This window comes from Carcharhinus amblyrhynchos, unplaced genomic scaffold, assembly GCF_965287045.1.
Source record: "Carcharhinus amblyrhynchos unplaced genomic scaffold, sCarAmb.v2.hapA scaffold_39, whole genome shotgun sequence".
Lineage (NCBI taxonomy): Eukaryota > Metazoa > Chordata > Chondrichthyes > Carcharhiniformes > Carcharhinidae > Carcharhinus > Carcharhinus amblyrhynchos.
In genome coordinates this window covers 2956954-3101132 of record NW_027649780.1, presented here as the reverse complement: position 1 = coordinate 3101132, position 144179 = coordinate 2956954, and the positions used below count along the sequence as shown (strand labels likewise).

Sequence of the window (144179 nt, the reverse complement as noted above, 5' to 3'; positions counted from 1 at the left end):
ACTACTGAGTCCTTCCATTAGCCCTATATTCTGTACTCCTGTTACTCTTACCAAAGTGAATCACCTCACACTTTTCCATATTAAACTCCATCTGCCACCTCTCGGCCCAGCTCTGCAGCTTATCTATGTCCCTCTGCAAACTGTAACATCCATCCTCACTGTCTACAACTCCTCCAACTTTGGTGTCGTCAGCAAATTTACTAATTCATCCTTCTACATCCTCATCCAGGTCATTTATAAAAATGACAAACAGCAGTGGCCCCAAAACAGATCCTTGAGGTACACCACTTGTAACTGAACTCCAGGTTGAATATTTCCCATCAACCACTACCCTCTGTCTTCTATCAGCTAGCCAATTCCTGATCCAAACTGCTAAATCACCCTCAATCCCATGCATCTGCATTTTAAAGGTAGACAAGTCTCCTGACCCTGATGGAATGCATTTCAGGGTTGACAAAGAGATGACGGGGGAAATAGTAAATGCACTACTGGTAATTTACCAAAATTTGTTGGACTCTGCGGTGGTTCCTGCAGATCGGAAGACAGCAAATGTGATGCCACTGTTTAAAAAAGGAGGTAGACAAAAGGCTAGTAATTATAGGCCGGTTATCTTAACTTCTATCATCAAGGAAGAAATAGCGAGACACCTGGATATAAATTGTCCCATTGCTAAGACACAGCATGGTTCATGAAGGGAAGGCCTAATTTAACTAATTTGGTGGAATTCTTTGAGATCATTACATATGCAGTGGACAATGAAGAACCCGTGGATGCAGTGTATCTGGATTTCCAGAAGGGATTTGACAAAATGCCACACCAAAGGCTGCTGCATAAGATAAAGGTGCATGGTGTTATGGGTACTGTATTAGCATGGATTGAGGATTGGTTAAATAGCAGAAGGCAGGGAGTGGGGGTAGATGGCTTTTTTCTGGTTGGCGAATAGTGACTAGTGGTGTGCCTCAGGGATCAGTGTTGAGACCGCATTTGTTTAGAATTTATATAGATGATTTGGAATTGGGGACCAAGTGTAGTGTGTCAAAATTTGCAGATGACACTAAGATGAGCGGCAGAACAAAGTGTGCAGAGGACGCTGAAAGTCTGCAGAGAGATATATATAGTCGAAGTGAGTGGGCAAGGGTCTGGCAGATGGGAGCACAATATTGGCAAATGTGAGGTCATCCATTTTGGTAGGAATAATACCATTTATTATTTAAATGTAAAAAAAATTGCAGCATGCTGCTGTGCAGAGGGATCTGGGTGTCCTTGTGCAGGAATCACAAAAAGCTGGTTTGCAGGTACAGCAGGTAATTAAGAAGGCAAATGGAATTTTGTCCTTCATTGCGAGAGGGATAGAGTTTAAAAACAGCAAAGTTATGTTGCAGCTGTATAAAGTCCTGCTGAAGCCACACCTGGAGTACTGTGTACAGTTTTGGTCTCCTTACTTGAGAAAGGATGTACTGGCACAGGAGGGAGTGCAGAGGAGATTCACTAGGTTGATTCCAGAGTTGAGAAGGTTGTATTATGAGAACAGACTGAGTAGAATGGGACTATACTGATTGAAATTCAGAAGAATGAGGGGAGATCTTATGGAAAGGCATAAGATTACGAAGGGAATAGATAAGATACAAGTTTTCCACTGGCAGGTGAAACTAGAACTAAGGGGCATGGCCAAATATCGCACTGAGTTGAGGAGGAACTTCTTCATCCGAAGGGTTGTGAATCTGTGGAATTCCCTGCCCAGTGAAGCATTTGAGACTACCTCATTGAATGTTTTTAAGGCAAGGATAGATTAATTTTTGAACAATAAAGGAATTAAGATTCATGGTAAGTGGAGCTGAGTCCATTGAAAAGATCAGCCATAATCTTATTGAATGGTGGAACCGGCTGGAAGGGCCAGACGGCCTACTACTGCTCCTGGTTCTCACGTGACAATAATAAATCAAATCAAAAACAATTATCATTTTACCTCGCGAGGGTCAGGACAGGAAATCGCATCGGGAGTCGGAGCCAGTATCGCTGCAACATCTCCTTCGTATTTACAGGTTTCTGGGAACCTGGGTTCGAATCCTGCCACAGCAGCTGGTAGAATTTGAATTCAATAAAAATAATCTAGAATTAAGAATCTACTGATGATCATGAAACCATTGCTGATTGTTGGAGAAACCTTTCTGGCTCACTAATGTCCTTTTGTGAAAGAAATCCGCTGTCCTTACCTGGTCTGGCCTACGTGTGACTCCAGAGCCACAGCAATGAGGTTGGCTCTCAACTGCCCTCCAAGGGCAACTACGGATGGGCAAGAAATGCTGTGTCAGTCAACAACGCCCATTTACCATCAATGAAGAAAAGGAAAGCTAGCGTGGCACAGTGACACTGGTTAGTGCTGCTGTGTCACGATGCCAGGGACCTGGGTTCAGTTCTTGGCATAGGTCGCTGCCTTGTGTGGAGTTTGCACGTTCTCTCTGTGTCTGCGTCGGTTTCCTGCCACCTTCCAAAGATGTGCGGGTTAGGTGGAGTGGCCATGCTAAACTGACCCGACTGTCAGGGGGATTAGCAGGGTAAATATGTGGGGTTACGGGAATAGGGCCTGGGTGGGGTTGTGATTGGTGCAGACTTGATGAGCCAATACACTGTAGGGATTCTATGATTTGAGGTTCCATGATCCATTTCCACAGATGAATAAAACAGAAGCTTATTACATAAATGATGACCGTAAGACATAGGAGCAGAATTAGGCCACTCGGCCCATCGAGTCTGCTCCGCCATTCGATCATGGCAGATATTTTTCTCGTCCCCGTTCCCCCGCCTTTTCCCCATAACCCCGATACCCTTATTAATCAAGAACCTATTGATCTCTGTCTTAAAGGCACTCAATGACCCAGCCTCCACACCCTTCTGCAGCAAAGAGCTCCACAGATTCACCACTCTCTGGCTGGGTGGTTAGCACTGCTGTCTCACAGAGCCAGGGACCTGGCTTCAATTCCCAACTCAGTCACTGTCTGTGTGGAGTTTGCACGTCCTCCCCATGTCCGCATGGGTTTCCTCCGGGTGCTCCGATTTCTTCCCAGAGTCTGAAAGACGTGCTGGTGAGGTGCGTTGACCCAACTAGGCGTTGAAATGTGGTGACAAGGGGATTTTCACAGTAACTTTATTGCAGTGTTGATATAAGCCTGCTTGTGACTAATAACTAAACTTTAACTTTAAAGGATTGTCCCTTCAGTCTGAAGTTTTGCCCTCTTGATCTAGTTTTTGCTACTAGTAGAAATGTGCTCTCCATGTCCACTCTATCCAGACCTAGCAGTATCCTGCAAGTTTCAATAAGAACCCCTCTCATTCTTCTAAACTTCGAGTACGAATCCAGAATCCTCAATCGTTCCTCATACGACAAGCTCTTCATTCCAGGGATCATTCTTGTGAATCTCTTCTGGACCCTTTCCAACACCAGCACATCCTTCCTCAGATACGGGACCCAAAACTGCTCATAATACTCCAAATGGGGTCTGACCAGAGTCTTATCCAGCCTCAGAATTACATCCCTGCTAATAGAACATTACAGTACAGGCCCTTCGGCCCTCGATGTTGTGCCAAGCTATGCCCAAACCCAAGATCAAGCTATCCCACTCCCTATCATTCTGGTGTGCTCCATGTGCTTATCAAATAACCGCTTGAAAGTTCCTAAAGTGTCCGACTCCACTATCACAGCAGGCGGTCCATTCCACACCCCAACCGCTCTCTGAGTAAAGAATCTACAGTAAAAAGTCTGACAACACCAGGTTTTAGTCCAACAAATTTATTTGATAATAGACTCGCAAGCTTTCGGGGTTAGCCCCTTCGTCAGGTGAATGGAGAGTTCTGGCCTCAGACAGAGCATATAAAGCACAGACAGTTTAGAGATTACTGATTAGAATGCAAAACCTTACACCTAACCTGCTGTTCAAGACCTGAAGTGGCTGACAATGTGAGTGGAAGGAGCACTGATCACAGGTTAAAGAGATGTGTATTGCCTCCAGACAGTACAGTAAGTGAGGTTTTGCAAACCCAGGCAAGTCACGGGGGTTACAGATAGTGCGACATGAACCCAAGATCCCTGTTGAGACCGTCCTCATGTGTGCGGAACTTGGCTATCAGTCTCTGTTCAGCGACTCTGCGCTGTCGTGTGTCGTGAAGTTCCGATGCGCCACAGCGAAAAACTGCACCGATCTCCTCAGAAGGCAAACACAGGACACAGTGGACAGAGTACCCTTCGTTGTCCAGTACTTCCCCGGAGCAGAGAAGCTACGACATCTTCTCCGGAGTCTTCAACATATCATTGATGAAGACGAACATCTCGCCAGGGCTATCCCCACACCCCCACTTCTTGCTTTCAGACAACCACACAACCTCAAACAGACCATTGTTCGCAGCAAACTACCCAGCCTTCAGGAGAACAGTGACCACAATACCACACAACCCTGCCACAGCAACCTCTGCAAGACATGCCGGATCATTGACATGGATACCATCATCACACGTGAGAATACCATCCACCAGGTACATGGTAAATACTTTTGCAACTCGGCCAACATTGTCTACCTGATACGTTGCAAGAAAGGATGTCCCGAAGCATGGTACATTGGGGAGACCATGCAGACGCTACGACAACGGATGAATGAACATCGCTCGACAGTCACCAGGCAAGACTGTTCCCTTCCTGTTGGCGAACACTTCAGTGGTCACGGGCATTCAGCCTCTGACCTTCGGGTAAGCATTCTCCAAGGCGGCCTTCACGACACACGACAGCGCAGAGTCGCTGAACAGAGACTGATAGCCAAGTTCCGCACACATGAGGACGGTCTCAACAGGGATCTTGGGTTCATGTCGCACTATCTGTAACCCCCGTGACTTGCCTGGGTTTGCAAAACCTCACTTACTGTACTGTCTGGAGACAATACACATCTCTTTAAACTGTGATCAGTGCTCCTTCCACTCACATTATCAGCCACTTCAGGTCTTGAACAGCAGGTTAGGTGTAAGGATTCGCATTCTAATCAGTAATCTCTAAACTGTCTGTGCTTTATATGCTCTGTCTGAGGCCAGAACTCTCCATTTACCTGACGAAGGGGCTAACCCCGAAAGCTCGCGAGTCTATTATCAAATAAATAGGTTGGACTAAAACCTGGTGTTGTCAGACTTTTTACTGTGTTTACGCCAGTCCAACGCCGGCATACCCGCATCATAAAGAATCTACTTCAGACATCCCTTCTATATCTCCCACCATGAATCTTAAAGTTATGCCCCCTAGTAATAGCTACATCCACCAGAGGAAATAGTCTCTGAACGTCCACTCTATCTCACCCTCTCATCAGTTTATAAACTTTGTCTTTCATCCTCCTCTGCTCTAAAGAGAAAAGCCCCAGCTCCCTCAACCTTTCCTCATAAGACCTACCCTCCAAACCAGGCAGCATCCTGGTAAATCTCCTCTGCACTCTCTCCAATGCTTCCACATCCTTCTTATAGTGAGGTGACCAGAACTGCACACAATATTCCAAATGTGGTCTCACCAAGGTCCTGTATAGTTGCAGCATAACCCCACAACTCTTAAACTCAAACCGCCTGTTAATAAACGCTAACACGCTATAAGCCCTCTTCACGGCTTTGTCCACTTGAGTGGCAACTTCAGAGATCTATGGATATGAACCCCAAGATCTCTCTGTTCCTTCACATTCCTCAGAACCTTGCTGTTGACCCTGTAATCCACATTCAAGTTTGTCCTACCAAAATGAATCACCTCACACTTATATTGCACCCTGCTCTTGTATTCTAGCCCTCTCGGCATGAATGCTAACATTGCGTTTGCCTTCCTAATTGCCACCTGAACCTGCACTTAACCTTAAGAGAATCTTGAACAATGACCCCCAAGTCCCTTTGTGTTTCTGATTTCCTCAGCATTTCCCCATTTAGAAAATAGTCTATGCCTCCATTCCTCCTTCCAAACTGTATAACCTCACACTTTTCCATATTGTATTCCATCTGCCACTTCTTTGCCCACTCTCCTCGTCTGTCCAAGTCGTTCTGCAGCCTCCCCTGCTTCCTCAATACTACCTGTCCCTCTACATGTTTTTGTATCATCTGCAAACTTAGCAACAGTGCCTTCAGTTCCTTGTTCCAAATCATTAATGTATATTGTGAAAAGTTGTGGTCTCAGCACTGACCCCTGAGGCACACCACCAGTCACTAGCTGCCATCCTGAAAAAGACCTCTTTATCCCCACTCTCTGTCTTCTGCCAGTCAGCCAAACCTCCATTCTTGCCAGGATCTTACCGTTAACACCATGGGCTCTTCACTTATTTAACAGTCTCCTATGCGGCACCTTGTCAAAGACATTCTGGAAATCTAAATAAATCACATCCACTGGTTCTGCTTTATCTAACTTCCTTGTTACCTCCTCAAAGAGCTCCGAACAGATTTGTCAGACATGACCTCCCCTTGACAAAGCCGTGCTGACTCAGTCCTACTTTATCATGCACTTTCAAGTACTCTGCGATCTCATCTTTAATAATGGACTCTAAAATCTTGCCGATGACAGAAGTCAGGCCTATAATTTCCCGTCTGCTGCCTCCCTCCCTTCTCAAACAGCTTTGTTACATTAGCTACTTTCCAATCATCTGGGAGCCTCCCTGCCTCCAGTGATTCCCAAAAGATCACCAACAATGCCTGCATAATTGCTTCAGTTTTCCCAGAACCTTCTCCTTAGTGATGGCCACTACACTCACCTGTGCCCCCTGACTTTCCTGGAGCTCTGGCATCCCACTGGTATCTTCCACCGTGAAGACTGATGCAATGAAGATCATTGCTTCTCCAGTCTCATTTTCCAGTGGTCCAATGGCTATTTTTGCCTCTCTATTACCTTTTATATATTGAAAAAAACTCTTTTGATCTTCTTTTATATTACTAGCTAGCTTACACTCATATTTCAACTTCTCCCCCTTATTGCTTTTTTAGTTGTCCTCTGCTTGCTTTTAAAGGTTTCCCAATCCTCTGGCTTCCTGCTAATCCTCGCCACTTTGTATGCTTTTTCTTTTGCTTTTATGCTGTCCTTGACTTCCCGCATCAGCCATGGATGCCTCGTCCTCCCCTTAGCATGTTTCCTCCTCCTTGGGATGAATTTCTGTTGGTGCCTCCCGAATAACCCCCAAAAACTCCTGCCTTTGCTGTTCCACTGTCTTCCCTGCTAGGTTCCCTTTCTAATCAACTCTGGCCAGCTCCTCCCTCATATCTTTGTAGTTACCTTTATTTAATTCTAATACCGTTACATCTGATTCCAGCTTCTCCCTCTCAAACTGCAAGGTAAATTCTATCATATTGTGGTCACTGCTCCCTAAGGATTCCTTCACTTTAAGTTCCCTAATCAGTCTGCCTCATTACACATCACCAAATCCAGAATTGCCTGTTCCCTATTAGCCTCTGTCACAAGCTGTTCCAAAAAAAATCTCTTAGACATTCCACAAATTCCTTTTCCTGAGATCCACTAACTACCTGACTTTCCCAGTCCACCTGCATATTGGAGTCCCCCATGATTATTGTAACATTGCCTTTTTTATACACCTCTTCTATCTCCTGATATATTTGCTGCCCCACTACCTGACTACTGCTGGGGGACCTGTTCATAACTCCCATCTTTTCACCTTTGCGATTCCTCAACTCTCCCCACAGAGATTCTATGCCTTCTGATCCTATATCACTTCTTGCTATCGATTTAACTTCATGCCTTACTAACAATGCAACCCCTGCCCCTTCGCCCATCTGCCTGTCCGTCCTTGGATATTTAGATCCCAGCCCTGTTCCCCTTGCAGCCACGGCTCTGTGATGCGCACAACATTGTACCGGCCAATTTCAATTTGCGCAACAAGCTCATTTACTGTACATTGGTGAGGCCACACTTGGAATACTGTGTACAGTTCGGGTCAGCCTATTATAGAAAGGATATTATTAAACTCGGAAGGGTGCAGAAAAAATTTACTAAGATGCTACCGGGACTTGATGGATTGAATTATAAGGGAAGGCTGGATAGACTGGGACTTTTTCCTCTGGAGCATAGGAAGCTGAGGGGTGATGTTATCGAGGTCTATAAAATAATGAGGGGCATCAGCTAGTCAGTCAATATCTTTTCCCAGAGGTAGGGGGAGATTAAAACTAGAGGGTATAGGTTTAAGGTGAGAGGGGAGAGATACAAAAGGGTCTTGATCAGAGATTGAGGAGAGTCAGAGAATCCCTACAGTACAGGAGGAGGCCATTCGGTCCGACAGTGCAGAAGGAGGCAATTTGAGACTGCACTGACAACAATCCCATCCAGGCTCTATCCCTGTAACCCCACATATTCACCATAGCTAATTATCCTGATACTAAGAGGCAATTTAGTGTGACCAATTCACCTAACCTGCACATCTTTGGATAGAGTCATAGAGGTTTACAGAATGGAAACAGGCCCTTCAGCCCAACTTGTCCATGCTGTCCCTTTTACTTAACCCTGAGCTGGTTTCAGTTTCCCATGTTTGGCTCATATCCCTCTATAGCCGTCTTACCCAATCAACTGTCTAAATGCATTTTAAAAGACAAAATCATACCCGCCTCTACTACTACCTCTGGCAGCTTGTTCCAGACACCCACCACCTTTTGTGTGAAAGAAATCACCCCTCTGTATCTCTCCCCTCTCACCTTAAACCTATGCCCTCTAGTTTTAGTCTCCCCTACCTCTGGGAAAAGATATTGATTATCTAGCCGATCTTTGCCTCTCATTATTTTACAGACCTCGATAAGATCACCCCTCAGCTTCCTACGCTCCAAACAAAAAAGTCCCAATCTATCCAGCCTTTCCTTATAACTCAGTCCATCAAGTCCTGGTAGCATCCTAGTAAATCTTTTCTGCACTCTTTCTAGTGTAATAATATCCATTCTATAATAGGGTGAACAGAACTGTACACAGTATTCCAAGTGTGGCCTTACGAATGTCTTGTACAACTTCAACAAGACATCCCAACTCCTGTATTCAATGTTCTGATCAATGAAACCAAGCATACCAAATGCGTTCTTCACCACTCTGTCCACCTGTGACTCCACTTTCAAGGAGCTATGAACCTGTACCCCTGGATCTCTTTGAATCATAGAACCCTACAGTGCAAAAGAGGCTCTTCGGCCCATCGAGTCTGCATTGACCACAATCCCATCCAGGCCCTACCCCCATATCCCTACACATTTACCTACTAATCCCTCTAACCTATGCATCTCAGGACACTAAGAGGCAATTTTTTAGCATAGCCAATCAACCTAACCTGCACATCTTTGGTCCTGTGGGAAGAAACCAGAGGAAACCCACACAGACATGAGGAGAATGTGCAAACTCCACACAGACAGTGACCCGAGCCGGGAATTGAACACAGGACCCTGGAGTTGCGAAGCGGCAGTGCTAACCACTGTGCTACCGTGCAGCTTTGTCTGTAACTTTCCCAAACTCCCTACCATTAACTGAGTAAATCAAAAGAGAAGACACTGGAAAATCTCAGCAGGTCTGCAGCATCTGCAAGGAGAGAAAAGAGCTGACGTTTCGAGTCCAGATGACACTTTGTCATTCATCAGCCCACTGGCCCAATTGATGAAGATCCCGTTGCAATCTGAGATATCTTCTTCACTGTCCAGCACCAGTCTTGGTGTCATCTACAAATTTATTAACCATGCCTATTAAATTCTCATCCAAATCATTAATATAAACTACAAATAACAGTGGACCCAGCACTGATCCCTGATGCACACTGCTGGTCAGGCCTCCAGTTTGAAAAACAACCTTCTACAACCATCCTCCGTCTTCCGTCATCAAGTCAATTTTGTGTCCACTTGGTTACCTTACCCTGGATCCCACGAGATTTAACTCATGCAACAGCCTACCATGGCGGTATCTTGTCAAAGGCCTCGCTAAAATGCATGTAGACAACATCAACTGCACTGCCCTCATCTACCTTCTTGGTTACCATGTGGGAGGAAACCCACGCAGACACAGGGAGAATGTGCGAACTCTACACAGACAGTGACCTAAGCCAGGAACCGAACCTGGGTCTCTGGTGCTATGAGGCAACATTGTATCAGAACAGAGGTGCAGAGGGATCTGAGTGTCCAAGAGCATGAATCACAAAAGGTACAGAGCTGATAAAGGCAAGTCTCCCTTAAGGAGAAGGAGGCCTTTTGGTCCTTCGAGTCTGCACTGATTCTCCGAAAGAGCATCGTATCCAATCCCCCGCCCTATCTCCATAACCCTACCTATTTATTGCACTAATCCCCCTAGCCTGCACATCTTTGGACACTAAGGGACAATTTAGCATGGCCAATCCACCTTACCCATACATCTTTGGACTGCGGGAGGAAACTGGAGCACGCGGACAAAACCTACACAGCCACGGGGAGAGTGTGCAAACTCCACACAGACAGTCACCCAAGGCCAGAATTGAACCCCAGCCCCTGGCATTATGAGGCAGCAATGCTAACCACTGTGCCGCTATGTTGCCCTTTGTATGTAGGGAGCACGTGACAGAGAATAGTGTAGCTGCTGGGTGAGGTTACAGAGATACAGAGGAGTGTAGGGGTCTGGAGGAGGTTACTGAGATAGGGAGAGGTGTAGGGGCTGGAGATGGTTACTGAGATAGGGAGGGATGTAGGGGCAGAAGGAATTTATTGAAATAGGGAGGGTTGTAGGGCCTGAGGGAGGTCACTGAGATTGGGAGGGTTGTAGGTGTTGGGGAGATTAATGTGATAGGGAGGGAGTAGGGGCTGGAGGAGGTCACAGGTAAGAACAGTTGTGGGGCTGGAGGAGTTTACAGAGGTAGGGAGGAGTGTACGGGTTGGAGAAAGTTACAGAGATAGGGAGGAGTGTAGGGGTTGGAGAAAGTTACACAGGAAGGGAGGGGTGTAGGGGTTGGAGAAAGTTACAGAGGTAGGGAGGGGTGTAGGGATTGGAGAAAGTTACAGAGGTAGTGAGGGGTGTAGGGGTTGGAGAAAGTTACAGAGGTAGGGAGGGGTGTAGGGATTGGAGAAAGTTACAGAGGTAGTGAGGGGTGTAGGGGTTGGAGAAAGTTACAGAGGTAGGGAGGGGTGTAGGGGTTGGAGAAAGTTACAGAGGTAGGGAGCGTTGTGGAGGCTGGGGGAGATTAGTGTGATAGGGAGGGATCTAGGGGCTGGAGGAGGTTACAGAGGTAGGGAAGGTTGTTGGGGCTGGAGGGGCTAACCAAAATAGGAGGGTTGTCGGAGCTGGAGAACATTACAGAGATAGGGAGGGTTGTAGGGGCTGGGGGGATATTAGTGTGATAGGGAGGGCTGTAGGTGTTGGAGGTTAGAGAGATAGGGTGGGTTGTAGGGGCTGAAGGAGGTCACACAGGTAGAGAGGAGTGTTACAACGGGGGGAGGTTACAGAGAAGGGGAGAATTCGTAGGATCTCTATAGTGCAGAAGTAGGCCGTTTGAACATAAGAACAGGCCTCACTTGGCCCATCAAGTTTGCACTGACACTCCGACAGAGCATCTTTCTCAGACCCTTATCCTACATATTTACGCTGCTAATCCCCTCTAATCTTGGAACAATGAGATACAATTCGGCATGGCCAATCCCTCTAACCTACACATCTTGGGATTCTAAGGGGCAATTTAGCATGGCCAATCCGCCTAACCTGTAAACCTGCACGTCTTTGGACTGTGGGAGGAAACCGGAGCGCCCGGAGGAACCCCATGCAGACATGAGGAGAATGTGCCAACTCCACACAGACAGTGACCCAAGGCTGGAATCGAACCCAGGTCCCTGGAACGGAGACCTGAAAAAGTTTACGACTTTGGTTTACCATTTCAATATTTCTGAATAAAGAGGCATGTCAAAGTTTTTCAAGTGGTACATATCAGGACACAGCACAAGGAGACCAATATCAGGGAAAGAACAACAATTCATAATGCATGAGAAGAGAGAGCTGATTTATTGGCAGTTGGATATTAATTTGATCTGGGGCGGCATGGTAGCATGGTTAGCACCGCTGCCTCACAGCGACAGGGACCCTGGTTCAATGCCTGACCTCTGGTGACTGTTTGTGCAGAGGTTGCACATTCTCTCCATGTCTGCGTGGGTTTCCTCCGGGTGTTCCAGTTTCTTTCCACTGTCCAAAGATGTGCGGGTTAGGTGGACTGGCCATGCTAAACTGCCCCTTAGTGTCCCCAGGTTTGTAGGTTAGGAGGTTTGGCCATGGAAAATGTGTGGGGTTACGGGGATAGGTTGGGAGGGCTGGGTAAGATACTCTGTCAGAAGGTTGGTGCAGACCTCTTCTTCACTGTCGGGATTCTACAATTTCGAGCCAGTGAAGGAATGGCAAGTCAGGATGGTGAGAGACTTGGAGGGAAGACTTCAGGTGGTGGTGTTCCCATGTACCTGCTGCCCTTGTCCTGCTAGATGGAAATGGTTGTGGGTTTGGAAGGTGCTGTCTAAAGAACTTTGGTGAATTCCTGAAGCGTGTCTTAGAGTCATAGAGGTTTCCAGCATGGAAACAGGCCCTTCGGCCCACCTTTTTTTTATTGACTAAGCTAGTCTCACGTTTGAACATAAGAACATAAGAAATAGGAGCAGGAGTAGGCCATCTAGCCCTTCGAGCCTGCCCCGCTATTCAATAAGATCATGGCTGATCTGTCGTGGCTCAGTTCCACGTTCTCGCCCTCTCCCCATAACCCTTAATCCCCTCGCTTATCAAAAACCTATCAACCCGCGTCTTAAATATATTTAGCGAGGCAGCCTCCACCACTTCAACAGGCAGAGAATTCCAGAGATTCACCACCCTTTGAGTGAAGAAGTTCCTCCTCAACTCCGTTCTAAACCGCCCCCCCTTTATCTTGAGGCTGTGCCCCCTAGTCCTACTGTCCTTTCTGAGTGGGAAGAGTCTCTCCACCTCTATCCTATCCATCCCATTCATCATCTTATACGTCTCAATGAGATCTCCCCTCATTCTTCTAAACTCTAACGAGTACAAGTTTGGCCTATATCCCTGGACAGCCATCTTGCTCATACTACCTACTATCTTGTAGGTAGTACACACAGCTGCCACTGAGCGTCAGTGGTGGACGGAGTGGATGTTTGTGGATGTGGTACTAATCAAGTGGGGGCTGCTTTGTCCTGGATGGCGTCAAGCTTCTTGAGTGTTGTTGGATGTTGCACCCTCCCAGGCAAGCGGGGAGTATTCCATCACACTCCTGACTTGTGCCTCGTAGACGATCGATAGGCTTTGTGGAGTCAGGAGGTGAGTTACTCGCTGCAGCATTCCCAGTCTCTGACCTGCTCTGTGTTGATATGGCTGGTCCAGTTCCATTTCTGGTCAATGGTAACCCCCAGGATGTTGATGGTTGGCTTTCAGTCAAGGTAATGCCGTTGAATGTCAAGGGGCGATAGTTAGATTTTCTCTTCTTGGTGATGGTTATTGCCTGGGAATTGTGTGGTGCGAATGTTACTTGCCACGTGTCAGCCACCCCCCTCCCACCAGTGGGGCGGCACGGTAGCGCAGTGGTTAGCACCGCTGCTTCACAGCTCCAGGGACCTGGGTTCGATTCCCAGCTCGGATCACTATCTGTGTGGAGTTTGCACATTCTCCTCGTATCTGCGTGGGTTTCCTCTGCGTGCTCCAGTTTTCTCCCACAGTCCAAAGATGTGCGGGTTAGGTTGATTGGCCGTGCTAAAATTGCCCCTTAGTGTCCTGAGATGTGTAGGTTAGAGGGATTAGCGGGTAAATATGTCGGGATACGGGGGTAGGGCCTGGTTGGGATTGTGGTCGGTGCAGACTCGATGGGCCGAATGGCCTCTTTCTGCAATGTAGAGTTTCTATGATTTCAGTCCAAGCCTGGATAATGTCCAGGCTTTCCTGCATTCAGGCATGAACTGCTTCAGTATCCTTTTCTTCCATTCATTTGTGGGACATGGCATTCTTGGCTGGCCAGCATTTATTGCCCACCCCTAGTTGAGAGTCAGCCACATGGCTGTGGCTCTGGAGTCATGTTTAAGCCAGACCAGGTAAGGATGGTAGATTTCTATCCCTGATGTGAACCAAGGGACGGTGTAAGAGTGATTTAATAGATTTAGTAAAGAGGGGGAACAGAATCAATAGAACACCCGCATTACAGCAAAATCACACACATATAAGAAATAGGAGCAGGAGTAGGCCATCTAGCCCCTCGAGCCTGCCCCGCCATTCAATAAGATCATGGCTGATCTGAAGTGGATCAGTTCCACATTCCCGCCCTCTCCCCATAACCCTTAATTCCCCTGTCTGTCAAAAACCTATCCACCTGTGACTTAAAAATATTTAGCGAGGCAGCCTCCACCACTTCAACGGGCAGAGAATTCCAGAGATTCACCACCCTTTGAGTGAAGAAGTTCCTCCTCAACTCCGTTCTAAACTGCACCCCCCGCTTATCTTGAGGCTGTGTCCTCTAGTCCTGCTGTCCTTTCTAAGCAGGAAGAATCTCTCTACCTCTACTCTATCCATCCCCTTCATTATCTTATACGTCTCTATAAGTTCCCCCCTCATCCTTCTAAACTCCAGCGAGTACAGACCCAGTCTATTTCTCTCTTCATAGTCCAACTTCCCCCCCCATCTCCGGTATCAGTCTAGTGAACCTCCTCTGCACTCCCTCCAAGGCCAAAATATCCTTGCACAAGTGCGGTGACCAAAACTGTACACAAATACTCCAGCTGTCAGCCAGACACTAGTCAAATGTTTAAACCTCAAGGTTCTCACATCAGCAGAACTTGCCAGCAAGGATGCTTCTTGTTTTGATTTTGAATTTATTATTGTCACATGATTATTGGGGCAGTGAAAAGGGGAGTGGGGAGCGAATAGTGAGCAGATGGGGGAAGGGGGGAGGAGGATGAGAGGATGGGAGATGGGGGAGGAGGGACGGGGGGAGGGAGGACGGGGAGAGGGAGGAGAAGGGGAGAGAGTGGGGAGAGGGAAGGGGAGGGAGGGGAGAGGAGGAAGGGGAAGGGGAAGAGGATGGGGGAAGGGGGTAGGGGGCAAGCAGAGGGGAGGGGGGTAGATGGACGGGAGGGGGGCAGGCGGGGGGGCAGGTGGAGGGGAGGCTGGGGCAGGTGGAGGGGAGAGTGGGACAGGCGGAGGGGAGGGTGGTGCAGGCAGAAGGGAGAGTGGGGCAGACAGAGGAGAGGAGGGCAGGCAGAGGGGAGGGGGACAGGCGGAGGGGAGAGTGGGCAAAGGGAGGGGAGGGGCGCAGGTGGAGGGGAGGGAGCAGGCAGAGGGGGGCAGGTGGAGGGGAGGAGGCGGGCAGAGGGGAGGGGGACAGGAGGAGGGGAGGGGGAGGTGGAGGGGAGGGGGACAGGCGGAAGGGAGGGGGGCAGGCAGAGGGGAGGAGGGCAGGTGGAGGGGAAGGGGACAGGCAGAGGGGAAGGTGGCGGGTGGAGGGTGGGGGGGCGGGTGGAGGGGAGGGGGGTAGACGAAGGGGAGGAGGGTGGGCGGAGGGAAGGGGGGACAGGCAGAGGGGAGGGGGGTGGGCGAATGGGAGATGGCAGGCGGATGGGAGGAGGGCGGGTGGAGGGAAGGGGGGGCGGGCTGAGGGGTGGGGGGGCAGGCGGATGGGAAGAGGGCGGGCAGAGGGAGACAGGCAAAAGGAGGTCAGGCAGCTGGAGCGGAGGGGAGGGGAGGAGGGCGGGCAGAGGGAGGGGGCAGGCTGGGGTGGGGGAGGGGGAGGATGGCAGGCGGAGGGGACGGGCGGGTAGAGTGGAGGGTGGCCGGTGAGGGGAGGGGAGGCAGGTGGAGGGAAGGAGAGGGGAAGGGGGCTAGGCGGAGGGGAGGACAGCGGGCGGAGGGGAGGGGGCAGGCGGAGGGGAGGACAGCGGGCGGAGGGGAGGGGGCAGGCGGAGGGGAGGACAGCGGGCGGAGGGGAGGGGGCAGGCGGAGGGGAGGACAGCGGGCGGAGGGGAGGGGGCAGGCGGAGGGGAGGACAGCGGGCGGAGGGGAGGGGGCAGGCGGAGGGGAGGACAGCGGGCGGAGGGGAGGGGGCAGGCGGAGGGGAGGACAGCGGGCGGAGGGGAGGGGGCAGGCGGAGGGGAGGAGGGCGGGCGGATGGGAAGGGCAGGCAGGTGGAGCGGAGAGGAGGGTGAGTGGAGAGCGGGGGGGTGGAGAGAGCAGGGGGGAGGGGAGAGTAAGGGTGAGTGGGGAGGGGTTGCAGGTCTACCAGACACGGTGCTCCGTGGGTCTTTCCTGAATCACAGAATATTCCGAACCAGGCTGAAGGGAGCGGAGTTGGCTTTTTTTTTTAAAAAAGGCGTCTTAGCCTCTTTGTGCCTGGAAGCCGGAATCTTAACTGGGCTTCCCATGACTTACTGCTGCTTAAGGAATATTGGGAGGGGGAGGGAGAGAGGGGAGGGGGGAGAGAAGGGGGAGGGAGGGGGAGGGGAGGGACTGCCGGAGGGGAGGAGAAGGGGTTGGATGAGGGTGAGGGACTGGGTGAGGGTGAGGGTGAGGGTGAGGGTCTGGGGGAGGGGAATAGCTCGTTCTTTGCCTGTTCTGCAGATACAGGAAATCTGAGCCCCAGCTTGAGCAGTCTGATCTGTTACTTTCTCTCTCTGTAAAGGAAGCTGAAGTTTGACCTGTTTTTGTCTATCTGAATGTGCGAGACTGTGTGTTAAAGAGACTCTGTGTGTGTGTGTGTGTGTGTGTGTGTGTGTGTGAGAGAGAGAGAAAGAGAGAAAGTGTGTCTGTGTGTGTGTGTTTGTGTGAGAGAGTGTGTGAGAGTGTGAGAAAGTGTCTGTGTGTGTGTGTGTGAGAGACAGTGTGTGAGAAAGTGTGTCTGTGTGTGTGTGTGTTTGTGTGAGAGAGTGTGTGAGAGTGAGAAAGTGTCTGTGTGTGTGTGTGTGAGAGAGAGTGTGTGAGAAAGTGTGTCTGTGTGTGAGAGTGTGTGAGAAAGTGTGTCTGTGTGTGTGAGAAAGAGTGTGTGAGGAAGTGTGTCTGTGTGTGTGAGAGAGAGTGTGAGAAAGTGTGTCTGTGTGTGTGAGAAAGAGTGTGTGAGGAAGTGTGTCTGTGTGTGTGAGAGAGAGTGTGAGAAAGTGTGTCTGTGTGTGAGAGTGTGTGAGGAAGTGTGTCTGTGTGTGTGAGAGAGAGTGTGTGAGAAAGTGTGTCTGTGTGTGAGAGAGTGTGCGAGAAAGTGTGTCTGTGTGTGAGAGAGAGTGTGTGAGAAAGTGTGTCTGTGTGTGTGAGAGAGAGTGTGTGAGAAAGTGTGTCTGTGTGTGTGAGAGAGAGTGTGTGAGAAAGTGTGTCTGTGTGTGTGAGAGAGAGTGTGTGAGAAAGAACAAAGAACAATACAGCACAGGAAACAGGCCCTTCGGCCCTCCAAGCCTGTGCCGCTCATTGGTCCAATTAGACCATTCTTCTGTATCCCTCCATTCCCAGTCTGCTCATGTGACTATCCAGATAAGTTTTAAACGATCTCAGCATGTCCTGCCTCCACCACCCTGCTTGGCAGTGCATTCCAGGCCCCCACCACCCTCTGTGTAAAATACGTCCCTCTGATATCTGAGTTAAACCTCGTCCCCCCTCACCTTGAACCTGTGACCCCTCATGTTTCCGACCTGGGAAAAAGCTTCCCGCTGTTCACCCTATCTATCCCCTTCACAATTTTATACACCTCTATTAGGTCTCCCCTCATTCTCCATCTTTCCAGGGAGAACAACCCCAGTTTAACCAATCTCTCCTCATAGTTAAGACCCTCCATACTGGGCAACATCCTGGTAAACCTTCTCTGTACTCTCTCCAAAGCCTCCACGTCCTCCTGGTAGTGTGGCGACCAGAACTGGATGCAGTATTCCAAATGTGGCCTAACCAACATTCTATACAGCTATATCATCAGATGCCAATTTTTATACTCTATACCCTGTCCTATAAAGGCAAGCATGCCATATACCTTCTTCACCACCTTCTCCACCTGTGCTGCCACCTTCAAGGATCTGTGGACTTGCACACCCAGGTCCCTCTGTGCGTCTATACTTCTGATGGTTCTGCCATTTACTGTGTAGCTCCCCCCTACATTAGTCCAACCAAAATGCATCACTTCGCATTTATCTGGATTAAATTCCATCTGCCATTTTCCCACTCAATTTTCCAGCCTATCTATATCCTGCTGTATTCTCCGACAATGTTCATCGCTATCCGCAAGTCCAGCCATCTTCGTGTCTGTGTGTGTGAGAACATGTGAGAAAAAGTGTGTCTGTGTGTGAGAACATGCATGAGAGCATGAGAAAGAGGGAGAGCGTGTGTGTGAGAGTGTATTTTCTGATTTGATTTGATTTATTATTGTCACATGTACACAGTAATATTGTTTCTTCTGTGCTATGCAAAGCATACTGTTCACAGAGAAGGAAAGGAGAGGGTGCAGAATGTAGTGTTACAGTCATAGCTAGGGTGTAGAGAAAGATCAACTTAATGTGAGGTAGGTCCATTCAAAAGTCTGATAGCAACAGGGAAGAAGCTGCTCTTGAGTTGGTTGGTACGTGACCTCAGACTTTTGTATCTTTTCCCTGACGGAAGAAAGTGGAAGAGATAATGTCCGGGGTGTGTGGGGTCCCTGATTGTGCTGGTGACTTTTCCAAGGCAGCGGGAAGTGTAGACAGAGTCAGTGGATGGGAGGCTGGTTTACATGATGGACTGGGCTACATTCACAACCTTTTGTAGTTTCTTGTGGTCTTGGGCAGTGCAGGAGCCCATACCAAGCTGTGATACAGCCAGAAAGAATGCTTTCTACAGTGCACCTGTGAAAGCTGATGAGAGTTCTGGTGAACATGGCAAATTTCCTTAGTCTTCTGAGAAAGTAGAGGTGTTGGTGGGCTTTCTTAATATATTGTGTGTGTGTGTGTGTGTGTGTGTGTGTGTGTGTGTGTGTGTGTGTGTGTGTGTGTGTGTGTGTGTGTGTGTGTGTGTGTGTGTGTGTGTGTGTGTGTGTGTGTGTCAAACTTTCTCCAAACTTCTTACTATTTTAAGCCTCTCAGAGAATCATGCATGAAATCACAGAATTCCTACAGTGCTGAAGGAGGCCATTCAGCCCATCAAGTCTGCATCAACCACAATCCCCGTAACTCCTTTGTTTACCCTGCTAATCCCCTGACACTAAGGGACATTTTACTGTCTTCAATGCACCTCACCTGCACATCTTTGGACTGGGGGGGGCGGAAACTGGAGCACCCGGGGGTAACCCGCACAGACGTGGGGAGAACATGCAGATTCCACACAGACAGTGACCCGAGGCTGGGAATCGAACCCGGGTCCCTGGCTGTGAGGCAGCAGTGCTAACCACTCTCCCTCTCTCTCTTTCTCTTTCGCTGCTTTTCCACACCATCCCGATCAAGGATATTGTCTGTGTGTGTAAGTCCCTTCCACATCCACATCCACCTCTCCCTAATTCCATTCAAAACAATTAGCCCCAGGGGTCACAACACGGGACTGTCCTGATCTCTCAGAATGAGAGGGAGCTGAATTCGCTCCCTTCCTGTCCATTGTGTCTAATTCTTCCAGAAAACAATTCTTTCATGGGGATATAGAACATTACAGCGCAGAACAGGCCCTTTGGCCCACGATGTTGCGCCGGCCAATTAAGGAAAAAGCAATGACCCCCTAACCTAAACCATTCCCTTTCCATCCATAAACCTGTCCACGGATCTCTTAAACGCCCCCAAACTAGGCGCATCTACAACTGCAGCAGGCAGGGCATTCCAATCCCTCACCACCCTCTGGGTAAAGAACCTACCCCTGACATCCGTCCTATAACTACCACCCCTTAATTTAAAGCAATGCCCCCTCGTGCTAGCTTTCTCCATCCGAGGAAAATGGCTATCACTGTCCACCCTATCTAAACCTCTAATCATCTTGTATGTTTCAATAAGGTCTCCTCTGAGCCGCCTTCTTTCCAACGAAAACAACCCCAAATTCCTCAGTCTCTCCTCATAGGACCTTCCCTCCATACCAGGCAACATCCTGGTAAACCTCCTCTGCACCCTCTCCAATGCCTCCACATCCTTCCTATAATGTGGGGACCAGAACTGTACACAATACTCCAAGTGCGGCCGCACCAGAGTTTTGTACAGTTGCAACATGACGTTGCGGCTCCTAAATTCAATCCCCCTACCAATAAACGCCAAGACACCGTATGCCTTCCTAACAACCTTATCGACTTGATTTCCAACTTTCAGGGATCTATGCACACATACACCTAGATCCCTCTGTTCGTCAACACTATTCAGAGTCCTCCCGTTAGCCCTATACTCTACACATCTGTTATTCCTGCCAAAGTGAATTACCTCACACTTTTCCGCATTAAACTCCATCCGCCACCTCTCGGCCCAGCTCTGCAACTTGTCCAAGTCTCTCTGTAAACTATGATACCCCTCTTCACTATCTACCACTCCTCCGACTGAGCTTAGCATTTGTTGCCCCCCACTCGTTGCCCATTGAGCAAGCTGGTGGTGGGCCACCTTTCTGAACATCCTAAGATCCCATTAGAAGTCTCACAACACCCAGGTTAAAGTCCAAAGGGGTTATTTGGAATTACGATCTTTCCGAGTGCTGCTTCAGTTGAGTGGAAAGGTCGGTTTCTCAAGCGCAGCATACGTAGACAAAGACTCAATTACAAGATAATGGTTGGAATGCGAGTCTTGACAGGTAATCAAGTCTTTACAGATACAGACAATACGAGTGGAGAGAGGGATAATCAGAGGTTAAAGAGATGTGAATTGTCGGTGAAAGGAAACTGGAGCAGCCGGAGGAAACCCGCACAGACATGGGGAGAACGTGCAGATTTCACACAGGCAGTGACCCGAGGCTGGGAATCGAACCCGGGTCAAGTCTTTACAGATACAGACGATGCGAGTGGAGAGAGGGATAATCAGAGGTTAAAGAGATGTGAATTGTCTGAAGCCAGGACAGTTAGTAGGATTTTGCAAGCCCAGGCCAGGTGGTGGGGGGGGTGACATGAACCCAATATCCCAGCTGAAGCATGTCCTCATGCATGTGCAACTTGGCTTTGGACTTGCAAAGTCCAACTAACTGTCCTGGCTTGAGGCAATTCACACCTCTTCAATCTGTGATTATCCCACTCTCCACTCACACTGTTTGTACCTGTAAAGAGTTGCATTCCAACCATCGTTATCTAGCAATTGAATCTTTGTCTATATATGCAGAGTTGTGATCTGATGAAGGGGCAGTGCTCCGGAAGCTCGTGCTACCAAATAAATCTGCTGGACTTTAACCTGGTGTTGTGAGACTTCTCACTGTGTCATAGCGAGGGGGATTGAATATAAAAGTAGGGAGGTCTTGCTGCAACTGTACAGGGCACTGGTGAGGCCGCAGCTGGAGTACTGTGTGCAGTTTTGGTCGCCGCACTTATGCAAGGATATTTTGGCCTTGGAGGGAGTGCAGAGGAGGTTTACTCGGCTGATACCGGAGTTGAGGGGGTTGAGCTATGAGGAGAGGCTGAATAAACTAGGCTTGAACTCGTTAGAGTTTAGAAGAATGAGGGGAGATCTCATTGAGACATATAAGATGATGAATGGGATGGATAGGATAGAGGTGGAGAGACTCTTCCCGCTCAGAAAGGACAGTAGGACTAGGGGGCACAGCCTCAAGATAAAGGGGTGGCGGTTTAGAACAGAGTTGAGGAGGAACTTCTTCACTCAAAGGGTGGTGAATCTCTGGAATTCTCTGCCCGTTGAAGTGGTGGAGGCTGCCTCGCTAAATATTTTTAAGACACGGGGAGATAGGTTTTTGATAAGCGAGGGGATTAAGGGTTATGGAGAGAGGGCGGGAATGTGGAACTGAGCCACGACAGGTCAGCCATGATCTTATTGAATGGCGGGGCAGGCTCGAAGGGCTAGATGGCCTACTCCTGCTCCTATTTCTTATGTTCTTATGTTCACCCCAGTCCAATGCCGGCATCTCCAGATCTAAGATCCTGAGGGTGGTCTTGACAGGGTGGTTGTGGAGAGGATGTTTCCTCTTGTGGGAGAATCGAGAACTGGGGGGGGGGGGCAGTTTAAAAATGAAGGGCGGCTCATTTAAGATGTAAATGAGGAGAAGGTGCCTGAAGATTGGAGGCTTGCAAATGTTGTGCCTTTGTTTAAGAAGGGCTGCAGGGAAAAGCCTGGGAACTACAGGCCGATGAGTGGCATGGTAGCACAGTGGTTAGCACTGCTGCTTCACAGCTCCTGGGTTCAATCCCTGGCTTGGGTCACTGTTGATCTGGAAACCATAGAAAATTACAACTCAGAAACAGGCCTTTTGGCCCTTCTTGTCTGTGCCAAACTATTTTTTGCCTAGTCCCACTGACCTGCACTTGAACCATATCCCTCCAAATCCCTCTCATCCATGAACCCGTCCAAGTTTTTCTTAAGTGTTAAGAGTGAGCCCGCATTTACCACTTTATCCGGCAGCTCATTCCACACTCCCACCACTCTCTGCGTGAAGAAGCCTCCACCTAATATTCCCTTTAAACTTTTCCCCCTTCACCCTTAACCCATGCCCTCTGGTTTTTTTCTCCCCTAGCCTCAGTGGAAAAAGCCTGCTTGCATTCACTCTATCTATACCCATCAAAATCTTATACCCATCAAAATTTTATAAGATCCTTGTCAGACCCCACTTGGAGTACTGTGCGCAGTTCTGGTCGCCTCACTACAGGAAGGATGTGGAAGCTATTGAAAGGGTGCAGAGGAGATTTACAAGGATGTTGCCTGGATTGGGTGACATGCCTTCTGAGGATAAATTGAGGGAGCTAGGTCTTTTCTCCCTGAAGAGACGAAGGATGAGAGGCGACCTGATAGAGTTGTATAAAATGTTGAGAGGTATAGATCGGATGGATTCTCAGAGGCTATTTCCCAGGGCTGAAATGGTCGCTACGAGAGGACACAGATTTAAGGTGCTGGGGAGTAGATACAGAGATGTCAGGGGTAAGTTTTTCACTCAGAGGGTGGTGGGACAATGGAATCGGCTGCCATCGGTGGAGGTGGAGGCGAACTCGTTGGGGTCTTTTAAGAGACTTCTGGATGATTACATGGGATTTAATGGGATTGAGGGTTATAGATAGGCCTGGTAGGTAGGGATATGATCGGCACAACTTGTGGTCCAAAGGGCCTGATTGTGCTGTAGTTTTCTATGTTCTATATTATACACCTCTATCAAATCTCCCCTCATTCTTCTACGTTCCAGGGAACAAAATACTGGAGTTCTATGAGGATGTGTCTAGGGCGGTGGATAGAGGAGAGCCGGTGGATGTGGTCTTTCTTGATTTTCAGAAGGCATTTGACATGGTACCTCACAAGAGGTTATTGTAGAAGGTCAGGGGGCATGGAGTTGGGGGTAGGGTGTTAGCGTGGATAGAGGATTGGTTGTCAAATAGGAGGCAGAGAGTGGGGGTCAATGGGTGCTATTCAGATTGGCGGATGGTGACTAGTGGAGTGCCCCAGGGGTCAGGGCTGGGGTCTCAGCTATTTACCATTTATATAGATGATCTGGAGGAGGGAACTGAGTATAGGGTGTTGAAATTTGCTGATGACACCAAGATTGGTGGAACGGCAAATTGTGCGGAGGGTGTGGAGAGTCTGCAGAAGGATCTAGGTAGGCTGGGCGAATGGGCCAGGAACTGGCAAATGGAATTTAATGTTGGCAAGTGCGAGGTGGTACACTTTGGTAGGAGTAATGGTAGGAAGGATTATTACTTACGTGGCGAAAAACTGCAGCAGGCGACGGTGCAGAGGGACCTGGGGGTCCTTGTGCATGAGTCGCAAAAACCCAGCTTGCAGGTGCAGCAGGTGGTCAGGAAGGCTAATGGGATGCTGGCATTCATAGCGAGAGGGATTGAATATAAAAGTAGGGAGGTCTTGCTGCAGCTGTATAGGGCATTGGTGAGGCCGCAGCTGGAGTACTGTGTGCAGTTTTGGGTGCCGTACTTATGCAAGGATATTTTGGCCTTGGAGGGAGTGCAGAGGAGGTTTACTAGGCTGATGCCGGAGTTGAGGGGGTTGAGCTATGAGGAGAGGCTGAATAAACTAGGCTTGTACTCGTTAGAGTTTAGAAGAATGAGGGGAGATCTCATTGAGACGTATAAGATGATGAATGGGATGGATAGGATGGAGGTGGAGAGACTCTTCCCGCTCAGAAAGGATAGTAGGACTAGGGGGCACAGCCTCAAGATAAAGGGGGGGCGGTTTAGAATGGAGTTGAGGAGGAACTTCTTCACTCAAAGAGTGGTGAATGTCTGGAATTCTCTGCCCGTTGAAGTGGTGGAGGCTACCTCGCTAAATATTTTTAAGACGTGGGTTGATGGGTTTGTGATAAGAGAGGGGATTAAGGGTTATGGGGAGAGAGCGGGAATGTGGAACTGAGCCACGACAGATCAGCCATGATCTTATTGAATGGCGGGGCAGGCTCGAAGGGCTAGTTGGCCTACTCCTGCTCCTATTTCTTATGTTCTTATGTTCTTAAGTCCTAACCTATTCAATCTGTCTCTGTAACTCAGCTTCTCAAGTCCTGGCAACATCCTTGTGAAACTTCTCTGCACTCTTTCAACCTTATTTACATCCTTCCTGTAACTAGGTGACCAAAACTGTACACAATGCTGTAAATTCAGCTGCACCAATGCCTTATATAACCTTACCATAACACTCCAACTTTTAGACTTGATACTCCAATTTATAAAGGCCAATGTACCAAAAGCACTCTTTACGACCCTATCCACCTGTGACATCACTTTTAGGGAGTTCCCACAACCCTCTGTTCAACTGCACTCTTCAGAGTCCTACCATTTACCTTGTAAGTTCTACTTTGGTTTGTCTTTCCAAAGTGTAATACCTCACACTTGTAGTTTGTACATTCTCCTCGTGCCTGCATGGGTTTCCTCCGGTTTCCTCCTACAGTCCAAAGATGTGTGGGTTAGGTTGATTGGTCATGCTAAAATTGCCCCTTAGTGTCCTGCGATGCATAGGTTAGAGGGATTAGCAGGTAAATATGTAGGGATATGGGGGTAGGGCCTGGTTGGGATTGTGGTTGGTGCAGACTCGATGGGCCAAATGGCCTCTTTCTGCACTGTAGGGTTTCTATGATTCTTCTATTTCTATGAGCCTAACATCTGTAGTGGTTAAGTTGTTAGAAGGTATTCTAAGAGACAGGATTTACAGGCATTTAGAGAGGCAAGGACTGATTTGAGACAGTCAGCGTGGCTTTGTGATGGAAAACCATGTCTCAAAAATTTGACTGAGTTTTTTGAAGGGGTAACCAAGAAGATAGATGAGGGCACTGTGAGGCAGCGTGGGAGGCTTAGGAACGATCTTATTGAGGTGTATAAAATAATAAGGGACATAGATAAATTAGAAAGTCAACATATTTTCCCAAAGGTAGGGGAGTCTAAAGCTAGAGGGTGTAGGTTTAAGGTGAGAGGGGAGAGATACAAAAGGGTCCAGAGGGGCAATTTTTTCACACAGAAAAAAAGGGGATCAACCTTGGCACTGTAGCACTATAGTGTGGTGACCAGGACTGCACACAGTAATCCAGCTGTGTCCTAACCAGCCTTTTATACAGCTCCATCATGACCTCCCTGCTCATTATACTCCATCTCTTGGTTAATACAGACAAGAATCCCATATCCCTTCTCAACCACATTACTTACCTGTCTCGCTGCCTTCAGGGAGAAATGAACCTGCATGTCAAGGCCCCTCTGGTCATCTGTACTTCCTACAATCCGACCATTCTTTGCATATTCCCCCAACTTGTTAGTCCTCCCAAAATCATAGAATCCCTACAGTGCAGAAGGAGGCCATCAGCCCATCAAAACTGTGCCCACCACAATCCCATCCCAGCCCATTCCCTGTAACCCCACGTATTTACCCTGCTAATCCCCCTGACACTATGGTCAATTTAACATGGCCAGTCGACCCAACCCGCACATCTTTGGACTGTGGGAGGAAACCGGCGCACCTGGGTGAAACCCGCTCAGACACGGGGAGAACGTGCAAACTCCGCACAGACAGTGACCCGAGGCTAGAATTGAATCTGGGTCCCTGGTGCTGTGAGGCAGCAGTGCTAAGCACGACGCCGCCGTGCCACCCAACGACTATGCCACCATGCCGCCCTGACCTCACACTTTTATGTATCACCTCACACTTTTCAGGGTTCAATTCCATGTGCCACTGTGCTGTCCACCTAATCAGCCCGTCTATATCAACCTTCAAGCTAAGGTTTTTCTCCTCGCTGTATACAACAGCACAATCTTTTTTTAATCATCTAACATGACTATACAGGGTTGATTCAGAATGTTCCCGATGATGGGGGTGTCCAAAACTAGGGGTCATAGTTTGAGGGTAAGTGGTAAACCTTTAAGAGGAGAAACTTCTTCACCCAGAGGCTGGTGAATGTGTGGAATTCACGACAAGAGATAATAGTTGAGGCCAAAATGTTGCCTGATTTCAAGAAAAAAATAGATATTGATTATGATTTGAGTCATTATTGTCACAAGTATCAGTATACACTGAAAGGTATTGTTTCTTGTGCCGTATATAGGCAAAGCATACCGTTCATAGAGAAAGGAAGGAGAGGGTGCAGAATGTTACAGTTATAGCTAGGCTGTAGAGAAAGGCCAACTTAATGTGAGATAGGTCCATTTAAAAGTCTGAAGGCAGCAGGGAGGAAGCTGCTCTGGAGTCAGTTGTTCCTCAGACTTTTGTATATATCTCTTTGTATATAACACTTGGGGCTAAAGGGATCAAAGGATATTGGGGGGGGGGAAGTTGGGATCAGGATATTGAATTTGATGACCAGCCACGATCAAAATGAATGAGGGAGCACGCTCGTGGCCTGCTCCTGATTCTAGTTTCTATGTTTGTGTGTATGGGGGGTGGAGGGGGGTGGGTGGGGGGGGGGGGGGGGGGGGGGGGCGGGGGCGGGGGGTGGTTGTTGGCTGGGGGGGTGGGTGTTGGTGACAGGATCCCACGATTCAGGGGGGTCTTTGTGTTCGGGTACGTGAATCACAGAAAGTTAGAGCGCAGGTGAAGCAAGCAATGAGGAAGGCGAATGGGTGATCTTTGCATGGGGATTCTAGGATTAAAGTAGGGAAGTCGGCTGTACATCGGCTGGACTGCAACAACGGTGCAGATTTAGTCTCCTTACTTAAAAAGCAAAATCATTGCTTTCATAGAGTCATAGATTCCCTACAGTGCAGAAGGAGGCCATTCGGCACATCAAGTCTGTACTGACCACAATTCCACGCAGGCCCTGTCCCCAAAGTCCCACACATTTACCCTAACCCCAAAGTCCCACACATTTACCCTAACCCAAAGCCCCATGCATTTACCTTAATCCCAAAGTCCCACACATTTACCCTAACCCCAAAGTCCCACACATTTACCCTAGCCCCAAAGTCCCACACATTTACCCTAACCCCAAAGCCCCACACATTTACCCTAACCCCAAAGCCCCACACATTTACCCTAACCCCAAAGCCCCACACATTTACCCTAACCCCAAAGCCCCACACATTTACCCTAACCCCAAAGCCCCACACATTTACCTTAACCCCAAAGTCCCACACATTTACCCTAACCCCAAAGTCCCACACATTTACCCTAACCCCAAAGCCCCACACATTTACCCTAGTCCCAAAGTCCCACACATTTACCCTAACCCCAAGGCCCCACGTATTTACCCTAGCTATTCCCGCTGACACTAAGGGCAATTTTTAGCATGGCCAATCCACCTAAGTGCCCATCTTTGGACTGTGGGAGGAAATCGATTCAGACATGGGGGGAACGTGCAAACTCCGCACAGACAGTGACCCGAGGCTAGAATTGAACCTGCGTCTCTGGCGCTGTGAGGCAGCAGTGCTAACTGCTGTGCTGATGTGCCAAGAGAGAATCACAGAACCATGGGAACCCTACAGTACAGAAAGAGGCATTCAGCCCATCGAGTCTGCTCCGATCACAATCCCACCCAGACTCTAACCAGGTAACCCCATGTATTTACCCTGCTAATCCCCCTGACACTAAGGGGCAATTTAGCATGGGCAATCCACCTAACCGCACATTTTTGGACAGTGGGAGGAAATTGGAGCGCCCGGAGGAAACCCACGCAGACATGGAGAGAATGTGCAAACTCTCCACCTGAGGTCGGAGTTGAACCTGGGTCCCTGGTGCCGTGGGGCAGCAGTGCTAACCACTGTGCAGCTGGTATGCCTTCTTACCCACCTTATCTACACTGTCCTGTTGTCTTCAGGGACCACCACCTACGCTGTACTAGACCAGTGAATGAATCCCACCCTGCCCACCCCCATTGCCTGCATTCCCCTGCAAAGCAAAATCTATATTTCAGAAAAAGGAGGAAGCAGAGGAGAGTTTTTAGAAGGGAAATTTACTGAAATATTGGGAATTGAACCTGGGTCACTGGTGCTGTGAGGCAGCAGTGCCAAACAGTGTGCCACCATGCAGCCCTTATCTGTGACTGTAACACTACATTCTGTACCCTCTCCTTTCCTTTTCCCCATGTACTCTTTGAACAGTATGTTTTTTCTGCGTAGTGTGCAAGAAACAATAGTCACAGAACAAGGCAGCATGGAAATAGGCCCTTTGGCCCAGCCAGTCCATGCTGACCATGGTGCGCTCCCAGCTAGTCCCAATCTGGCCCATATCCCTCTAATCATTTCCCATCCATGTACTCATCCAATGCTTTTTAAATGTTGCTACTGAGGTATATAAAATCACCAGGGGCATGAGATAGAATGAATGCACACGGTCTTTTTCCCAGGGAAAGGGAATTGAAAAGTAGAGGGCATAGGTTTCAGGTGAGAGGGGAAAGATTTAAAAGGAGCTTGGGTGACAACTTTTTCACGCAGAGCATGGTACATACATGGAATGAGCTGCCAGAGAAAGTGGTTGAGGCAGGCACAATAGCAACTTTAAAAGCAGTTTGGAGAAGGTTGATTTCATGGGATGAAGGGGCTATGAAATGAGAAAAGACCTTGAAGGGGTCCAGTCTCATTCCTTCAGGGGATGTGGGCATCGCTGGCAAGGCCAGTCCTTATTGCCCAGGAACAGAACGGCTTGCCAGGCGTAGGCCCTGATGGGGATTTGAGCCCATGGCATTAGCCCCCAAGACCTCCGAGTGGTCACTCCTGTGAGGTTTGATTTGAATTGATTTTTTATTTATTCATTCATTCATGGGACGTGGGCTTTGCTGGCTGGGCCAGCATTTATTGCCCATCTTAGTTGCCCTTGAACTGAGAACATTACCCAGCCATTTCAGAGGGCAGTTGAGAGTCAACCACATTGCTGTGGCTCTGCAGGCCAGACCAGGTAAGGACGGCAGATTTCCTTCCCTAAAGGGACCAGATGGGTTTTTCTGACAATAGACAATGGTCATCAGTAGATTCTTGCTTCCAGAGAGTTTTAACTGAATTCAAATTTCACCATCTGCCTTGGCGGGATTTGAATCCGGGTCCCCAGGACATTAGCTGAGTTTCTAGATGAATGGTCCAGTACCATGAGGCCATTGTCTGCCCCCATGTCACATGTATTGGGATACAGTGAAAAGTATTGTTTCTCACACAGGCAAAAGCTTACCATTCATAGCGTACATAGAGGAGAAGGAAAGGAGAGGGTGCAGTATATAGTGCTGCAGTCATAGCTAGACTGTAGAGAAAGATCAGCTTAATATAAGGTAGATCCATTCTAAAGTCTGATGGCAGCAGGGAAGAAGCTGTTCTTGAGTCAGTTGGTATGTGACCTTAGACCTTTGTATCTTTTTCCGGACGGAAGAAGGTTGAAGAAAGTTTGTCTTTGTTTAGTTTGCTTTGTTAGTGCCACAAGTAGGCTGACAATAACGCTGCAATGAAGTTACTGTTAAAATCCCCTTGTTGCCACACTCTGGCACCTGTTCGGGTACACCCAGGGAAAATTTGGCATGGCAAATGCACCTAACCAGCACGTCTTTCGGACTGAGAGAGGAAACCGGAGCACCGAGAGGAAACCCACGCAGACATGAGGAGAACATGCAGACTTCGCATGGGCAGTGATCCATGCTGGCTACTTTTCTGAGGAAGTGTGAAGTGGTAACCGTCACGCCACTACTCCCCCAACCATCGTTATCCCCCCTTCAAAGCAGACTGACGTGTGTTAGCCATGACCCAAAAGGAAGGCCAGAGACAGGGGGAGGGGGCTGAATGATCTTGTGCTGTCAAAAATGGTAAAATCTCAGCAGGTCTTACAGCGTCTGTGGACAGATTAGAGCCAACTTTTCATGTCTGACCCTTCGTCAGAGCTTTGAGTAAGGAAAATCAAACAAGATTTATACAATGAGGGTGGAGGGGCGGTAGTAATTGGACAAAGGAAATGTGAATGATGATAAAGAAGGCTGGAAAAGGTGCTAAACACATTCATTAAGTGATCAGAATGAGGGAATGGAAGAACAGGGCTACAGAGTGTTAAGGGACTGCAGGGGGAACGTGGCAGCGCTCTGAAAGGGGAGAGGGGGAAGGTTTGGAGACGAGATGGAGAGAGTGAGAGCGGAGAAGTGGAAAAATGGAAATGAGAATGACGGTGGTAAAAATGGATGAATGAAATGAAAAGAAGAAATAAAATATAAGGACATGGGATGAAGGTGGGAAGACCATGCAGACGCTATGACAACGGATGAATAAATGAACACCGCTCGACAATCACCAGGCAAGATTGTTCTCTTCCTGTTGGGGGACACTTCAGCGGCTAAGGACATTCGGCCTCTGATCTTCGGGTAAGCGTTCTCCAAGGCGGCCTTCACGACACACGACTTCATGCTCTGAAGTTGCTAAACTCAATGTTCAGTCCGGAAGTACCCCATCAGAAGATGAGGTGCTGTTCCTCCAGTTTGCATTGGGGTTTGTTAAAACATTGCAAAAGGCCAAGAATGGACATGTGGACAGAGAGCAGGGTGATGTGTTGAAGTGGCAAGCGACAGGAAAGTCTGGGCCCTGATGGCAGACAGACGAAAGATGTTCTGCAAAGCGATTGCCCAGTCTGTGTTTGGCATTGCTATTTTTTTTCTGTAGGCCAGGTAGCCTCGGTGAAGAGAGACAAGAATTTCATCAGAAAACTGCCCTACATAGGGAATGAGTGAGGGGGGGGTGGTAAATGTTGAGAAAAGTGAGCGTGTTTTATGCAGAGTCAGAATGGACTCAGTTGGAGGCAAAGATGGTCTCTCCTGGGCACTGGGACCAAAATTGGCCATGATGTGGAGATGCTGACATTGGACTGGGGTGAACACAGTAAGAAGTCTCACAACACCAGGTCAAATATCTTGATCCCCCCTTCCTTCCATTTCCTTTGATCACTTTATCTTCAAGAGCCATATCTAATTTTGTCTTGAAATCAGACAACGCTTTGGTCTCAACTATATTCTGTGGTAGCAAATTTCACACATTCACCACCCTCTGGGTGAAGAAATTTCTCCTCACTTCAGTTCTAAAAGGTTTACCCCTTATCCTCAAACTATGACCCCTAGTTCTGGACACCCCGTCATCGGCAACATTCTTTCTGAATCTACCCTATCTAACCCTATTAGAATTTTAGAGGAATTTTATATTGCATTAACACTGCAATCAAATTACTGTGAAAATCCCCTCGCCGCCACACCTCAGTGCCTATTCGGGTACACTGATGGAGAATTTAGCATGGCAAATGCACCTAATTCAGGTTTATTTGTAGCAAACACCACTAGCTTTCAGAACTGGCTGTTCCTTCATCAGGTGGATGGAAGTTCTGAACATGCATCTTGATCTGCCTGCCTCTCATCCCCAAGGTGGCAGCCAGTTTCCATGGTAACCTTTGCCGGCAGCCCTGATGCCGCTTGTCCGTGGGCCACAGCTGTGGGAGGGGTTTAATAAAGAGTGTTTAATCAGTCATTTTAAATCAAAAGATCCCTTTATCTCTTGTCGTCCACCCCAAAAAGACCACAACACCACACAACCCTGCCACAGCAACCTCTGCAAGATGTGCCGGATCATCGACATGGATGCCATCATCTCACGTGAGAACACCATTCACCAGGTACACGGTACATGTTCTTACAACTCGGCCAATGTTGTCTACCTGATACGCTGCAGGAAAGGATGTCCCGAGGCATGGTACACTGGGGAGACCATGCAGAGATACGACAACGGATGAATGAACACCGCTCGACAATCATCAGGCAAGACTGTTCCCTTCATGTTGGCGAACACTTCAGTGATCACGGGCATTCGGCCTCTGATCTTCGGGTAAGCGTTCTCCAAGGCGGCCTTCACGACACACGACGGCGCAGAGTCGGTGAGCAGAGACTAATAGCCAAGTTCTGCACACATGAGGACGGCCTCAACCGGGATCTTAGGTTCATGTCACAGTATCTGTAACCCCCACGACTTGCCTGGACTTGCAAAATCTCACTAACTGTCCTGTCTGGAGACAATACACATCTCTTTAACTTGTGCTTAATGCTCTCTCCACTCACATTGTCTGCACCTTGATTAGCTGTAAAGACTCACATTCCAATCATTATTCATGTAAATTGGGTTTGTGTCTTTATACGCCCTGTTTGTGATCAGAACTCCCACTCACCTGACGAAGGAGCAGTGCTCCAAAGCTAGTGGCTTGTGCTACCAAATAAACCTGTTGGACTTTAACCTGGTGTTGTGAGACTTCTTACTGTCTTCACCCCAGTCCAACGCCAGCATCTCCACATCATAAGAGCCAATTGCATCATAGAGGGTGCGCGGTTGACTGACGGGCCTCTGGACCAATGACCATCCGACTTATTCCTGGAGGACCGCATGGTCCTCCTGCCAATCAGAGATGGCGAAGACTGGATGTTTCCCCTCCGCCCACCAGATGGGTGCAATGCCAAGGTGTCTGCTTTGCCTAGAAGATCCCAGGCACTGAGGTGGTGCAACTGGGGAAGAGTGGGAGTGACTGACTTATGTCTAATTGTTTTACATGATTAACAGTGCTGAATTATTTTAAACAGAGTGCAATTGTGCTTTAGCATTTGTGGAGGAAGTTAATTGTGATTTGGACCAGGAATTCTGACCTTTTCGCTTTGCAAGTGCAATTGGTTATTATTTCTGGACGTTTCAGCAAAGTTGGTTGTGGTGGATGAGAGGGACTCCGAAAGATTCTGGGATGGTGCAAAAGGCAGGATTATTCTTTTTTTAAATTCACTTACAGGATGTGGGCATCGCTGGCTGGGGCGGCACAGTTAGCAGAGCGGCTAGTACTGCTGCCTCATAGCACCAGGGACCCGGCTTCGATTCCTGGCTTGGGTCTTCACGTCCTCTCCTAACCCGTGTGGGTTTCTTCCGGGTGCTCTGGTTTCCTCCCAAAGTCCAAAAACGTGCTGATGAGGTGCATTCGCCATGCTAAATTCTCCATCAGTTGTACCCGAATAGGCGCTGAGGTGTGGCGGCGAGGGGATTTTCACAGTAACTTGATTGCAGTGTTAATGTAATATAAAATTCTAATAGAGTTAGTTAGGGCAGATTCAGAAAGAATGTTGCCGATAACAGGGAGTCCAGAACTATGGGTCATAGTTTAAGGATAAGGGGTAAACCTTTTAGAACTGAGGTGAGAAATTTCTTCACCCAGAGGGTGGTGAATGTGTGGAATTTGCTACCGCAGAAAGTAATCAAGAGCAAAGCGTCTGACTTTAGGACGAAATTGGATATAGCTCTTGAGGATAAAGGGATCAAGGGAAATGGAAGGAAGGGGGGATCAAGATATTGAATTCAATGATCAGCCGTGATCAAAATGAATGGTCGAGCAGGCTAGAAGGGCAGAATGGCCAGCTCCTGCTTCCGGTTTCCACATTTCTATGTATGCCTGCTGGTGACAATAATAAATAAACTTAAAAAAAACTTAAACTTAAAACTATTAGATTACAGGGCTCGCCCATTGAAGACTGAAATGAGGAGGGTAGTGAACATGTGCAATTCTTTACCACAGGGGCGTTGGGTTAGAGGAGGGACGTCAAGCGTCACAGAGTGGGTTGTGGGGCGGGGGGATGGCTTGCTGGTTTCCGAAGGCCGAGGGAACGTCGTGTAGAAACTAGAACGGTCTGATGTGAATTCTCTCGACTCTCCTTCGCAGGGAGGGGAAGGCTTGCAGCCGGGACAAGCTCAAAGCAAACGTCAGGCCAAGGTCTGGGAGGGTCACTCGATTCGCCAGGGCCTCAAAACTGGCAGCCTTTTTGCGTGGAAGGAGAAACGTTCGTGTGTGGGAAAAGATTCCGAGCATCGGCGTGACCAGAAAAGCACCGAGGGACATACACACTCTGTCTCTCTCACACACACACACACACACACACACACACCAGGGAGAGTCCGTTCACCTGCGGTGTGTGCGGCAAAGAGTCCACCTGCTTGTCCAACCTGTTGGCACACCACACACACACACACACACACACACACACACACAGTTCAAGGGCACTGTGCGGGGAGAACTTTAACCAGTTACACAGCCTGAAAGTACATCGCAGCGCTCACAGCGGGGTAAGACTGCATCCATGTTCTGTGTCCAGATGATCAACTGATCATCGAACCTAGAGGGTCACGAGGACGCTCTGGAGAAACTGTGGGAAGGGATTCAATTGCCCGTCCGAGCTGGAGATTCACCGCCATGCTTACACTGGGGAGCGGCCGTTCACCTGCGCCAAGTGTGGGAAGGGGTTCAGAGGGGCGTCCACCCTGCAGAGACACCGGCGGGTCCGGACCAGGGAGCGTCCGTTCGCCTGCGGTGTGTGCGGCAAAGAGTTCACCTGCTTGTCCAACCTGTTGGCGCACCAGCAGGTCCGCACGGGGGAAGAGGCCATTCTCCTGCCCCAAGTGTGGCAAGGGCTTCACCCAGTTCTCCAATCTGCTGAGGCACAGGCGGGGAGGGGGGGGTGGGGGGGGGGGGAGTGGGTGGTCACGTGGCAGCGGGGGGCCTCCAAGCCGCCGGCGCGCTGGGGGAACCCTCCAGCCGACAGGAGGCCTTTCCAGTGCCCTGACTGCGGGGGGGGGGGGGGGGGGGGGGGGGGCAGCTTCAAGGGCGCAAAACACCTTGGGGGTCCATTGGCAGGCGGATCCACAGAGCAGAGAGGCCCTTTGGCTGCTCCCGCTGCGCCAAGCAGTTCCGCGCCTCATCCGCCTTGCAGACCCACCAGCCGGTTTACACCAGGGGTGGGGGACAGGTCTTTACCTGCCCCGTGTGCGGGAAGGGATTCAGCCAGTCCTCCAATCTGGTTTTAAGTCGGTCCACCTCGTGTCCAACGAGGGGCATACATGCGATGGGTCGTACTGGGGCTGCTCTTGGTTGTTCGAGATTGGCCTAGTGCTTCATGTCGTTAGTGTGTGCCTAAACTGGACAAGATACTGGGCAAGATGACAGCTCAGTGACTATCGCTGATTGCTGTGCAGGCACATGGATTTGGGCCGGTGTCTGTGGAAGTTTGCGCATTCTCCCCGTGCTTGCGTGGGTTTCCTCCGGGTGCTCTGGTTTCCTCCCACACCCCAAAGATGTGCTGTTAGGCTGATTGGCAGGAATAAATTGTCCCTAAATCAGTTTCCCTCAATCTGGATGGCCATAAAACATTAGACAGGGGTCGTGGGTAGAGAGGTGGACTGGTGGTGTTGAGATGGCGGCGCGGGCTCGTTGGGCTGAAGGGCCTGTTTCCTGGGCTGATTTTGTGTTTTGTTCAGTGAGCCCACAGGTGACTCCCGGCATAGGGGAGCCGGCCGCTATTTGCAGGGCTTGTTGGAGCCTCTCAGTTGCAGTTCAGTGAAGGAGACACGAATTCTGCTTCTTCATAAACTACCTTTATTTCTTTGATCCAACTCCACATACAATTATCCATTAACGTCGTGTCACCTGTAACCCTTTTATAAATCAGTGACTTCTATTGGATAACTGACATCATGTTAGGACTTAATTAGAAGGTCTGTTTCATAGATTCCTACCAAGTAGAAGGAGGCCATTCTTCCCATCGAGTCTGCATTGACAACAGTCGCGCCCAGGCCATATCCCCGCAACCCCACGTTTTTACCCTGCTAATCCCCCTAACCCATTTTTAACACGGCTGAGGTGTTTTTAATGACTTATGTTCTGATTTTTATTTTTCCACTTCTTAAAATCTCGCTTGATAATCCCGCTTGACAGGGGTCGACAGTGAGAGGTTGTTTCCCCTCGTGGGAGAGTCCAGGATCGCAGGGTGTAATCCCCAGGGATTTATCCTGTTAATTCCCCTGACGCTAAAGGGCAATTTATCATGGACAATCCATCTAACATGCACATCTTTGGACTGTGGAAAGAAGCCGGAGCACCCAGAGGATACCCACGCAGATGGGGGGGGGGAGGGGTAGAATGTGCAAACTCTACACCTGAAGAGAATCCTGAACCAGGACTCCCAAGTCCCTTTTGTCCTTTTCATCCTGTCAAGTTGAAATGTTGGAACAGGAGGAGGCCCCAACAAACGGAGTTCCACCATTCAGCGGGATGAGGGCAGGATCTTGAGGACAGAGGTGAGGAGGAATTTTTCTGGGGGAGAGTGTATCTGTGAAGTCCTTTACCGCAGCAGGCGATAGAGACATCAGGTGAGAGGAGGGGCGTAAAGCGTCACAGATTGGGTTGTGGGATCGGGTGGCTTGCTAGTTTCTGAAGGGTTGGCGGAGGAGGGGACATTGTGTAGAAACTGGAAAAGTCTAATGTGAATTCTCTGACTGTTCTTCAGAGGAAGGGGAAGACTTGCAGCCGGGAGAAGCTCAAGGCAAACGTCAGGCAGAGATCAGGGAGGGTCACTCGATTCACCAGGACCTTGATAAATCAACTCAATTTGATTCAGACACCGGGGTTCCACAGTGGGGGTCTATATCACCAAGGCAGATGGTGAAATAGAACTCCTTAACAGAATTTGGTTCATCATTGTGACATGCATTGGGATACAGCAGAAAGCATTGTTTCTTGCATGCTGTACAGACAAACCATACCGTTCATAGAGTACATAGAGAAGAAGGAAAGGAGAGGGTGCAGAATGTAGTGTTACAGTTACAGATAGTGTGTATGGCCGACAGCTGTGGCCATACACACCCCTTTTGTAACTGGGAGTGCATTTCCGTAAGACCATAAGATATAGGAGCAGACTAATGGGGAAGCAATGAACTAATAGAACATAGAACATTACAGCGCAGAACAGGCCCTTCGGCCCACGATGTTGCGCCGACCAGTTAAAAAACAATGACCCACTAACCTAAACCAATCCCTTTTCGTCCATAAACCTATCCACGGAGGATAGTATTAGTATTATTACTAATAAGGATACTAATAAGGATAGTATTATTACTAACGGAGGATAGTAATAGTATTATTGCTAGATTATTAATCCAGAAACACTACTAATGTACTGGGGACCCAGGTTTGAATCCCGCCAGGGCAGATGGTAGAATTTGAACTCAATAAAAAAAATTTGGAATGAAATGTTTAATGACGACCATGAAAACGATTGTCGGAAAAACCCATCTGGTTCACTAACATCCTTTAGAGAAGGAAATCTGCCATCCTTACCTGGTCTGGCCTACATGTAACTCCAGAGCTATAGAAATGTGGTTGACTCTCATCTGCCTTCCAGGGGCAAGTAGGGATGGGCAATAAATGCTGGCAAACCATCGACACCCATGTCCCACGAAGGAATAATAGAGACCATTTGGTCTATCGCGTCTGCTCCACCATTTGATCATGGCTGATAAGTTTCTCAACACCTTTCTCCTGCTTTTTCCCCATAACCTTAGGTTCTGGTGAGAGAATCAATCTATCTCTGTCTTAAATACACTCAATGACCTGGCCTCCGCAGCCTTCTATTGCACCCCCTGGCTGAAGAAATTGCTCCTCATCTCAGTTCATAGAGTCCCCACAAGTGCAGGGGGAGGCCATTCGGTCCATCAAGTCTGCACCGACCACAGCCCCACGCAGGCCCTATCCCCGCAAACCATGTATTTACCCTGTTAATTCCCCTGACACTAAAGGGCAATTTATCATGGACAATGCATCTAACATGCACATCTTTGGACTGTGGAAAGAAGCCGGAGCACCCAGAGGATACCCACGCAGACATGGGGGGCGGGGGGGGGAGCGGGGGTGGCGCAGAATGTGCAAACTCGACACCTGAAGAAAATCCTGAACCAGGACTCCCAAGTCCCTTTTGTCCTTTTCATCCTGTCAAGTTGAAATGTTGGAACAGGAGGAGGCCCCATCAAACGGAGTTCCACCATTCAGCTGGATGAGGGCAGGATCTGCACCCTTCTCTCGTTTACCTGCCTGGGCTCTGCGAGCTGTTTATAACCTATCCGATCAATAATAAATTGCTTCAAACATGTTGCTGTGGACTTTTGACCTTCACAGCCATAATGAAAAGACAAGAACAAAGAAACAGGCCCTCGGTCCTCCGAGCCTGTGCTGATCATGATGCCCTAACTAAACTCCGAAAAAAAACTTTCTGTCCTTACTCGGTCCCTACCCCTCTATTCCCTCTCTATTCACGTACCCATCCAGATGCCTCTTAAATGTTGCTGTCTGCTTCCACCACCTCCGGCAGCACATTCCAGGCACCCTCTGTGTGAAAACCTTTCCCCGCACAGCTCCCTTAAACCTTCCCCCGCCTTTCTCAGCTTGAACCTGTGCCCCCTTGTAATTGACACTTCCATTCTGGGAAAAAGCCTCTGACTATCCAACCTATCTATGCCTCTCATAATTTTGTAGACCTCTATCAAGTCACCGTCGCAGATGTCAAAGCAGCTTTCTCGAAGGTCAACCCATGGAAAGCAACTGGCCCGGATGGGATACCCGGCCGAGCACTCAGATCCTTTGCAGATCAGCTGGCGGAGGGATTCACAGACACCTTCAACCTCTCTTTACAACAATCTGAGGTCCCTATTTGCTTCAAGAAGACGACTATTATCCTGATAACTAAGAAAAACCAAGCAGCGTGCTTTAATGACTATTGACTGGATGCTCTGACGTCCATCATTATGAAGTGCTTCGAAAGGCTTGTCATGGCATGAATCAATTCCAGCCTCCCAGACTACCTGGATCCACCACAGTTTGCCTATCACTGCAACTGGTCGACAGCAGACACCGTCTCCCTGGCCCTGCACTCAACACTGGAACACCTAGAAAACAAGGACACCTATGTCATACTCCTACTTGTTGACTATAGCCCAATCTCCAACACCATTATTCCCAGGAAACTCATCTCCAAACTCTGTGGCCTGGGCCTCAGCACCTCTCTCTCTGCAACTGGATCCTGAATTTCCGAACCCACAGGCCACAATCAGGCAAGGATAGGCAACAACACCTCCTCCACAATCATCTTCGTGGTGCCCCACAAGGCTGTGTTCTCAACCCCCTACTGTACTCCTTATACAGCTATGACTGTGCAGCTAAATTCCCCTCTAATTCGATTTTCAAGTTTGCTGATGACACCGCTGTAGCGAATCAGATCTCAAACAATGACGAGACAGAATACAAGAATGAGATAGAGAATCTGGTGAACTGGTGCGGCAACAATAATCTCTCCCTTAATGTCAACGAAACAAAGGAGATGGTCATCGACTCGAAGAAGGTGTATGGTGTGCTAGCCTTCATTAATCGAGGGATTGAGTTTAGGAGTCGGGAGGTAATGCTGCAACTTTATAAGACCCTTGTCAGGCCCCACTTGGAGTACTGTGCTCAGTTCTGGTCGCCTCACTACAAGAAGGATGTGGAAGCTATTGAGAGAGTGCAGAGGAGATTTACAAGGATGTTGCCTGGATTGGGAGGCATGCCTTATGAAGATAGGTTGAGGGAGGTAGGTCTCCTCTCCCTGGAGAGACGAAGGCTGAGAGGTGACCTGATAGAGGTTTATAAGATGTTGAGAGTTATAGATAGGGTGGATTCTCGGAGGCTATTTCCCAGAGCTGAAATGGTCGCTACGAGAGGACACAGGTTTAAGGTGCTGGGGAGCAGGTACAGAGGAGACGTCAGGAGTGTGCCATAATGCCATCTAATGGCATTGGAAGTTACAGATAGTTCTATGGCTTGGTAGGTATAGATGTGATCGGCGCAACTTGTGGGCTGAAGGGCCTGTTTGTGCTGTAGTGTTCTATGTTCGATGTAATGCCTCTACTTTCTCAGAAGACCAAGGGAATTTGACTTGTCAGCTACGACTCTCACCAACCTTTACAGATGCACCATAGAAAGCATTCTTTCTGGTTGTATCACAGCTTGGTATGGGCTCCTGCTTTGCCCAAGAATGCAAGAAATTACAAAGGGTCATGAACGAAGCCCAGTCAATCACTCAAACCAGCCTCCCACCCATTGACTCTGTCTACACTTCCCACTGCCTTGGAAATGCAGCCAGCATAATTCAGGACCCCACGCACCCCGGAAATACTCTCTTCCACCAAAGATACAAAAGTCTGAGGTCACACATCAGCCACCTCAAGAACAGTTTCCTCCTGCTGCCGTCAGACTCTTGAATGGACCTACCACATGTTAAGCTGATCTTTCTCTTTACTCCAGCTATGACTGTAACACTACATTCTGCACGCTTTCCTTTCCTTATGTACTCTATGAGTGGTATGTTTTGGCTGTATAGTGCGCAAGAAACAATACTTTTCACTGTAAACTAACACGTGATAATATATGAAAACTGACCATCCTCATTGCATTCATGTGTATATTTTTGTGTCCCAAGCCTCCGTTAATAAAGCCAAGGATTCCACATTATTTTGTTATAGCCTCATAGCGGTAGTGGCAATGAGTTATATGTAAGTTCTTGTCTTTGAGACGACGACGAATTGGCACATTGATTGTTGAAACACTACTGATTTATTTGGCATTTATCAGAATGTTAACCTCCAGCCCAGTTACAGGGATTATTAACAGCAGAAACCGGCTCCAACTGTCAGAATGAACATGGTTCAGTCCTGGGAGTGATTAACAGCAGCAATAACTGCAGAATCGTTACGCAGGTACAGGATGTGAAAAGGTTAAGTTTATTTATTGGTCACAAATAGGCTTACATTAACACTGCAATGAAGTTACTTTGAAAATCCCCTAGTCGCCACACTCGGGTGCGCCTGTTCGGATACACCGCGGGGGCATTTAGCACAGCACCTAACCGATACATCTTTCGGACTATGGGAGCAAACCGGAGGAAACCCACGCAGACACACAGGGAGAATGTGCAAACCACACACAGACAGTGACTCAAGCCGGAAATCAAACCTGGGTCCCTGGCGCTGTGAGGCAGCAGTGCTAACTGCTTGCCGCCTTCTGATAAAAAAAAGGCAAATGTAATGTTGGCATTTATTGCAAAGTGACTGGAGTATAAAAGTAGAGAAGTGTTGTTGCAATTGTACAGGTTGTTGGTGAGGCCACATCTGGAATAGTTTGTCCAGTTTTGGTCTCCTCATTTGAGGAAGAACGCGGTAGCATTGGAACAGTTCATAGATTCACAGAATTCCTACGCTGCAGAAGGAGGCCATTTGGCCCATTGAGTATGCACTGCCCACAATCCCACCCAGGCCCTATCCTCATAACCGCATGCATTTACTCTTGCTAGCACCCTGACACTAAGGGGCAATTTGGCATGGCCAATCCACCTAACCCGCATGTTTTAGACTGTGGGAGGAAACCGGAGCGCCTGGAGGAAACCCGCACAGGTACGGGTAGAATGTGCAGACCCCACACAGACAGTGACCCAAGCCGGGAATCGAATTCGGGTCTCTGGCGCTCTGAGGCAGCAGTGCTAACCACTATGGCACCCCAATGAAAGTGGAAATTGTGGGCATCGATCCCACTACCTCTCGCATGCTAAGCGAGCACCCTGCCATTGGAGCTGATTCAGAGGAGGTTCACTAGATTGATTCCAGGGATAAAGGGGTTGACATTTGAGGAGAGAAACAGTTTGGACTTGTACTCACTGGAGCTTAGCAGGATGAGAGGGGATCTGATCGAGGTATATAAAATTTTAAACATTCGACAGAGTAAATGTAGACCAAATGTTTCCTCTTATGGGGCAATCTAGAACAAGAGGTCAGGTAGAGGTTGAGAAGCAGTAGATTTAAAATTGAGATGAAGAGAAACACAGAGGGTGGTGAATTGGTGGATCTCGCTGCTCCATAGCGCAGTAGAATCTGAATTGTTGAATGGTTTTAAGAGGGAGATAAACATATTTCTAATTTAAAAAAGGGAAAGAGGGATTATGGGGAACAGGCATTATGATGAGGAGATTGGCCCCCTTTAAGATGTAATGTTGAATTCCCCAAAGAGGAATATCTCACCTCTTAATTTGCTAAAAGTGATTGGGAAGGTGTGAACTGTCCTTCAGTGACGTTTAGCAGTTAACTAACAGAAATACCCGACACTCACTTTAAAATGAACACATTTATTTAACTAACCGGGAATTTTAACTAAACAAGGAACATAAGTTCATAAGATACAGTATCAGAATTAGGCCATTCAGCCCATCGAGTCTACTCTGCCATTTGATCAAGGCTGATATGGTCCTCATCCCTATTTTTCTGCCTCCTCCCCTATCAACCCATTACCAATTAAAAGTCTGTCTAACTCCTCCTTAAATCCCAGCATCCACCACACTTTGGGTTAGCAAATTCCACAGATTACAATGCTTTGAGTGAAGTAATTTCCCCTCAACTCTGTTTTAAATTTGCTACCCTTTATCCTAAGACTATGACCTCTCATCCTAGAATGCCCCACCAGTGGAAGCATCTGCTCCACGTCTACTTTATCCATACCTTTTATCATCTTGAATACCTCAATTTGATCTCCCTTCATTCTTCTAAATTCCAGACAGTATCGGCCTAAACTGTTCGCTTTATATGACAAACCCCTCATCTCTGGAATCAATCTAGCGAACCTTCTCTGAACTGCCTTCAATGCCATCTTTCCTCAAATAAGGAGACTAAAAGTGTGCACAATACTCCAGGTGCGGTCTCACCAATGCCTTGTATAGTTGCAGCAATACTTCCTTACCTTTATATTCTATTCCTTTAGCTATAAATGCCAACATTCACTTTGTTCATTATCTGCTGTACCTGCATGCTGGTTTTCTGAATATACTGAATAATGTATTAAATAAAATAAGATTCCAATGGAATGCTGTTCGAATAATTACAATACTCATTCATTAACCAAAAAATATATAATCATATCAAGTCAATCTCAGAAATACAACCAGGTTTTGTGGCTTTTGGAATCTTTTGGAGTTCCTCTGTGGATTCCTCTAAGTTTTTTCTGATTTGGTACCTTTCGCAAGTTAGACGGAGCGTGCTCCAAGAGATATCTGAAGCTGGCAGAGTTGAGAGCCACTGTCTCACTCTCGAGGTGGTGGTTCTTCAGATCCTCTCCTGTTTTTTTCCCCCCTTCACTCTCTTTTACACCTGTGATGACCTATCAATTTTCCTACAATAGGATTGGTCTGATGTCGTCAACCCCATTTAAATTCAAATTTAAACTGATTGGGGCTCAATTAAAAAAAAAACAGGTTGTATTGTCAAGGCTATTGCTTGACTTTTTCAGACAAATGTTTCAGCTTGGACTCTGTATGTACTTTGCATTTTAAACTTCCAAGTCCTGAAACAAAACTTTTAAAGGGGTTTTTTTTCTCCCCTCTAACATTTTTACAATTTTTTACATCTTTATCAACATCAAATTCCAACTTCACAAACTCAACTTTGCAACAAAGGTAGGGAAGTGAATTTGAGACCAGGGAGAGATCAGCCATGATCTGATTGAATGGCGGAACAGGCTCAAAAGGGCTGAATTTGCCTATTTCTCCTAATTCCTATGTACAGTCCAACTGATAAGGTCAATTGTGGACTCGCTGGTGTGTCTGCAGGCTGGATGACTGAGTGAATCCCTTGTCGCACACGGGGCAGGTGAACGGTTTCTCTCCTGTGTGAACCCGCTGGTGTCTCCGAACGTGTTGCGACTGAGTGAATCTCTTCCCACACACCGAGCAGGTGAACGGTCTCTCCCCGGTGTGAACTCGCTGGTGCGTCAGCAGGTTGAACGACGTTCTGAATCGCTTTGAGCAGTGAGAGCAGCTGAACGGCCTCTCGTCGGTGTGGACTCGCTGGTGGGACATCAGGACCCGGAAGCTTTGAAAGCTGCCGCCACAGTCGGCGCATTTAAAGGATCTCTCACTGGCGTGACTGGCATGGTGCTTCAGCAGGCTGGACAGCTGAGTGAAGCCCTTCCCGCACCCGGAGCAGACGAAGGGCCTCTCCCCGGTGTGGAGTCGCTGGTGCGTCCGCAGGTTGGAGGACTGAGTGAATCGCTTCCCGCAGGCGGAGCAGGCGAACGGCTGCTCCCCGGTGTGGACGCGACGGTGCTTCCGGAGGGTGGCTGACTCGGTGAAGCCCTTCCCGCACTCGGAGCAGGTGAACGGCCTCTGCCCCGAGTGGATTCGCCGGTGGGTCTGCAGGGTGGACGAGTCGCGGAACCTCTTGCCGCACACAGGGCAGGAGAAGGGTCTCTCCCCGGTGTGGCTGCGTCGATGGATTTCCAGCTGGGAGGGGAACCGGAATCCCTTCCCACAGTCCCCACATGTCCACGGTTTCTCCATGGTGCGGGTGCCCCTGTAGCAGTTAAATCTCACACTGAACACGGATACAGTCTCTCTCCTCTGTGAATGCTGCGATGTATTTTCAGGCTGTGTAACTGGTGAAAGCTCTTTCCACACTCAGCGCACTGAAATACTCTCACTCAGGTGTGTGTTTCTGTACAAAGCCTGATTGGCTGGAGGACCAGAGTCCTTCTGGTCCTTCAACTCTTCCCATTGGTCAATACCTCAGCACACAGATCAGGGGGGTGGGCTCTCTGCCGCACATGCGCAGAAAGCCCTCTGCCTTGGACACGCACAGTCTCGGGTCAGGAAAGGAGGGATCTTTTCTCACAGACAAGGATTTTTCCTTCACACTCAAAAGGCCAATGATATTCAAGTCCTGATGAACCAAGTGGCTCTTGGTGTGGTCTTTGCTTTGAGTTTCCAGCCACAATTCCTCCTCTTCTGATGCCCTGCAACAAGAGTCCACAAAAATCACCACTGCAAAGTACAGGATGGAAACTCAGAGCAGGCAATTATTGTGTCTTTCTCCACCCGTCCCCCCTCCGCCTCCCCAACAAACCCGACTGTCCTGCAGGAACCTACTCCTTCCTTCCCCACTTCCAGTTTAGAACACATCCTTCACTATTCTGCCCCTTTTCCTCAGCCCAGAATCTTCAGCAGCACAGCGGCACTGCTGCCTCACAGCGCCAGGGTTCGATTCCCTGCTTTAATCACAGTCTGTGTGGAGTTTGCATGTTCTCCCCATGTCTGCGTGGGTTTCCTCCAGGTACTCTGGTTTCCTCTCATTATCACAAAATGTGTGGGTTAGGTTGATTGGCCATGCTAAATTGCTCCTTAGCATTAGGGGGATGTCGGGATGGGCTTAGTAGGGAAACTATGGGGTTGGGGCGGGTGGGGCCAGAATGTGATTTTTCACAAACTGAGACTGAAAGTGAAAATATGTCACCCGACCTGCCCACTGGTTTTTTTTTTCTCCACCCAACAATGACAGCGTCTAAGCTTTTGCTACAGAGAGCATGTTTTTTTTAAAAAAGACTTCTTAAAGGCACTCTAATATCACGGATGCACCATAGAAAGCATTTTTCTGGTCGTACCACAGCTTGGTATGGTTCCTGCTGTGTCCAAGACCGCAAGAAACTACAAAGGGTCGTGAACGTAGCCCAATCCATCACGCAAACCAGTCTCCCATCCCTTGACTCTGTCTACACTTCCCACTGCCGCAGCTAAGCAGCCAGCATAATCAAGGGCCCCACGCACCCCGGACATTCTCTCTTCCACGTTCCTCCATCGGGAAACAGATACAAAAGTTTGAGGTCACGTACCAACCGACTCAAGAACAGCTTCTTGCCTGCTGCTGTCAGACTTTTGAATGGACTTACCTTGCATTAAGTTGACCTTTCTCTACACCCTAGCTATGACTGTAACACTACATTCTGCATTCCCTCCTTTCCTTCTCTACGAACTGTATGCCTTGTCTGTATAGTGTACAAGAAACAATACTTTTCACTGTATAGTACGTGACAATAATAAATCAAATCAATTTCCAAATCGCAATTAATTTTCTCCACAAATCCTATACATAATTTATCTTCTAAAAAAAAAATTGTAAGTAAAGCTGCAATTTGATAATTTGCAAATATATATCACATATGATGCAGAGATGCTGGCACTGGACTGAGGTGGGTACAGTACGAAGTCTCACAACACCAAGATAAAGTCCAACAGGTTTATTTGGAATCATGAACTTTCAGAACAATGTTCCTTTATCAGGTGAGTCAATATTATATAGACCCATATATATTAATTATGCCTATATATTATATATATTTCAATTGCACCTCCTGAGTAACTGGGATCTTCAGCACAAAGAAGACACACAGGAGGGGGAAGAGTTCAGACTGTGCTCTCCGTGATTGTCGGAGGACCGGCCAGTCCTCCAGGCCAATCCTGATGACCAATGGTCCAGACCCACGTCAGTCATCAGCACCTGTTGTTGTGACCACTGCACTTCTGCCGCCCACAGAATGAAGTGGAAATGTTCTGCCTGCATAAACTGACCCCCCCACCCCATCCCACCTTTCACCCCCATTGGTTGTAAAGCCCGCTTTGTCCTCAGGGCTCAAAAGCCACTGGTCCAGATCCACACCAATCGTGTCACGTGTGGGCGCCCGGCTCCCCTCGCCACCCGTACAGTGAGTGGAGCCTACTCCTCCCCTTCAGTGATTGGCTAGAGGAAACCTTATGTCATCATGAGACAAGCACCGATTGGTCCAAATCTCCATCAATCATCCACACCCCCACTCCACGTCCACAAATCCTGTCCCAGGCGCCCCTCCCACAGCTTCAACCCAGGTTACCATAGAAACTAGAAGCCAGAGTTGGTCAACACGGTTTCATTAAAGGGAAGTCGTGTCTGACAAATTTACTGGAGTTCTATGAGGATGTGTCTAGGGCGGTGGATAGAGGAGAGCTGGTGGATGTGGTCTTTCTGGATTTTCAGAAGGCGTTTGACAAGGTACCTCACAAGAGGTTATTGCAGAAGGTCAGGGGGCATGGAGTTGGGGGTAGGGTGTTAGCGTGGATAGAGGATTGGTTGTCAAATAGGAGGCAGAGAGTGGGGGTCAATGGGTGCTATTCGGATTGGCGGTTGGTGACTAGTGGGGTGCCCCAGGGGTCGGTGCTGGGGCCTCAGCTATTTACCATTTATATAGATGATCTAGAGGAGGGAACCGAGTGTAGGGTGTCGAAATTTGCTGATGACACCAAGATTGGGGGAAAGGCAAATTGTGCGGAGGGTGTGGAGAGTCTGCAGAAGGATCTAGATAGGCTGGGCGAATGGGCCAGGAAATGGCAAATGGAATTTAATGTTGGCAAGTGTGAGGTGGTCCACTTTGGTAGGAATAATGGTAGGAAGGACTATTACTTACGTGGCGAAAAACTGCAGCAGGCGACGGTGCAGAGGGACCTCGGGGTCCTTGTGCATGAGTCGCAAAAACCCAGCTTGCAGGTGCAGCAGGTGGTCAGGAAGGCGAATGGGATGCTGGCCTTCATAGCGAGGGGGATTGAATATAAAAGTAGGGAGGTCTTGCTGCAGCTGTATAGGGCATTGGTGAGGCCGCAGCTGGAGTACTGTGTGCAGTCTTGGGCGCCGCACCTGCGCAAGGATATTTTGGCCTTGGAGGGAGTGCAGAGGAGGTTTACTAGGCTGATACCAGAGTTGAGGGGGTTGAGCTATGAGGAGAGGCTGAATAAACTAGGCTTGTACTCGTTAGAGTTTAGAAGAATGAGGGGAGATCTCATTGAGACGTATATGATGATGAATGGGATGGATAGGATAGAGGTGGAGAGACTCTTCCTGCTCAAAAAAGACAGTAGGACTAGGGGGCACAGCCTCAAGATAAAGGGGAGGCGGTTTAGAACGGAGTTGAGGAGGAACTTCTTCACTCAAAGGGTGGTGAATCTCTGGAATTCTCTGCCCGTTGAAGTGGTGGAGGCTGCCTCGCTAAATATTTTTAAGAAGCGGGTTGATGGGTTCTTGATAAGAGAGGGGATTAAGGGTTATGGGGAGAGGGCGGGAAAGTGGAACTGAGCCACGACAGATCAGCCATGATCTTATTGAATGGCGGGGCAGGCTCGAAGGGCTAGATGGCCTACTGCTGCTCCTATTTCTTATGTTCTTATGTCATTCGGCCCTTCGAGCCTGCTCCACAAGTCATGATGATCATGGCTGATCACCAAATTCAATATTCTGATTCACCCACCCCCCCTTCCTCGCCTATATTTCCTGATCCCTTTCGCTCCAAGAACTATATCTAATTTATTCTTGAAATCAGTCAACATTTTGGTCTCAATTACATTCTGTGGTAGTGAATTCCACACATTCACCATCCTCTGTGTGAAGAAATTGCTCCTCATCTCAGTTCTAAAAGATTTATCCCTGATCCTCAAATTATGACCCTTGGTTCTGGACTCCCCCACCATCAGGAATATTTTTTCTGAAGCTACCCTGTCTAACCATGTTAGAATTTTATAAGTTTCTATGAGAACCCCTCTCGCGATTCTAAACTTCAGTGAATCTAATCCTAACCGACTTAGTCTCTCTTCATATAACAGACCTGCCATCCCAGGAATCAGCCTGGTAAACCTTCACTGTAGTCCCTCTGTAGCAAGGACATTCGTCCTCAGATAAGGACACCAAAACTGCACACAATATTCCAGATGTGGCCTCATCAACACCCTCTACAATTGCAGTAAAACATCCAAATTCCTATACTCTCACTATGAAGGCCAACATACCATTTAACTTCTTTATTGCCTGTTGTACCTGCATGTTTCAGCGACTGATGCATGAGGACACCACTGAGTATCTACCTCGTTCAATTTACACCCATTCAAGTAATAATCTGTCTTCCTATTATTGCTACCAAAGTGGATAACCTTACCTTTGTCCATATTATACTGCATCTCCCATGCAGATGCCTACACACTCAGCCTGCCCGAAACACGGTGAAGCATCTCTGCATCCTCCCCACAGCTCATTCTCCCACCCAACATTGTGTCATTTACAAATCTGGAGATAATACATTCAGTTCCCTATTCCAAATCATTAATATATCATGTGAACAGTTTGGGTCCCAGCACTGATCTCTGTGGAACCCCACTAGTCACTGACTGCCAATCAGGAAAAGACCCATTTGTGCCAACTCTTTGCTTCCTATCTGCAAACCAGCTTTCTATCCATCTCATTGCCTGCAATCCCATGTCCTTTAACTTTAGTAGTCTGTTATACGAGATCTTGTCGAAAGCCTTCTGGAAGTCTAAGTAAACCACATCCATTGGTTCTCCTCGGTCAACTTTACTAGTCACATCCTCAAAAAATTCCAACAGATTCGTCAAGCACAATTTTCCTTTTGTAAATCCATGCTGACTTTGTCTGATTACACCACTGTCTTCCAAATGCCGAGTTATGAAATTCTTGATAAGGGACTCTGGCAACTTCCTCAGTACTAATGTTACATTATTGTGGGCCGAAGGGCCTGTTCTGCGCTGTAATGTTCTATGTTCCGGGTGTATTCTCTCTACCTCCCTTTTTGAATAGCAGGCTTACATTAGCTACCCTCCAATCTATAGGAACAATTCCAGAATCCAAAGAATTTTGGAAAATAACCACCAATGGATCTACTATTTCCAGGGCCACTTATTTAAGTACAATGGAATGAAGATTATCAGGACCTGAAAATTTATCCACCTTCAATCCTATCAATTTCCCCAAAACCATTTCTCTACTAATGCTGATTTCCTTCAGCTCCTCACTAAAACATGTTTCTCTCAGCACTTCTAGTACATTATTCATGTCTTCCTTTTTGGAGACTGAAGCAAAGTACAAATTTAATTCCTCAGCCATTTCTTTACTCCCTGTTATGAATTCTCCCGTTTCTGACTGTGAGGGGCCTACGTTTGTTTCTGTCCATCTGCTTCTCTTTACATATCTATAGGAACTTTAACACTCAGTTTTTATGTTCCCCACTAGTTTACCTTCATATTCTAATTTTCTCTTCTTAATCAATCCCTTGGTCTGCCTTTGCTGAATTTTAAACTGCTCCCAATCCTCAGGCCTCTTAATTTTTCTTGCCAATTTGTATGCTTCTTCCTTGAATCTGACACTATCTCTAATTTCAAACAAAGAAAATTACAGCACAGGAACAGGCCCTTCGGGTAATTATAGGCCGGTGAGTTTAATGTCAGTGGTAGGCAAGTTGATGGAGAGGATTCTTAGGGATAGGATGGATGTGCACTGAGAGCGTTGCGATCTGATTAAGGATACGCAGCATGGCTTTGTAAAGGGGAAGTCTTGCCTTACGAATCTGGTAGAATTCTTTGAGGTGACAGAAACGGTCGACGAAGGACGAGCCGTTGATGTCGTCTATATGGATTTCAGTAAGGCATTTGACAAAGTCCCTCATGGTAGGTTGGTACAGAAGATTAAAGCTCATGGGATATATGGTCAGGTATTTAGGTGGGTAGAGAACTGGCTTGCAGAGAGTAGTAGTGGAGGGGTCCTTTTCTAGCTGGAGGTCTGTCACTAGTGGTGTGCCGCAGGGCTCAGTACTGGGACCTCTTCTCTTTGTAGTGTATATAAATGATTTGGAAGAGGGAGTAGGTGGTGTGATCAGCAAATTTGATGACACCAAGATGGCTGGATTGGCGGGCAGTGAGGAGCAGTGTCTGGCAATACAGTGGGATATTGATAGGCTGGTTGATTGGGCATATACATGGCAAATGGAGTTTAATCTGGATAAATGTGAGGTGATGCATTTTGGCCGGAATAATGTAGGAGGGAGTTATATCATAAAGGGTAAGCCCGTAAGGAGTATAGAATCGCAGCGAGACCTCGGGGTGCAAGTGCACAAGTCTTTGAAGGTGGCAGTGCAAGTGCAGAGTGTGGTGAAGAAAGCCTATGGTATGTTAGCCTTTATAGGAAGGGGTATAGAATATAAGAGCTGGAGTCTAATGTTGCAGTTGTACAGAACGTTGGTTAGGCCGCATTTAGAGTACTGCATCCAGTTCTGGTCGCCTTACTACCGGAAGGACGTGGAGACTCTGGAGAGAGCGCAGAGGAGGCTTACCAGCATGTTGCCTGGTATGGAAGGACTGGGGTATGAGGAAAGATTGAAGAAGTCGGGGCTCTTTTCCCTTGAAAGACGCCGACTGAGGGGGGATCTAATAGAGGTATATAAGATTATGAAGGGTATAGATAGAGTAAACAGAGGTAAGCTATTTCCTATGATAGAGACACATAGGACAAGGGGCCATGGATTGAAGGTGAGGGGGGAGAGGTACAACACAGATATTAGAGGGAGGTTTTTCACACAGAGGGTAGTGGGGGTATGGAATGCTCTGCCAAGTAAGGTGGTGGAGGCAAACACGCTAGAGTCATTTAAGAGTAACTTAGACAGGCACATGGGTGGGTTGGAGATGGGTGGATATAGGAGATTGTTTTAAGTAAGGGTCATTAGCATTGGGGCGTCCCTGGTAAGGTAAATGGATATGGTACAATAATAATGTTTTTTTTCCCTTTTCATTCACAGGTTTTAAGTCGGTCCGCCTTGTGTCCAACAAGGGGCATACACGCAATGGGTCGTATTGGGGCTGCCCTTGGTTGTTCGAGATTGGCCTAGTGCTTCATGTCGTTAGTGTGTGCCTAAACTGGACAAGATACTGGGCAAGACGACAGCTCAGTGACTATCGCTGATTGCTGTGCAGGCACATGGATTTGGGCCGGTGTCAGTGGGAGTTTGCGCATTCTCCCCGTGCTTGCGTGGGTTTTCTCCAGGTGCTCCGGTTTCCTCCCACACCCCAAAAGATGTGCTGTTAGGCTGACTGGCTGTAATAAATTGTCCCTAAATCAGTTTCCCTCAATCTGGATGGCCATAAAACATTAGACAAGGGTCGTGGATGGAGAGGGGGACTGGTGGTGTTGAGATGGCGGCGTGGGCTCGTTGGGCCGAAGGGCCTGTTTCCCGGGCTGTTTTTGTGTTTTGTTGTTCAAAGCTATACCGACCATGCTGCCTAACTGAACTAAAACCGTATGCACTTACAGAATCCGTATCCTTCCATTCCCATCCTATTCATGTATTTGTCTAGATGCCCCTTAAATGCTGCTATCATACCTGCTCCCACCACCCTCCGGGCAGCGCATTCCAGACGTTCACTGCCCTCTGTGTAAAAAAATCTTGCTTCACACATCTCCTCTAAACTTTTCCCCATGCACCTTAAACCTATGTCCCCAATTACTTGACTTTTCTATCCTAGAGAAGAGCATCTGACTATCCACTCTCTCCAGGCCACTCACAATCTTGTAAACCTGTATCAGTTCACTCCTCAACTTCTGTCATTCCACTGAGAACAAACCAAGTTGATCCAACCCCTCCTCAGGGCTAATGCCCTCCAGAACAGGCAATATCTGGTAAACCTCATCTGTACCTTCTCCAAAGCAGCCATATCCTTCTGGTAGTGTGGCGACCAGAATTGTGCACAATATTCTAAATAAGGGCTAACTAAGGTTCTGTACAGCTGCAGTATGACCGGTGAATGCTTATACTCAATGTCCCAACCGATGAAGGCAAGCAAGCTGCATATCTTCTTGATTACCTTATCCACCTGCGTTGCCACTTTCAGTGATTGGTCGACATGTACGCCCAGATCTCTGTGCCTGTCAATACTCCTGAGGGTTGTACCATTTACTGTATAATTCCTACACGCACTGGACCTTCCAAAATGCATTATCTCACACTTGTCCGGATTAAATGCCATCTGCCATTTCTCCACCCACATCTCCAACCAGTTTATATCTTTCTGTATCCTCTGACAATCTTCTTTGCCAACCGTAACTCCACCAATTTTTGTGTAGTCTGCGAACTTACTAATCAGGCCAGCTATATTTTCCTCCAAATCATTTATATATACTACAAACAACAAAGGTCCCAGCATTGATCCCTGTGCAACAGTGCTAGTCATAGAAAAGTACTCTTCTACTGCTATCCTCCGTCTCCTATGGCCAAGCCAGTTCTGTATCCATCTTGCCAGCACTCTTCTGATCCCGTGTGACTTCACCTTTGTACCATCTACCCTGAGGTACCTTGTCAAAGGCTTTACTGAAGTCCACGTAGACAACATCCATTGCCTTTCCCTCATCTATCATCTTTGTCACTTCCTTGAAAAGCTCAATCAAGTTAGTGAGGCACGACCTCCTTTGCAAAACAACGCTGTCTATCACTAATAAATCCATTTGTTTCCAAATCTGAGTAAATCCTGTCCTAAGAATCTTTTCCAATAATTTCCCTACCCACTGACATAAGGGTCATTGGCCTATAATTTCCTGTATTATCCCTGCTGCCCTTCTTAAACAATGGAACAACATTGACTATCCTTCAGTCCCTGGAACTTCACCTGTAGCCAGGATACAAAGATTTCTGTCAAGGTCCCAACAATTTCTGCCCTTGCCTTCCTCGGTATTCTGAGGTAGGTCCCATGGGGCGCTAGGGATTTATCTACTTTAGTGCTTTTTAAGACGCCAATGCCTCTTCCTTTGAGACATCCTTTTTGATATCGACATGGCCGAGAATATGTACACACCCTACTCAAGGCTCCTCATCCATCAAGTCCCTCTCTTTGGTGAATACGGAGGTGGATTACTTGTAAGTCATGGTTTGGCCACAATACCCTTACCATTCTTGCGCCAAACAGGATTAAATAACTTCTGGAGTTCACCTATTCATTCTTTTAACGCCTGCCATTGTCTGTCCACTGTCTTTCCTTTCAGTAATGTTTCCTAGTCCATCATGGGCAATTCCTGCCTCATACCATCATGGTTACCTTTATTGAGATTCAGGACCCTGGTCTCAGAATTAACAACATCATTTTCCACCTCGATAAAGAATTCTACCATATTATGGTCACTCGTCCCCAAGGGATCTCTCACAACTAGATTGCCAACTAATCCTTTCTCATTGCACAACACCCAGTCCAAGATGGCCTGCTCCCTTGTTGGTTCCATATAACCATAGAACACTACAGCACAGAAACAGGCCCTTCTCGGCTGTGCCGAACCATTTTTTTGCCTCATCCCGCTGACCTGCACCTGGATCATATCCCTCCCCACCCCTCTCATCCATATACTGGTCCAAGTTTATCTTAAATGATAAAAGTGAGCCCACATTCACTTCATCTGGCAGCTCATTCCACACTCCCACCACTCTGTGTGAAGAAGCCACCCTTAATATTCCCTTTAAACTTTTCTCCCTTCACCCTTAACCCACGTCCTCAAGTTTTTTTTCTCCCTAACCTCAGTGGAAAAACTCTGCTTGCGTTCACTCTATCTATACCCATCATAATTTTATACACCTCTATCAAATCTCCCCTCATTCTTCTACGCTCTAGGGAATAAAGTCCTAACCTATTCAACCTTTCTCTGGAACTCAGTTTCTCAAGTTCCTCAATGTATTGGCTCGTAAACCATCCTGTACGCACTCCAGGAATTCCTCCTCTGCTGTACTGTGACTAATTTGACTCTCCCAATCTATATACAAATTAAAGTTACCCATAATCACAGATGTTCCTTTAACACACACATCTCTGATTTCCTGTCTAATGCTTTTCCCAACATTACCTCTTGTTCGGTGGTCTGTATACCACCCCCACCAATGTTTTTTGCCCTGGTGTTTCTTAATTTGACCTTCCACATCATCTATGCTAATATCTTTCCTATATTGTGTCAATATCGTCTTTAATCAACAAAGCAATTCTGCCACCTTTTCCTTTCCATCTGTCCTTCCTAAACACTGAGTAGCCCTCAATATTTAGTTCCCATTCTTGCTCACCTTGGAGCCACGTCTCTGTAATGCCAACTATATTATACCCCTTTAATCTATCTGTACAACTAATACATCCTTTTTGTTTCAAATGCGCCAAGCATGGTAGGTTGTTGCATAAGGCTAAATCTCACGGGATCCAGGCTGAGGTATCTAAATGAATACAAAATTGGCTTCTTCACAGAAGCCAGAGGGTGGTTTAGAGAATTGTTTTTCAAACTGGAGGGCTGTGACCAGCGGTGTGCCTCAGGGATCAATGCTGGATCAACTGTTATTTGTCATTTATATTAACGATTTGGATGAGAATATAGGAAGCATGGTTAGTAAGCTTGTAGATGACAATAAGATTGGTGGCATAGTGGACAGTAAAGAAAGTTATCTCCAATTGCAATGGGGTGTTGAGCAATTGGGCCAGTGGGGCTGACGAATGGCAGATGGAGGTGAATTTAGACAAATACAAGGTGATGCATTTTGATAGACTGAACCAGGGCAGGACTTACTCAGTTAATGGTAGGGCATTGGGGAGAGTTACAGAACAAAGAGATCTAGGGGTACAGGTTCATAGCTCCTTGAAAGCGGAATCACAGGTGGACAGAGTGGTGAAGAAGGCATGCTTGGTTTCATTGGTCAGAACGTTGAATACAGGAGTTGGAATGTTTTGTTGAAGTTGTACAAGATATTGGTAAGGCCACACTTGGAATACTGTGTGCAATTCTGGTCACCCTATTACAGAAAGGATATTATTAAACTAAAAAGAGTGCAGAAAAGATTTACTAGGATGCTAGCAGGATTTGATGGATTGAGTTATAAGGAGAGGCTAGATAGACTGGGACTTTTTTCTCTGGAGTGTAGGAGGCTGAGGGGTGATCTTATAGAGGTCTACAAAATAACGAAGGGCACAGATCAGCTAGGTAGTCAATATCTTTTCCCAAGGATAGGGGAGTCGAAAACTAGAGGGCATAGGTTTAAGGTGAGAGGGAAGAGATACAAACATGTCCAGAGGGGTGATTTTTCCACACAGAGGGTGGTGAGTGTTTGGAACAAGCTGCCAGAGGTAGTAGTGGAGGCCAGTACAATTTTGTCTTTTAAAAAGCATTTAGATAGTTACATGGATACGATGGGTATAGAGGGATATAGGCCAAATGACGGCAATTGGCACTAGTTTCAGGGTTTAAAACAAAGGGTTGCATGGACCAGTTGGGCCAAAGGGCCTGTTTCCATGCTGCGAACCTCTAAGACTCATTCAGGTGCAGAACCTTAAGGTGGACACTTTTAATATTTCTTTTCCCTTTCCTACTACTTTTTACTCGGTCCTTAGCGGCTCTGGTCCTTGATTTCTCTGCCTATCACTTTCTTTATTCTCGTTACTATATTTTCCTCTTGTTCTTAATTCCAACTGCTCAGAATCCTTGCAAAGGTTCCCAGCCTCCTGCCATATTAGTTTAAACCTTCCCCAACTACTCTAGGAAGTACCACCCCGACCCACCACAGGGCATCAGTCCCGATCCTGCCCAGGTGTAACCGTTCATAGAATCATAGAACCCTACAGTGCAGAAAGAGGCTCTGCACCGAACACAATCCCATACAGGCCCTACACCCATCTACCCCCATATCCCTACATATTGTATCCACTAATCCCTCTAACCTATACATCCCTGGACACTAAGGGGCAATTTCTTAGCATGGCCAATCAACCTAACCCGCACATCTTTGGATTGTGGGAGGAAACCAGAGCACCCGGAGGAAACCCACACAGACACGAGGAGAATGTGCAAACTCCACAGTGACCCGAGCTGGGAATCGAACCCAGGACCCTGGAACTGTGAAGCAGCAGTGCTAACCACTGGGTTACAATGCCACCCTGTTCAGTTTGCACAGGTCCCACTTCCCCCAGAACCGATCCTCTGAAAGGCCATTCGCCTCAACAGTAACCAAATGGTATATCTGTTTTGCAGGGGAATAGCCACAGGAAATTCCTGCACTGCCTGCCTAGCTCTGTGGCTCTGCCTGGTGGTCACTCTTTCCCTTCCTGCCTGTGGAGTCTGAGCCTGCGGAGTGACCACATCTTTATTCTTGCGACCCACGATACTCTTCGCTCCACGGATGCTCCTGTCCACAGCCGCCACTCCAGCTCTGAAGTGCTGCAGCTGGAGACACTTCCTGCACTCATACTGGGCACTGGAAACGTGAATGAAGCCCAGTCTATCATTCAAAGAAACCTCTCATCCATTGACTCTGTCTACATTTCCCGCTGCCTCGGAAAAGCAGCCAGGACCCCACGCATCCAGGACATTCTCTCTCCCACCTTCTTCCGTTGAGAAAAAGATACAAAAGTCTGAGATCATGTATAAACTGACTCAAGGACAGCTTCTTCTCTGCTGCCATCAGACTTTTGAATGTAGACAGAGTCGACGGATGGGAGGCTGATTTGCAAGATGGATTGGGCTACATTCACAATCTTTTGTAGTTCCTTGTGGTCTTGGGCAGAGCAGGAGCCCATACCAAGCTGTGAACCGACGAGAAAGAATGCTTTCTATGGTGCATCTGTAAACTTGGTGAGAGTCATAGCTTTTGAGTGAATCTGCCTTACATTAAATTGATCTTTCTCTACACCCGAAGTATGACTGCAACACTACATTCTGCACTCTCACTTTCCTGTTCTATGAATGGTATGCTTTGTCGCTATAGTGCGCAAGAAACAATATTTTTCACTGTATACTAATGCATGTGACGATAATAAATCAAAAAATACACTTTCTCACACACACACCCTCTCATGCTCGCCTTCTCTCTCTCACACACACACACAATAAATCAAATCAAAATTAGGGGGATTGGCCATGGTAAATTCACAGGGTTACGGGGATAGGGCAAGGCAGAGGGCCTGGATAAAATGTTCTGTCAGAGAGTCAGTGCAGAATCAATGGGCTGAATGGCCACTTCGGCACGATAGGGGTTCTACGAACTTGTACAATCCCATTGTCCAGTGTTGGGCCAGAGCCCTGGAAATTATGGCAGCACAAATAAGTATCTAAATACTTCTTAAATTTATTCATTTATTAGTGTCACAAGTAGGCTCACATTAACACTACAATGAAGTTACTGTGAAAATCCCCTAGTTGCCACACTCTGGTGCCTGTTCGGGTACACTGAGGAAGGATTTAGTATGGCCAATGCACCCAACAAGCACGTCTTTCAGTCTGTGGGATGAAACCGGAGCACCCGGAGGAAACCCACACAGACACAGAGAGAATGTGCAAACTCCACACAGACGGCGACCCAAGGCCAGATTTGATTTGATTTGATTTATTACTGTCACATGTATTAGCAGACAGTGAAAAGTATTTTTCTTGTGCATTTTACAGCCAAAGCATACCATACATAGAGAAGGAAATGAGAGAGTGCAGAATGTAGTTTTACAGTCATAGCTAGTGTGGTGAGAAAGATCAAGTTAATGCGAGGTAGGTCCATTCAGCAGGGAAGAAGTTGTTCTACAGTCGGTTGGTACGTGACCTCAGACTCTTGTAGCCTGACAAAAGGTGGAAGAGAGAAAATCTGGGGTGCGTGGGGTCTTTAATTATGCTGGCAGCTTTGCTGAGGCAGTGGGAAGGGTAGACAGAGTCAATGGATGGGGGGGTTGATTTGAATTGAACCCAGGTCTCTGGTGCCGTGAAGAAGCAGTGCCAACGATTATGCCACCATGCCACCCACATGGAGTCATATATAGCAGTGCAGCTGAGGTGAGGATGCCGGATTTTCTTCTAAACCAGATGAGTTTTTGAGTCATTCGAATCATGGTCATTGTTAAATATTAGTTCAAGATATATATTTGGAGGGGGTTGGAGAATAGGGAGGGGGTTGGAGAATAGGGCAGGGGTGTGAAACTAAAGTCATGCTTCTAGTTTGGAGAGGTGGTGCAGACATGATGGCTAAATGGCCTCCTCCTGCCCTGCATGTTCCTAGGTGTCCGGATCACCAACAACCCGTCCTGGTCCCTCCATGCCGAGTCTCTAGTTAAGAAAGCCCAGCAATGCCTCTACTTCCTCAGAAGACTAAGGAAATCCGGCATGTAAGCTACAACTCTCACCAACTTTTACAGATGCTCCACAGAAAGCATTCTTTCTGGTTGTATCACAGCTTGGTGTGGGCTCCCACTCTGCCCAAGACAGCAAGAAGCTACAAAAAGTCATGAACAAAGCCCAGTTCGTCACTCAAACCAGTCTCCCATCTACTGACTCTGTCTACACTTCCCGCTGCCTTGGAAAAGCAGCTAGCATAATTGAGGACCCCACGGACCCCGGACATTCTCTCTTCCACCTTCTTCCATTGGGAAAAAGATATAAAAGTCTGAGGTCACGTACCAACTGACTCAAGAACAGCTTCTTCCCTGCTGCTATCAGACTTTTGAATGGCCCTACCTTGCATTAAATTGATCTTTCACTACATCCTAGCTATGACTGTAACACTAAATTCTGCACTCGCTCCTTTCCTTTTCTATGAACAGTATGCTTTGTCTGTACGGTGTGCAAGAAACAATACTTTTCACTGTATGTTAATACATGTGACAATAATAAATCAAACATCAAAAATTCACTATACTCAACAAATTTATCATGTCTGTCTTCGGTGGGCAAACCTTTACTCTGACATTTCGCCCTCTTGTCCCCAGAAAGGGAAACAATCTCTCAGTATCTATCCCTGTTGAACCACGCCCCCACCCACCCAAGAGTCCAGAAGAAAGACGCAGAATGCAGGAATATGGCAGTTGGCCCTTGTGGGGTGGTGGGTGAGGGGTTAAAATAAGAAGGAAATCAAGATTTTAGAATTGGGAAAATAAGAATTGGAATTATAAAGTAATAAAAACTGATGAAATGAAATAAGTGGAGGAAGAGTGTTCATGAGTAGAATGAAAGGGCAGAGTGTAGGAATGTAGCACATGCAGTTCTTGTCTCCGAGAACTCCATGTGTCTCAATAAGGTCACCTCTCATTATTTTAAACTCCAATAGATAGAGGCCCAACCTATGTAACGGGGCAGCACGGCAGTTAGCACTGCTGACTCATAGTCCCAGGGACCCGGGTTCAATTCCCAGCTTGTCTATTTGAAGTTTACACTTTCTCCAGCACTCCAAAGATAAAGTTTAAAGTTTACTTATCCATGTCACAAATAGGCTTACATTAACACTACAACAAAGTTACTATGAAATTCCCCTAGTTACCTGTTCGGGTACACTGAGGGAGAATTTAGCACAGCCAATCTGCCTAACCAGCACATCTTTTGGACTGCGGGAGGAAACCGGAGCACCGGGAGGAAACCCATGCAGACGTGGGGAGAATGTGCAGACTTTGCACAGACAGTGACCCAAGCCGGGAATTGAACCTGGGTCCCTGGCACCGTTAGGTTGATTGACCATGCTAAATTGCCCTGATTATCAGGAGTACTAGCAGGGTAAATATGTGGAGCTAGGGGATAGGGCTTGGGTGGGCCAAATTTCCTCCTTCTGCACTGCAGGAATTCCATGGATTTTATGAACCTCTCCTCACAAGAAAATCCTCCATATCTGGGATCAATCTTGATTTATTATTTTCACGTGTATTGGGTACAGTGAAAAATATTGTTTCTTGTGCACTGTACAGACAAAGCATACCATTCATACGTATATAGGGGAGAAGGAAAGGATAGGGTACAGAAGCAATGAGGTTGTTTCCACTGGCAGATGGAACCAGAACTAGTTGCACAGCCTCAAATTAAGGGGGAGCTGATTTAAGACTGAGTTGAGGAGGAACTTCTTCACACCAAGGGTTGTGAATCTGTGTATTTCCCTGCCCAGTGAAACAGTTGAGGCTACCTCATTTAATGTTTTCAAGACAAAGATATAGATCTTTGAACAGTAAAGGAATTAAGGGTTATGTTGAGTGGGTGGGTAAGTGGACCTGAATCCACAAAAAGATCAGCCATGACCTTATTGAATGGCAGAGCAGGCTTGAGAAGGCCTACTCCTGCTCCTATTTCTTATTAAAATGTAGTGTTACAGTCAGAGCCAGGGTATAGAGAAAGATCAACTTAATGCAAGGTAGGTCCATTCAAAAGTCTGATGGCAGTGGGGAAGAAGCTGTTCTTGAGTTGTTTGTTACGTGACCTCATACTTTTGTATGAAGGTGCAAGAGAGAATGTCTGGGGTGAGTGGAGTCCTTGATTATGCTGGCTGCTTTTATAAGTTCATAAGATAGAGGAACAGGAGCAGGCTGTTGGGCCCATCAACTCCGCTCCGCCATTCGATCTGGGCTGATATGCTCCTCATCCCCATTTCCCTGCCTTCTCCACCAATTATAGCCCATTACCAATGAAAAAAATCTATCTAACTTCTCTTTAAATGTATTCACTGTCTCAACATCCATCGCACTTTGGGGTAGCAAATTCCACAGATTCACAACCCTTTTCCAGGACGTGTAGAGTCGGTGGACGGGAGGCTGGTTTGCGTGATGGACTGAGCTACATTCACAACCCTTTGTGGTTTTACTAGTCTGGATTACAAGTCCAGTTGATAGTACCACTTACACCACCTGCACGTTAATTTTTCATGATTCTTGTATCAAGGCACCCAGGTGCTTCTGTGGTCTTTCTCTCTCCCCCTCTCTTTACACTTAAAGTACATTGTGTTTTTACATTTCTTCCTTCCCGAAACATTTTCCCCCTCTATTAACCTCCATCTGGCTGCCAATCATTGGAGTTTGCAAGTAAGACAAGTACATGGTCCCTCCCGGGCACTAGGACTAAAGTTGGCAACATGAAGCCCCGCCCACCTATTGTCTCGGCCGCCAAATGGCGGCTCCTGCGGGATCTGCACTTCCCACCGGCCCAGATGGCCGCTGTGGCGCATGCGCCCTCAACGGCCCGGCCACCTGCCTCTGCGCCCTGTGATGGCGACCGGGTTTCCATGGTAACCCTAGCCGGCTGCCCTGGAGCCGCTTATCCGCGGGCCCAACTGCGAGAGAGGGGGGTGATTAATAGAGAGAGAGTTAAAGGAGTAATTTTAAATTGAAGGAACTCCTGGTTCTCCTCAGAAGGTGCTTGCTAACCGGCTGAATGGGTTTCCCTCAGTCGCCTCCCTTTCGACCTCTTGCCTCCTCCTGCGCCATTTTCCCTTCACTCCGCGGCGACGTTGGAGCCGAAACTCCAGGTCAGGGGCGTGCCTCCAACTGGCAGCTGATTGACGGCTCCTTCGGCCAATGGTAATGAGAATGCCTCCTGGAGGGCGGGTCCTTTAACCAATCACACGGCTGAGAGGGATAAGCCGGCCCGCCTTCCCCCGAACCGTCCGCCACAAACCGATTGTGACGCTGGTCGTGGGCGCTCTGGAGGGGGAGGGGGGGAGGAGGGGGCGGGCGTCTGCTGATTAACAGGGCAGCTAACCAATGAACGTCGGGCTCAGACCCGTGATCGACACCCCACCTCCCACCTGACCACGGACAACTTAAGGTGAAGCCAGGTGCAGATTACTGACAGGCAGGTTAATCAATGACTATAGGCTTACAGGACTGTGTGGTCCTTCAAACCAAACACAGACAAAGGGAGGCATACCTCCCTCTTACCAGATGGGCATTGCCAAGGAAAAAGTGTGTGTCGTGGGGAAAACTTTGCATATCTCTGCCAGCATCTCTGCAGAGACAATGAAAAGTTAACGTTTGGAGTTTAATGCGACTCCTGAGAGCTGAGGGGAGGTTTTAGTTTGGTTTATTATTGTCACATGTATTGGGATACAGTGTAAAGTAACATTCAGTGTTAAGGGTGACACAGTGGGTCGCACTGCTGCCTCACAGCATCAGGGACCTGAGTTCAATTGCTGGCTCGTGTCACAGTCTGTGTAGAGTTTGCACATTCTCCCTGTGTCTGCGTGGGTTTCCTCCCATGGTCCAAAGATGTACAGGTTAGGTGGATTGGCCATGCAGAATTGCCACTTAGTGTCATAGGGATTAGCAGGGTAAATACATGGCATTGCAAGGAGCGGGCCTGGGTGCGATTGTTGTCAGTACAGACTCGATGGGCTAAATGGCCTCCTGCACTATAGGGATTCTATGGTTCTAATGGTTCTTGCTTGCCATACCAAAAAATTGCTGTTCACAGAGTACATAGGGGAGAAGGAAAGAAGAGCGCCGAGTGTAGTGCTGCAGTTAATTTGATTTTATTATTATCATGTATTGGTATACAGTGAAAAGCATTGTTTATTGCACGCTACACAGACAAAGCATACTGTTCACAGAGGAGAGTGCAGAATGTAATGTAGTTAATTTGATTTTATTATTGTCACATGTATAAGTATTGTTTATTGCACGCTATACAAAACATACTGTACATAGGGAAGAAGAGTGTGCAGAATGTAATGTCCTGTTATAGCTAGGGTGGAGAGAAAGATCAGCTTAATATGTGGTAGGTCCATTCAAAAGTCTGATAGCAGCAGAGAAGAAGCTGTTCTTTAATTGGTTGTTATGTATCCTCAGACTTTTGTATCTCTTTCCCAACGGAAGAAGGTGGAGGTCCGGAGTGTGCGGGATCCTTAATTATGCTGGCTGATTTTCCAAGGCAGCGGGAAGTGTAGGTGGAGTGAAATGATGGTAGGCTGGTTTGTGAGATGGACTGGGCTACGTTCACCACACTTTGTAGTTTCTTACGGTCTTGGGCAGAGCAGGAGCGATACCAAGCTGTTATACAGCCAGAGAATGCTTTCTATGGTGAAACTGTAAAAGTTGGTGAGTATCATAGTATACCTGCCAAATTTCCTTAGTCTTCTGAAGAAGTAGAAAATCATAGAAAACCTACAGTACAGAAGTAGGTAGCAGGGATGAAGTAGAAGCATTGGGGGCTTTCTTATCTATAGCGTCGGTATGGAGAGACCAGGACAGGTTATTGGTGATCTGGACACCTAAAAACCTGAAGCTCTCGACCCCATTGATGTAGAGAGGGACATTTTCTCCACTGCACTTTCTGAAGTCGATCTCCTTTGTTTTGTAGACGGAGTAAATGGAAGGGAGTCTGGTTTGCATTGATAGACTGGGCTATGTTCACAACCCTTTGTAGATTCTTGCGATCTTGGTCAGAGCAGGAGCCACACCAAGAGAGGTAGAAACATGATGGGTTTTATGCCACGTGTGTGTGTGGGGTGGAGCTCAGAGGAAGTGCAATGTAACCCTGGGGGGGAGGGGGGCTTTTCCTCTCTCCAGGTACCACTGCTGCTTTGAGGGTATGAATGACGACCAAACCGCCCTTGCTTCAGTCTGCGATACTGCCTTTGCAGAGAGCCGGTGCCTTACAAGTTCCTCTCCCACCGCTTCATCGCCAGCCAACCGGCCAACATACCAGAAGGATTCGCGGGGTGATGGCTGACCTTGAAGCATTTAGATGGGCGCTTGAAATGCCACATCAGGCAAGTGCTGGAAAATGGGATTGGAACAGATGGCCAGTGCAGGTACGATGGGCAGAAGGGCCTCTCCCTGTGCTGTAAAACGCCACGACTGTCCGTGGCCACAGTGATGAACTCAGCGGGACTTGGATCCAGAGGTCTAGCCCAGAGGCAGGGGTGTGATTTCCTCATGCCCTCCCCAACAGCTACTAACCCCCACCTCCTCCCTGCACTGCCAAAAGACCTTCTCTTTTGGGGGCAGTGGGCAGTATTTCTTAACAAAATTCACATTTGCTTGGCTCTCCTTTCTATCCAAAGAAAAGACAAATTGTTCGCAGAATGTGTGGGGAAAGTTTAAATTAATTGTGATTTGCATGGAATGTTTTAAATTTTTTTGTTAACAAAGTAAGTGTTAATAGAACATAGAACACTACAGCACAAACAGGCCCTTCGGCCCACGAGTTGCACCGATCACATCAACATCTACCAATCTATTGACCTATCTATAACCCCCAATCCCATAAAACCCCATATACTCATCCAGAAGTCTTTTAAAAGACCCCAGCGAGTTCGCCTCCACCACCACTGACGGCAGCCAATTCCATTCACTCACCACCCTCTGAGTGAAAAACTTAATGGCGGGGATATCATTGCTGTTTTAACATGCAGATGTCTAACCTGAGGCGGGTGGAGCAGAATGGGCTCCACTTAAGTGTCTCAGGTGCTGGCAAGCAGGCACAGTGGTTAGCACTACTGCCTCAGAGCGCCAGAGACCCGGTTCGATTCCTGGTCTTGGGTCATTGTCTGTACAGAGTTTGCACGTTCTCTTTGTGTCTGCGTGCATTTCCTCCAGGCGCTCCGGTTTCCTCCCACTGTCTGAAAGACTTCCTGGTTAGGTGCATTGGCCATGCTAAATTCTCCCTCAACATACCTGAACAGATACTGGAATGTGGGAGGAAACCGGAGCACCCAGAGGAAACCCACACAGACATGGTAATTCGATCTACAAAAATGCATCACCTTGCATTTATAATAGATCATCTCACATGTATATATCACAAACAATAAGGGACCTATCATTGACCTGTCTGGTACATAAGATTGTAAGACATAGGAGCAGAATTAGGCCACTCGGCCTGTCGGGTCTGCTCTGCGATTCAATCATAGCTGATACTTTTCTCATCCTCGTTCTCCTGCCTTTTTCATATAACCCCTGATCCCCCTATTAATCAAGAACCTATCTATCTATGTCTGAAAGACACTCAATGACCTGGCCTCCACAGCCTTCTGTGGCAAAGAGTTCCACAGATTCACCACCCTCTGGCTGAAAAAATTCCTCCTCGTCTCTATTTTAAAGAATCATCCCTTTAGCCTGAGGTTGTGCACTCTGGTTTTAGTTTTTCCTACTGGTGGGAACATCCTCTCTATGTTTACTCTATCCAGACCTCTCAGTATCCTGTAAGTTTCAATAAGATCCCCTCTCATCCTTCTAAATTCCAACGAGTACAGACCCAGAATCTTCAACCGTTCCTCATATGACAAGCTCTTCATTCTAGGGATCATACTTGTGAACCACCTTTGGACACTTTCCACTGGACACTGGCCTCCAGTCACATATACAGCCCACTACCACAACCCTCTGACTCTGACCACAAAGCCAGTTTTGAATTGGATTTTGCATTTTCAAGTTTCCCAGAAATCCATGTGCTTTTACCCTCTTTATCAGTTTCCCAGGTGGGACCTTGTCAAAGGCTTTGCTGGAGTTCATATAAACCACATCAACTACACTACCCTCATCGATGCATGCAATCACCTCGCAAAATTCAATCAAATTCATCAGGCATGACCTCCCCCGCTGAGGAAGCCATGCTGACTATCCCTAATTAACCATATCTTTCCAAATGGAGATTAATTTTCTTTTTCAGAACATTCTCCAATAGTTTTCCTAAGGCATGGTGGCACAGTAGTTAGCATTGTTGCCTCACAGTGCCAGGAACCCCGGTTCAATTCCTAGCGTGGGTCATTGTCTGCGTGGAGTCTACTCGTTCTCCCTGTATCTGGGTGCTCTGGTTTCCTTCCACAGTCCGAAAGACACGATGATGTCTGTTCAGGTGCACAGAGGGAGAACTTAGCTGTCCGTGCTAAGTTCTCCCTCTGTGTACCTAAACAGGTACTGGAGTGTGGCAATTAGGGGATTTTCACAGTAATTTCATTGCGGTGTTAATGTCAGTCTGCTTGTGACACTAATAAACAAACTTTTTAAAACTTTTAACTCACTGGTCTATAATCCCCTGTTTTATCTCTACAATCCTTCTTGAAAAGTGGAAACACACTAGCTTTCCTCCAATCTCTGGCACCTCCCCTAGGGTCATCATGCAAACCAGTCTCCCATTCATTGAATTTGTCTACATTTCCTGGAAAAGCAGCCAGCATAATCAAGGACACAACCTCCCAGATATTCTTTCTTCCACTGGGAAAAAGATACAAAAGTCTGAGGACACAAATCAACTGATTCAAGAACAGCTTCTTCCCTGCTGCCATTAAACTTTTGAATGGATGTTCAAACTTGCAGTAAATTGATTTTTTTCTTCTTTTTTAAAATTTTTTTTAAATTTTTCTCTTTTCTCAGCTGACAGCAATTTACCCAGCCACACCCCCCCCCATGTCTTTTTTTTGATTTTTTTTGATCTTGCAGGTCAAACCAAGTAAACAAACTTAAATTACGTTCGGACAAAGAAAAAGGGGGCAGCTCCCCAAGAGGGGGAACGGCCTGAACAAAAACAAAAAGTACAAAGGAAACTTAAGACACGTCAAATCAAAATGTGATTATCGGGGTCTATAAGGCACCTCAGCCCCTGCGGTGCCCAACGGGCACGGAAGGAATTGATCTTTCTCTACACCCTTGATCTCAATCAGTTGGGCCAGTGGGCTGACGAATGGCAGATGGAGTACAATTTAGACAAATGCGAGGTAATGCATTTTGGTAGATTAACTGAGTAAGTCCTGCCCTGGTTCAATGATAGGGCATTGGGGAGAGTTACAAGAACAAAGAGATCTACGGGTGCAGGTTCATAGCTCCTTGAAAGTGGAGTCACAGGCGGAAATAATGGTGAAGAAAGCATTCGTCATTCTTGGTTTCATCAGTCAGAACATTGAATACAGGAGTTGGGACATCTTGTTGAAGTTGTATAAGACGTTGGTAAAGGCCACCCTTGGAATACAGTGTGCAATTCTGGTCACTGTATTATAGAAAGGATATTATTAAACTAGAAACAGTGCAGAAAAGATTTACTAGGATGCTACCAGGAGTTGATGGATTGAGTTATAAGGAGAGGCTGAATAGACTAGGACTTTTTTCTCTGGAGCGTAGAAAGCTGAGGAGTGACCTTGTAGAGGTCTGTAAAATAATGAGGGGCATAGACAAGGTGGATAGTCAATATCTTTTCCCAAAGGTAGGGGAGTCTGAAACTAGAGGTTTAAGGTGAGAGGGGAGAGATATAGAAGTGTCCAGTAGGGCAATTTTTTTCACAGAGGGTGCTGAGTGTCTGAACAAGCTGCCAGAGGTACTAGTAGAAGCAGGTATAATTTTATCTTTTAAAAAGCATTTAGATGGTTACATGGGTAAGATGGGAATAGAGGGATATGGGCCAAATGCGGGCAATTGGGATTATCTTAGGGTTTTTAAAAAAAGGGTGGCATGGACAAGTTGTGCCGAAGGGCCTGTTTCCATGCTGTAAACCTCTATGACTGTAACACTCCCTCCTTTCCTTCTCAATGTACCAATGCCTGTACCTTCTCAGGAGACTCAGGAAATTTGGCATATCCACTACAACTCTCACCAACTTTTACAGATGCATCATAGAAAGCATTCTTTCCAGTTCTGTCAGAGCTTGGCTCCTGCTCTGTTCAAGACCGCAAGAAACTACAAAAAGTTGTGAACAAAGCCCAGTCCGTCACTCAAAACCAGCCTCCCATCCGTTGATTCTATCTACAATTCCCACTGCTTAGGAAAAGCAGCAAGCATAATCAAGGACCCCATGTACCCCTGCCATTCTCTCTTCCACCTTCCTCCGTCAGGAAAAAGATGTAAAAGTCTGAGATCGTGTGCCAACCGACTCGAGAACAACTCCTTCCCTGCTGCCATCAGACTTTTGAATGGACCTACCGTATATTAAGTTGATGTTTCTATACACCCCAGCTGTAATCTAGATGCCTTGTCTGTATGGTGTGCAATACTTTTCATTGTATCTCAATACATGTGACAATAATAAATCAAATCAAAAGCTACTATCCTGGAATCAGAGGACACAGGGCAGAGGACAATCCTGTTACAGGTGGGAAATCTCCAAAATTGAGAGATGTGCTCATAAAATCCAGAATGCCTGCGAGGGTCTGTGCCACTCATCAAATTGCAATATCAATCCCATCAGGAGAGGGAAAAAAAAGGGGGAAATGTTCATAAAACTGCCCTACACAGGGACTTTGAGGGGGGTAAATGTTGAGAAAAGTACCCTCCTTGTGTGTTTTGTGCAGAGTCAGGATGGAGACAAAGTTGGTCTCTCCCGTGCACGAGGAACAAAGTTGGCAACACGAAGCCCCGCCCACCCATTGTCCCGGCCGCGAGATGGCGGTTGGGTGCCGCGCTCACCCGCCCGCCGTCGCCCAAGATGGCGGCCGGTTTCCATGGTAACCCTTACCAACTGCCCCCGAGCAGCTTTTCCGTGGGGGTGAATAAAGAGGGCGTTAAGTGACTAATTACAAATCAAATCCCCTCCCCCGCCAAAAGGTTCTCGCTGACCGGTTGAGCTGGGCTGACCTTCAGCCTTCGCTTTCCTCCGGCTCCACTGTTTCTCTCCCAACATCATCAGCGTCCGAGGGGGAAACCAACAGTGCGGACTTGACGTCGAATGGCCGAAATGATTGATGGATCACTGGACCAATGGCGAGCGGTGACAGAAGAGGGCGGGCTCGTCCTCTAACCAATCACAGAGGACGGCTTGCCCCTACGACTCATCGAATGATTGACAGACGGTCTACCCAATCGTGATCAGAGTTGGAAGAGGGCGGGCCGTTTCGCAACCAATCACAACACATACAGGGCGGAGCTGCTATTTTCGCCAATCACCATCGAGTGCGCTGATGATTGACGGGTACATTCATCAATGGCGAGCGGTCATTCCGCCCGGCAAAGCACGTGACTCTCCAAACAATCACAGTGCTCGATTGTTCGCCTCCTCTCCGCCCCTCCAGCGGCGGTGTCATTGATTGACGGGCTCCTGGACCAATAGTAAATGGAGCTTAGCCTGGAGGACCCACAGCAGCTCCGCCCCCTTGCAGTTGTGAGTGATTAATGACCAGCTGGGCCAATAGAGAGCGGGATGTCCTCCTATCAATCATAGAGGGATGGGGACTGACACTTATCCTAACCATAGCCATTTGCAAGGTTGGGATGTGTGCAACTTTTGTCAAAAAGGTCCCAGTCACTCAGGAGTTGCCGCTTGGATGTTGTCCTTTTCATTGTCAGATTGCAGAGTTATTTCAGTTTTCAAAAAGAAAAGTTGAACAGTGTTGTGGAGAAAATTATTGGTGAATTGGCCAACACCTTCGTGCATTGATTTGATTTATTATTGTCACATGTATTGGGATAGAGTGAAAAGTATTTCTTGCACACTGTTCAGACAAAGCATACCATTCATAGAGCACATAGGGAAGGAGAGGGTGCAGAATGTAGTGTTACAGGCACAGCTAGGGTGTAGAGAAACTTCTGCAAGTTAGGTCCATTCAAAAGTCTGATGGCAGCAGGGAATAAAGTGTTCTTGAGACGGTCGGTACGCAACCTCAGAGTTTTGCATCTTTTTCCCGGTGGAAGGGAGAATGTCTGGGGTGCGTGGGGTTCTTCATTACACTGGCTGCTTTTCTGAGCAGTGGGAAATGTAGGCAGAGTCAATGGATGACAGGCTGGTTTGCCTGATGGACTGGGCTACCCTTTGTAGTTTCTTGCAGTCTTGGGCAGAACAGGGAGCTATACCAAGGTGTGATACCACCAGAAAGGATGGTTTCTATGGTGCATCCATAAAAGCTGGTGAAAGTTGTAGCGGACATACCAAATTTTCTTAGTCTTCTGAGAAAGTAGAGGGGTCAGCATGGAGAGACCAGGACAGGTTGTTGGTGATTTGGACACCTATGACCTTTGGAAGGGAATGATAGTGGGGAATGTCAATGTTATTAATTGTAGATGTTTAAACTGTTACTGTATACAGTTCTGGTTGTCCTATTATAGAAATAGAGTGCAGAAGAGATTTACTCGGATGCTACTGGGTCTTGATGGTTTGTGTTATAAGGAGAGGCTGGATAGACTAGGACTTTTTTTTCCTTGGAGCATAGGAGACTTGTGGTGATCTCATAGAGGTCCATAAAATACGGAGGGGCATAAATCAGCGAGATAGTCAATATCTTTTCCCAAAGCTAAGGGAATCTAGAATTGGAGAGCGTCGGTTTAAGGTGAGAGGGGAGAGATACATATAGGTCCAGAGGGACAATTCCTTTCACACAGAGGGTAGTGAGTGTCTGGAACAAGCTGCCAGAGGCAGTAGTAGAGGCGGGTACAATTTTCTCTTTTAAAAAGCGTTTAGACAGTTACATGGGTAAGATGGGTATTAAGAGATATGGGCTAAATGTGGGTAATTGGACTAGCTTAGTAGTTAAAAAAAAGGGTGGTATGGACAAATTGGGCTGAAGGGCCTATTTCCATGCTGTAAACCTCTATGACTCTATAAATAGTGGTGACGTATGGAAGGGCAGACAGGTTGCACAAGATCCTGAGGTGGTGAAAAGTGTCGGGCAGTAAAGAATGGATGGGTTGAGTCCGATTGCTGATGAGCAGGGTGGTCAGTTAATATTTTGGTGAAGAAGGGGGAATGGGGTGGTGGGAGCAGAGAGCTGCAGAGCAAGATAGCGCCCCACATTGGGAGGTAGAGGCCCTGGCCCCCCAAGAGGGTAAGGGTTGTAGGAGATTTGCACAGAAACTAGACTTTTCTGTTGTGATCCTTATGTGGGCAGCACGGTGGCACAGTTGCCTCACAGCACCTTAAACCTTTGACCCCTAGTAATTGACTCTTCCACCCTGGAAAAAGCTACTGACTATCCCCTCTGTCCATATCCTCATATTCTTGTAGACTTCCATCAACCTCCATCGTTCCAGTGAGACCAAACCAAGTTTCTTCAAACTTTCCTCACAAATAATGTCCTCCATACCAGGCAACATCCTGGTAAGTCTTTTCTGTACCCTCTCCAAAGCCTCCACATCCTTCTGGTAGTATAGTGACCAGAATTGAACACTTTCAAAGCCACAACCACTTCCATCTAGAAGGACAAGAGTAGCAGATACCTGGGGATACCCACTTGCATTTTCCCCTCCAAGCCACTCACCATCCTGACGTGAAAATATATCGCCGTTCCTTCGCAGTCGCTGGGTCAAAATCTTGGAATTCCCTCCCTAATGGCATTGTGGATCAACCCACAGCACATGAACTGCAGCGATTCAAGAAGGTAGCTCACCTCCACCTTCAAGGGCAACTAGGGATGTGCAAGAAATGCTGGCCAGCCAGCGAGGCCCATGTCCCACGAATGAATAAAACAAATTCCACAGATTCACTACTCACTGGATTAAGAAACATGTGGGTGCTTATGTCAAAAGGGTTGGTATAAAAGAGTTGGGAAGTCTTGCTGCAACTGTACAAGATCATATTGAGACCACATCTGGAGCACTGTGAGCAGTTTTGGTCCCCTTTTTCAGGAAAGATTCAATGGAAGCTTTCCTTAAAGCAGTTCAGAGAAAGTCCACTAGGATGATCCCCAGTATGGAAGGATTGTCTTCTGAGGAAAGGTTAAACATGGTGGCACACTGGTCAATTCCAGCCTCAGATGACTATCTGTGCAAAGTCTGCACGTTCTCCTTGTGTCTGTGTGGGTTTCCTCCAGCCACTCAGGTTTCCTCCCACAGTCAAAGATGTGCAGGTTAGGGGGATTGGCCATGCTAAATTGCCTCTTAGAATACAAAGATGTGTAGGATTAGATCGATTGGCCATGGTAAATTGCCCCTTCGTGTCCAAAGATCTGCAGGTTAGGGGGATTAGCGAGGTAAATACTTGGGGATATGGGCCTGGGTGGGATGCTCTGTCAGTGCAGACTCAATGGGCTAAATAGCTTTCTTCTTATAAGAACATAAGAATATAAGAAATAGGAGCAGGAGTAGGCCATCTAGCCCTTCGAGCCTGCCCCACCATTCAATAAGATCATGGCTGATCTGTCGTGGCTCAGTTCCACTTTCCCGCCCTCTCCCCATAACCCTTAATCCCCTCTCTTATCAAAAACCCATCAACCCGCGTCTTAAAATATTTAGCAAGGCAGCCTCCACCACTTCAACGGGCAGAGAATTCCAGAGATTCACCACCCTTTGAGTGAAGAAGTTCCTCCTCAACTCCGTTCTAAACCGTCCCCCCTTTATCTTGAGGCTGTGCCCCCTAGTCCTACTGTCCTTTCTGAGTGGGAAGAGTCTCTCCACCTCTATCCTATCCATCCCATTCATCATCTTATATGTCTCAATGAGATCTCCCCTCATTCTTCTAAACTCTAACGAGTACAAGCCTAGTTTATTCAGCCTCTCCTCATAGCTCAACCCCCTCAACTCCGGCATCAGCCTAGTAAACCTCCTCTGCACTCCCTCCAAGGCCAAAATATCCTTGCGTAAGTGCGGCGACCAAAACTGCACACAGTACTCCAGCTGCGGCCTCACCAGTGCCCTATACAGCTGCAGCAAGACCTCCCTACTTTTATATTCAATCCCCCTCGCGATGAAGGCCAGCATCCCATTAGCCTTCCTGACCACCTGCTGCACCTGCAGGCTGGGTTTTTGCGACTCATGCACAAGGACCCCGAGGTCCCTCTGCACTGTCGCCTGCTGCAGTTTTTCGCCACGTAAGTAATAGTCCTTCCTACCATTATTCCTACCAAAGTGGACCATCTCGCACTTGCCAACATTAAATTCCATTTGCCAGTTCCTGGCCCATTCGCCCAGCCTATCTAGATCTGCAGACTCTCCACACCCTCCGCGCAATTTGCCGTTTCACCAATCTTGGTGTCATCAGCAAATTTCGACACCATACACTCGGTTCCCTCCTCCAGATCATCTATATAAATGGTAAATAGCTGAGGCCCCAGCACCGACCCCTGGGGCACTCCACTAGTTACCAACCGCCAATCCAAATAGCACCCATTGACCCCCACTTTCTGCCTCCTATTTGACAGCCAATCCTCTATCCACACTAACACCCTACCCCCAACTCCATGCCCCCTTACCTTCTGCAATAACCTCTTGTGAGGTACCTTGTCAAACGCCTTCTGAAAATCAAGAAAGACCACATCCACCGGCTCTCCTCTATCCACCGCCCTAGACACATCCTCATAGAACTCCAATAAATTTGTCAGACATGACCTCCCCTTAACAAAACCGTGCTGCGTCTGCTCTATCAAGCAACTCCCCTCAAGATGCCTCGCTATTTCCTCCTTGATGACGGATTCTAACATTTTACCTACAACAGACGTTAAACTAACTGGCCTATAATTCCCTGCCTTTTGCCTGCCACCCTTCTTAAACAACGGCGTAACATTAGCCGTTTTCCAATCTTCCGGCACTTCCCTGGAATCCAGCGACGTTTCAAAAATAACCACCAAGGCATCCACTATCAGCACCAAGGCATCCACTATCCTTCACTGTAGGGATTCTACTGAAGTGGGTTGGTGTATAAGAGTGGGTTGGAAGTCTTGCTGCAACTGTACAAAATACTAATGAGACTACATTTGGAGTACTGTAACTGTAAAATCATAGAATCCCTGAAGTGCAGAAAGAGGTCGTTTGGCCCATCGAGCCTACAGTAACAACAATTCCACTCAGGCCCTATCCCCATAATCCCACATATTTACTCTGCTAGTCTCCCTGACATTAAGGGGCAATTTAGCATGGCCAATCCACCTAACCTGCACATCTTTGACTGTGGGAGGAAACCGCAGCACTTGGAGGAAAAACACGCAGGCATAGGGAGAATGTGCAAACTCCACACAGGAAGTGACCTGAGGCTGGAATCTAACCCAGATCTCTTGCGCTGTGAGGCAGCAATGCTCACCACTGTGCCACAATGCCACCCACCATGTTTCACCTAATTTAAGGGAAGATTATTTCATTGGAGGCAGTTCAGAGAAGGTACACTGGGATGATCCCTGGTATGGAGGGATTGTCTTATGAGGGAAGGTTAAACCGACTGTGACTCTACTCATTGGAATTTTGCACAATGAGAGATGATCTCATTGAAACATATAGGATTGTTATGGGACTTGACAGGGTAAATCCAGAAATGATGTTTTCCCTTATGGGGGAATCTAGGACCAGAGGGCATAGTCTCAGAATACAGGGAAACCAATTTAAGACTGAGATAGGGAGGAATTTCTTCTCTCTGAAGGTTGTGAATCTTTGGAACTCCTTGCTGCAGAGAGCTGGGAGGTGGGGGGGAGGCAGAGTCCTTGTGTATATTTAAGGCTGAGATAGATAGATTTTTGATCAATAAGGGAATCAAGAGTTACGGTCAAAGGGCAGGAAAGTGGACGTGAGCAATGTTGGATCCACCATGATCCTATTGAATGGTGGAGCAGGCTGAGGGGCCAAATGGCCTACACCTGTTTCTATTTCTTATGGTCTTGTGTTAAATGACTCTGTATGTGTAGGCGTGTGTGTGGGGCGGGGAGGTGGGGAGAGCAGGGGTGGGGTGCAGTTGGCTTTTAAAAAATTGCAGATCTGGGCCATCAGCACATTTCCACCGAGGTGAGACCTCTCTGCTGTCCTTGTGGTGGAAGAGGTTTTGATAGGTGTCAAACCAGCTAACATCCGAATGAGTTCAGACTTGAGAGGTATCCAGAGTCTTTCATTATGCAGGGGAAGGGATTTTCTCCCTCATCACAGAATCCCTATAGTGCAGAAGGAGGGCATTCGGCCCATTGAGTTTGCACTGACAATGATCTCACCTAGGCTCTATCCTCGTAACCCTTGGTATTTACCCTGCTAATCCCCCTGACAATAAGGGGCAATTTAGCATGGCCAATCCACCTAATCTGCACATCTTTGGATATTAAGGGGCAATTTAGCATGGCCAATCCACCGAACCTGTACATCTGTGGCCTGCTGAGGCTTGAGTGAGTACACACCCGGCAGAGGCTGTTCACCTGCTCTGAGTGTGGGAAAGGATTCATAAGACCATTGGGTGTAGGAGCAGGGGCAGGCCATTCAGCCCATTGAGTCTGCCTCATCTTTCAATGAGATCATGGCTGATCTGATAATCCTCAGCTCCACTTTTCCACCTTATCCCCATAATCCCTGATTCCCTTACTGATTATAAATCTGTCTATCTCAGCCTTGAACATACTTAACGACCCAGCCTCTTCAGCCCTCTGCGGTAAAGAATTCCACAGATTTATTCCCCTCTGAGATACAAAATTCCTCCTCATCTCTGTCTTCAACGGGTGATTCACTGTTATTCAGCCTGCAGAGGTACCAGGGAGTTCACAGTGGGAAAAGACCATTCACCTGCTCAGTGGGTGGGAAGGGATTCACTTGGTCATCCCACCTGCAGAGACACCAGCGAGTTCACAAGTGATGAAAGGCTTCGATTCTGCTATTAATCACATCCAGGACTGAACCCTGTTGATAGGATGGCACAGTGGTTAGCACCGCTGCCTCACAGCGCCAGGGACCCAACTCAATTCCGGCCTCGGGTCACTGTCTGAGTGGAGTTTGCACATTTTTCCCGTGTCTGCGTGGGTTTCCTCCCACTGTCCAAAGATGTGCAGATTAGGTTGATTGGCCATGCTAAATTAACCCGAGTGTCGGGGATTAGCAGGGCTGGTACAGGAATAGGGCCTGGGTGGGATTGTGGTCAATGCATACTCGATGGACTGAACGGTCTTCTTCTGCACTGCAGATTCTATGATTCCATGATTCTATGAATATGTATGCATTAAGAGGATTGCAGTAAAAAGTCTGACAACACCAGGTTTTAGTCCAACCGATTTGATCAATCCAAATCGGTTGGACTAAAACCTGGTGGTGTCAGACTTTTTACTGTGTTTACCCCAGTCCAACGCCGGCACATCCACATTAAGAGGATTGACCATGCTAAATTGCCCCTTAGTGTCCAAAGATATGTAGGTTAGATGGATTGGCCATGGTAAATTGTCTCTCAATGTCCAAAGGTGTGCAGTTAGGTGGATTGGCCATGCTAAATTACCCTTTAGTGTCCAATGATGTATAGGTTAGGCGGTTTGGTCCTGGTAAATGTACAGGTATAGGGCGGGGGATTGGGCCTGGATAAGATGCTCTTTCGGAGAGTCGGTGCAGACTTGATTAGCCAAACGGCCTCCTTCTGACACCGTAGGGCTTCTATGGGATCTAATAAAATAATTAACCTTATATCCAGGACATATTAACCTTTGGATCCATAATCTTCCAACTCATGTTCCACTCATCTTCAGTGTGGACAGTGCTAACTGAACCTCGTTCCAATTCCTGACTGACTTGACTATGAGGGACAGTGAGATCTGGATCATCACAGAAGAGAAAGGGGCCCTTGACGGGCAACGGTGTCATTCTGTATTTTTAAACTTTCTTTCTCTCACCCTTTCACATCCAAAGAGCAAAGAACAAAAACAGCCCGGGAAACAGGCCCTTTGGCTCAACAAGCCCGTGCTGCCATTTTAATACTACCAGTCCCCCCCTCCACCCATGACCCTTATCTATTGTTTTTATGGCAATCCACATCGAGGGAAACTAATTTAGGGACAATTTATTACTTCCAATCAGCCTAACAGCACATCTTTGGGGTGTGGGAGGAAACTGGAGCACCAGGAGAAAACCCACGCAAGCACGGGGAGAATGTGCAAACTCCCACAGACACCGGCCCAAATCCATGTGTCTGCACAGCAATCAGTGATAGTCACTGAGCTGTCGTCTTGCCCAGCATCCGGTCCAGTTTAAGCACACACTAACGACACGAAGCACTAGGCCAATCTCAAACAACCAAGATCTGGGCCCAAGGCCCAAGTACGACCCATCGCGTGTATGCCACTCGTTGGACAACAAGGATTACAAGGATGAAGCAATAGGATTACAGGAATAAGGACATCTTACCGTAATTGTACAAGTGAGATTGCGCTTGGAGTATTGTGTGCCGTTCATGCCGTTTTTGTGTCCCCACTTAAGAAAGGAGGTACTCGGTACAGGGGAGGTTCACTCGATTGCTTTCTGGGATGAAGAGGACCGTCCTATGATGAGAGGCTGAGTAAATTGGGCTGATATTCTCTGGAGTTCAGAGGAATGGGGCGGAGGGGGAAGAGGGTGATCTGATTGAAACCTGTATCCTGAATTTGAGGCGATTTAATAAGCTGGGCAGCGATAGATTGCTTCCACTGGTCGGGGAATCTAACCACACGGCACCACCGCCGCCCCCCACCCACCCGCCGCACCACCACCAGCCCCACCGCGCCCCCCCCACCCCCCATCCCGCGTGGGGTGTTACAATCTCTGAAAAAAGGGGCCGATCATTTAGGATTGCGACGAGGAGAAATTCTTTGTGAATCTTTTGAATTCTGTACCCCAGAGCATTGTGGATGCTCCATCATTGAATACATTGAAGGCTGAGACAACTATTGTATCTCTACAGTACGGAAGGATGCCATTCGGTCCATCGAGTCTGCACCAACTCTCCGAAAGAGCAATCAAACCAAGCTGTCCCGTTTGTGCATTTACTATGACCCATATCAGCTATGATTCTCACCAACTTTTACAGATGCACCATGGAAAGCATTCTTTCCAGTTGTATCACAGCTTGGTATGGCTCGCTGAAAGTCTACAAAGGGATATAGATAGTTTAAGTGAATGGGTGAAGGTCTGGCAGATGGGGTATGATGTTGGTAAATGTGAGGTCATCCATTTTGGTCGCAATAACAGAAAAATGGACTGTTATTTAAAGGGTAAAAAATTGCAGCATGCTGCTGTGCAGAGGGACCTGGTTGTCCTTGTGCAAGAATCACAAGGAATTTGTTTGCAAGTGCAGCAGGTAATTAAGGAGACAAATGGAATTTTGTCCTTCATTGTGGAGGAATGGAGTTTAAAAACAGCAAGGTTACACTGCAGTTGTATAAGGTGCTAGTGAGGCCATACCTGGAGTTACTGTGTACAGTTTTAGTCTCCTTACTCGAGAATATACTGGTGCTGCAGGATGTGCAGAGGAGATTCACTAGGTTGATTCTGGAGTTGAGAGGGTTGACTTATGGGGAGAGACTGAGTAGACTGGGGCCACTCATTGGAATTCAGAAGAACGAGGGGAGATCTGATGGAAACATATAAAATTACGAAGGGGAGTTGTTTTCACTGGCAGGTGAAACTAGAACTAAGGGGCATGGCCTCAAATAAGGGGGAACAGATTTAGGACTGAGTTGAGGAGGAACTTCTTCACCCAAAAGGTTGTGAATATGTGGAATTCCCTGCCCAGTGAAGCAGTTGAGGCTACCTTATTGAATGTTTTTAAGGCAAGGATATATAAATTTTTGAACAGTAAAAGAATTAAGGGTTATGGTGAGCAGGCAGATAAGTGGAGCTGAGTCCACGAAAAGATCAGCCATGATCTTACTGATGGCCTAGTCTTCTCTTAGTTCTGATGTTCCTGCTGTATCCAAGGCTGCAAGGAACTACAAAAGGTTGTGAATGCAGCCAAGTCCATCACGCAAACCAGCCTCCCATCCATTGTCTTCATCTACACTTCCCACTGCCTCAGAAAAGCAGCCAGCATAAATAAGGACTTCTCGCACCCCGGACATCCTCTCTTTCACCTTCTTCCATTGAGAAAAAGGTGCAAAAGTTTGAGGTCACGTACCAACCAACTCAAGAACAGCTCTTCTCTGCTGCCAGCAGACTTCTGAATGGACCTACCTTACACTAAGCCGATCTTTCTCTACATCCTGGCTATGATTGTAACACTACATTCTGCACTCCCTTCTTTCTGTCTCTACGAATAGTATGCTTTGTCTATATAGTGCGCAAGAAACAATACTTTTCACGGCATGCCAACACACGTGACAATAATAAATCAAATAAAATCAACCTGTAACGCTTTGAAGTGTGGGAGGAGATGGGGACCACACAGACACGGGAAGGACGTGCAAAGAATTGAACCCGGGACCCCGGCGCTGACAGGCAGCAGTGTCAATCACTGTGCCACCAAGAGATCATCAAATCTTTGGCACAAAAACAAAAAATGCTGGAAAAACACAGCAGGTCTGACAGCATCTTTGGAGAGCGAACAGAGTTTCGAGTCTGGATGGCTCTCGTCAGAGCTAAAGACAAACAAATCAGGACAAGATTTATACTATGAGTGTGGGGGAGGGGATGGCGGTTGTGTGCAGAAAACTTTGGCGTCAGAGGAATGAATGAAAATCAGGAGCAGGCGGGGTAAATGGAGTCGAAACCCAAGATCAGCCACGCGGCTGTACTCAATAGTGGTGCGAAGGCTGAGTGGCCTTCTCCTAATTTGTATGTTCTTGGTTGGTGATCCATTAAATTGCAACATCAATCTTTTCAGGTGAGAAAAAGAGAGGGGCACGTTGAGGAAGCTGCCCTCCACGGGAATGAGGGGGTAAATGTTGAGTTAAGTGCCCTCTGTGTGTGTGTTTTGTGCAGAGTCTGAATGGACTCAATTGGAGACAAGGATGGTTCCTCCCGGGCGCTGGGACCAAAGTTGGCAACTGGAAGCCACGCCCACCCATTGTTCCAGCCGCGTGCTGGCTGCGGTGCGGCGCATGCGCCTTGATTATCCCGGCCCCGCCTGGCCTCCGGTCGAGTTGGCGGCCGGTTTCCATGGTAACCCTGGCATCCGCGGGCCCAGCTACCGGGGGAGCGGGAGGGGTAAGTAAATTCAAAGAGTGGTGAATTAGTCATTTTAAATCGAAGGATCTCCTCACCTCCATTATTTCCCCCTCGACCGGCTGAGCGGGTTTCCAACATTTTCATCCGCTTCCAGCGGTTTCTCCTCCATCCCGACTGGACCGCGACACGCCCGGCCCGAAATGATTGACGGCAGTCCGGACCAACGGCGACAGACCTTCAGGCCGGGAGGACCAAGCCGTCCTCCGGAGGACCGAGGGACTGGACCCGCCCTCTTAATGCGTCACGCGGATGATTGATGGTTGTCTGAGCCAATAACAATGGGCAATCAGACAGGGGCGGGGCGGCAAGCGGCCCTCCGACCAATCACAGAGGAGAAGGAGGGATTGGTTCCGCCCCCTCTGTCGGCATTCGCGCTGAGCTGCCCGGTCGCGAATGATTGACGGCTGCCTGAGCCAATGACGAACAGCAGTCGGCCTGGGAGGACCGGGTGGTCCTCCAACGGATCAGAGAGGGGAAGGGTTGGTCTGTCTACTCACCATTCTCCTGCTTGGGCACTCCCTTCTTTGTACAAGAACTCTTACTGAAGAGGTGCAATTATTATTTTTTGGATGGTTTATGTTGTTCCTTTTAAAATAAATATGAACAAAATGCAGCTTTATTTGGGGATGTAAAGAAGACTAGCTTATTTTTGTGAGGCATTTGTAGGAGGAAGTCAATTGTGCTTTGCAGTTAACATTTTGACTTCTCTGTTGAGGGTTCCTGGTTGAAATGTCACTATTAATTAGTCTTTTGAAATGATGCATGCTGTTGATATATTTTATGTTTCTGTTGAATGTTTAAAATACAGCGTTATTCTGCGGCTGTTGGCATGTCAGGAACACGTTCAACTCAAATGCTGCAAGAGAAGGGTCATTGCTCATTTTCACCATGTGGTGTTTACCAAGATGGAGTGAATGCATTTTTGTTTACTTAGACTCCCTGGGATTTCAGGTGATGGTGAATTGACATGGTCATGTGATATTGTGCTATATGTCCAGTCTTTAGAAGGGAAAGAAACAGGCTGTTGTGAGAGAGCAGTTGGAATTTGGCTTTCCTGGTTGAAATTAGGAGAATTTTGCTCACTCTTGAAAGCTTTGTATCTCTCTAAAAACTCAAAAGCTGCCTACGCTCATTATAGTGAGTATAGAAACTTAAAACATAGGAGGAGGAAGAGGCCATTTGGCCCTTCAAGCTTTCTCCACCATTCATTACAATCATTGCTGATTGTCAACTCAATAGCTTAATCCTGCTTTCTCCCATAACCTTTGATCACATTCACCTCAAGTGCTATATCCAGCTGCTCTTGAGTACATTAAATGCTTTGGCATTAACTACTTCCTGTCGTAATGAATTCCACAGGTTCACCACACTTTGGGTGAAGAAATGTCTTCTCATCTCCGTCCTAAATGGTCTACACCAAATTCTCGACTGCCCCCAGTTCTGCACTCCTCCAACATCGGGAATATCCTCTCTGCATCTACCCTGTGAATCCTGTTAGAATTTTATAAGTCTCTATGAGATCACCCCCTCATTCGTCTGAACTCCAGCAAAAACAATTCTAACCTAGTCAATCTCTCCTCGTACATCAGTCCTGTCATCCCCAGAATCGGCCTGGTAAACCTTTGCTGCACTCCCTTGAGAGCAACAGCATCCTTCAAAACTGCACACGGTATTCTAGATGTGGCCTCACTAAGGCCCTGTACAATTGCAACAACACATCTCTGCTCTTGTACTCAAAACCTCTCACAATGAAGGCCAACATATCGTTTGCCTTCTTTTCTGCCTGTTGCACCTGCATGCTTACCTCAGGTGATGGTGCACAAGGACACCCAGGTACCGCTGCGCATTCCCCTCTCCCAATTTACAGCCAATCAGATAATATATTTGTGATTGCTAACTATATTTAAAATGGGGCTTTAAGTGTCTAAGAACACTATTGCTTAATTGGAACTGAAATAATGATGTTTAAAGATCAATCAACTGTAAAAGCATTAAACATCTTCATTTTGTGAGAGTTATACTTAAACTGTGTTATGAATAAAGCTTGCTTTGATAAAAAGATCCCTAATTTGTAAGTGGAATCACTCCTGGAGGGAAGCAACCTTTCCACACATTCTGGAGTATTGTATGTAATTTTGGTGTCCTTATCGGAGGAAGGATGTCCTCGCGACAGAGGAAGCACAGTGAAGATTTACCAGGTTGATTCCTGGGATGGCAGGCCTGTCAGATGAGGAGAGACGAAGTCAGTTCGGATTATATTGACTGGAGTTTAGAAAAGTCTTCAGGGGATCTCACAAAAACATATAAAATTCTAACAGGGTTAGACAGGGTAGAGTCAGAAAGAATGTTCCCGATGGTGGGGGGAGTCCAGAACTAGGGGTCAAAGTTTGAGGCTAAGTGGTGAACCTTTTAGGACTGAGGTGAGGAGAAATTTCTTCACCCAGAGGGTTGTGAATGTGTGGAATTCATGACCACAGAATGTAGTTGAGGCCAAAAATGTTGTTTGATTTCAAGAAGAAATTAGATATAGATCAAGGGCCAAAGGGACAGAAACATCGAAACATGGAAGATAGGAGCAGGAGGAGGCCAACTGGCCCTTTGAGCCTGCTCAGTGATCAAAATAAATGGCGGAGTAGGCTCGACGTGCCGATTTGCTTATCCCTGATTCTAGTTTCTATGCCAAAATGGAAAGTTTATTGAAGTCTAGCCTGGTTTTATAATATAGCTTGGGGTTCTGGTCTGGGTTTCTTAACATTTTCTCAATGTTTAAGTTGGTGGTATAGGGTGTGAGTAGGCCACTGAAGATCGTGGCATGGTGCCACAGGATGGGGTGGTAAAGAATGGGTGGGTTCTGTCCGAACCTGTTGGACTTTAAGCTGGTGTTGTGAGACTTCTCACTGGGTTCTGTCCGAAATGGGCAGACTCTCAAAAGATGGAGGGGGAGAACATGTGCCCAGTGAGGAGGTTCAAGTGGGATGGCACATGGCACGGGAAGAGTGCAAGACAATGAAGGGATAGAGTAGTCTGGGATAGCACCTTCAGTTGGATGGGAAGGGTGCCCAGAGTAATCAAAAGGGCCAAAGGTTGGTCATGCTAAATTGACCCTAGTGTTGGGGGATTAGCAGGATAAATATGTGAGGTTAGGGGAATAGGGCCTGGGTGGATTTGTGATCGGTGCAGACTCGATGGGCCCAATGGCTTCCTTCTGCACTGTAAGGATTCTATGATCTTTAGATGCTAAGAACCAATTTAGTATGGCCAATCGTCCTAACCTGCACAGCTTTGAACACTAAGGCCCATTTAGCATGGCCGTTCCCCCTAACCTGCTTATCTTTGGCCATGATAAATTGCCCCTTAGTGTCCAATCCCCCTAACCTGCACATCTTTGGACTGTGGGAGGAAAGCAGAGCACCTGGAGGAAACCTACTAAGACACGGGGAGAACGTGCAACTCCATGCAGACAGTGACCCCGAGGCCGGAACTGAACCCAGGTCACTGGAGCTGTGAGGCAGCAGTGCTAACCACTGTGCTGCCAAATAGAACATAGAACACTACAGCACAAACAGGCCCTTCGGCCCACAAATTGCACCGATCATATCCCTATCTATCAGGCCTATCTATAACTCTCAATCCCATTAAATCCCACGTACTCATCCAGAAGTCTCTTAAAAGACCCCAACGGGTTCGCCTCTACCATCACCGACAGCAGCCGATTCCACTCACTCACCACCCTCTGAGTGAAAAACTTACCCCTGACATCTCCTCTGAACCTGCTCCCCAGCACCTTAAACCTATGTCCTCTCGTAGCGACCATTTCAGCCCTGGGAAATAGCCTCTGAGAATCCACCCGATCTATACCTCTCAGCATCTTATAAACCTCTATCAGGTCGCCTCTCAACCTTCGTCTCTCTAAGGAGAAAAGACCGAGCTCCCTCAACCTATCCTCTTAAGGCATGCCTCCCAATCCAGGCAGCATCCTTGTAAATGTGCAGGACACAGATTTAAGGTGCGGGGAGGGAGGTTCAGAAGTGATGTTAGGGGTAAGTTTTTCACTCAGAGGGTGGTGAGTGAATGGAATCGGCTGCCGTCAGTGGTGGTGGAGGCGAACTCGCTGGGGTCTTTTAAAAGACTTCTGGATGAGTATATGGGGTTTAATGAGATTGAGGGTTATAGATAGGTCTGTAGGTTGGTAGGTGATGTGGTCGGCGCAACTTGTGGGCCGAAGGGCCTGTTTGTGCTGTAGTGTTCTATGTTCTATGTTCTATATATATGTTAGGTGGAACTGCTGTGCTAAATTGCCCAGTAGAGTCCAAAGATGTGCAGGTTAGACGGATTGGCCGTATCGAAATGTGCGGATTACGGGGATAATGCAGGAGGGTGGGCCTGGGCGAGATGCTCTTTCAGAGAGTCAGCACAGACCCGATGGGCTGAACGGCCTCCTTCAGCCCTGGTAGGGGTTCTACGGTGCGAAGAGACGCAGAGATTCGAACTGCGTCTGTTGTGAGTTTCTGATCTGTGCTGAACAGTGACGGATTTTGTGAATTCCTTCAACAGAAGGGGAGGACTTGGCAGGCGGGAAAGGCAGCCCGAGGACTGACACTCGGCTCTTCAGGACCTGAATTTCATCGGCCTTTTTTTTATTGAATGGGGAGAGAAGAAACGCTTGGCCGTGGGGAAAAGTTTCAAACTTCCACGTAATTGGAAGAGCACCGAGACGCACAAACGCACACAGCCGAGCGAGAGAGTCCCAGTGCACTGAGTGCGGGAAGAGCTGTACCCGTGTTGTGTGTGTGAGATTTAACTGATAGTTTAATCTGGAGGGAGGGGTCACATGGAGAAACCCTGGAAATGCGGAGACTGTGGGAAGGGATTCAAGCAGCCGTCCTTGCTGGAGATTCACCGGCGAGTGCACACCGGGGAGAGACCGTTCGCCTGCTCCGAGTGCGGGAAGGGATTCACCACTGCCTGCAACCTCCTGACCCACCAGCGCACTCACACCGGGGAGCGGCCCTTCGCCTGCTCCGAGTGCGGCAAGGGCTTCACCAACTCGTCCAGCCTGCGGAAGCACCGGCGGGTCCACACCGGCGAGAGGCCCTTCGCTTGCGCCGCGTGCGGGAAGCGCTTCATCGACTCCTCCAACCTGCTGACCCACCGGCGGCGCAGCCACGCGGCGGAGAAGCCCTTCGCCTGCTCCGAGTGCGGCAAGGGCTTCGGCGACTCCTCCTCCCTGCTGACCCACCGGCGGGTCCACACCGGCGAGAGGCCGTACGCCTGCCCCGCCTGCGGGAAGGGCTTCGCCGACCCCTCCACCCTGCGCAAGCACCGGCGCGTCCACACCGGCGAGAGGCCCTTTGCCTGCCCCGAGTGCGGGAGGCGCTTCGTGCAGTCCACTCACCTGCTGACGCACCAGCGGGTTCACACCGGTGAGAGGCCATTCACCTGCCCCGTGTGCGACCAGAGGTTCACGCGGCCCTCCAGCCTGCGGACACACCAGCGAGCTCACAGGTCACCGCAGGGGATGGATTCTGCCGTGGCAGCTGCTGCTGCTACTGATCACACCCAGGACTGAATACCATTAACTTGGACTGCAGGAGTCTGTGTCTGCGGAAGTTCAAATGTCAAATAACTTGCAAAGATGTGCAGGTTAGGTGGATTGGCCGTGCTAAATTTCCCCTTAGTGTCCAAATATATTCAGGTTAGTTGGATTTGCCATGGTAAATTGCCCCTTAATGTACAAAGATGTGCAGGTTAGGTGGATTGGCCCTGCTAAATTATTCCTTAGTGTCCAAAGATGTGCAAGTTAGGGGGATTGGCCAAGCAAAATTGCCCCTTAGTGTCCAAAGATGCACAGGTTAGTTGGATTTGCCATGGTAAATTGCCCCTTAATGTACAAAGATGCGCAGGTTAGGTGGATTGGCCATGCTAAATTATTCCTTAGTGTCCAAAGATGTGCAAGTTAGGGGGATTGGCCAAGCAAAATTGCCCCTTAGTGTCCAAAGATACACAGGTTAGTTGGATTTGCCATGGTAAATTGCCCCTTAATGTACAAAGATGTGCGGGCTAGGTGGATTGGCCATGCTAAATTATTCCTTAGTGTCCAAAGATGTGCAAGTTAGGGGGATTGGCCATGCAAAGTTGCCCCTTAATGTCCAAAGATGAGCAGGTTAGCAAATAGATAGAAAAAGTTTCTACAAATATATAAAACAAAAAAGACTGGCTCAAGAAAACATTGGTCCTTTAGAGGATGAGAAGGGGGGATGTAATAACTGGAAATGGCTGAGGCATTCCACATTCACGGTGGAAGACACAAATAACATTTCAAAAATTGATTACAAGAAGGCTGTGGCAGGTGAGGATCTAGAAATTATCATTATCGTTAAAGAGGTAGTATTGGATAAGCGAATGAAGCTAAAGGTAGTACCCTGGTGCTGATGGAATGCATCCCAGGGTACTAAAAGAGATGGCGGGGGAAAAAGCAAATGCACTAGTGGTAACTTGCCAAAATTCACTGGACTCTGGGGTGATTCCCGCAGATTGGAAGACAGCAAATGTGACGCCACTGCTTAAAAAAGGAGATGGGCAAACGACGGGTAACTATAGGCCCATTAGCTTAACTTCTGTAGCAGGGAAAATGCTTGAATCTATCATCAAGGAAGAAATAGCGAGACATCTGGATATAAATTGCACCATTGGAAGGAAGTAGCATGAGTTCATGAAGGGCAGGTCATGTTTCACTAATTTGGTGGAATTCTTTGAGAACATTACATGCGCAGTGGACAGTGGGGAACCTGTGGATGTGGTGTATCTGGACTTCCAGAAGGCATTTGACAAGGTGCTGCACCAAAGGCTGCTGCATAAGATATAGGTAATATATTAGCATGGATAGTGGACTGGTTAACTAACAGAAAGCAAAGAGTGGGGGTAAATGGGTGGTTTTTCTGGTTGACGATCAGTGACTATTGGCGTGCCTCTCAGGGATCAGTGCTGGGATCACGACTGTTTATGATTTACATAGATGATTTGGAGTTGGGGACCAAGTGTTAAATTTCACAGGTGACACGAAGATGAGTGACAGAACAAAGTGTGCAGAGGACACTAAAAGCCTTCAAAAGGATATAGATAGTCTAAGTGTGTGGGCAAGGGTCTGGCGGATGGAGTACAATGTTGGTAAGTGTGAGGTCATCCATTTTGACAGGAATAACAGCAAAATGGACTATTATTTAAATGGTAAAAAATTGCAGCTTGCTGCTGTGCAGAGGGACCTGGGTGTCCTTGTGCATGAATCATAAAAAGTTGGTTTGCAGATGCAGCAGGTAATTAAGAAGGCAAATGGAATTTTGTCCTTCATTGCGAGAGGGATAGAGTTTAAAAACAGTGATGTTATGTTGCAGCTGTATAAGGTGCTGGTGAGGCCACACCTGGAGTACTGTGTACAGTTTTGGTCTCCTTACTTGAGAAAAGACAGACTGGCACTGGAGGGGGTGTAGAGGACATTCACTAGGTTGATTCCGGAGTTGAGAGTGTTGACTTATGAGGAGAGACTGATTAGACTGGGGCTATGCTCATTGGAATTAAGAAGAATGTGGGGAGATTTTATAGAAACATATAAGATTATGCAGGGAATAGCTAAGATAGAAGCAGGGAAGTTGTTTCCACTGGCAGGTGAAACTAGAACTAGTGTGCATGGCCTCAAAGTAAGGGAGTGCAGATTTAGGACTGAGTTGAGGAGGAACTTCTTCACACAAATTGTTGTAAATTTGTGGAATTCCCTGCCCAGTGAAGCAGTTGAGGCTACCTCATGGAATGTTTTCAAGGCAAGGATAGATAAATTTTTGAACAGTAAAGGAATTCAGGCCCACGGTGAGCGGGCGGGTAAGTGGAGCTGAGTCCACAAAAAGATCAGCCATAATCTTGTTGAATGGCAGAGCAGGCTCAAGAGGCCAGATAGCCTACTCATAGAATCATAGAGGTTTACAGCGTGGAAATAGGCCCTTTGGCCCAAGTTGTCCACGCTGCCATTTTTTTTCAAATCCCTAAGCTAATCCCAGTTGCCCGCATTTGGCCCATATCCCTCTATACCCATCTTACTCATGTAACAGTCTAACTGCTTTTTATGACAAAATTGTACCTGCCTCTACTACCACCTCTGATAGCTTGTTCCAGACACTCACTACCCTCTGTGTGAAAAAATTGCCACTTTGTATCTCTCCCCTCTCACCTTAAACCTATGCCCTCTAGTTCTAGACTTCTCTATCTTTGGGAAGAGATATTGACTGTCTAATGAATCTGTGCTCTTCAGTATTTTGTAGACTTCTATAAGATCACCCCTCAGCCTCCTACGCTCCAGAGAAAAAAATCCCAGTCTATCCAGCCTCTCCTTTTAACTCAAACCATCAAGTCCCGGTAGCATCCTAGTAAATCTTTTCTACACTCTTTCTCGTTTAATAATATCCTTTCTATAAAAGGGTGACCAGAACTGTACACAGTATTCCAAGTGTGGCCTTATCGATGTCTTGTACAACTTTAACAAGACGTCCCAACTCCTGTATTCAGTGTTCTGACCAATGAAACCAAGCATGCCGAATGTCTTCTTCACAACTCTATCTACCTACTCTATCTACACTTTCAAGGAGCTATGAACCATTACCCCTAGATCTCTTTGCTCTGTAACTCTCCCCAGTGCCCAACCATTAATGGAGTAAGTCCTGCCCCAGTTCAGTCTACCAAAATTGCATCACCTCGCATTTATCTAAATTAAACTCCATCTGCCATTCGTCAGCCCACTGACCAAATCGATCAAGATCGGCGATTTACTGTCCACTATACCACCAATCTTGGTGTCATCTGCAAACTTACAAACCATGCCTCTGATATTCTCATCCAAATCATTAATATAAATGACAAATAACAGTGGACCCAGCACTGATCCCTGAGGCACACCGCTGGTCACAGGCCTCTAGTTTGAAAAACAACCCTCTACAGCCACTCTGTGGCTTCTGTGAAGAAGCCAATTTTGTATCCATTTAAATACCTCACCATGGATCCCGTGAGCTTTAACCTTACGCAACAACCTACCATGCAGTACCCTGTCAAAAACCTTGCTGAAGTCCATGTAGACAACATCAACTGCACTGCCCTCATCTACCTTCTTGGTTACCCCTTCAAAAAACCTCAATCAAATTTGTGAGACATGATTTTCCACTCACAAAGCCATGTTGACTGTCCCTAATCAATCCTTGCGTCTCTAATTGCCTGCAGATCCTGTCTCTCAAAATACCTTCCAACAACTTATCCAACACAGATGTGAGGCTCACTGGCCTGTAGTTTCCAGGCTTTTCCCAAAGGCACAACATTTGCCACCCTCCAATCTTCAGGCACCTCACCTGTGACTATCGATGATTCAAATATCTTGGCTAGGGGACCCACAATTTCCTCCCTAACCTCTCACAATGTCCTGGGATACACTTCATAAGGTCCTGGGGATTTATCTATCTTAATGCATTTTAAGACTTCCTCTTTCTCTGTAATATGTATACTCCTGCTCCTAGTTCTTATGTTAGGTTGATTGGCCATGCTAAATTGCCCCTTATTGTCCAGAGATGTGCAGGTTAGGTGGATTGGCCATGCAAAATTACCCCTCAGCATCCAAAGGTGTGCAGGTTAGGGGGCTTGGCCATGCTAAATTGCCCCTTTGTGTCCAAAGACATGCAGGTTAAGTGGATGGGCCATGTTAAATTGTCCATGATTTGTTGGTTTGGTGTATTAACAGATTGAATGCATGACATTGTGTGGATAAGGTCTGGATGGGATTGTTGTCGGTGCAGGCTTGATGGGCTGAATGGTCTCTTTAGAATCACAGAACTCTACAGTGGAGAAGGAGGTCATTCAGCCCATCAAGTCTGCACTGCCAATCCCAGCTAGGCCCTAACCCCATAACCCCAGGCATTTAACCTGGCTATTCCCTGACACTAAGGGGAAATTTACCATGGCCAATCCACCTAACCTGCACATCTTCTTGACTGGGAGGAAACTGGAGTACCCCCGAGGAAACCCACGCAGACATGGGGTGAATGTGCAGACTCCACACAGACAGTGACTGAAGCCCGGAATCAAACCCAGGCCCCGGCGCTGTGAGACGGCAGTGCTAACCACTGTGCCACCAGTCTTTCTGCACTGTAGTGATTCTATGATTCTAGCCTAGTAACAGGGTGAAAGATATAATACCATTTGTTAAGCAGAGTGGGGCTTAGCAATCTAGTGACCTAAATCATAGCCACAGCCAGTTCGAAAGCAGAGCTCTCTCGGAGAGAATGATGCTATGGGGTGCAGATAAAGAAGCAGACGAAATTTGTCTTGTGCCTGATCCATGAGAAGAACAGCCCCTGACAGAAAGCTAAAGATAGAACATAGAACATTACAGCGCAGTACAGGCCCTTCAGCCCTCGATGTTGCACTGACCAGTGGAACCAATCTAATGACCCTCTAACCTAAACTATTCCAATATTATCCATATGTCTATCCACTGACCATTTGAACGCCCTTAAAGTTGGCGAGTCTGCTACTGCTGCAGGCAGGGCATTCCACGCCCTTACTACCCTCTGAGTAAAGAACCTACCTCCGACATCCGTCCTATAATTATCACCCCTCAACTTAAAGCTATGTCTCCTCGTGTTAGCCATCACCATCTGAGGAAAAAGGCTCTCACTGTCCACCCTATCTAATCCTCTGATCATCTTGTACGCCTCAATTAAGTCACCTCGTAACCTTCTTCTCTCTAATGAAAATAACCTCAAGTCCCTCAGCCTTTTCTCAGATTCTGTGAGGTAATTATTTGTTGGATTTGGCTCACAGCGTTAAAACCTATGGGATGTTGTTTTGGGATGATGCATTTTCAGAGTTTAGAAAACTAAGTAGAGTTAGATATGGATAGGAGGGCAGTAATTTAAGTTTACTGTCTAGGCAACCATTATTACAGTTCATTGTAAAAGTTGTTCTGTACTGTTGCCTTTCTTGTTTTATGCTTAAAGTTTAATAAACATTTTATTATTTAAGCAGTTTACAAGACTGAGCCTCTTCCCTACTGGTTTTCATCCAAATCCTCACAGTTTTTTCCAAACTGCAAAAATAGTAAAGTTTGTTTATTATTGTCACACATAGGCTTACATTAACACTGCAATGAAGTTACTGTGAAAATCCCCTAGTCGCCACACTCCAGTGCCTGTTCAGGTGCATTGAGGGAGAATTTAACATGGCCAATGCACCTAACCAGCACGTCTTTCAGGAGGAAACCGGAGCACCGGAGGAAATCCATGCAGAAACTGGGTGACGTGGAGACTCCACACAGACAGTGACCCAAGCTGGAAATCGAATCCGGCTCCCTGGCACTGTGATGCAGCAGTGCGAACTACTGTGCCAGTAAGAACCAGCTTTCCCCTTTGGAATGCCCTGGCGTTGAACATCAACAAGGTTCATAACATTAACTTTTCCTTGTAAGGCAACCTTCCCTTTGGAGGTACTAGTCCAGTAAACCTGCTCATTAAATTGATCTTTCTCTACAACCTAGCTATGGCTGTAAAACTACTTTCCGCACTCTCTCGTTTATTTCTTTATGTACGGTATGCTTTGTCTAGTGTGCGAGAAACAATACTTTTCACTGTATGTTAATACATGTGACAATAATAAATCAAATCCAATCATCTGAATGCATTAACATCCCTCCTTAAATAAGGTAACCAAAACTGTACACAGTACCATAAATGTGGATCGCTTGTGCTCTGTACTGCTGAACCTCCTCACTTTTGTATTCAATTTCCCTCACAACAAATATAACATTCATTAGCTTTCCTAATCACTCGCTGAATTCTCAGGAGGCTAAGGAAATTTGGCATGTCCATTATGACTCTCACCAACTCTTACAGATGCACCACAGAAAGCATTCCTTCTGGTTGTATCACAGGGTGGTATGGCTACTGCTCTACCTGAGACTACAAGAAACTGCAAAGGGTCGTGAACGAAGCTCAAGCCATCACGCAAACCAACCTCCCACCCATTGACACTGTCTACACTGTCTGTGCTGCCTCGGAAAAGCAGCCAGCATTGTCAAGGATCCCATGCACCCCAGACGTACTCTCTTCCACTTTCTTCCATCGGGAAAAAGATACTAAAGTCTGAGGTCATGTACCGACCAACCCAAAAAAGATTCTTCCCTGCTGCTGTCAGGCTTTTAAATGGATCTACCTCACATTAAGTTGATCTTTCTCTCCACGCTAGCTATGACTGTAATGCTACGTTCCGCACTCTCTCGTTCCCTTCTCTATGGACGGAATACTTTGTCTGTCTGACGCGCAAGAAACAATACTTTTCGCTGTCTCCCAATACATGTGACAATAATAAATCAAATTAAAAAAAAGCTGTACCTGTATGCTAGCCTTTTGTGATTAATGCACTCGGACATCCTGATCCCTCTGCACCTCAGAACTCAGATCAGCTTGACACAAGTATGAAGAGAAGCTGCTTAGACTGAGGTTGTTTTCTTTCGAAGAGCGAAGACCCGGGGGTAACCTGATTGAGGTGTATAAAAATATGAGTGACATTGATAAGGTAGATAGGAAGGAACTTTTCTGCATAATAGATGGGTCAGTGCCAGGGTGCATAGATTTAAGATGTGGATAGGAGATTTAGAAGAAAAGCCTTTTAGAATCAAAGAATCACTACTGTGCAGAAGAAGGCCATTTGGCCACTGAGTCTGCACAGGCTTCCTGGTACAGCATCTTACCAGGCCCACCCCTGCACTATCCCCGTAATCCCACACGTTTAGCAAAGTCAATCCACCTGCACATCTATGGACACTAAGGGGTAATTTAGCATAGCCAATCCACCTAACCTGCACATCTATGGACACTAAGGGGCAATTTAGCACGGCCAATCCACCTAACCTGCACATCTATGGACACTAAGGGGCAATTTAGCACGGCCAATCCACCCAACCTGCACATCTATGGACACTAAGGGGCAATTTAGCATAGCCAATCCATCTAACCCTCACATCTATGGACACTAAGGGGTAATTTAGCATGGATGATTCACCAACCTGCACATCTTTGGACACTAAGGGGCAATTTAGCATGGATGATTCACCAACCTGCACATCTATGGACACTAAGGGGCAATTTAGCATGGCTAATCCACCTAACCTACACATCTTAGCAGACTTGGGGCACTTTAGCATAGCCGATCCATCTGACCTGCACATCTTTGGATACTCGGGGCAATTTAGCATAGCCAATCCACCCAACCTACATAATGTGGGACACTAAGCTGCAATTTATCAGGGCCAGTCCATAACTTATACATCTTTGGATTGTGGGAGTCATACCTGGCACAATGGAAGATGGAGAAACAATATGAAATAAGGAGTAAAATTCTAAAAGACGATGCAGGAGCAGAGGGAACTGGGTGAACATAAGAACATAAGAAATAGGAGCAGGAGTAGGCCATCTAGCCCCTCGAGCCTGCCCCGCCATTCAATAAGATCATGGCTGATCTGAAGTGGATCAGTTCCACTTTCCGGCTTTCTCCCCATTACCCTTAATCCCCTGTCTATCAAAAACCTATCTACCCGTGACTTAAATATATTTAGCGAGGTAGCCTCCACCACTTCAACAGGCAGAGAATTCCAGAGATTCACCACCCTTTGAGTGAAAAAGTTCCTCCTCAAGATCTATCTGTATCAATGGTTCAGCACAATACAAAACTCTAACTAAAATATGTAACTGGCTGTGGTAAAACAATTAAACCATACATCCCAATTCAGAATATCAGGTTTAAAGTTGTTAAAAGTTTAAAGTTTATTTATTGTTGTCACAAGTTGGCTTAAGTTAACACTGCAATGAAGTTACTGTGATAATCCCCTGGTCGCCATACTCTGGCGCCTGTTCAGGTACACGGAGAATTTAGCATGGCCAATGCACCTAACCAGCACGTCTTCCGGACTGCAGGAGGAAACCGGAGCACCCAGAGGAAACCCGCGCAGACACGGGGAGAACATGCCGATGCCGTACAGACAATGACCCAAGCCGGGAATTGAACCTGGGTTGCTGGCGTTGTGAGGCAGCAGTGCTAACCAACGAGCCACCATGGTGCTCCTATATCTTGTTTAAAAGGAAGATTTGTGAAACTTTGTATAAGAAACAGCGTGTCCAGACTGGAAAGCTTGCCAGGTGATGGGTCCGTATCTAGTCTTTACAAGTTAGTAAAAAGCTGAGCAAGCTAAAAATTGTAGTTTTGTATTGAACATAAGAACATAGAACATAAGAAATAGGAGCAGGAGTAGGCCATCTAGCCCTTCGAGCCTGCCCCGCCATTCAATAAGATCATGGCTGATCTGTCGTGGCTCAGTTCCACTTTCCCGCCCTCTCCCCATAACCCTTAATCCCCTCTCTTATCAAAAACCCATCAACCCGCGTCTTAAAAATATTTAGCGAGGCAGCCTCCACCACTTCAACGGGCAGAGAATTCCAGAGATTCACCACCCTTTGAGTGAAGAAGTTCCTCCTCAACTCCGTTCTAAACCGCCCCCCCTTTATCTTGAGGCTGTGCCCCCTAGTCCTACTGTCTTTTTTGAGCTGGAAGAGTCTCTCCACCTCTATCCTATCCATCCCATTCATCATCTTATACGTCTCAATGAGATCTCCCCTCATTCTTCTAAACTCTAACGAGTACAAGCCTGGTTTATTCAGCCTCTCCTCATAGCTCAACCCCCTCAACTCCGGTATCAGCCTAGTAAACCTCCTCTGCACTCCCTCCAAGGCCAAAATATCTTTGTGCAGGTGCGGCGCCCAAAACTGCACACAGTACTCCAGCTGCGGCCTCACCAATGCCCTATACAGCTGCAGCAAGGCCTCCCTACTTTTATATTCAATCCCCCTCGCTATGAAGGCCAGCATCCCATTCGCCTTCCTGACCACCTGCTGCACCTGCAAGCTGGGTTTTTGCGACTCATGCACAAGGACCCCGAGGTCCCTCTGCACCGTCGCCTGCTGCAGTTTTTCGCCACGTAAGTAATAGTCCTTCCTACCATTATTCCTACCAAAGTGGACCACCTCACACTTGCCAACATTAAATTCCATTTGCCAGTTCCTAGCCCATTCGCCCAGCCTATCTAGATCCTTCTGCAGACTCTCCACACCCTCCGCACAATTTGCCGTTCCACCAATCTTGGTGTCATCAGCAAATTTCGACACCCTACACTCGGTTCCCTCCTCCAGGTCATCTATATAAATGGTACATAGCTGAGGCCCCAGCACCGACCCCTGGGGCACTCCACTAGTCACCATCCGCCAATCCGAATAGCACCCGTTGACCCCCACTCTCTGCCTCCTGGTTGCTAAGCAACCAGGAAGCCATTTTGTTTAAGAAGTGTGCTTCTTGAATAAACAAAACGACTATTTGAGATATCAGATTATAATTTGATTTAAGAGTGCTGTCATAAATAGATTGACATGTTAAATACTGAATAAGATCATGTTAGGCTAATTACCGGGCAAACTGATAGAGACTTTTCGGCATGAAAGTGGAGCTCTGTGGAGAAAGCTCAGTGATACTGCTGTGCCATTGGACCCATCTTCATAGAAATATAGAGTCCCTACAATGCAGGAGGAGGCATTCAGCCCATCGAGTCTGCACTGACAACAATCTCACCCAGGCCCTATCCCCATAACCCCACATATTCACCCCGCTAAGCCTACACATCCCGGTACACCAAGGAGCAATTTTAGCATGGCCAATGTACCTAACCCGCACATCTTTGGAGTATGTGTAAAAAACATACCTCGTGCATCTCTTTTAAACCTTGCCCCTCACACCTTAAACCTACGCCCCCTAGTAATTGACACTGGGAAAAAGTTTCTGACTATCCACTCTGTCCATGCCTCTCATAATCTTGTAGACTTCTATCAGGTCTCCCCTCAACCTTCATCCTTCTATTGAAAACAAACCAAGTTTCTCCAACCTCTCCTCATAGCTAATGCCCTCCATACCAGGCAACATCCTGGTAAATCTTTCCTGTACCCTCTCCAAAGCCTCCACATCCTTCTGGTAGTGTGGTGACCAGAATTGAACACTATTATACCAATTTGCTGTATTTAAGTATAACTGCTAATTATCTGTATGGATCAACAGAACACCATAGTGGAATTCACTGTGTCCATTCTACTTCTAGCAAGTAATAGAAGCTTAGGAGATTGAGGTACTCACCATGTCTGTTAGCCACAGTTGGAGGGGAGAACTTAGTTGAAGAGAAAGGAAGACATGTCCAAAGCACCCTTTTGGTTTTGATTTGAGTTATTATTGTCACATGTATTAGTATACAGTGAAAATCAGATGGCACAATGGTTAGCACTGCTTGCCTCACTGCGCCTGGGACCCAGGTTTGATTCCCGGCTTGGGTCACTGTCTGTGTGGAGTTTGCACGTTTCCTCCTTATTTGTGTGGGTTTCCTCCGGGTGCTCCGGTTTCCTCCCACAGTCCGAAAGACGTGCTGGTTAGGTGCATTGGCTGTGCTAAATTTTCCCTCGGTGTACCCGAACAGGCACCAGAGTGTAGCAGCTAGGGGATTTTCACAGTAACTTCATTGCAGTGTGAATGTAAGTCTACTTGTGACAAATAAATAAACTTTAAGTATTGTTTCTTGCGCGCTATACAGACAAAGCATACTGTTCATAGAGAAGGAAAGGAGAGAGTGCAGATTTTAGTGTTACGGTCATAGCTAGGGTGTAGAGGAAGGTCAACTTAATGCAAAGTAGGTCCATTCACGTCTGAAACAGCAGGGGAGAAGCTGTTCTTGAGTTGGTTGGTACATGACCTCAGATTTTGTATCTTTTCCTCGACGGAAGAAGGTGGAAGAGAGAATGTCCAGGGTGCGCGGGGTCCTTGATTATGCTGGCTGCTTTGCTGAGGCAGCGGGAAGTGTAGACAGAGTTAATGGGTGGGAAGCAGGTTTGCGTGATGGATTGGGCTACGTTCACAACCTTTTCTAGTTTCTTGTGGTCTTGGGCAGAGCAGGAGCCCATACCAAGCTGTGATACAACCAGAAAGAATGCATTTGGAAAACGGCCTGAGAGGATATTGCTATCTTTACATGGACTTGTGAGGATATAAGTATGGCACTACATGGCTTTTATGCTTGCTTATGAAAATTTATTGTAGGAATCAATTGTGGATTACATTATAATCATGAATACTATAATCATAGAGTAGACACTTCTTAAAACTTGATATGACATCCACTTAAAATTACATATCATTTTTAAATCCATCAGAAACAATTTGAATATTAAAACAAATATTGATATGAAGATTATACATACAATTGCTATAATTTCTGAACAGTATGGAATGTCTTTGTCTCAAACTTTTAAGAGGAATTCTCTCGGCAGTCAACTTTTTTGTATCCTATGGCTGACCAATGTTTTTGTGCGTTGACTTTTAAAGAAATTGTCTTTATCTTTATGGCATTGTATTCTACAAAACACCTTAAAACAAAAGCCTTGACAATCTGTTTTTGAATCCTTGAGGGTCATGTTCGTAGATCATCGAGGTTTACAACATGGAAACAGGCCCTTTGGCTCAACTTGTCCATGCTACCCTTTTTTTAGCCACTTAGCTAGTCCCAATTTTCCACGTTTGGCCATATCTCTCGATGCCCATGCAACTATTTAAATACTTTTTAAAAGTCAAAACTATTACTACTTCTGGCAGCTTGTTCCAGACACTCACCAATTGCCCCTCTGGACCCTTTTGTATATCTCCCCTCTCGCCTTAAATGCCCTCTAGTTTTAAATTCCCCTACCTTTGAGAAAAGATGTTGACTATCTATTGTATCTATAGCCCTCATTATTTTATAGACCTCTATAAAATCATAGAATCACCCACAAGCTGAGCTGATCTTATCTCTACCTACCAGGCCTGTCTATAACCCTCAATCCTATTAAGTCCCATGTACTCATCCAGAAGTCTCTTAAAAGACCCTATCGAATTTGCCTCCATCACCATCGACGGCAGCCGATTCCACTCACTCACCACCTTCTGAGTGAAAAACTTACCCCTGACATCTCCTCTGTACCTGTTCCCCAGCACCTTAAACCTGTGTCCTCTCGTGGCAGCCATTTCAGCCCTGGGGAAAAGCCTCTCAGAGTCCACCTGATCAATACCTCTCATCATCTGATACACCCCTAAGTCTCCTATGCTCCAGGGAAAAAAAAGTCCCAGTCTATCCAGCCTCTCCTTATAACTCAAACCATCAAGTTCCGGTAGCATCCTAGTAAATCTTTTCTGCACTCTTTGTAGTTTAATAATATCCTTTCTCTAATAGGGTGACCAGAACTTTTCACAATATTCCAAGTGTGGCCTTACCAATGTCCTCTATAACTTCAACAAGACGTCTCAACTCCTGTATTCAATGTTCTGACCAATGAAACCAAACATGTTGAATGCCTTTTTGCTATCTACGTTCTTACATCTTTTCATTCACAGGTTTTAAGTCGGTCCACCTCGTGTCCAACGAGGGGCATACACGCGATGGGTCGTACTGGGGCTGTTCTTGGTTGTTCGAGATTGGCCTAGTGCTTCATGTCGTTAGTGTGTGCCTAAACTGGACCAGATACTGGGCAAGACGACAGCTCAGTGACTATCGCTGATTGCTGTGCAGACACATGGACTTGGGCCGGTGTCTGTGGGAGTTTGCACATTCTCCCCGTGCTTGCGTGCGTTTTCTCCGGGTGCTCCAGTTTCCTCCCACACCCCAAAGATGTGCTGTTAGGCTGATTGGCAGGAATAAATTGTCCCTAAATCAGTTTCCCTCAATCTGGATGGCCATAAAACATTAGACAAGGGTCGTGGGTGGAGAGGGGGACGAGATGGCGGTGCGGGCTCGTTGGGCCGAAGGGCCTGTTTCCCAGGCTGATTTTGTTCTTTGTACAGGTGATTTGGTGTTCTTCCCGCAGTTTTGTTTGTTCATTTGTGGGGCATGGGCATCGCTGGCTGGGCCAGCAATTATTGCCCATCCCTAGATGCCCTTATGAAGATTGTAGTGAGCTGCCTTCTTGACAACTGAGTGGCTTGCTAGGCCATTTCAGAGTCAACCACATTGCTGTGGCTCTGAAGCCACATGTAGGCCAGACGATTTCCTTCCCATAACTGGAGTATTGTATTCAGATTTGGTCTTGCTATAGGAAAGATGTTATTAAACTGGAGAGAGTGGAGGAGAGGTTTACAGGGATGTTGCCAGGACTCAGGGGACTGAGTTATAGGGGGAGATAGGACAGACTACATAGAACATAGAACCCTACAGTACCGAAAGAGGCCCTTCAGCCCATCGAGTCTGCACCGAACACAATCCCACCCAGGCCCTACCCCCCATATTCATACACATTTACCCTCTAACCTACACATCCCAGGACACTAAGGGGCAATTTTACCATGGCCAATCAACCTAACCTGCACATCTTTGGACCGTGGGAGGAAACCGGAGCACCTGGAGGAAACCCACGCAGACACGAGGAGAATGTGCAAACGTCACACAGACAGCGACCCAAGCCGGGATTCGAACCCAGGACCCTGGAGCTGTGAAGCAGCAATGCTAACCACTGTGCTACCGTGCCGCCCAGGCTGGGACTTATTTCCTTTGGAACATAGGAAACTGAGGGGTGATTTTATAGAGGTGTAAAAGATCATGAGTGTGTCATAGATAAGGTGAAAAAGACACGCAGTCTTTTTCCCAGCATTGGGGAATCAGAGTGCATGGGTTTAAGTTAAGAGGGGAAAGAATTAACAGGAACCTGAGGAGCAACTTTACACAGAGGGCGGTACATATGTGGAATGAGCTGCCAGAGGAAGTGGTTGAGGCAGCGACATTGACAACATTTAAAAGGCATTTGGACAGATACAAGGGCAGGAAAGGTTTAGGGGAAAAAATGGGCCAAATGCAGGAATATGGGGTTAACTTAGATGGGCAGTTTGATCGGCCTGCAAGAGTTTGGGCCAAAGGGCCTGTCTCTGTGCCATAGATTCTATTGCAAGAGTTTAGTGAACCAGATGGGTTTTTCCAACAATCAACAATGGTTTCATGGTCATCAGTAGATTCTTAATTCCAGATATTTATTACCGAATTCACATTCCACCAGCTGCCGTGGCGGGATTCGAACCCAGGTTTCCTGAAAACTAACTGAGTTTCTGGATTAACAGTCTGGCGATAATACCACCAGGCCATCGCCTCCCATTGGGCATTCAATTAGTTTTTTTTTTCTAATGAGTTCCCGTGTTGTATATTGTGTTGAACAGTTTTCCTGGCAGTGATTTACCTGATAGCACAGTGGTTAGCAGTGCCACCACAGCACCAGGGACCCGGGTTCAATTCCGGCCTCGGGTGACTGTGCGGAGCTTGCACATTCTCCCGTGTCTGCGTGGGTTTCCTCCGGATGTCCCGGTTTCCTTCCGCAGTCTAAAGATGTGCGGGTTAGGTGGATTGGCCACGCCAAAAAAAAATTCCCTTCATGTCAGGGGGAATTAGCAGGGCTGGGATTGTGGTCAGTGCAGGCTCGAAGGGCTGAATGGTCTCCTTCTGCGCTGTAGGAATTCTATGATTCAAGTGCTGGGTACTGTACTCTAATTTGTATCTCAGTCACACAATTTTGTCACGAAATGGGTCACTTCCACGATATCACATCTATCAGGATGAACTTGATTCAGTCCTGGGTGTGATTAACAGCAGCAATAACAGCAGAATCCAACCCCTGTCATCGCTGGTATTTCAATTTGCATGCTTGTTTTTACTGCTCGGGGCACTGAGTATAAGAGTCAGATGTCATGTTGAAGTTTTATAAAACTTTGCTTAGGCCGCACTTAGAATATTGCATTCAATTCTTGTCCGCACATTACAGGAGGGATGTAGAATTTTGGAGAAGGTGCGGAAGAGGTTTACCAGGACGCTGCCTGGATTAGAGGATATGAGTTATGAAGAGAGGCTGGACAAACTCATATTGTTTTATCTGGAGCGGCAGAGGGCTGATAGAAGTCTATAAAATTACGAGGCATAGATGGAGTTGACAGTCAAAATCTTTTTCCCCAAGAGTTGATATGTCTAATATTAGGGGGCATGCATTTCAGGTGAGAGGGGAAAGTTCAAGGGAGATGTGAAGGATAAGGCAGAGAGTGGTAGGTATCTGGAACACGCTGACAGGTGTGCTGGTGGAGGCAAATATGATAGGGGCGTTTAAGGGGTTTTTAGATAAGTACATGAATATGCAAAGCATAGAGGAATATGGACCAAGGGCAGGCAGAAGGGATTAGTTTAATTTGGCGTCATGTTCAACACAGCATTGTGGGCCGAAGGGCCTGTTCCTGTGCTGTTCTATGATAGGATGACCTTCTACACAACTCCAGGCAGCAAGATAGAATCCAACAGTACAGAAGGAGGCCATGCAGCCCATTGAGGACCCTGTTCCTTCATTTACCCTCCTAATCCCTTTGACACTAAGAGGCAATTTATCATGGCCAATCAACCTAACCCGCACATCTTTGGACTGAAGGAGGAAACTGGAGCATCCGGAGGAAACGTGCAAACTCCACACTGAAAGTGACCTGAGGCCAGAATCGAACCCAGGACCCTGGCGCTGTGAGGCAGCAGGGCTAACCACTGTGCCACTGTGCTGCCTGTGTTTTTATTTCCCTCCCTGAGAGAGTGCTTGAGTGAAGAGATGGTGGTGCAGAATCAGGGAGGGGTGCACTGAAGCTGGTGATTTTATGTTCCTTCACCTATTCCGGATGTAATGAACAGCAGGACACATCTCACCAATTAAATATGAACTCCTTGGAGTCTCAGCTGATGCACAGAATCATAGAATCCCTGCAGTGCAGGAGGAGACCATTCGGCCCAGCAATCCTGCACTGACAACAATCCCACCCAGGCCAAATTCCCATAACTCCTTGCATTTGCCCTGCTAATCCCCCTGATGCTAAGGGACAATTTAGCATGGCCAATCCATCTAACCCGCACCTCTTTAGACACTAAGGGGCAATTTATCACGGCCAATCCATCCAACCTGCTCATCTTTGGAGTGTGGGAGGAAACCGGAGCACCCTGAGGAAACCCACACAGACATGGGGAGAACATGCAAACTCCATACAGTGACCCTGAGGTGGGAATTGAACCCGGGTCCCTGGCACTGTGAGGCAGCAGTGCTAACCACCGTGCCACCTGATTGCTGATCACTCTCTGCTTGGTGTGAATGGGCTTCTGAGGGATTTAAAATCACTCCCGAGACCTGAGCATTGAGGAAGGTCGCTAATCGGTGTGGCTGCCCTGGTGTTTCAGCAAATTGGAGGAAGAGGCGAATCCCTTCCCGCACACAGTGCAGGTGAAAGGTCGCTCCCCGGTGTGAACGCGCCGGTGTGTCCGCAGGGTTGAGGACTGTGTGAAAGCCTTCCCGCACACCGAGCAGGTGAAGGGCTTCTCCCCGGTGTGAACGTGTCTGTGGGTCAGCAGGCTGGACGATCGGGTGAACCTCTGGCCGCACTCGGAGCAGGTGAAGGGCCTCTCGCCGGTGTGGACTCGCTGGTGCTGCCTCAGGGTGGTGGAATCGCTGAACCTGTTCCCGCAGACGGAGCAGGTGAAGGGCCTCTCCCCGGTGTGGATGCGCCTGTGCGTCAGCAGGCTGGACGACTGCGTGAATTTCTTCCCGCACTCGGGGCAGGCGAAGGGTCTCTCCCCGGTGTGAACGCTCCGGTGTGTCAGCAGGTGGGACAACTGAGCGAATCCCTTCCCGCACTCGGAGCAGGTGAACGGCCTCTCCCCTGTGTGAACTCGCTGGTGTCTCAAGAGGTCAGAGGACAGGGCGAATCCCTTCCCGCACTCGGCGCAGGCGAAAGGCCTCTTCCCAGCGTGACCCTGCCTGTGCGCCTTCAGGTTGGATGGGTCACTGAATCCGTTCCCACACACGGAACAGGTGAACGGCCTCTCCCCGCGGTGAGCTCGCTGGTGTTTCCGCAGGCTGGATGTACCAGTGAAGCCCTTCCCGCACTCGGGGCAGGTGTACGGCCGCTCCCCGGTGTGAACCCGTCGGTGTTTCAGCAGGCTGGACGAGTCACTAAATCCCTTCGCGCACTGCGAGCAGGTGAACGGCCTCTCTCCAGTGTGGATGCGTCGGTGAGATTCCAGCTGGGACGGGAAATTGAATCCCTTCCCACAGTCCCTGCATTTCCACGGTTTCTCCATGGTGCACGTGAACGTGACCTTCAAACAGTTTGATTGACAGGTCAGTGACTCTCCAGGTTAAACTATCAGTTAAATCTCACACAGAACACGGGTGCAGCAGTCTCTCCCCGCTGGAAATGGTGTGATGTATTTTCAGGCTGTGTAACTGGTTAAAGCTCTTTCCACACTCAGTGCACTGGAACACTCTCACGCGGATGTGTGTGCGACTCGATGCTTTTCTAAACACACTGATGTTTAGAACCTTTTCAAAGAGAGAAACATTTCTCTGTCCACGTTCGAAGGCCGATGATGTTCGGGTGCTGACGAATCGAGTGGCGCTATTGGATTTTTTTGACCCGAGTGAGTGTTCGACTTTCTGTCAATCCTCCCTTGCTGATACCCTGCAAAAGGAGTTTACAGAAGTCATCACTACAGGACTGGTTAGGGTGCATTGGCCATGCTAAATTCTCCCTCAGTGTACCCGTAACAGATGCTGAAGTGTGGCAACTTGGGGATTTTCACAGTAACTTCATTGCAGTGTTCATGTGAGCCTACTTGTGACACTAACAAATAAATGTTAAACCTTGAAGATATTCATAGTGGACAATTGTAGTTTCTATGCAACAATTTGGTGGCACAGTCATTAGCACTAGCTAAGTGGTGACACAGTGTCACAGTGGTTAGCACTGCTGTCTCACAGTGCCAGGGACCCAGGTTCAATTCCTGGCTTGGGTCATTATCAGTGTGGAGTCTGTACGTTCTCCCCGTGTCTGCATGGGTTTCCGCTGGGTGCTTCAGTGAATTCCACAGCCCTCCCCACTGAGTTTGGACCCCACCGATTCCACCCCCCCTCCCCAATTTGGAAAGCTGCTGCACCCTACCCTACTCCAAACTCCTTCATTGACTTCCTGTCTTGTCCACTCCTCAGGATCTACTCTGACCCCTTGTCACTGGTGCACTTTTTCTCCCTTCCCTCCCTTCGCTTTCGGACTTGTGAGAAACACAGCTCACAGTTAAACAATTTAGTCAAGTCAAGTTCTGAAGGAGCAAGATTTTATTTGACGTTCTTGCAAGACCGGGTGTCTAGCGAAATAGGCACACTTTAAATAAATTGGCAGCACATTTCATACTTTTTTTACAAGCATTGTAATGGCTTTGCAATATGTTGTTCTCCCCTAATTGGTGATCCCTGTCCCATCTATGTGTTGTCATTCCCCTATTGGCTCAAGGTGCCATCCCCTCTACTCCTCATCTAACAATGTCTCCTGTTATTGCAAGAGTGCATTAGCAAACTCATCCATCTTATCCAACACTGTTACATGTCCAGTTCAGACTGGCGGTAATCAATCCTTTGCCAACTTAATCACTGCTGTCCCAACTATCTCAGTGACCTTTTCCCCCTTCTATGCTTAGTTGTAAAAACAACACATCTTGCAGACCATTTGCTTTTTATAACTTAGGCCTCTTACATTCCTGCAGGATGTGGTGTATGCTTCACTGCACATCACATCTCTGATGTTATCTCCACATTACAGGCAGTCTTTTTATTATCCCTAACTATTGCTGTGTTAGCAGCATCGAACCTTATGTCTTATGTTTATGACTAAACTCACAGTTGTTGCCATAAAGTGGGTTATCAATGTGCCTGACTATATCCAATCTACTTAACTTTAAGCTATTTCTCTATGCTCTACAGATATATGTGTTAACAGCATCTTTACCTATTGCTCACAGACTCTTGTCCGTTCCCCCAATTTGGGACTCCCCCCCCCACCCCACAACCCTCCCAACTCCCCAACTCTTTACTGTCCTTCAGCCCAGAGCCTTTGGGAGTCTCTCCATTCTCCACAAGCCCCTTTGCTGAAACCCCCAGAAATAATGACAATGATATTCCCACCATCAACCCTCATTTCACTTACATAGCTCAAAATGCTGGGCACAGGTCACAGCCAATGATCCAAATCATTTCTCTGGGTGCATTTTACTCATGATTTAATAAATAGCCAATGCCATTGACAACCCCTCTCTGGGATCTTCTACATGGACAATGAAGGCAGAACAACATTGGGAGGAGGGGAGGGGAGAGCAGTCACTCCCTGATTGGTTGGAGGACCGCTTGGTCCTCCGGCCGCTAGTCCGAACGCTCATTGGTTAGTCCCGCTGTCAATCATCCCATGTTGTGACGTCAAGTCATCCTCCTTTCCCCGCCGCCGGGGGGGGGGCGCGGGGACAGAAGCCCTGGAACCTCTCTGATTGATTGGAGGACCGCCTAGTTCTTCGGTGGCCGCATATCTGATCGCTCATTGGTTGAAGAATCAGTCAATCAGGCAGACGTTGTGGCGTCACGTCATTGTTCGTCTCATCACAAGAGGAAGGGCGGGGACCATCACATCCCTACTCTGATTGGTTAGGAACCTAAACGCCCGCCTTTGTCAAGCCCGATTATTATTTGTCCACTGACCTGTCAATCAAACGCGTTTGAAGGGCGCGTCCACCCGCTCCCGTTCTGTGCGGCAGAGGGTCCAGCCCCACTCACTCTCTGATTGGTTGGAGGACCAATTGGGCCTCCGGACCGACACCTGACGTCTATTGGGTGTTAGACCCATCAATCATCTGTGGATGACGCCGACGTAGTGTCAACTCTCCACCCCCGCCGCCGGCTGCTGGGAGTGGAAGAAAATGGTGCCTGAGGGAAAGAGCTACAATTCCAGGCCGAGCGACAGGAAGCGCGTCTGGGGGAAGAGGAGATTTATTTAACATTCTCTTTATTTAAACCCCCCCCCACCTCTCCTCGTGCAGGTGGGCCCGCGGATTTGGCCGGGGTTACCATGGAAACAGGCCGCCATCTTGGAGACCAGAAGCTGGCGTCCCGGCAAATTGGGCGCATGCGCCGGCTGTCATGCCGCCATCTCGCGGCTGGGACAGTGGGTGGGCGGGGCTTTCTGTTGCCAACTTTGGTCCCAGTTCCGGGAGGGAGCATCCTTGCCTACAATTGAGTCCATTCTCTCTCTGCACAAAACACACACAGTAAGACTGCAGGAAATTGCGAAGGTTTGTTAACAAAGTCCAGTCCATCACACACACCAAAGATGTGCAGGTTAGGTTCATTGACCATGCCAAATCGCCCGTATTGTCAGGGGGATTAACTGGTTTAATGTGTGGGGTTACAGGAATAGAGCCGACTGAGATGTGGTTGGAACAGACTCGATGGGCCGAACGGCCTCCTTTTGTATTTGTAAGGATTCTATGAAACCAGCCTCTGATCCATTGACTCTGGCCGTACTTCCTACTGCCTCAGGAACATAGCCAGCATAATCAAGGACCCCACGCATCCTGGACACACTCTCTTCCACCTTCTTCCGTTGGGAAGAAGATACAAAAGTCTAAGGACACATACCAACCGACTCAAGAACAGCTTCTTCCCTGTTGCCGTCAGACTTTTGAATGGACCTATCTAGTATTGAGTTGATCTTTCTCTGCACCCTAGCTATGACTGTTACATTCTGCACTCTCCTCTTCTTCTCTATGAATGGTATGCTTTGACTATAGTGTGCAAGAAACAATAATTTTCACTGTATACTAATACATGTGACAATAATCAAGCAAATTAAATCAAATTTATTAAAGGAATGCTGCCATGCTTACCCAGTCTGGCCTACATGTGACTCTAGAGCCACAACGATGTTATTGATTCTTTAACCAGGCTGCACAGTTCAAGGGTAATTTGGAGAGTGGCAATAAATATTGGTGAAGACAGTGACACCCACATTCCAGGAACGAATAGAAAAAGTAAAACATGGCTGACTGTTTAAACATGGGTGATTTATTCATTTAACGAACCTGGAATATTAATCTCCACATCAGTCACTGGATCTACTAACGGACCCATCTGTCCAAATGAACATGATTCAATCCTGGATGTGATTAACAGCAGCAATAACAGCAGAATCCAACCCCTGGAATCACTTGTGAACTCGCTGGTGTCACCAAAGCTGGGAGGCCAGTCTAAACCTCCCCAGCTAGTAACAGCCTTTGACCCATGCTCTCATTTAGAATATTGTGTACAATTCTGGTCGCCACACTATTAGAAGAATGTGGCTCTTTGAAGAGGGTACGAAAGAGGTTTCCCAGGCTGTTGCCTCAGTCTTAGCTATGAGGCAAGGTTGGATAAACTCGGTTTGTTCTCATTGCAATGACGGAGATTGAGGAGGTGATCTGATAGAGGTTTACAAGGTTATGAGTGACATGGACAGTGTGGATAGTCAGGTGCTCTTTCCTAGGGTAGAAAAGTCAAGTCCTTGAGGACGTAGGTTTAAAATGCATGGGGAAAAGTTTAGAGATGTGTAACGCAAGTTTTTCCACTCAGAGGGTGGTGAATATCTGGAATGTGCTGCCTGGAGAGTGGTGGGAACAGGTACAATTGCAGCATTTAAGAGGCAACTAGACAAATACATGAATAGGATGGGATTGGAAGGATATGGACTCCATAAGTGCATACAGTTTCAGTTTAGGCAGGCATCATGATTGGCACAGGCTTGGAGGGCTGAAGGGTCTGTTTCTGAGCTGTACTTTGCTTTGTTGTCCTCAGTGTGTGACCACACTGTGCCTTTAAGAAACGCATTTTAATCATGTTCCTATAGGGTGTTTCCAGCAGCACCTGGAAGTTGTTGTCACCGTTTTGTCTGTAGCTGGTGTCTCGAATTGTTGCTGAAGCAATATAATGGCTATCATGTTAAATTTTAATCTGGTCTAAAGCACTATTCTGGTCCTTTGGGGTTTGCTGGGTGGAGCATGATTTGGGGGCTGATTAACAGGTCAGGTGATGCCTGGGGACAGTTTTATTTTCCACAGAAAAGTCCAAATGTTTAGTTTTAGTTTAATTGCTATTAGGAGCTGATGGAAGAAGTATCTCTCTGTCTCTCTCTCTCCAGAGGCATGCTGTAAGTTCTAGGACTGGGAAGCCTCAGAGATTTGATCCAACATAGAATCCCTACAGTGCAGGAGGCCATTCAGCCCATCTAGTCTGCACTGACCACAATCCCACCCAGGCTCTATCCCTATAACCCCATGCATTCACCCTAGCTAATCCCCCGACACTGAGGAGCAATTTAACATGGCCAATCCACCTAACCAGCACATCCTCGGACACTAAGGACAATGTAGCATGGCCATTCCACTTAACCTGCACATCTTTGGACATTCAAAGGACCAATTCACAGCTGGCGTTACAAAGCTGAAAACCCAGCATCACGTGTGCATACTTGCTTTCTGTGTCAAGTCTAGAAAATGGCTTATGCCTGTGGGATGGAGTTCAATTTGGAACAAAATAGATAGCTAGCTGTTAAGGTTTATACTACATTATGTTTATGTATCTTGTAATTGGTAAAAAGATATGCTAGTTCTTGTTATATTTTAACCGTGTTCTTAAATAAATAAAGCTTCCCTGTTGGGTCACTTCAATCATACCTGGAGTGAAACACCTTATGTTCACCCTAATGCCAAATTCAAATGTTAAAACCTTGAGTCCAGTGTTGCAAAGTTCGGTAGAGTAGTTTAAATTGGGAGATATAAAGTTAGAATGTGGTGTTTGCAAAATTGTGAAATGCTAGTGGGAGTGGGGGGTGGTGGTGGAGGTGGGCATGGGAGTGGTGGTGGAGGTGGGCATGGGAATGGTGGAGGGAGGAAGCATTGCACGATCCTGTTAAAAAGGTGGTGCTTTTTCTCTGCTTAGAGATTTTAAAAATGCAAATACACAGAGAGCCCCAACCTGAAACATTTGTATTGAAAGGCCAAGCAGCAGTTTTTAACCAAGACAACTTCTGGCTTTTGAATTTTGCCAATCAATTTGAATCAGGCAATTAGATACCAAAAAACCCATTAAATTTACATCTGATGGTTTTGACAACCGAGGACCGAGTAAGAAATATTGATATGTCATCATGGGTATATAAGAAGGGGGCAGTGGGACAAAGAAAGTAGAGCAATTGCCACCGACTAGAGTCAACAGCTCTCAGCTCTCAACTACAACGAGAATCGCTGGCTTTCATAGTTTCAGCTATGTTAGAGAAAGTACCATCTAGATAGCAAGGGTACAAAAGAAGAAAGAAGTTCCAGACAGAAGAATCTACAGAGAAAGCCCAGAATATTCTGGATGACACAAAACCTGGTTGTAAAACCAGGTTGGCACAGTAGTTAGCACTGCTGCTTCACAGCACTGTGGTCCAGGTTTGATTCCCGGCTAGGGTCACTGTCTGTGTGGAGTTTGCATGTTCTCCCGAGTCTTTCCTCTGGGTGCTCCAGTTTCCTCCCACATTCTGAAAGACGTGCTGGTTATGTGCATTGACGTGCACACACCCTGAGGCACACCTTTACTCACTGGCTGCCATCCTGAAAAAGAACTGGCCTTTTACCAGTTAGTCAATCCTCTATCCATGCTAGATCTTACCCTTAACACCATGGGCTCTTAACCTATTTAACAGTCTCCTAAGCAGCACCTTGTCAAAGGCCTTCTGGAAATCTAAATAAATTATGTCCACTGGTTCTCCTTTATCTAACTTCCTTGTTGCGTCTCCAAGAACTCTAACAGATTTCTCAGACATGACCTCCCCTTGATAAGGCTATGCTGACTCAGTCCTATTTTATCATACATTTCGAAGTACTCTGCAATCTCATCTTTAATAATGGACTCCAAATCTTGCCAATGACCGAAGTCACGCCAACACCGGCCTATAATTTCCTGTTTACTGCCTCCCTCCCTTCTTAAACAGCGTTGTTACATTAGTTACTTACCAGTCCTCTGGTACCCTCCCTACCTCCAGTGATTCCTGAAAGATCACTACCAATGCCTCCACAATTTCCTCAGCTCTTTTAGAACCCTGGGCTGCTGTCCATCCAGTCCAGGAAATTTATCCATCTTCAGACCTTTCAGTTTCCCCAGAACCTTCTCCTTAGTGATGGCCACTACGCTCACCTGTGCCCTCTGACTTTCCTGGAGCTCTGGCATCCCACTGGTGTCTTCCACTGTGAAGACTGATGCAAAGTAACTATTCAGTTCCTCTGCCATTTCTTTGTTTCCTATTTTTACTTCTCCAGCCTCATTTTCCAGTGGTCCAATGGATATTTTTGCCTCTCTCTTACCTTTTATATATTGAAAAAAAACTCTTTCAATCTTCTTTTATATTACTAGCTAGCTTACACTCATATTTCATCTTCTTCCCCAATTGCTTTTTTAATTGTCCTCTGCTTGCTTTTAAAGGTTTCCCAATCCTCTGGCTTCCTGCTAATCCTCGCCACTTTGTATGCTTTTTCTTTTGCTTTTATGCTGTCCTTGACTTCCCGCATCAGCCATGGATGCCTCGTCCTCCGCTTAGCATGTTTCCTCCTCCTTGGGATGAATTTCTGTTGGTGCCTCCCGAATAACCCCCAAAAACTCCTGCCTTTGCTGTTCCACTGTCTTCCCTCCTAGGTTCCCTTTCCAATCAACTCTGGCCAGCTCCTCCCTCATGTCTTTGTAGTTACCTTTATTTACTTCTAACATCTGATTCCAGCTTCTCCCTCTCAAACTGCAGGGTAAATTCTATCATATTGTGGTCACTGCTCCCGAAGGGTTCCTTCACTTTAAGTTCTATAATCAAGTCTGCCTCATTACACATCACCAAATCCAGAATTGCCTGTTCCCCAGTAGGCTCTGTCACAAGTTCTTCCAAAAAATCATCTCTTAGACATTCCACAAATTCCTTTTCTTGGGAACCACCTGATTTTCCCAGTCCACCTGCATATTGAAGTTCCCCATGATTACTGTAATATTGCCTTTTTTATATGCCTTTTCTATCTCCTGATATATTTTCTGCCCCACATCCTGACTTCTGCTGCGGGGGTGGGGGGGGTGTTGTGGGGGGGAACCCTGTATAAATCTACCCACAGAGATTCATTGCCTTCCGATCCTATAATCACTTCTTATTATCGATTTAACTTCATTCCTTACCAACAATGCAACCCAGTCCCCTTTGCCCATCCGCCTGTCCTTCCGATAGGACTCATATCCTTGGATATTTAGATCCCAGTCCTGATCCCCTTGCATCCACGTGTCTGTGATGCCCCCAACATTGTACCGGCCAATTTCAGTGTGCACAACAAGTTCATTTACTTTGTTCCGCATACCGCACACTTGGCGACTGGGGGAATTTCACAGTAACTTCATTGCAGTGTTAATATAAACTTTACTTGTGACTAACAGGTAAACTTTAAAGAGTGACTAAATTTTATTTGTTAATGAATGGGAGGTGTATTTATTGGAACAGCATATCATTAGAATTTAGTTTTATTTGGAAATAGTTAATGGTTAGAAAGGATTTACTCGGTTTGTCAATAGCTTAGTTAGATAAATAAGTCGTTATGTGTTGATTTGAGAGAGAGTGCCAGTGTTTTTATTGAACACTAGAAGTTGCTGAATCGCACCACTCACACATACTTTTTACAGACTGTAGGGTGAGGTACTTCTCCTGAGTGTTAGTTCTCAGAGGGGGGAAATAACCTCTGCTTTATAAAATAAGGCTGACTTCATAAAACACCTTGGAGTTTCTGAGCTGGGACTTACAAGTGTGAAGGTGCCATCAGTTCTTTGTAAGTTGTCAAAATAGTCACTCCCAAAGTCTGAGCACCAAGAAAGATCTCTAATCGGTGTGACTGCCCTGGTGTCTCAGCAGGTTGAAGGAAGAAGTGTACCCCTTCCCGCACATGGTGCAGGTGAACGGCCTCTCCACAATGTGGATGAGCCGGTGTTTCCTCAGGGCGGACGGGTCACCAAATCCGTCCCCGCACTTGGAGCAGACAAACGGGCTCGCCCTAGTGTGCAGGCGCTGATGGCTCAGCAGGTTGCACGACTGAGTGAACCCCTTCCCGCACACCGAGCAGATGAAAGGCCTCTCCCCGGTGTGAACCCGCTGGTGTGACAGCAGGTTGGAGGAATCGCTGAATTCCTTGCCGCACTCGGAGCAGGTGAACGGCCTCTCCCCGGTGTGGATGCGGCGGTGCCTGTGGAAGTTGGATGAGTCGGTGAACCCCTTCCCGCACTCGGAGCAGGTGAACGGTCTCTCCCCGGTGTGAACCCGCTGGTGTGTCTGCAGGGTGGACGGATCGCTAAACCCCTTCCCGCACTGCAAACAGGTGAAGGGCCTCTCCCCGGTGTGGACGCGCCTGTGCGCCAGCAATTGGGCAGAGCGGGTGAATCCCTTCCCGCACTCGGAGCAGGCGAACGGCCTCTCCCCGGTGTGAATGCGCTGGTGTACCAGGAGGTCGGAGGAGTGAGCGAACCCTTTCCCACATTCAGCGCAGGTGAACCGTCTCTCCCCAGCCTGAGCCCGCAGGGAGGACGGATCGCCGCGTCCGTTCTTGGACACGCGGCGGACGGACGGGCTCTCTCTGGCGTGAAGACGCTTGTGCGTCACCAGGTGGGACGACTTAGTGAACGCCTTCCCACACACCGAGCAGGTGAAGGGTCTCTCCCCGGTGTGAACCCGCTGGTGTGCCAGCAGGTTGGACGAGTCGGTGAAACCCCTCCCGCACTCGGTGCAGGTGAACCACCTCTGCCCGGTGTGGATGCGGCGGTGCCTGTGAAGGTTGGACGAGTTAGTGAATCCCTTCCCGCACTCGGAGCAGGCGTACGGCCTCTCCCCGGTGTGAACCCGCTGGTGGGTCAGCAGGCTGGATGAATCGCTGAATCCCTTCCCGCACAGCGAGCAGGTGAACGGCCTCTCCCCAGTGTGGATGCGTCGGTGAGATTCCAGGTGCGACGGGGCTTTGAATCCTTTCCCGCAGTCCCCGCATTTCCAAGGTTTTTCCATGCTGTGGGAGTCCTCGTGTCTGAACAGGTTGACTCTGAATGATTTTTAAGACGATGATATTCGGGTGCTGATGAACTGAATGGCTCTGAGGATATTTTGATGAGAGCGATGGATCAACTTTTCTTTCTGTCAATTCTCCCTTGCTGATGCTCTGCAGAAAGAGTTGATAGAAGGATATTAATAAAGGTCAAAAGAGTGCAGAGAAGGTTTACAAGGCTGTTGCCGGGACTTGAGAAATTGAGTTACAGAGAAAGATTGATAAGGTTAGGACTTTATTCCCTGGAGCGTAGAAGAATGAGGGGAGATTTGATAGAGGTGTATAAAATTATCATGGGTATAGATAGAGTGAATGCAGGCAGGCTTTTTCCACTGAGGCTAGGGGAGAAAAAAAAACTAGAGGACATGGGTTAAGAGTGAAGGGGGAAAAGTTTAAAGGGAATATGGGGGGGGGGGGGGGGCGTGGTTCTTCACACAGAGAGTGGTGGGTGTGCGGAATGACTTTTAATATTTAAGAAAAACTTGGACTGGTACTTGGATGAGAGGGATTTGGAGGGATATGGTCCAGGTGCAGGTCAACGGGACCAGGCAGAAAAACGGTGCGGCACAGCCATGAAGGGCGAAAAGGCCTGTTTCTGTGCTGTAATGTTCTATGGTTCTAAGTCATCATTTTTAGTACAGGACTGGTTAGGTGCATTGACCATGTTAGATTTTCCCTGTGTACCCAAACAGGCGGCGGAGTGTGGCAACTAGGGGGATTTCACAGTTAACTTCATGACAGTGATAATGTAAGCCTACTTGTGACATAATAAATTTTACAGATGCACCATAGAAAGAATCCTATCTGGTTGTCTCATAGCTTGGTCTGAGTGCTGCTCTGCCCAAGACAGCAAGAAACTACAAAGGGTCGTGAACGTAGTCCAAACGATCACACAAACCAGCCTCCTATCCATTGACTCTGTCCACACTTCCAGCTGCCTCAGAAAAGCAGTCAGGATAATCAAGGACCCCACACACCCCTGACATTCTCTCTTCCACCTTCTTCCGTCAGGAATAAGATACAAAAGTCAGGGGCCACATACCAACCGACTCAAGAACAGCTTCTTCCCGACTGCCATCAGACTTTTGAATGGACTTACCTTGCATTAAGTTGATCTTTCTCTACACCCTAGCTATGACCGTAACACTACATTCTGCACTCTCTCCTTTCCTTCTCTATGAATGGTATGCTCTGTCTTTATAGCCACAAGAAACAGTACTTTTTACTGTATACTAATGCATGAGACAATAATAAATCAAAAAATAAACTTTGAACTTAAAAACTTTAAAAGACATTCGTAGTGGACAAATCTAGTTTCTACACAGTTCCTTAGCCCTCCCCACTGAGTGTGAGCCACGAACTCCCCCCCCCTACACAATTTAGAAAGCTGCTGCACCTGACCCTATTCCAAAATCCTTCATTGACCTCCTGTCTTGCCCACTCCTCAAGATCCACTCTGACCCCTGTCACTGGTGCACGGTCTCTCCCTCCCCTCCCTCTCTTTGGGACTCTGCCCATTCCCCCAATTTGGGACTCGCCCCTAAATCCTCCACTTTTCACCATCCTGCCCTTTGCTCCAACCCAGAGCCTTTGGGAGCCTCTCCATCCTCCACCAGAAACACCAACAATGATATTCCCCACCAGCAACCATCGTTTCACTTACACAGCTCAAAATGCTGGGCACAGATCACAGCCAATGATCCAAATCAATTTTCTGAGTGAGACAGAGGTGTGCATTTTACTCATGATTGAATAAATAGCCAATACCAATGACAGCTCCTCACTGGGACCTTCCACATGGACAATGAAGGCAGAACAACATTGGGAGGAGGGGAGAGGAGCCTAGTCTGCCCGCCCACCCTTTCTGATTGGTTGGAGGATCGCCTAATAGCCTAATAGTCATTGGTCAGGGGCCACTGTCAATCATATCTTTTTGTGACGTCGCGCCGTCCTCCTCTCACCGCCACAAAAGGGGGCGGGGACTCCAGCTCTGGAAACCCCCCCCATTGATTGACTGGAGGACCACCAGGTCCTCCGGCCGCTAGACCGAAGGCTGATTGGTCAGATTCGCAGTCAATCATCCCATGTTGTGACGTCGCGCCATTGTCTCCCAAGGGGGAGGGCGGGGGAAACGAGTGTTATTCCCTCTCGGATTGACTGGAGGACAGACTGGGCTCCGGCAGCACACCTGATGGCCCATTGGTGGATCCGGCTGCCGATCATCCTTTATTGTGACGTCACAATAGGCTCCATTGGGGGGAGGGAGGGGCCGCCCTTCCTCTCCCATGAGTTGGAGGACCAACTCGTTCTTGGGACCGGGGTCAATGTGGAGTGGTCCAGACAGCCGTCAGTCAAGTGCGGGCAGCGTTTCCCAGCACCGCCTACCCCCGCAAACCCCGCCCACTACCCCATAGCCCCACCCCTCCCGGCTCTCCTTTCTGTGATTGTTTGGAGGACTACTTCGGTCCTCCGGATAAAAGCAAATGACTGCGGATGCTGGAATCTGAAACTAAGAGAGAAAACTCTAAGCAGGTCCGGCAGCAGCTGCAAAGAGTATGAAGAGCTGACATTGCGACCCTTTTTGTCAAAGGCATAGACAGTGGGAGATATTTATACTGCAGGGTGAGGGAATGAAAGATGAGTCATAGCCGCAGCAACCAGGGGAAAAGGCTGCTAATAGCTGTCCACAGAGAGAGAATAAATGGCCGAAAGGCAGAGAAGCTAAAATGAAGATATTGGTCCTCCAGCCCGACCCCAATAGTCGCGATTGGCCTAAACAACTGTCAGTTATATTCTCCACCCACCCCCCAACCCGCGGCACATTTGATTTTTCCACCCCGCAAACCCCCCGCGTGATCCAGCCCGCCGGGGTTCACCATGGCAACCGGCCGCCATCTTCGGAGCCAGGAGGCCCCGCCCACCAAATCTCTCAGCCGCGAGATGGCGGAGCGACGCATGAGCCTTGATCCGTTCGCCAAGATGGCGGCTGGTTTCCATGGTAACCATGGCCGGTTGCCCGAGAGCCGCTTGTTGGGCGGCCGGGGGGGGGGCGGTGGAGGGGAGTGCGAATAGTGTTAAATCAGTTCTTTTCATTTCAAATTTCTCCTCTCCTCCCCGGGTGGGTTCCTGTCATTCGCCTCACATTTTGACTTTCCCTCCGGCTCCATTTTCCTCCCATTCCGGGCGACCGGGGACAGGAGGAGGAGCAGATCGCGTGTGGGCGTCACCCACAGGTGACTGACGTTTACGTTCACCAATGGGCGTCACGGATATTCCGGCGAACATTTGGCCTCCAACCAATCAGAGAATGATTGGAGCTGGACGCTCCGCCGCTCAGAACAGAAGCGGGTGTAAGTCACCGTCAAACGCATTTGATTGACAGGTCAGTGGACAAATAATAATCAGTGTTGACAAAGGAAGGCGCTCAGTTCCCTAACCAATCGGTATGTGCTGTTCTCTGGGTTCCCCTCTTTTGTGGTGGGACGGCCCGTGACGTGACGTCACAATGCGGGGCTGATTGACTGGCTCTTTAACCAATGATCGATCATATTCGCCGTCAGTGGCCCAGGCTTTCCTCCAATCAATCAGTGGGGTTCCAGGACCGGGGCGTCCCCGCCCCCTTTTGTAGCGGTGAGAGAAGGATGGCCCGAATGAGATGATTGACAGTGGCCCTGGCCAATGGCTATTAGGCTTAACGGTCGGAGGACCAGGTTGTCCTCCAGCCAATCAGGGAGGGAGGGCGGGCAGGCTGGGCTCCTCTCCCCTCCCCGCAAAGTTGTTCTGCCTTCATTGTCCATGTAGCAGGTCCCAGAGAGGGGTTGTCATTGGGATTGGCTATTTATTCAATCATGAGACAAATGCATACTTCTGTCTCACCCAGAGAAATGGTTTGGATCATTGGCTGTGACCTGTGCCCAGCATTTTGAGCTGTGTAAGTGAAATGAGGGTTGCTGGTGGGAATATCATTGTGATTATTTCTGAGGGTAGCAGAAAAGAGGTTGGTGGAGGATGGAGAGACTCCCAAAGGCTCTGGGCTGGACAGTGAAGAGCCGGGGTAAGTCCCAAATTGGGGGAACGGGCAGAGTTCCAAAAGGGGGGGAGGAGAGGGAGAGAACGTGCACCCTGTTGGAGGTCACAGTGGATCCTGAGGAGTGGACAAGACAAGAGGTCAATAAAGGGATTTGGAGTAGGGTAGGGGGTGGCAGCTTTCCAAATTGTGCGGGATACAGACCTAGACTCAGTGAAGAGGGCTGGGGAATTGTTGCGTAAAAATTAGAGTTGTCCATTACAAATATCTTTAAAGGTCTATTTATTAGTGTCACAATTGGCCTTACACTAAAACTGCAATGAAGTTACTGTGAAAATCCCCTAGTCCCCACACTGTGGCGCCTGATTCGGGTACACTGAGGGAGAATTTAGCATGGCCAAAGCACCTAACCAGTCCTATACCTAGAATGACGACTTCTGTAAACTCCTTTTGCAAGGTATCGCAAGGGAGGATTGACAGAAAGGAAACTCGAACCATCGCTCGCGTCAAACGATCGGATAGAGACACTCGATTCATCGGCCTTTGAATGTGGATGGAGAAATGTTCCTCTCTGGGAGAAGGTTCTAAACAAGACACATGCGAGTGAGAGTGTTCCAGTGCACTGAGTGCGGAAAGAGCTTTAACCAGTTACACAACCTGAAAATACATTGCAGCGTTCGCAGCAGAGAGAGACTGTACCCATGTTTTGTGTGAGATTTAACTGATAGTTTAACTTGGACTCACAAGGACACCCGCACCATGGAGAAACCGTGGAAATGTGGGGACTGTGGGAAGGGATTCAATTTCCCCTCCCAGCTGGAATCTCACCGACGCATCCACACTGGGGAGAGGCCATTCACCTGCTCGCAGTGCGTGAAGGGATTTAGTGACTCGTCCAGCCTGCTGACCCACCAGCGAGTTCACACCGGGGAGAGGCCGTTCTCCTGCTCCGAGTGCGGGAAGGGATTCACCGACTCGTCAAACCTTCAGAGGCACCGCCGCATCCACACCGGGGAGAGGCCGTTCACCTGCTCTCAGTGCGAGAAGGGATTCAGCGACTCTTCCAGCCTGCTGACCCATCAGCGAGTTCACACCGGGGAGAGGCCTTTTATCTGCCCCGAGTGTGGGAAGGGATTCGCTCAGTCAGCCAACTTGCAGGCGCACCAGCGAGTTCACACCGGGGAGAGGCCGTTCACCTGCTCGGTGTGTGGGAAGGGATTCAGTCAGTCCTCCAACCTGCTGACCCACCAACGCCTTCACACCGGGGACAGTCCGTTTGTCTGCTCCATGTGTGGGGTTGGATTCAGCGATCCATCTGCCCTGCAGACGCACTGGCAGGTGCACGCTGGGGAGAGGCCGTTCACCTGCGCCGAGTGCGGGAAAGGGTTCGCTCACTCCTCCCACCTCCTGAAACACCAGCGCATCCACACTGGGGAGAGGCCGTTCACCTGCTCCGAGTGCGGGAAGGGATTCACCCAGCTGTCCAACCTGCTGACGCACCGCCGCGTTCACACCGGGGAGCGCCCCTTCACCTGCCCCGTGTGTGGGAAAGGATTCACGCAGCTCTCCAGCCTGCTGACGCACAGGCGCATCCACACCGGGGAGAGGCCCTTCACCTGCTCCGTCTGCGGGAACGGGTTCAGCGATTCTTCCACCCTGAGGAAACACCGGCTCGTCCACACCGGGGAGCGGCCCTTCACCTGCACTGTGTGCAGGAAGGGATTCACCTCTTCCTCCAACCTGCTGAGACACCAGGGCAGCCACACCGATTAGTAACCTTGCCCAGTGGGCAGAATTTGGGAGCGACTATTTTAAAAACTTCAACAGAACCGGTGGCACCCGCACACTGAGAGTGCGGGACAACTGTTCTTGCAGCCCAGAGAGGCAGTACTCCCAGCTGCTGACATACTAGCAACTCCACAAGTGATTCCAGGGACTAGATTCTGCTGATATTGCTGCTGTTAATCAAATCCAAGACTGACCCATGTTCATTCTAAAGTAAAAAGTCTGACAACACCAGGTTTTAGTCCAACCGATTTATTTGATAATAGACTCACAAGCTTTTGGGGTTAGCCCCTTCGAAACCCTTTCGGGGTTAGCCCAGTTTAATCTCTAAACTGTCTGTGCTTTCTATGCTCTGTCTGAGGCCAGAACGCTCCATTTACCTGACGAAGGGGCTAACCCCGAAAGCTTGTGAGTCTATTATCAAATAAATCGGTTGGACTAAAACCTGGTGTTGTCAGACTTTTTACTGTGTTTACGCCAGTCCAACGCTGGCATACCCACACCATGTTCATTCTGACAGTTTTGATTTATTATTGTCACATGTATTAGTATACAGTGAAAAGTATTGTTCCTTGCGTGCTATACAGACAAAGCATACTGTTCATGAAGACGGAAAGGACAAAGTGCCTCAAGTTACAATCAGGGCCCCGCATGCTTGGAGCAAGATTTCCCCAACTTCCATACTCCATCTAATTTGATTTGATTTATTATTGTCACATGTATTGGGATACATCGAAAAGTATTGTTTCTTGCATGCTTTACAAAGCATATTGTTCATAGTGTACATGGGGAGGAGGAAAGGAGAGAGTGCAGAATGTAGTGTTACAGTTATAGCTAGGGTGTAGAGAAAGATCAACTTAATGCAAGGTAGGTCCATTAAGATATCTAATGACAGCTGGGAAGAAGGTGTTCTTGAGTCTGTTGGTATGTAACTTCACATTTTTGTATCTTTTTCCTAATGGAAGAAGGTGGAAGAGAGAATGTCCAGGGTGTGTGAGGTCCTTAATTATGCTGCCTGCTTTGCCAAGGCAGTGGGACAGAGTCAATGGATAGGAGGCTGGTTTGAGTGATGGACTGGGCTACGTTCATGACTCTTTGAAGTTTCTTGCGGTCTTGGACAGAGCAGGAGCCATACCGAGCTGTGATACAATCAGAAAGACTGCTTTCTGTGGTGCATCTGTAAAAGTTGGTGAGAGTTGTAGCGGACATGCCAGATTTCCTTGGTAGAGATATTGGTGGGCTTTCCTAACTATAGTGTCGGCATGGGGGGGATCCAGGACAGGCTACTGGTGATCTGGACACTTAAAAACATGCAGCTCTCGAGGAGTTTGGATCTGTTTCCGCTATTAGCAGATCCAGGGACTGATGTGGAGATTAACATTCTGGGTTTGTTAAATAAATATATCAGCCACTTTTAAACAGTCAGCCGTGTTTTATTCTTTTCTATTGGTTCCCGGGATGTGGGTATCGCTTTCTTCACCGACATTTATTGCCCCTTTCCAAATTGCCCTTGAATTGTGCGGCTTGGCTGCAGGTCATTTCGGAGGGCTTTAAAGAATCAACCACACTGCTGTCGCTCTGGAGTCACGTGGAGGCCAGACCGGGTAAAGACCGGCAGCATTCCTTCCTAAATTTGGTTTATTGTCACATGTATTGGGGTATAGTGAAAAGTATTCCTTCTTGTGCAATATACAGACAAAGCATGCCACTCATAGAGAACACACGGGAGATGGAAAGGAGAGAGTGCAGGATGTAATGAAGTCTATGTATGAGTCACAAATAAGGTTTACATTAACACTGCAATGAGCCGGTGTGTACTCGCTCAAGCCTCTATAGGCCAAAGATGTGTGGGTTAGGTGGATTGGCTATGCTAAATTGCCCCTTTGTGTCAGTGGGATTAGTGGAGTAAATACATGGTGTTGCGGGAATTACGCCCTAGGTGAGATTGTTGTCACTGCAGGCTCGATGGGCTGAATGGCCTCCTTCTGCACTATTCTCACAGGACCAAAGGTGAAGTAGGCAATTGGATACAAAATTTGCTTGATGAGAGAAGACAGAGGGTGGTTGTAGAGGATTGTTTTTCAAGCTGGAGGCCTGTGACCAGCGGTGTGCCTCAGGGATTGGTGCTGGGTCCACCGTTATTTGTCAATTATATTAATGATTTCAATGAGAATTTAGGAGGCATGGTTAGTAAGTTTGCAGATGACACCAAGATTGAACAAAGAACAAAACAGCCCGGGAAACAACAGGCCCTTCGGCCCAACGAGCCCACCCTGCCATTTTAACATTACCAGTCCCCCCCTCCGCCCATGACCCTTATCTATTGTTTATGGCATTCCACATTGAGGGAAAACTAATTTAGGGACAATTTATTACCTCCAATCAGCCTAAGAGCACATCTTTGAGGTGTGGGAGGAAACCGGAGCACCCGGAGAAAACCCACGCAAGCACGGGGAGAATGCACAAACTCCCATAGACACCGGCCCAAATCCATGTGTCTGCACAGCAAACAGTGATAGTCACTGAGCTGTCGTGTTGCCCACCATCTGGTCCAGTTTAAGCGCACACTAACGACATGAAGTACTAGGCTCTTCTCGAACATCCAAGAGCAGCCCTAGTACGACCCATCGCGTGTATGCCCCTCGTTGGACAACAAGGCGGACCAACTTAAAACCTGTGAATTAAAAGAGAAAAACAATAGTATCATTCCACATCTTTATACATTACCAGGGACGTCCCAAGGCTACTGCACCTTATTTAAAACAATCTCCTATATCCCTCCATCTCCAACCCACTCATGTGCCTGTCTAAGTAACTCTTAAACAACCCTAGCATGCCTGCCTCCACCACCTTACTTGGCAGAGCATTCCATACCCCCACTACTCTCTGTGTGAAAAACCTCCCTCTGACATCCGTGTTATACCTCTCCCCCCTCACCCTAAGCCCGTGGCCCCTCGTACTGTGCGTTTCTAACATAGGAAAAAGCTTACCACTATTTACTCTATCTATACCCTTCATAATCTCTTATACCTCTATTAGATCTCCCCTCAGTCGCTGTCTTCCAAGGGAAAACAGCCCCAATTTGCTCAATCCCAATTGGTGGCACAGTGGACAGTGAAGAAGGTTACGTAGGATTGCAACGGGATCTTGATCGATTGGGTCAGTGGGCTGATGAATGGCAGATGGAGTTTAATTTAGATAAACACGAGGTGATGCATTTTGGTAGATTAAACCAGGGCAGGACTTACTCAGTTAATGGTAGGACACTGGGGAGAGTTACAGAACAAAGAGATCTAGGGGTACAGGTTCATAGCTCCTTGAAAGTGGAATCACAGGTGGACAGAGTGGTGAAGAAGGCATTCGGCATGCTTGGTTTCATCAGTCAGAACATTGAATACAGGAGTTGGGATGTCTTGTTGAAGTTGTACAAGACATTCGTAAGGCCACACTTGGAATACTGTGTACAGTTCTGGTCACTATATTATAGGATATTATTAAACGAGAAAGATTGCAGAAAACATTTACTAGGATGCTACCAGGACTTGATGGTTTGAATTATAAGGATAGGCTGGGATCTTTTTCCCCTGGTGTGTAGGAGACTTAGGAGTCATCTTATAGATGTCTATAAAATAATGAGGAGCAAAGAAAAGATAGCCAGCATCTATCTAATGGGCAGCACGGTAGCACAGTGCAGGGTCCTGGGTTCGATTCTCAGCTTGGGTCACTGTCTGTGTGGAGTTTGCACATTCTCCTCGTGTCTGCGTGGGTTTCCTCTGGGTACTCTGGTCTCCTCCCACAGTCCAAAGATGTGCGGGTTAGGTTGATTGACCATGCTAAGAAATTGCCCCTTAGTGTCCAGGGTAGCGGAGGTTAGAGGGATTAGTGGGTATAATATGTAGGGATATGGGGGTAGGGCTTGGCTGGGATTGTGTTCGGTGCAGACTCGATGGGCTGAAGGCCCTCTTTCTGCACTGTAGGGTTCTATGATTTTCCCAAAGGTAGGGGAGTCTAAAACTAGAGGGCATTAGGGTTAAGGTGAGAGGGGAGAGATACAAAAGGGTCCAGGAGGGAAATGTTTCACAGAGAGGGTGATGATTATTTGGAACAAGCTACCAGAGACAGTAGTAGAGGCAGGTACAATTTTGTCTTTAAACACTTAGACAATTACATTGGTAAGATTGGTTTAGAGGGAAATGGGCCAAACGTGGGCAATTGTTTAATGGTAAAAACTGGGCAGCATGGACAAGTTGGGCTGAAAGGGCTGTTTCCATGCTGTAAACCTCTATGACTATCTCTTTGATCTATTTTATTTTATTTGATTATAGTTTAAAAGAACAGAGAGAAGTACGACACAGGAACAGGCCTTTTGGCCCTCCAAGCCTCTGCCAATCATGATGCCCAAACTAAAAATAAACCTTCTGCCCTTACTAGGTCCGAATCCCTCTATTCCCTCCCTATTCATGCACCTACCCAAATGCCTCTTAAATGTTGCTAATGTGCCTGCTTCCACCAGCTCCTCTGGCAGTGTGTTCCAGGCACCCAACACCTTCTGTTTGAAAAACTTCCCCCGCGCATCTCTCTTAAACTTTCCCCCTCTCACCTTGAATCTGTTGCCCCCTTGTAATTGACACTTCCACCCTGGGGAAAAGCCTCTGAGTATGCACACTGTCTATGCCTCTGATAATTTTGTAACCACTATCAAGTCTCCTCTCAGCTTCCGTCTTTCCAGTGAAAACAATTCTAGTTTATTCAACCTCGCCTCGTTGCCAACACCCTCGAGACCAGGTGAAGATCCTGGTGAATCTTCTTTGAACTCTGTCTAAAGCTTCCATGTCCCTCTGGTAGTGTGGTGACCAGAACTGTACGCAATACTCCAAATGCAGCCTAACCGAGGTTTTATACAGCTGCAGCATGATTTCCCAACTCCTCTATTCCTGGCTGATTGAGGCAAGCCTTCTTAATCACCTTGGCCACCCATGTTGCCACTTTTAGGGAACTGTGGACTTGCATGTCCAGATCCCTCTGTATGTTAATGTTCCTCAGGGTTCTACCATTTTATAGTATAATTCATACCTAAATTTGATCCTCCAAAATGCATCACCTCACATTAGTCCGGATTAAACTCCATCTGCCATTTCTGTGCCCAAGTCTCCAATCTATCTATATTCTGTTGTATCCTCTGACAATCCTTGACACCATCAGCAACTCCACCGATCTTCGAGCCCTCCACAAACTTACTAATCAAATCGCCCATATTTTCCTCTGGATCATTTATATATACTACAAACAATAGATGTCCGAGCACCGATCCCTGTGGAACACCACTAGCTACAGATCGCCATTCTGAAAAACACCCTTCCACTGCTACTCTTTGTCTTTTATAATCAAGCCAGTTCTGTATACATCTAGCCAACCCACCCTGAATCCCATGTGATTTTGGTTTTTGTACCAGTCTGCCATGTGGGACCTTGTCAAATGCCTTACTAAAGTCAGCAGCTCTTCTCTCATCTCAATTTCTTTGTCACGTCTTCAAAAAACTTAAGTTGGTGAGACATGACCTTCCTGATACAAAATCATGCTGCCTGTCACTAACTAATTCATTTTCCTCCAAATGTACATATATCCTGTCCCCCAGTATCTTCTCCAAAAGCTTCTCTACCACTGACATTAGGCTCACTGGCCTATAAGTTGCTGGATTATCCCTGTTTCCTTTCTCAAACAAGGAACATTGGCTATTCTCCAGTGCTCTGGAACTTCACCAGTGGTCAAAGAGAATGTGAAGATCTAGGTTAAGGCCCCAGCTATTTCTCCCCTTATCTACCCCAGGTTACTGCAGGAGGTCCCATCTGGTCCTGGGGATTTGTCTAACTTAATGCAATTTAGGATACCAAACACTTTCTCCTTCAAAATATTGACATTCTCAAGAGCATTCACACACCTATCCCTGACCTCAACATTCGTCATGTCCTTCTTGGTGAATGTCGAGACAAAGTACTCATCAAGTATCTCACCCACTTCCTGTGGCTCCATGTGCAACTTCCCTTCATTGTCTTTGACTGGGCCTACTCTTTCTACCCTCTGGCTCCACATATATGCATAAAAGGCCTTGGAATTCTCCTTGACCCTGGGTTCGATTCCTGGCTCGGGTCACTGTCTGTGTGGAGTTTGCACATTCTCCTTGTGTCTGTGTGGGTTTCTTCTGGGTTCCTCCCACAATCCAAAATATGCAGGTTAGGTTGATTGGCCTACTAAGAAATTGCCCCTTAGTGTCCAGGGTCTGTAGATTAGAGGAATTAGCAGGTATAATATGTAGGGATATGGGGGGTAGGGCCTGAGTGGGATTGTGATCGGTGCAGACTCCAAGGGCCTCTTTCTGCACTGTAGGGTTCTATGTTCTACATTCATTCCTTTTTTCACTGTACTCCTCAAAGGCTTTGTCAGTTTTTAGATGCCTAGACCTATTGTATGCTTCCTTTTTCCTTAGCTTACAATTTCCCTTGCTAAGCATGGTTTCCAAATCCTGCCATTGATTCACTTTTGTTGTTGTGGGGTACAAGCAGCATTTTTTTGCATTAGAAACTCACGGATAGAAACATAGAAACTACATTCTGCAATAGTGAAGTTCACACATTCACACCCTCTGGGTGAAGAAATTTCTCCTCACCTCAGATCTTAGAGGTTTACCCCTTATCCTCAAACTACAACCCCTAGTTCTGGACTCCCCCACCATTGGGAACATTCTTTCTGAATCTACCCTGTCCAAACTTTTTAGAATTTTATAAGTTTCTGAGATCTCCTCCCTCTCTTTCAAACTCCAGTGGATATAATCTTAACCGATAAAAGGTGCAGGTAATAAACCTTTTGTCTCTAATGCCTCTTCAATCTCATTGTCGGTGCAACAAGAGTTGAGAGTTGGGGTCTTGTCCTCAGGAGGATTGTTCATGGAGGTTCCGCCCCCTTCCCCCGTCCGATTGGTCCACTTGGGGGGGGGGGGAGCCGTCACCGCCCCTTGCCGCGTATCCCATTGGCTGATGATTGCACGTCAATCACCGTCGCGATGAGCGGACTGGCAGGTAGATAACACGCATGCGTGTCCAGCGTCTGTGACGTCCGCCGGAGGGCGTGCCGTCCGCGACGCGACTTCAGCCCTTTGAGAATTACTTGCCGTCGGCTGCGTGGGGCCTTTGTGACGTCGCCGTCGTGGTTGCGTCAGACCTGAGCGGGGAAGGACGTGGGCGACGTGGCTGCGTCAGACGCTGAGGGGCGGGGTCAGAAAGGGATCTTTGCCGAGGGGACGGGCCTCCCCGTGCCGGAGCATTTTGTTTTTCCATCTCTATGTGCGTTATGGTATTGTTTCCGCCAAATAACAATTCGCCGGCTAACCCGGCACGGGTTGAATAGACTATGAATGCAGATAGGCAGTGGATTGATGGCCAGAGGGGCGGGAGAGAAGCTGGTAACGTTGGAGCCTGGAGCTTTTGAAGGCGCAGACTGTTGTTGTGCGCAGGCGCCGGCTGTATGGGTGTTTTGTGCGCAGGCGCATCCCAAGCGGAGCCGCCATCATGGTGAGGGCAAGTAAAATCCTGCAGGTGCTGAAAATCTGAGACAAATGCAGAAAACGTTAGCAGGTCTGACAGCATCTGTGGAGAGAGAATAGAGTAAGAAGTCTTACAACACCAGGTTAAAATCCAACAGGATTATTTGGTAGCAAGCGCCACTAGCTTTCGGAGCGCTTGCTGCTCCTTCTGGAGTCTTTCCAGGCAAGTCTTGCTGCGATGATTTGCCTGGACTTGCAAAATCTCACCAACTGTCCTGTCTGGAGACAATAAACATCTCTTTAACCTCTGCTTAATGCTCTCTCCACTCACTTTAAGGCTTGATTAGCTGTAAAGACTGGCATTCTAATCAGTGTTCTGTAAATTGTGTTTGTGGCTTTATGTGCCCTGTTTGTGAAAAGATCTCCCACTCACCTGACGAAGGAGCAGCAAGCGCTCCGGAAGCTAGTGGCGTTTGCTATCAAATAAACCCGTTGGACTTTAACCTGGTGTTGTGAGACTTCTTGCTGTGTTTACCCCAGTCCAACGCCGGCATCTCCACATTGAGAGAGAAGAGAGCCAATGTTAGTATTAGTATACATGGAGAAGTATTGTTCCTTGTGCACTATTACAGACAAAGCCGGACATTTTCTCTTCTGCCTTCTTCCTTGTGAAGAAGATACAAAAGTCTGAGGTCACGTACCAACCGACTCGAGAACAGCTTCTTTCCTGTTGCAATCAGAATTTTGAATGGACTTACCTTGCATTAAGTTGATTTTTCTCCACACCCTAGCTATGACTGTAACACTACATTCTGCACTCTCTCCTGTGTACAGTCTGTTTTGTATAGCAAGAAACAATACTTTTCACTGTGTTAATACATGTGACAATAATAAATCAAATTAAAAGCATATTGTTCATAGAGAAGGTAACGAGAGTGCAGAATGTAGTGTTACAATCAAAGCTAGGGTGGAGAGAAAGATCAAATTAATGCAACGTAGGTCCGCTCAAAAGTCTGATGGTAGCAGGAAAGAAGCTGTTGTTGAGTCGGTTGGTATGTGTCCTCAGACTTTTGTGTCTTTTTCCTGATGGAAGGTGGAAGAGAATGTCTGGGGTGCGTGGGGAGCTTAATTATGCTGGCTGCTTTTCTGAGGCAGCAGGAAGTATCGAGAGAGTCAATGGATGGGAGGCTGGTTTGTGTGATGGACTGGGCTACATTGATGACCTGAAGTTCCTTGCAGACTTGGGCAGAGCAGGAGCTATACCAAGCTATGATAAAACCAGATATAATGCTTTCTGTGGTGTATATGTAAAAGTTGATGAGAGTCATAGTGGAGAAAGTAGAAGTGTTGGTGGGCTTTCTTATCTATTGTGGATTGTGTGCAGTTCTGGTCCCCACATTATAGGAAGGATGTGGAGGCATTGGAGAGGGTGCAGAGGAGGTTTACCAGGATGTTGCCTGGTATGGAGGGAAGGTCCTATGAGGAGAGACTGAGGGATTTGGGGTTGTTTTCGTTAGAAGGCGGCTAAGAGGGGACCTTATTGAAACATACAAGACGATTAGAGGTTTAGATAGGGTGGACAGTGATAGCCTTTTTCCTCGGATGGAGAAAGCACAAGGGGGGGTTAGTTATAGGACGGATGTCAGAGGTAGGTTCTTTACCCAGAGGGTGGTGAGGGATTGGAATGCCCTGCCTGCTGCAGTTGTAGATGCGCCTAGTTTGGGGGCGTTTAAGAGGTCCGTGGATAGGTTTATGGATGGAAAGGGATTGGTTTAGATTAGAGGGTCATTGTTTTTTAACTGTTCGGCGCAACATCGTGGGCCGAAGGGCCTGTTCTGCGCTGTAGTGTTCTATGTTCTATACCGTCGGCTTACAGGGGAGTGGGGGGGGGAGGATCCAGAACAGGTTGTTGGTGATCTGGACACCTAAAAACGTGATGTGCAGGTTAGATAGACTGGCCGTGCTAAATTGCCTCTTAGTGTCAAGGGGATAAGCAAGGTAAATATGTGGGGGTTATGGGGATGGGGCCTGGGTTGGATGCCTGTCAGTACAGGCTTGATACAAAGAACAAAGAACAACCCAGCACGGGAAACAGGCCCTTCGGCCCAACGAGCCCGCGCCGCCGCATCACCCTACACCTATTCTACCCTGCATGTCTACGAATGGGACCCTACTCAGTCAGATTCAGGGAAGAAATAGTGTCAATTTGGTAGAAACCGATTAGCCTAAGAGCACATCTTTGGGGTGTGGGAGGAAACCGGAGCGCCCGGAGGAAACCCACGCAACCACAGGGAGAATGCGCAAACTCCCACAGACACAGGCCCAAATCCATGTATCTGCACAGCTAGCAGTGCTAGTCACTGAGCTGTTGCGGCGCCCGTCTTTCGGTCCAGGATCAAGCACACACACCGACATGAAGTACTAGGCCACTCCTGGACTTCCAAGAGCAGCCCACGCACGACCCGCCGTGTGCATGCCCCTCGCTTGACACGAGGTGGACCTCCACCTGTGGAATAAAGACAAAAAATATTAATCATACAGCCTGCCCTTCCGGTGTCTCCGAGGTTTAACCCTATTTAATAGCCCCTACCATATCCCTCCATTCTTGTTTCACTCATGTGCCTATCTAACTGCATCTTAAACGAGTCCAACGTTCCTGCCTCCACCACCCTACTCGGTAGCGCATTCCAGACCCCCACAACTCTCTGCGTAAAGAACCTTCTTCTTACCTCCAAATTATACCTCCCCCCCTCACCCTTAAATGATGACCTCTCGTGTTCGTACCCAGTCTAGGGAGCAGTCTCTCACTATTAACTCTATCTATTCCCTTCAGTATCTTATACACCTCTATCATGTCCCCTCTCAATCTCCGTCTTTCCAAGGAGAATAGCCCCAGTCTCTTCAATCTCTCCTCGTAACCCAGTCCCCCCATGCCAGGCAACATCCTGGTAAACCTTCTCTGCACCCTTTCCAGAGACTCCACGTCCTTCCGGTAGTAAGGTGACCAGAACTGGACGCAGTACTCCAAATGCGGTCTAACCAACGTTCTGTATAACTGAAGCATTAGACGGCAGCTTTTATATTGGCTGAGTGGTCTTTTTCTGCACAGTAGGGATTCTTATGTTTTGTTAGAAATGTGACAGTCTCTGCCTCCAGCATCTTTTCAGACTGAGAGTTCCAGACTCCCATCACCTTTTTATTTTCCTCATGTCCCCTCTGATCCTGAAATATATTACCCCCGGTAATTGCCCCAGGCCTTCAGCTAGGATGGTGGCACAATGTGTTCGCACTGCTGCCTCACAGCGCCCGGTCAATGACTGTACTGAGTCTGCATCTTCTCCCCGTGTTTGCGTGGGTTTCTTCCGGGTGCTCTGGATTAGTCCCACGTCCGAAAGACAGAGATTAAGAGAATTTCTCTCTCTCTGGCATGTTGTTTGATTTTTGGGATTCTCTACCTGCCAGAGAAGTGGGGCCTTAGGGTTGGGGGGGTGGGGAGCGTGGAGGGATCACAATGAAGGAAAGAGTTGAAGCTCCTAAGTTTAAACGCTCGTTTGAAAGGTGTCAGGGAGTTTGCCTTCAACCTACTGGGTTAGGTACCGAAGGCTGGAAAGGGGGAATGAGGCTGGATGATTCATTTCTCAGCTGTGAACAGACATGATTTGTGGGTGATTTAAGAAGGCAAATTTGGAATTTTATTGCTAGAGGGATGGAGTTCAAAAACAGTGAGGTTATGTTGCAGTTGTCTAAGGCATTGGTGAGGCCACCCCTAGAGTATTGTGTACAGTTTTGGTCTCCTTACTTGAGAAAGGATGTATTGACATTGGAGCAAGTGCAGAGGAGATTCACTAGTTTGATTCAGGAGTTGAGATGGTTGGCTTATAGAAACATAGAAGATAGGAGGAGGCCATTTGGCTCTTTGAGCCTGCTCCGCCATTCATCATCTTCATGGCTGATTATCCAACTCAATAACCCAATCCTGCTTTCTCCCCCTAATCTTTGATTCCATTTGCCCCAAGTGCTATATCCAGCCACCTCTTGAATACATTCAATGTTTTAGCATCAACTACTTCCTGTGGTAATGAATTTCACAGGCTCACCACTCTTTGGGTGAAGAAATGTCTCCTCACCTCCATCCTAAATGGACTACCCTGTATCCTCGGACTGTGATCCGTGGTTACAAGGAGAGACTGAGTAGACTGGGGCTATACTCGTTGGAATTCAGAAGAATGAAAATTATGAAAGGAATAGACAAGATAGAAGCAGGGAGGTTGTTTCCACTGGTGGGTGAAATCTGAACTGGGGATATGGCCTCAAAGTAAAGGGGAGCAGATTTAGGACTGATTTGAGGAAGAACTTCTTCACCCTTGAATGCTGGAGCAGCTCAAGGAGCCAGATGGCCTACTCCTGCTCCAAGTTCTTATGTTAAATGGCCTTTTTCTGTGTGGCAAGCTTTCATGTTGCTGACTCCAGACAGCTGGTGGCAGTGGGAAGAATGTTTTGGTGAACACTTGATGCCGATAATGGTGTTGCCTTTTGTAAACTTCCTAACGCAGGGATTGAGAGAGGGAGGAGTTGCAGATGGATTGTATGAGATTTGACTGAGTCACTGGGGGCCTGAGAATCACCCTTTGAGGACACGAGGAGAAATGTGTGTCTGTTCTGTCTGAGAAAAGGTTTCAAACGTCAGAGTGACTGGAAAAGCATCAAACGCGCCCATCTGAATGAGACTGTCCCAGCGCATTGACTGTGGGAAGACCAGTTACGCAACCTGAGAAAGCATCGCAGCATTCGCAGCAGAGAGAGGGACAGTACTCCTATTGTGAGTGTGCGTGTGTGGGCGAGGTATCAACTGATGATCGAATCTCGAAAGTCATAGGGACGCTATGGAAAAACCGTGCAAATGTGCTGACTGTGAGAAGGAGTTCAATTACCCGTCCTTGTTGGGAATCCATCGGCATGGACACACGGGGGAGAGGCCATTCACCTGCTCGGTGTGTGGCAAGGGCTTCACCCAATCATCCCACCTGCTGACCCACCAGCGCCTCCACACTGGGGAGAGGCCGTTCTCCTGCCCTGAGTTTGGAAAGGGCTTCATCCAGCTCTCCCACCCGCTGACCCATCAGAGAGTCCACACTGGGGAGCGCCTTCTCCTGCCCTGAGTGCGGGAAGGCATTCAAAAGTTCGTCCAACCTGCTGACCCACGGGCAGGTTCACAGCGGCGAGAGGCTGTTCTCCTGCTCCGAGTGCGGACAGGGCTTCACCCAGCTCTTCCACCTGCTGACCCATCAGCAGGCTCACACTGGGGAGCGAGCCTTCACCCGCCTTGAGTGCGGGAAGGGGTTCGCCGCCTCGATCAGTCTGCAGGCGCACTGGCGTGCTCACGCCGAGCGATCGGAACGCCCAGACTGCGGCTTGTCCTTTCGGAGCGGCAAGGAATGTCTTGGTCACCGGGGAGCGGCCGTTCTCCTGCACCCTGTGCGGGAAGGGGTTCGCGCACGCCACACACCTCCTAATGCACCGGCAAGTTCACGCCGGGGAGCGGCCGTTTGCCTGCTCAGCGTGCGGCAAAGGCTTTACCCAGTCATCCAACCTACTGAGGCACCAGCGAGTGCAGGGGATGGCAAGGGGCGGGTTCTTGAGTCACCAATTCATACCTTTGTGGTGTCGCCAACAAGATCCAGCTTGGGTTGTTAACTCCCAGAGGCAGAGAATGAGGCCAGGGCATCTCACCCAGGGTGGCACGGTGGCATAGTGGTTAGCACTGCTGCCTCACAGTGCCAGAGACCTGGGTTCGATTCCCTGGCTTGGATCACTGTCTGTGCGGAGTTTGCACATTCTCCCCATGCCTGTGTGGGTTTCCTCTGGGTGCTCCAGTTTCCTCCCACAGTCTGAAAGACGTGCTGATTAGATCCATTGGCCGTGCTAAACTCTCCCTCAGTGTACCCCAAACAGGCACTGGAGCGTGGCGACTAGGGGATTTTCACAGTAACTTCATTGCAGTGTTAATGTAAGCCTACTTGTGACACTTTTAAATAAAAGTTAAACTTGAAACAGTTCACACCGCTCCACTTGTGCCTCCTCCCACCTTTCCTCATCTTAAACTGATTGCGATAACCCCCCTTTCTCCCTCCAACAGTTGCTTCACTTCTCCTAAGATACAGCAGTTCCACCACTCGCCGCCCTTTGGGTGAAGATGTTTGTCCGGAATTTCCGGTTGGATTTCTCGGTGACTATCTCATATTGATAGTCTCTAGTCCTGCCCTTCCCCATGAAAAGAAACAATTATATCAGGTGTTGGTGAGACCACCTCTGAAGTATTGTCCAGTTTTGTTCACATTTGAAGAAGGATGTGGTGGCATTGGAGGCAGTTCAGAGGGAGATTCACCAGATTGATTCCAGAGATTAATAAATAGATGGATTGGCCATGCTAAATTTCCCCTTAGTGTCCAAAGATGTGCAGGTTAGGTGGATTGGCCATGCTAAATTTCTCCATGTCCCAAGGTAAAGTTTAAAGTTTATTTATTAGTTTCACAATGTATTAAAATTAACACTGCAGTGATGTTACTGTGAAAATCCCCTTGTTGCCACACTCCAGCACCTGTTTGGATACACTGAGGGAGAAGTTAGCATGGCCAATGCACCTAACCGGCGCATCATCTGACTGTGGGAGGAAACCGCAGCACCGGCAGGAAACCCATGCAGACACGGAGAGAATGTGCAAGCTCCATACAGACAGTAACCCAAGGCCGCAATTGAACCTGGGTCCCTGGGGCTGTGAGGCAGCAGTGTGAACTGCCGTGGTTGATGTGGACTTGTATTCGCTGGAGTTTAGAAGGATGAAAGGGGGGGGGCTCTGATCGAGGTATATAAATTTTTGAAAGGGATTGATAAAGTAAACATTGACCAAATGTTTCCTCTTCTGGGGCACCCTAGAACAAGAGGCCACAGGTATAGGTTGAGAGGCGGTAGATTTAAAACTGAAATGAGGAACTGCTTCTCTCTGAGGGTGGTGAATTTGTGGAACTTGCTGCCCCAGAGCACGGTGGAGTCTAAATCATTGAAGCAACAATGATGCAGGAATAGCCCTCAAGCCTGTTCCACTATTCAAGAAGATCCGAGTTGATTTTTTTTTTGTGTGGACTTGACTCCACTTAGCTCACCATAACCCTTACTTCCTTTACTGTTCAAAAATTTAATTATCTTGAAAACATTCAATGAGGTAGCTTCAACTGCTTCATAGGGCAGGGAATTCGAGATATTTCATAAAATCCCTGTGGTGCAGAAGGAGGCCATTTGGCCCATCGAGTCTGCACTGACCACACCTCCACCCAGGCCCTATTCCCATAACTCCACGTTGTTACCCTGCTAGTCCTGACACGAAGGGACAATTTAGCATGGCCAGTCCACCTAACCAGCACATCTTTGGACTGTTGGGAGGAAACCAGAGCACCCAGAGGAAACCCATGCAGACATGGGGATAACGTGCAGACACCCAAGCCGGGAATTGAACCCGGGTCCTTGGCACTGTGAGGCAACAGAGCAAACCACTGTGCCACCCTTATAAGATAAATATAGAAATAGATATATTTCTAATTTTAAAGAAATGGGTGACAGGTGTGGAGGTGAATTTGAGACCAGGGAGAGATCAGCCAGGATCTGATTGAATGGCAGAGTAGGCTCGAAGGGCTGAATTTGCCAACATGTGCTCCTAATTCCTGTGTTCCATGGTGGGTTTTGAATACGTGTCCCACCCGCCCCGTTTACATTCGCTCACCTGTGTTTTTTAAGAGCATGGATTCTTCAATAAGGTCTTTGACTTAAGCTATTTGATTTGATGGTCAGTTCTGCACTTCCCCACAACAGGAAGTGTTCTCCCCATGTCCACTGCAACCAAATCTCTCATCGTTTGAAAGACCTTGGTTCGGTCATGCCTGCAACCTCTTTCCAAAAGAGCGGGAACCCAGCCAGTCAGTCCTTTCACAGAGATATACAGCATGGAAACAAACCCTTCAGCTCAACTCCTCCTTGCCAAACAGGTTTCCTAAACTCAACGAGTCCCTTTTCATAGAATCATCTTAGAATCTTTACAGTACAGAAGGAGGCCTTTTGGCACATCCAGCCTGCATTGATAACAATCCCACCCTATCCTCGTAGCCCCACATATTTATCCCCACCGATCCCACCGAAACTAGGGTCAATCTAGCCTGTGTTTGGCCCATGTCCCTCTAAACCGTTCCTTGTTCCTGTCCAAATGTCTTTTAAATGTTGTAATTCTATCTGCCTCCATCACAATTTTGTCCTTTAAAAAGCATTTAGACAGTTACGTGGGTAAAATGGGTGTAGAGGGATATGGGCCAAACGTGGGAAACAAAGGTGTATAAGATGTTGGGAGGTATAGATCAGGTGGATTCTCAGAGGCTTTTTCCCAGGAATTGAACCCAGGTCCCTGGAGCTGTGAAGCAACAGTGCTAAACACTGTGCTACCATGCCACCCAATCTCCTGTCAATACCCCTTAGGATCTTATATGTTTCAACCAAGTCAGTCTTCTAACCTCCAGTAGGCACAGACACAGGCCCAGCCTGTCCAACCGTTCCACATGAGACACCTTGGCCCAAGATATTAGTCCATTAAACCTTCCCTGAATTATAATCATAGAATCCTATAGAAGAAGGCCATTCAGCCTATCGAATCTGCCCTGATTACAATCCCCATCCAGGCTCTATCCCCATGTATTTACCCTGCTAATCCCACTGACATTAATTTAGCATGACCAATTCACCGAACCGCACATCTTTGGAGTGTGGGAGGAAACCGGAGCACCTGGAGGAAACACACGGAAGGAATGTTTTCAATGGTGCATCTGTAAAAGTCGTAGCTGACATGCTGAACTTCCTTAACCTTCTGAGAAAATAGAGGTGTTAGTGGGCTTTCTTAATTGTATTGTAGGGATTCTACGATAATGATTCGAAAGGGGGCATTAGATCAAAACTTTCACTAAAATGGAAGAATTTAGCAGAGGGCTGCGAACGCATAGCACCAAGCACACAAATTAACAAGCGGTTCAATGAATGAGGGTAAGTGATTCAAAAGAATCCACTTCCGGTTGAAAGGCGGAATGGCAACCGGAGATACCCACAATGCGCCGCGGGCACGAAAGCCCCCTATGGCGCTGAGTTCCGCGCCTGCGCAGTCGGGCGGTGGGAGGAAGGTTTGAGCATGCGCGGCCGCAGGGGGGCGAGGAGGCGGTTGGAGGAGGTGAGCGGGGAGGGCGGCGAATGTTTAATAACCCCCGCCCGTGGCGTGGGGAGAGGAGGGGGGGTGGGGGCCACGGGGGAGGTTCATGAAATGGCAAAGGGCCGGAAGGGAGAACGTTAACCTGCTGCCCCTCCCCCCCAACACCGCCTGGCAGCAGCGGGTTCCGCCGCTTAAAGGCGCTTGGCAGGCCAGCGCATGCGTATTCCCAGGTTCACGCCTTTCAATCGGGGTGGGGAACCAAAATCCAGGGGACAAAGGGGGAAGGGTTTCAGAGTGACACATGAACAATCTCCCAGTCACAGAGGTTTACAGGCCATTCAGCCCAACTTGTCCATGCTGCCCCCCCCTTTTCTTAAACCCCTAAGCTAGGCCCAATTGCTTGCATTTGGCCCAAATCCCTCTTACTCATTGTACGCGTGTAATTGTCTAAATGCTTTTTTTAAAAGACAAAATTGTGCCCACCTCTGCTACTACCTCTGGCAGCTTGTTCCAGACACTCACCACCCTCTCTGTGAAAAAAAAAGTGACCCTCTGGACCCTTTTGTGTCTCTCCCCTCTCGCCTTAAAACTATGCACTCTAGTTTTAGACTCTGCTTCCTTTGGGAAAAGATGTTGATTATCCATCTTATCTATGCCCCTCATTATTTTATAGATCCCTATAAAATCATCCCTTAGTCTCCTACGCTCCAGAGAAAAAAGTCCCAATTTATCCAGCCTCTCCTTATAACTCAAACCATCAAGTCCCGGTAGCACCCCAGTAAATCTTTTCTGCACTCTTTCTAGTTTATAATATTATAATATATATTATTAATATATTATTATATATATATTTCTATAATAGGGTGACCAGAACTGTACGCAGTATTCCAAGTGTGGCCTCATCAATGTCTTGTATAACTTCAACAAGATGTCCCAACTTATGTATTCAATGTTCTGACCAATGAAACCAAGCATGGCGAATGCCTTCTTCACCTTTCTATCCACCTATGACTCCACTGTCAAGGAACTATGAACCAGTACTCCTAGATCTCTTTGCTCTGTAACTCTCCTCAGTGCCCTACGATTAACTGAGTAAGTCCTGCCCCGGTTCAGTCTACCAAACTGCATCACCTCGCATTTATCTAAATTAAACTCCATCTGCCATTTGTCAGCCACTGGCCCAATTGATCAAGATCCCGTTGCAATCCGAGATAACCTTCTTCACTGTCTGCTATGCCACCAATCTTGGTGTCATCTGCAAACTTACTAACCACACCTCCTATATTCTCATCCAAGTCATTGATATAAATGATAAATAACAGTGGGCCCAGCACTGATCCCTGAGGCAGACCGCTGGTCACAGGCCTCCAGTTTGAAAAACAACCCTCTACAACCACCCTCTGGCTTCTGTCATCAAGCCAATGTTGTATCCATTTAGCTACCTTATCCTAGATCCCGTGACATTTAACCATACGCAACAACCTACTATGTGGTACCTTGTCAAAGGCCGTGCTAAAGTCCATGTAGACAACGTTAACTGCACTGCCCTCATCTACCTTCTTGGTTACCCCTTCAAAAAACTCAATCAAATCTGTGAGGCATAATTTTCCAGTCAGACAATCAGAGCGGGGTTGCCAACTCCCCTGAATTGGCACTCTGGGTCACAGATTACTGGGACATTCATGATGTCTTTCTACTTCTTATCATTCTCCTTCAATCTCTTTCCCAGATATTTAAAAAAATACAGTTGTGCAGAACCAGGCCACCTAACCTGCACATTTTTGGACTTTGGGCAGAAATTGCCGCACTTGGAGGAAACCCACATAGACACGGGGAGAACATGCAAACTCCACACAGACAGTGACCCGAGGCCGGAATTGAACCCGGGTTCCTGGCGCTGTGAGGCAGCCAAAGTGCCACCCCCAAAAGCTGAACAAAATAATCTGACAGCCATTGGCCTGTTCGTTCACAGTATAGAAGATGTCCTCCGGCCCATCGAGTTTGTATCAATGGCATGAAAGCCCCTGACCTGCCTACCTAATCCCACTTGCCAGCACTTAGCTCATACCCTTGAATGTTGTGGTGTGCCAAGTACTCATCCAGGTACTTCTGAAAGGATGTGAGGCATCCTGCCTCCACCACTCTACCAGGCAGCACATTCCAGATCGCCACCATCCTGTGAACATAGAACATTATAGCACAGTACAGACCCTTCAGCCCTCGATGTTGTGCTGACCTGTGAAACCAATATAAAGCCCATCTAACCTACACTATTCCAATATCATCCATGTGTTTATCCAATGACCGTTTAAATACTCTTAATGTTGGCAAGTCCACTACTGCTGCAGGCCCATGCCCTTACTACTCTCTGAGTAAAGAACCTACCTCTGATACCTGTCCTATATCTATCACCCCTCAATTTAAAGCTATGTCTCCTCGTGCTAACCATTACCATCTGAGGAAAAAGGCTCTCACTGTCCACCCTATCTAATCCTCTGATCATCTTGTATGCCTCTATTAAGTCACCTCTTAACCTTCTCTCTAATGAAAACAGCCTCAAGTCTCTCAGCCGTCCCTCATAAGACCTTCCCACCATACCAGGCAACATCCTGGTAAACCTCCTCTGCACCCTTTCCAATGCTTCCACATTCCTTCCTATAATGTGGCTACCAGAACTGTACGCAATACTCCAAGTGCGGCCACACCAAGAGTTTTGTACAGCTGCAACATAACATCATGGCTCCGAAACTCAATTCCTCTACCTATAAGAGCTAACACTCCGAACGCCTTCTTAACAACCCTATCAACCTGGGTAAAAAGGTTTTTCCTCAAACCCCCCCTAAATCTTCCACCCCTCACTTTTAACTTGTGTCCACTCATAACTGAACCTCCAACTAAGGGGAACAGCTGCTCCATATCCACCCTGTCCATGCCCCCCATAATCTTGAACACCTCAATCAGGTCACCCCTCAGTTTTGTCTGCCCTAGAGAAAACAACCCAAGCCTATCCAACCTCTCCTCATAGCTGAAGTGTCCCATTCCCGGCAACATCCTGGTGAATCTCCTCTGCACTCCCCCCAATGCATTCATATCCTTTCTACAATGTGACAAGCAGAACTGCACACACTATTCCAGCTGTGGCCTCACCAAAGTTCTATACAACTCCATCATGATCTCTCTGCTTTTGTAATCGATACCCCGATTGATAAAGGTGAGTGTGCCATCTGTCTTTTTCACCACCCTATTTACCTGCCTTTCTGCCTTCAGAGATCTATGGACAAACACGCCAAGGTCCCTTTGTCTTTCGGAACTTCCCAGTGTCAGAGTGTACTTCCGTGTCAAATTATAGAAAATTAATTGAATCATACAGTGCCGAAGAAGGCCATTCAGCCCATGGAGTCTGCACCAACCACAGTCCCACCCAGGCCCTACCCATGCCAACTTCACACAGACAGTGAGTCACCCAAGTTGGGATTTGAACCTGCGCCTCTGTGAGGTAGCAGTGCTAACCTCTATGCCACTGTGCCGTCCTCCTTCCATAGTGTGTCACCTCTTGCTTTTCAGGGTTAAATTTCAGCCGCCACTTATCTGCCCATTTGACCATCTTGTCGATATCTTCCTGTAACCCAAGACACTCTGAGGGCAATGCCTTGATCCATCAGAAGTCAGGCTGCTCCCCCCTGGGCCTTTGGGAGACAGGAATGTAGCGCTTATGGAGTACGGGAGAGTATTGCATGGAAAACTGAATTGTCCTTTGTGAACTTGAAATTTCATTGAACTCCTTCTGCAGGGTGTGAGAAGATGAGGATTTACTGACGGCCGTTGAATGTGGATGGAGAGACGGTTGCAATTGGGAAAAGATTTTGGGTGTCAGCGGGATTGTAGAAACCCGAGTGAGAGTGTTCCAGTGCACTGAGTGTGGAAAGAGCTTTAACCAGTTACACAGCCTGAAAATACGTCGCAGCATTCACAGCGGGGAGAGACTGTCCTCGAGTTCTGTGTGTTTTCGAGGCTTCAACTGATCGTCAAAACTGGAGAGACACATGGACCCCGGCACCGTGGAGAAACCATGGAAATGTGGGGACTGTGGGAAGGGGTTTAATTACCCGTACCAACTGGAAACTCATCGGCGCAGTCACACCGGGGAGAGGCCCTTCACCTGCTCGGTGTGTGGGAAGGGATTCACTCAGTCCTCCCACCTGCTGACCCACCAGCGAGTTCACACCGGGGAGCGACCGTTCACCTGCCCGGTGTGTGGGAAGGGATTCACCCACTCATCCCCACTCCGAACGCACCAGCTCATCCACACCGGGGAGAGGCCCTTCAAGTGCTCCGACTGCGGTGACAGCTTCAAGAGCTCCGCCGAGCTGATGCGGCACCAGCGAGTTCACACCGGGGAGCGGCCCTTCACCTGTACCGCCTGCGGGAAGGGCTTCACCCAGTCCTCCGACCTGCTGACCCACCACCGCGTCCACACCGGCGAGCGGCCCTTCAGCTGCTCGGTGTGCCAGAAGGCCTTCACGCTGGTCGGCAACCTGCTGCGGCACCAGAGGGTCCACACCGGCGAGCGCCCCTTCATCTGCTCCGAGTGCGGCAAGGGCTTCACCCAGCACTCCAGCCTGCTGACCCACCGACGGCTCCACACTGGCGAGAGGCCCTTCACCTGCTCCGCCTGCGGTAAGGGTTTCGCTCAGTCCTCCAACCTGCTGACCCACCAGCGGGTTCACATGTGACCGAGATGGCCGAATCCCGCTGTGTCCCTCAGACGGAACGGACTGGAGTGACAGCGTCTCATTATGAGTGGAATGATAGTGTCCCCTTGTGACTGACCCTTCAACTAAGGGGAACAACTGCTTCCTATCCACTCTGTCCATGTCCCTCATAATCTTGTACACCTCTACCAGGTCTTAGAACTGAGAACAAAGAACATTACAGCACAGGAACAGGCCCTGCGGCCCTCCAAGTCTACGCTGCCCAACTGAACTTAAGCCCCCTACCCTTCCAGGGACCGTATCCCTCTATTCCCATCCTATTCATGTATTTGTCCAGTTGCCCCTTAAAAGTGACGATCATATCTGCTTCCACTATATAAGAAATAGGAAATACCTCCCCCAGCAGCGAGTTCCAGGCACCCATCACCCTCCATGTTAAAAAACATAGCTCATACATCTCCTTTAAACCTTGCCCCTCGCACCTTAATCTATGCCCCCTAGTAATTGATTCTTCTATCTTAGAAAAAATGTCTGATTATCCACTCTGTCCATACCCCTCATTATCTTGTAGACATCGATCAGATTGTCTCTCAACCTCAGTTGTTCCAGTGAGAACAAACTAAGTTTCTCCAACCTCTGCTCATAACTAATGCCCTCCATACCAGGTAACATCCTGGTAAATCTTTTCTGTACCCTCTCCAAAGCCTCCACATCCTTCTGGTAGTGTGGCAACCAGAATTGAACACTGTATGCCAAATGTGGCCTAACTGAGGTTCTATAAAGCTGTGACATGACTTGCCAATTTTTAAACTCAGTGTCCCGGTTGATAAAGAGAAGCGTGCCATATGCTTTCTTGACTACCTCCTCCACCTGTGTTGCCACTTTCAGTGACCTATGTAACTGTACACCCAGATCCCTCTGCCTATCATTACCCTTAAGGGTTCTGTTACTTACTGTATATTTCCCATCTGTATTCGACCTTCCAAAATGCATTATCTCACATTTGTCTGGATTAAACTTCATCTGCCATCTGTCCGCCCAAGTCTCCAACCAATCTATATCCTGCTGTATTCTCTGATGGTCCTCATCGCGATCTGCAATTCCAAAAACCTTTGTTTGTCCTCAAACTTAATAATCAAACCAGTTACATTTTCCTCCAATTCATTTATATATATTAAAAACAGCAAAGGTCCCAACACTGATCCCTGAGGAGCGCCACTTGTCACAGCCCTCCATTCAGAAATGCACCCGTCCACTGCTGCCCTCTGTCTTCTATGACTGAGCCAGTTCTGTATACACCATGCCAGCTCACCTCTGATCCCATGCGACTTCACCTTCTGTATCAGTCTGCCATTCGGGATCTTGTCAAAGGCCTGACTGAAGTCCATTTAGACAACATCCACTGCCCTACCCTCATCAATCATCTTCATCACTTCCTCAAAAACCTCATTCAATTTTGTGAGACAGAAACTCCACTTCACAAAACCATGTTGCCTCTCGCTAATATGTCCACTTATTTCCAAGTAAATCCTGTCTCAAAGAATCCTCTCCAATAATTTCCCTACCACTAATGTAAGGCTCACTGGCCTGTAGTTACCTGGATTATCTTTGCTACCCTTCTTTAACAAAGGAACAACATTGGCTATTCTGTAATCTTCTGGGACCTCCCCTGCAGCCAGTGAGGATACAAAGATTCCTATCAAGGTCCCAGCAATTTCCTCCCTTGGCTGTCTCAGTATTCTGGGGTATACCCCGTCAGACCCTGGGGACTTGTCTACCGTAATGTTTCTCAAGACCCCCAATACATCCTCCTTTTTGACCTCAACCTGACCCAAACTACCTACACACCCTTCCCCAGACCCATCGTCCACCACATCCTATTCTTTGGTTCTTTCTCTTCTCTGCTCCAACAAAAACAATCCAAGCCTATCCAAATCTCTTCATAACTTAAATGTTCCATCTCAAATATCATCTTGGTGAACCTCCTGTGCACCCCTCCCAATGCAATCACACCCTTCTGATAATGTGGCCACCAGAACTACAAACGGTATTTCAGCTGTGGCCTCATCAAAGTTCTGTACAACTGTCCATCTTCTGTTTCTCAGGAGGGTAAGTTGAAATTTGGCATGTCCGCTACAACTCTCACCAACTTTTACAGATGCACCATAGAAAGCATTCTTTCTGGTTGTATCACAGCTTGGTATGGCACCTACTCTGATCAAAACTGCAAGAAACTACAAAGGGTCATGAATGTATCCCAGTCCACCATGCAAACCAGCCTCCCATCCATTGACCCTGTCTACACTTCTTGCTGCCTCAGCAAAGCAGCCAGCATAAACAAGGACTCCTGGACATACTCATTTCCACTCTCTTCCTTTGGGAAAAAGATAGAAAAAGTCTGAAGTCACATACCAACCGACTCAAGAGCAGCTTCTTCCCTGCTGCCATCAGACTTTTGAATGGACCTACCTCGCATTAAGTTGATCTTTCTCGCCACCCTAGCTATGAGTGTAAGACTACATTCTGCACCCTCTCCTTTCCCACTCCCCTATGTATTCTATGAAAGGTTTGTTTTGTTTGTACAACGTGCAAGAAACAATACTTTTCACTGTATCCCAGTATGTATGACAATAATAAATCAAATCAAGAATGTATATACGGGATGATATAGAATAAAGAACAAACAAACAATAGGAATAGAGAGGTTTTACTGCACTTATATGGGGCATTGATGAGGCCGTACCTGGAGTATTGTTTATTTGGTGTCCTTATCAGAGGGAGGATACCCTTGCTATAGAGGGAGCACAGTGAAGGTTTACCAGGCTGATTCCTGGAAAGTCAGCTCTGTTACAGGAGGAGAGACTAAGTCAGTTAGGATTATATACAGTGGAGTTTAAAAGAGTGAGAGAGGAGCTCATAGAAACTTATAAAATTCTCACAGGGTTAGACAGGGTCGATTCAGAAAGAATGTTCCCGCTGGTGGGGAGTTCAGAACTAAGGGTTATAGTTTGAAGGTAAGGGGTAAACCTTTTAGAACTGAAGTGAGTAGAAACTTCTTCACCCAGAGGGTGGTGAATGTGTGGAATTTACTCCTGCAGAAAGTTGTTGAGGTCGAAATGTTGTCTAATTCCAAGAAGAAATTAGACATAACTCTTGAGGTTAAAGGGATCAAAGGATATGGGGGGAGGGGAAGGGGGGAGTCAGGATATTGAATTTGCTGATCAGCCATGATCATAATGAATGGCGGAGCAGGCTCGAAGGGTGGATCGGCCTAGTCCTGCTTCTAGTTTCT

The 144179-nt window shown here is 47.6% G+C and overlaps 2 protein-coding genes across 4 annotated transcripts; one reads left to right on the top strand and one right to left on the bottom strand.

The window, feature by feature from the left end:
* Positions 1-42669: 42669 nt before the first annotated feature.
* On the bottom strand, positions 42670-115391 carry LOC145335620 (uncharacterized). 2 transcript variants are annotated; one of them, XM_080181425.1, is made up of 3 exons: positions 102821-103812; positions 98691-98694; positions 42670-44594 (listed from the first exon to the last, which is right to left on the bottom strand). In XM_080181425.1, the coding sequence occupies exons 1-3, from the start codon at positions 103731-103733 to the stop codon at positions 43913-43915; spliced, it is 1599 nt and encodes a 532-aa protein (XP_080037551.1). In that variant the 5' UTR covers positions 103734-103812; the 3' UTR covers positions 42670-43912. The 2 variants fall into 2 exon arrangements, with proteins under 2 accessions (XP_080037551.1, XP_080037550.1); XM_080181424.1 differs by lacking the exons at positions 42670-44594; positions 98691-98694 and adding exons at positions 112389-113705; positions 115255-115391 and having other exon boundaries at positions 102712-103731.
* On the top strand, positions 85029-119672 carry LOC145335612 (uncharacterized). Of its 2 annotated transcripts, none has more exons than XM_080181416.1 (2): positions 85029-85930; positions 118506-119672. In XM_080181416.1, the coding sequence occupies exons 1-2, from the start codon at positions 85296-85298 to the stop codon at positions 119389-119391; spliced, it is 1521 nt and encodes a 506-aa protein (XP_080037542.1). In that variant the 5' UTR covers positions 85029-85295; the 3' UTR covers positions 119392-119672. The 2 variants fall into 2 exon arrangements, with proteins under 2 accessions (XP_080037542.1, XP_080037541.1); XM_080181415.1 differs by lacking the exon at positions 85029-85930 and adding an exon at positions 117368-117522 and having other exon boundaries at positions 118076-119672.
* Positions 119673-144179: the final 24507 nt, after the last annotated feature.

What these genes read in the sequence shown, in the direction of transcription:
- LOC145335620 (XM_080181424.1), bottom strand. Translation starts at nt 113,554, where the DNA reads ATGGAAAAACCTTGGAAATGCGGGGACTGCGGGAAAGGATTCAAAGCC. An exon ending in CACCAGGGCAGTCACACCGA is followed by an intron (nt 103,732 to 112,388) that starts TTAGAGATCTTT and finishes CACGTGCACCAT; the next exon opens with GGAGAAACCGTGGAAATGCA.
- LOC145335612 (XM_080181416.1), top strand. Translation starts at nt 85,296, where the DNA reads ATGGAGAAACCCTGGAAATGCGGAGACTGTGGGAAGGGATTCAAGCAG. An exon ending in GTGTGCGACCAGAGGTTCAC is followed by an intron (nt 85,931 to 118,505) that starts GCGGCCCTCCAG and finishes GAAGGGATTTAG; the next exon opens with TGACTCGTCCAGCCTGCTGA.